This window comes from Numenius arquata, chromosome 3 (assembly GCF_964106895.1).
Source record: "Numenius arquata chromosome 3, bNumArq3.hap1.1, whole genome shotgun sequence".
In the NCBI taxonomy this organism is placed as follows: Eukaryota; Metazoa; Chordata; class Aves; order Charadriiformes; family Scolopacidae; genus Numenius; species Numenius arquata.
In genome coordinates, this window is record NC_133578.1 from 20692086 (window position 1) to 20806283 (window position 114198).

General features: G+C 37.4%; 1 protein-coding gene across 1 annotated transcript; it reads right to left on the bottom strand.

Annotated features, from left to right (window-relative positions):
* Positions 1-5546: 5546 nt before the first annotated feature.
* Positions 5547-91238, bottom strand: COBLL1 (cordon-bleu WH2 repeat protein like 1). Its single transcript, XM_074145137.1, has 14 exons — positions 91221-91238; positions 42960-43139; positions 36329-36530; positions 35203-35431; positions 33473-33511; positions 32498-32592; positions 32127-32366; positions 23297-23441; positions 22616-22684; positions 16951-17209; positions 14347-14432; positions 11432-13038; positions 10135-10317; positions 5547-7079 (listed from the first exon to the last, which is right to left on the bottom strand). Exons 2-14 carry the CDS (start codon positions 43049-43051, stop codon positions 6993-6995), a joined length of 3333 nt encoding a protein of 1110 aa, XP_074001238.1. The 5' UTR covers positions 43052-43139; positions 91221-91238; the 3' UTR covers positions 5547-6992.
* Positions 91239-114198: the final 22960 nt, after the last annotated feature.

A 114198-nucleotide genomic window follows, 5' to 3' on the forward strand; every position in this document is an offset into this window, starting at 1 on the left:
GGGTGTTCTTGTTGCTCTGGCTATGATGATATCAAATATCACAGGCTAAGTTAAGGTCAGCCCCGCATAGTACTCAGAGGGAAGACTTTAAACAAGTGTGACTACCCTCTGTGTGGTACAGGAGAAGGTGCTGCATATTTATAGCTAGTATTTTGCTTTTAGACTTACTTCATTACAGATTAGTAAACAAGTACTAGACAGCCCTGCTGCATTAAAATTTTCTTATTATAAAAAAGAGGACACAAAAGGTGGTCTAAGAGCTCTGTTCAGTCACTAGACATGACAAGTCAATTCTACAGAGGTGGAAACATCAGCTTTCCAGCCAAACTGTATTCTAAGTAACTATATTCTCCATATCCAACTTCCCTTTGATAATTGCAAAAGCCTGTTCTACAACACTTTAATGCTACAGTCTACACCTGACTGATAAGTACAAAACAATTACCCACAAACTTCACTTTCAGTATTTCAAATCATTCCAATCCTTGTTTGAATAAAAATCTGTCAGCTGGTAGGCTTCTTTAAAGTACTCACATAATCTGATGTTTTGTCTTTTCAGTTAAACCTCACTATTTATAATACATCGCTACGTTCTATGTTTTCTTCTCCCTACTTCTCTATCAGCTTACTTCAAAATTAACACAATTTTCTGATACGTACACTCTTTTGTTGCATTGTTATCTGTAGGAATTCAGGTATCCCATACCCCCATGAAAATAAGGTACCGCTGTGACCATATAACCCTATACAGTGGTAATACTATATAACCTCATCCAATAATCTCTGTGTCAAGCCTATAATGTGTAATCAAGTTAAAATCTCAATTCACATACAGAATGTAAATAATGACTAAACCTAATTTCTGTGGGAAGTTGCTTTCATGGTTAATTAATTTCTTACATAATAGTCATGTTGACTTCCTTACGCAAGTTACAGAGCAGCACTTACTCTTGCATTAGTGTCAGCACCACACAATGTTCTCATGCATAAAACAGAGCAGGCTTGAATTTATATCTTAAAAATGACCAAAGACAGTTGTAAAGGAGCCATGAGTACTAAAACAGGAACAGCTTAACGTTTCAAGAATCACTAACACAGCATAGACATCCTCAGGTGCTGTTCTAGTCCATTTAATAAGGGAATGCCTCTAATCAAAGCCGCTGTATACCTTAAGTGACAGTATTTTGCCATTTTTTAATGAATAAAGTGATTAAGCCCACCTAACTATATACTGTTAAACATCTGGGGATCCTTCATACTTAAAGGTGTTAAAACCTTTTAACAGTTGCATATTTGTTCAACATTTAAGTTCAATATGAAATTCTGATTAAAAAATCCAAATAGAGACTTAAAACTATAAAAAGGTGATGCCCCATTACTTTGACATTCTCTGAGCACGGCAACAGCCTCTTCAGCTTCTTCATCTGTTTCACCAGTCTTTCTGAGGAGGATTCAAATGACTAAGGAGGAACCTAAGAATTAGCTTCTCACCTGTCGTGGTTTTGACCAGATTAACCAATCAGAGCAACAGATGGCCCCTCCCCCCCCCCCTAAGGAAAAGAGAGGAGAGGAAGAGATAAAAAAAAAAATAAATTATGAGTTTAGAAAAAACTAAACTACTTTAATGAAAATATTAATAAATAATGAAATAATAAATAATAAAATTAAAAAAAGAAAAGAGAAAAAAATATATATACAGTATATACAAAACCGTATCAAGCTCCCAGGGTGATGATCACGTCACCGGCAGGCACAAGGGAAAAGTCCCAGGCTGGACTCGGTGATGGACAGGAGCTGGATTCCGGATCTGGAGTCAGGATTGCTCGGATCGGGATCAAAGGCAGACGAACAGACAGGGTCCTCCTCAGATGTCGGCCATTGAAGGAAGAGAGATGACCCTTTGATCTCTCAGCTTTTATACTGAGCATGATGCAGATGGGATGGAATACCCTGTTGGTCAGTTTTGGGTCACCTGTCCTGTCCGCTCCTCCCTACAGGTGTGACCCCTCTACGCTTTTCCGCTTCCGGCCCTCCAACGGGGCAAATAACAAATTTACCTGACCTTGGTTGTTATAGCAATAAGTATAAGCAAGGGCCTCTCTGCATACCATTCCTTGGTATTATCAGGTCTTATCACTATGAGAGCGAGCAGTTTCTGAACAATATGCCGTTAATTTCAGAGTTTAGTTAGTTAGAAGAGGCCCAGCTAACAAGGAAAAATTACTGAACAGAAAATTAGTTCTGTTTTACCTCAAACCAGGACATCACCCTACCCCTAAAATCCTGTTTTAAGCATTATTTGGGAATGCCCATGCACTCATGGAAACAAATGCTTTAGAAATCACCAAGCAGACCATTTGTTGAATCAGAAGACAGTTGTTCTTCACATGCAGCAGCTGATATCAACAAACCAGCTACCAAAAATACACTCATTATACAATCACAAACTGGTAACTAGTAAATGTCATTGGCACTCGTGTATAATCACATTGGCTGTAGTATGTTATTGGTACAAGACTGTTCTCAAAGTCTGAGAAGTTCACAGAGGAATTAGCGACTTCCATCCAAATCCAATTCTTTTGGATTCTTTTTGGCATTGGAGTTGTATCTATTTCTGTTGGAGTTGACACGGCCCTTGCTATTTCCAGGCCCTAAGTTACACATGCACAGTCACTCTGAAATAATGATTACCAATACTTGTAGTTAAAATTTCCTAATAGTTTTAGTGTCCTTTTCAGATGACAGTTGTTTCTCCCTTTCCCAAATGCTGAGATTTTCTTTCATTGCAATATTAGCAGATGCAGAACACCACCTGTCCTGTATAGGATTGCATTTTCATCATCGTACTGATTACATGAATGTGGACAAGTTATCAGGCTTTCAGAGTTAAGCCTTTAGTTTCTGGCTTGTACCTACAAGTTCCAAAATTGTATAATATTTGTAGAACCTGAAGCCAAAACAAAATATAAAATATGAAAGGTGGGGGGAGAAGCAGCAATTCCTGTAATTGTAAGAAATTGAAGAATACCAAATTCATTCAAAATCTTCCACTGCGAAGGAAGTAAGGTCATTCCTTAACTGAGAATTTGCCTGAAGAAAGTTAATCTTTTGTGCATTAAACAGATAAGGATCAGAAATACCCTTCTGCCAGTCCTCACAGAAGCAGCTATTCTCCAGATCAAGAAAAGCCAAACTCCTCGTCTTTTTCTCTATGTCATTCCCTCTCCTCCCCTCTCTCATTAATTTTATTCTCTTAAGTGTCTTGAATAATTTAGGAATAACTAAATCCACTAACAGTTTTAGTGGTCTTTCCAGGGTGAGGGAGGGAGGGGAGCTGTTGTACTGTATATGAATGTGAGGTTTAATAGCGCTAAAAAGAGAAAACTATATATCTCTTTCAAATCAGCTCCTTGAAGACGCATACACACCAAAAATCTTAAGGTATTAGGTACTTGTATTAACAAGCAGGAGTAGCTGACAAAAAATAATGCAACTTTATGTACAAGACATTGCAATAGATTGACACACAGTTTCTGTTTTAGTTACCATGACACATAGTTCTTGAAAGGAAGACAAAACAAAATGATGTATTTTTTAAAAGTGTAGTATCCCGTTATGTGCAAGTTTCATGTCATTTTAACAAGGACACCTTCCCTCTCACAAAGCTATTCAATTAGAAATTTTAAAGAAAAAAAAAAAAAGTCCACCTTACCTGTGATTTTGAATAGGATTGGATAAAATAATCCACATAGAAAGCATTAATTAAATGTTGTGAAGCATTTCCATTGATATTGCTACAGCTTTACTTAATCATCGAAATAGACTTCGTAAGAAATCTGCCCGTAACAACCGCTGTTTCAGATTCAGCTATCCAGTCAGCAGCCAAGCTGAACTGAACGTTGCAGCTCCAGAACCTCAGACCATTCACAGCACCCAGAAACAGTTGTCCTGCCTGTGTAGCTGGCAGCTCAGGTCCAAACACACTATTTTGACTTCAGCCCCTCTTTCTGTTAACGTGGACATAGACAATTAAATTAAGACACATTTTCCCTTCTGCAAAAGTTCTATTTGCTTGGTTACCAACCCATCAACTTGGTCATTTACAGTTACTCTTCAATCTAGTTGCAGTTGTCCAACACCTGATAGATGCACTCTGGCCAAGCATTACATTCAAGGATGTACATCCTGCTGCTCAACAGCATCTTTTCTTTGTTTCCATTTAACAGAATTCTTTCAACCTTCTCCACAACTGTGTATTAAAATAGGATTCTAAGATGCAATATCCTGATTTCCTTCCCTAGACATTTTGACTGCCACCCAAAAGCAGAAAGGGGATTGCAACTGGTATGGAATAACTAGTTGCCTTCTGTTGGAAGGCATCTGCAGTACAGGTTGCCCAAACCGTAAGTATTCTTGGGCCAAAAATCAGTCTTTTTTTCCCCTCATGTAAGGCATCCACATCAAAAATTTACTGCTGTCGAACTTGGCTTTGCAGTTGCTAGAAACGCAACTTGTCACTCGAACAGAAGCGTCTTCTTGTTTGAACAATGAATAAACACATCAAGTTCATCAACAAGAGTTTTTCTGGTAGAATTTAATACAAGAGGTATAAGAAAAAATGAGTGTCTAGATGTACAATAGCAAGATTTAAAAATGTCTTAAATATATATGTCAGAAGAAGAGGGAAATGGAATATTTTGCTAAACAATATTGACAGCTAGCAACAGAAAATCTCACTGAAGAGCTTCACAGTACCATTGTGTGTAGACATTTCAGGTAGTTATCAAGCAAGTTCAGTTACAAAGAAAAGAAACTCTAAAATTCAAGCAAGGTTTAGGAGTTCACATAAAAGGGCACTGTGCTTTTAACATATGGGACTAAGGAACACACAGTATAGTTCTGTAGTCAAAACCTAAGAAAACAACAACAAAACAAGGTTGTTTGATCTTTCCCCCAAAACAGAATAATTGGACTCCACTGATTTGGCTGAAATAGTGAAATGTCATGTAGACTCATATTACTACAGATAGAGATTAAATTAGACCTATGAAATAACTTTAGTTGCGTCGGCAGAGAATACAAAGGTTTGAGAAAAAACACGTAACCCACTCAAAGCACAAACAAGGAGATTCTGTTGCAGTGCAAACTGTGTGGCAGGTACAGATCAGCATGTTGTATAGGAACGCTGCAAACCTGGACTTCAAAGATCACAACACACACTAGAATCCTGGGAGAGTTAAAATTTTCAAGTCTGTCCCTCGAGACACAGTGAGATCTAGAATGTAAGCCCCAGTTAGAAACTAGGAAAAAAACCCCAAACTACCTCTTCTACCTCACCATTTTCAAATGAAGGATGAAGCGCTCTTTTGCAATCAGATGCTGAAACAGATCTTTTGAACTACCTTGTGGGTTCCCCCTACCCTTGGAATGAGCCCTTGACTGGAGGCAAGAACAAGGCAGAGAAGCAAGTGGTGTAACACACTTTGACAGAGACCTCCGACATAGGAGAGAAAACATGAGAGAACAGCAGTGAACAAATGTCCATCGGCTTTCTTTATGAATTTTTATTTACTAAAACATTCCTTGAAGGATTTCAGCATTAAGTTAACACTGTTACTTGTAATCAATAATTGACTCTGTGCTAGAAAAGTAATGAGACCTCTTTGAGATTATTGCACAAAAACCTGGCAGCAAACCATTAATAACCCTTTGAAATGCACATATAGATCAGTTTCTGAAACTGAGTTACAGAATGTCTCTAAAGTACAAAATAAATATATTGTTAAAGAATAGAAACTAAATACAATTCTTTTTATTTAAATCAAGTTCAGCAAGAAAATATTTTAATATGGCAAATACCCCAGCACTTGCTGCATGCATCCATAATCTCACTATTCCATCATGAGTGTGATCATATTTCCACCCCTCTCCCCAAAGGAATAACCTTGACAAGAAATGGAAAATAGATAAAATATAACATGAAGCATTTTCTTTTAATATATATTCCCATTTTGGTATTTAATGCTTAATCTATAAATAGACACTCTCAGACATAAGAATGCTTTGTAAGTGTGTTACCAAGCCTTTTTAAGATTAAAATATTTTACATGAATAAGTCCAAAGCAGTTCATTCTTTAATCATACTTCCAGTGAAAAAAATTTTCTTCTATTTCATTAAGTATCAAAACTGGAATTTGCATTTTATCAGTAAGTGACTACATGCTGATGACTACTTTAAAATATATCTAGTTCACAAAAAGTATTGCTTATCTGAGTGCTAGGTAAATACTATATACAGGCAGTCAAAGAGTAGATGAGAAACGTCATGTAGTGCTACTGTTAAGAAAAGTTTAAGTAATACAAAAATTTCCAATAATTTATGTCCCAATTTTTTTGTGTGTGCTACCAGAAAAAAATTAAAGTACGTTAAAAAAAGATCAAAATAATTATCCCAACTACTCTCAGCTGAAGGAAGAAAACCATCCATTTTTTAAACAGAAACAAAGTCTTGCATATAATTAAGATTTTCTACTAATTACAAATTTAATTTAACAAAGTAATATGGAGGCAGCATGTGGTAGATTTAAATTCATACAATCTGTTAAAGTAATACACAATTGAAAATTAATGATCTAAAATGCTTAAGATTGTTTTAAATCTAATTTTAGCACAGTGCTACATAGTGTTCAGTCTGGAAGGCTAAAATCAAGAATTTTTGAATCTCATTCTAATATAAGCAAAGCTCATCTGCACCTTCTCTAAAACCTTTTTAGCAGCATAGTCAGCTTTATAAAGAGAAAAAGGCAAAATATTACCATCATTTACATATTCTAATAATCTTTCCAAGGCATCAAAGGACCCAGCTTGAAATTCCTATAACAATTGACAAAAATATATTAACATATACTTGCATTTACACTTTCAAAAATTTGTAGTTAGTATTAAGTTGGCCTATGAAGCAGTAGTAAAGTGCAAAATATTTGGTATAATATCTAGTGATTTGCTTTTGCTTCTGTGGAATACAAATGAGTAAGCCTGGCTCTTCCATTGACCGATATGGTGTTTGATGGTGGACCAACCTGGAGGCAGGGGAAAAAAAAAAAAAAAAGAAAAAGAAATATTAACATAACTTTTCATATTCTTCTCTCTGAATGTTACACTATTACTTCAAGGAGACAGAAATGCTGTTACTTCAGTTAGCATTTTTCTCATCTCAATGAAGAATTCATCTCCTATATGATTTCTGAACAAAGCAGACATGCTACAGAAGTGGAAATGTAAGAAATTACTTAAAAATATATTTTATCCTATCTAAAAATTCCCTGTATAACTATTCAAAACGTGCATCATTTTTAGTTCTTCTCCAGACCTGTTTGCAAAGAAATACTTGGAAAAAACATCGCTAAACCAAACACTTTTTATTAAATATTGAATAGAGCTGACTTCTAACAAAATCTTCTAACACTCCTTTATACCCTGGTGATGTTCTTCTATCAGGAGCAAACTGTAACTTCTAGGATAGATAGCAAAGACCTGATTTTCAGGGGAGCTGCATAAACCAACAACTCCAACTGGAGTTAATGGGAGCTGTGGATGCTCTACAGCCACATGAACCACATATCACAGCACACAGTTTACTAAACACAATGAAAACATTCTGAAGAGAAAAATGGTTAAAAAGAATCACTTGACCCATTTTAGGTTAGTAATTACTGAGGGTCCTATTGAACAGAAAAGACCAGCAATACAAAAGGCCACAGATCTCAGCATTGCATACTCACAACATACTAAGTAAAACAGGAAAAAAATAAAGAATTTGGCTAGTGGTGCCAGCTTTTTATTTTTTTAATGATTCCCTCATGGAGCTGAAAGAAGGGAGAGTATGGTAAGTCGTAAAAAGAGAAGCAAGGACCTGAAAGACCTCTTTAACTATTCAAATTGATCAGGTTATGACTCCTTTTACTGAGTGCAGCATCATAGTGGAAGCTATGAGGTGAACGCATTTTAAAAGTCCTTTCAATACTGGAGATCACTTTTGGGTGCTAGTAAGTTATTGATATGAAATGTTTCCTTTCTCTGTCCTACTACTGCCAATTCTCCATGTTAAACATAAAATGAGACCATGTTTTTATTAAATTTGCCATAGGCCAAACCCCTCTTTCTTCTGTCAGCCATACCTGTACCACAGCATGTGTGCTCTGGGTAAGAGTGAAAAGAACAGCATGTACAATTTTATGTTTGGCAAAATTTCAGTGGGTTCTTCATTGCATTTTTGAGTGTGCGTTTCAGGGCTGGGTTTTTTTGAAGCCTGTTTCAGGTTTCTGTTTTGCAGAATGCTTTTCTTTATGCTTACAGCACATTCATTATTATAATTTTTCCTTAAAAAGTATAGCCCTCTCCTCAACCCCAGCCTCAACAGATACTATACTGAGAAAGAAGATCTGTAATAGGGTCCCTGTCGTGGGGGGAAAGAAGGGAAAAGAAAGGGAGGGGAAAAGGGACTTCAATCATTATCTCTCTCTTTTTGCCCTTGCCATTCTTGTACCTAGACTGAGAAAGACTGTAAGGGTCAAAGCTACCGTAAGAACATCTCTATTAGAAAAGAATGAATAACCACATAATGAAGTTTTTCTTTGTTTTCTTTCTAGTAGAAATGGACTTCTTGAATTTTGAAGCACGTTATGCTTCAAAAGCACATTATGAATTTTATTTTTTTAAACAGTTATAAGCTGCTGTGCCAACAGCCACGCCTATGCATATTTCCCACAGAATTATAAAAAAAGTTCACGCGCTATGCAAAATAAAGTACAGTATTATTCATAATGTAATTATGCATTGGAGGGAAAAAAAAAAACCTTAATAAAAATATGCACAAACAAAATCCAACCACTATTTCTGGTAGAACAGATAGATTTGACCTTTAAGTGACTCTGAACAATACAGCATTTGCTTAATCTTATCCTGTTTTTAAAGTGGCTGTGGTTAGTGACATGTAGTTAGAAGTAATACTACAGTGTATTATGTACCACTTTTACTGACTAGAGGTCAAAAGCTACTTGAGCACGCTAGTAACCTTTCCAGGAAACTGAATCTTCCTATTCAGTGAAGAAATGATGGGAGGTCTACAAGTCTCAGAGAGGCTGTTGCAGCGCTATACTGAAACACAACCTTACGTATGAAATGGAATGTTCCAATATTTGACCATTCACTGAGAGATTTTGACCCCGGGGAATCAAAGACTTCCATAAAACAAAAAACCAAAGCCCCTCACATCTACCCACTGCACATCATTTGTTTCTTTCAAGTTCCAAGTAGGAAAGGGAAGAGAAGCAAAAACTACTGAATTTCTTTAACCTTCTGCAAAGAGAAATTATTCCTCTATAGAGAACGCAAAATTCTGATGCTGGGTCAAGAAAGCTTTGTCTGATACTATCATTAAATTGTCTGGTTAAAAATTTAAAACAATAAAGATTTTAAAAGTGTGCAATATTTTACTCAATGAGAGAAGTACAGGTGAATTTTAGGAGAGAGAAGAGAAAAATTAAGCCACAGTTTTAACCTGAGAGGGTGGAGGAAGATGGTCCTACCAGGACTGTTGACAAAACATTGAGAAATATCTTACAAATGATACCAAACAGCAGCAGGAGGCCTGAAGTACATTTAAGAAGAATTAAGGACATGACAGAGTCTAGTAAATAGAAAAATACCACCTTCAGAACTTCTGTGTGTTACCTGCCTGCAAAAGATTGCAGCTACTTCAGGTCTAGGGTGAAGCTGCTTAGCATGTGTCTAAAACCATACCACTTCAAACCACATAAACACAAACAAATAATCGAGTATGTTCCTGATTTTATGAAAGAGATACTTAATCGATAACATAGAGACTTCTAATTTGTTTCAGGAAGATTTCTGATTGGATTTGCACTGTTTGAAAATATGGACACAAGCAGCTTTGCATGCGCATTCACCAGTTTATTCTGCAAAACCAAACTCTCTTCCCCATCTCCCTTCTTAAGAGATGCCCCGGGAGCACTTTGTGCCGGAGCTAACTGCTCTTAGTGTCAGGCATTAATATGGTCATTTTGAAGGAAGTAGCATCAGTTCGTTGTTACGGATGCAATGATGAAAACTCACCCTTTTCAATTTGGCAGCAGCTTCTCCAGAGCGGATTGCAGCCAGCAAGCTCTGGTGGATCTGTTCTGGGTCAGAACGCTGGAACGTCACCGCGGTTGGTTTCTTAGGGACAGGGGGTAGGTGGTCAGTGGAAGCACCTGACTGCGCCTGACTCTTCTGCTCGCTATTCATATTGCTGTCTTTCTATAAAGGGAGGAAGTGGGAGGGAAACCAAAACAAAACCTTTTAATATGAATTAGTCATAAATGGAAAACTAAGTCAACCTGGCACAAGGTTGTGTATCAAACTGCCACTGTTCTAGTGTCTGATTCATTCAATATTTCACAGATCAGCCACATTTGCACTATAGCACACAGTTTCTCCTTCAGATAATTACACCAGCAAAATTTTATACCCCCGCTCAAGTATGTGTGTGCGCCATGATCACTTGGAGCCAAACTGATCACACTGTGCAGAATGAAATTTAAGAAATCAACACACAGAATTGTAAAGGACAAATCATAAGCACTCTGAACATAAAGGTAGGTATAGACAGTACAAATGATTCTATTTAATTTGTGTTCAGTTTTGGTCCCTGCTGTACAGAAAAGGCAGACAGGCTGGAGAGGTCGAGAACAAGGCCACCAAGATGATCAAAGGACTGGGAAGCCTGCCATGTGGGGAAAGGCTGAGAGAATTGGCTTTGTTCAGCCTTGAGAAAAAGAAGGCTTAGGGGAGACCTTATCAGTATTTAAAGGGTAGCTACAAAGAAGATGGAGACTCCCTTTTTATAAGGAGTCACACGGAAAAGATGAGGGTTAATGGGTACAAATTACTCCTGGGGAGATTCCGATTAGACGCAAGAGGAAAATTTATCCTAGTGGCTGATCTCATTGTGAAAATCTCCCCAGGGAAGTTGTAGATGCCCCAACATTGGACACTTAAAAGATTCACCTGGACAGGGTGCTGGGCTGTCTTGTCTAGACCATGCTTTTGTCAAGAAAGATTGGACCAAATAACCATTGAGGTCCCTTCCAACCTGGTATTCTATGATTCTATGCATTTAATGTTCTTTGAAGTAGGGGATGCTAATTATGGCATGAAGTAATTCTTTCCAATAATCTGAATGAGTTTTTTTTTCCACTTTAACAGTCCCTGTATTCCTCTATTTCATTATGATGCTGTGCTACTGCTGGACACAAGGTGTTTAACACTGTATGAATACAGCTCTTTCTGATCAGGAAGAAGTTCAGAGGCTCTAGACTAATCACACTTACATGACAGTGGATCAGCAGTCAATATCAGAAGTTAACTTTACCTTATCCATATTTTGTGACACCGCTGTTATGGTCCGTAAGGAAGGGTTTTTCACTTGAGGCACGGAGGTAGCTGAGGAGAATTCAGCTGTTGAAGAGGCAGAGGAGAGTTCAACAGGGAGTTCCTCTCTCGGTGCCTGGCTAGTGATTGTACGCGTCTTATTGAATGATTGTGACCTTTTGACTGCGGACGAGACAGCAAGAGCAAAAGGGGATGGTCTCGAACTGGAATACGGCTTTGGAACTGCAAAATTTCTTAGAGTTCTTAGGTTCAATGGTGCTGGCGGACAGGAGGGAAAATTTGCAGGTGTATTGCTTTTAACAGGAGAAGTGGAGGATTCAATTTTTTTTCCATCATCAACTTTTTCATCTGATGGAGGAAAGGAAGTGCTTGTTTTATGTAAAGATAAAGAAGTTGGATCAGGTGATGAGATGTTTTTTCCCATCTCTGTATTTTTAGCTTCATTTTGAATGGAATTAGGAGCACAAACGGTACTTCTGGCAATTGCAGATGTCACATAATGACCTGAAGCTCTTCGTTGCATCTGCAGATAAAAAGAACTAGGCTTTGTTGTAGGACTTAATGCATTTGATTGAGTCTCAGAAGAGGCATTTGTATTATCCAAGCTCAGCATCAGAGGGACACGCTGTTTGGAAGACTCTGTTTCCATCCGATTGCTCTCAGTAGTAATCTCGGCTCCAGATGTCACAACACGTTCAGAAATGCTGTTCACTCTGTGCAGCAGATCATTTGCTGCTCCAGGTTCATTTTGTGAAGCAATTTGTAAATGGCCCACACTTTTTGGAAGACGAGAAACTTCAGCTTGCACCCTGAATTCTTTGGGGTCTTCATGCTTCAGAGAGTTTTCCAAAGTAGATACCTCTTGATCCTTATAATCTGATGGAATTTCTGATTCCCAGCTCTTCATTATTTCTAAGGATTTTGGAGGCACTATTTTATAAGTAGTCATTCCAATTTTTGGTATGTAATCTCTTGTAATTTCATTAGCGGGTTTGGGTTTAGGTTTGGTGTCCTGTCTATAAAGAGGGTAACCTTTTACAGGAGAGTCATCTGGAGTTTTTGCAGTTGTTTCTGGTGAAGCAAAATTGCTGCCATTTATACAAATGTCACCCTGTTCTTTTACGGGAGTTCCTTTTTCATAGGTAACTTCTTGTCTCTCAAGGTTTCGTTCTGTTGAAGTATCTTCATCCTCTTGTATTCCATGCATCACTTGAAGAAGGGGGTTGTTTGTGTCTCTATTGTGTTTTGGGACCAGTCCTCTGAGGGTGGATGATTCACAACCTTGAGGAACAATAATTTCTTTCTGTGTAGTCCTTCCCAAATTGCTATCTGATGGACCTGTCTGGATTGCAACATCCTGAGTTTTTACCGTGTCCAAGCTGGTTTGATTTGTTTTCTGATCTTGCTTTTCTGGAATCAGTTGAGGATAATTCCTATGACTTACAGAGATGTCATTTTTGCATGCCTGGCAGTTTGATAGTCTGTCAACTTCAAGCTTGTTATTTTCTCTAAAATCCACTGTTTTAATTTCGTCTGTCTGAAGTTCTTTCTCTTCTGTTGTTGGAAGGAGTTTTGTATCACTGTGATCTTTTAAGTTAAAGAAAGATTCCAAAATTAATACAAATGCCAAAAGGATTCAACCTTCCCCCTCACATCATGAAGCCCCACATCCAACGTATTTAACTACAAGAACTGTCTCCTCACTGATACTAAAATTTTCCTTAACACTTACTTTCAAAGGCTATTTAAAGATATACTTATATTTTACAAATATTGCCAAATAATAGTATTCTAACTCAGGTATTCTTCCTTAATTAACAAGCTACTGGTGCCATGCATCAACCTAATAGAAAAATCTATTCTAGAATCATTTAAAAAATGCTAATGAATTTCAGTTGATTATATAGGCGTCAGTGACTCGAGGACTATTCAATATTAAGTTAGACGTAATTTTTATTTAGTTCCACACTTCTGTAGTTTCTGATCTTTAGTTTTAACATTACAAATGTTATTTGTCAACTATGCCTTATGTATTTGTACAAGAGAAAAACTGGAAAAAATACAGACAAAAGCAATTTTCCAACTCTATTTTTCCAACTGTTTAGCAGGTCTAATAATTCAATTTTCTACCCCTGGGCTAAACACATGTAGATCTCTCCAAAACACAGGAATATTTCAATCAAATTGTTTAAAATACAATATTGGGAAAAATTAAAATCTTTCAGAATAATAATGTGGGGTGATATTTTGAAAAAAAAAAAAAAGAAAATAATCTCTCCTCATTTCAAGTATGTTATAAAATGGTAGTTAAACTTATGTCACTTATAAACAGGAGTCATGCGGTATGTTGCTGTGATTTACAAACAGAGGTATACTGAATATAAAAGACTATGGAAGGCCTAATATATAAATCTGAAAATCAGTGTCACAAAAGGGTAAAATAAATCAGTCAAGTCACTAAATCCACAGAAAAATTTATGATCCATTAGATGCATAGGATGTCGTCATTTCTTTTCAAATCAGCCTATCACTTTGTTCTATTTATATTTCAAAATATTTGCATTTTCATGCAGAAAACTCGTGTTAATGTCATAAGCAAAGAACAACTGATGGCCTTTTCACCTGTACTGCTCTACAACAGCGTGATGCAGCTTTCACTACTGCTATAGGAATTAATAAAAAAATATTAAAAATAAAAATCCAAAACCCAAAAACTGCAGTCAATTCTTGTCACCTCATCTCAAAGAGGATATACCAGAACTAGAGAAAGTATAAAGAAAATAATCGGATTATAGCAATTAAAGAGTTAACTGTATGGTCAGTTTTTTTGAAAGGAATAGGAAAGTTCTCTTCAACCTTGTTTTGAAGTATTAAAAATGAGTGGGAACTACTCACCATCATTTTTATTTTGATCCAAAATTCTAAGCTTCCTGTCTTTTTCAAATGCAGCTTGCTCACTGCTTATCTTAGGCTGTAGTCCTCTGCAAAGCACAACAGTGCATTAAATATGCTGGTATCATTCATTTCAGTAAACACAAGAAACGATGCAAGAGAACTGGCAATATTCTCCAAACACAGATGGACAAAATAGAATCACTCTGCCAAACATTGGACTATTCAGCAGAATAGATTATTTATTTTTTTTTTTAAAACAAGAGGAAATGATGCTATGATATTTTACTAAAATGACATGCAGCTTCGCTCTCTTCTGTGTAAGCAGATGACAGTTTTCCTTGCCTTTCTTCCCCTCCTTTTGTTTACTCATGCCGTTTGAACAAGCCCCTTTTCCAGTAACAACTCACTTTCAGTACAGCCCCAAAGGTGACGGTTTATTATTCATATTACAGTGTTCTTCGCACAAAACGTTCTGACAGCCCCAATACTTAAAACATATCCTTGATTTTCACCCCAACATGATATCCAGGAAGCTGCATAAGACACTGACTGCATATGAACTGTGCAGTACAGACTTTTCACAATAGTAATGAAAAATTTTCTGTCCCTTTCAAGAAATACCTTGAGAACAACACAGAAATAGGCATCAAACATGTTACTTGCATACTAAACATTTTGCAAATGCATACAATTTCTTTTCTCAGATCACAGTGGACAGAAGAACTGCACAACTGCTGAAAAACCCCCTCATCTTTTATGAGGGGAATATTAAGTACTTGTCTTAAAAAAAGTAAATGAAAAGGGCCAAAATATTAAAAATTTCTCCGTACTAGAACTTCAAATTTACATCTCTGTTCAAGATACTTTTTTTTTTTTTTCTTGTAGTTACAAATACTGGCATTATGAGGATTCCAATTCATTTGCCACTTCAAATGTATTACTTGTCAGGAATCAGTGCCTTCAGTGGAAACATCTGCTTTGAATCATTTAAAATTACAAATTCCTCAATAACCGTCCATTCTCATGCTGCTTATACAGTCCAAAATATACTGTAAGTGTCCAATAAACCACTAAACAGGAGCATATGCTCTCAAAATTATTGTTGGAAGAAAGTTAAAGCTCAGTCCTGCACTCTTTACTCTTGCTTATCTCCATTCCCTTGAACACAGCTGACTGAACTACAAGTATTCGCAACAGGCTGAACAGCTCTAAAGAAAAAAGCCAAAACCCAAGAGCCACAGAACACCACAGAATATCATTACAGAAATCAGTGGTTTTGACTGGAATATTACATATATCCCTGGTTTGATTAAAAAGCACTTCTTCAAATAACTAAATCGTATATAGAAGATCTGAATTATCAAAAGGTTTCCAGAAATATAATGTCAAAGAAACCATAGTCTTCGATCTGGAATCCTTGTGATATTTCAGGAAAGAAAGGATTATCAAACTCTAAAGTTAAAGCACAGTGCATACTAGATGATACTCACCAGGATTATAGGCCATGAAAGGCTATTACAAGTTAGTGGAGGGAAAAAAGAAACATCTCCAGGACAATTGGCCAAACTGGCCCAATAACACAGGTTTGATAATTTGCAAGTTCAAGACAAGTTAAAAATAACATTCGGCCTCGTAGATTGCCATAGAGGAGACACACCCAAGCAACTGGTACAGTATTTGTCAGGACCAAAGATTTTTGCAAAGCCACATTTGGCCTTGGACTGACAAAAAAGGCCCTTGAAAAGCAAGTCAAAGCTCTCCATACTACCTTGAAAGTTCTTGGCTGCTACAGCATTTTGGCTTCAGTACAATAATTGAAATAGTTCTTTCAATTTAAATTGGGAACAGTAGCCAGTTTGGTTGCCCCAGGGAACAGAGAAATACTGAATTACATTAACACAATGGGACTTCTCTGGACAATCAACATTTATTTCAAGCAGGCACTAACTCATGTTGGAAACCTGCTGAGTCAGGTAGTTTAACAAACATGCTGAAGGGCAAAGGTACAGCATCACCAGAAGGGAAAAAGAGCAGTTAAGAAAACTAATGTGTTTATTCTTTAAAAAGGAAGAATTAACTTGTTTTCCTGAGAGCAGATGGATTGAGACAGGTCAAGACAACTGGCTAGCACACATAAGGAAAAGAGAAAAAGAAAAATTAAAACCAAAAGAAATATGCAAGCAATAGATAACTGTGCTCAGAAGAACAGATATGGCTGATCTACCTGGTTTTCCTCAACTGTAAGCATGAATTTGTAAATTCTCATTTAACTAATAAATTCAAATATTTTTGCAGCACACCACTTTAGTAAATATGCTGGGTATTTTAGAGACGGGTTCAACTTTTCTGGGGTCCGGCTGTTCAAGTAGTAAGGAAAGGGAGGCTCAAACAGAATAGGCTGCAGAGCACTTTGTCATTTTTGTTGAAAAGCTTCATGAATTACTGTGCACAGAAGAGTTCTACAATGAAAGCTAAGCACATTAAGCTCATTCCTCTCTCACAATTCTGTATTCTGTGCTCCACAATGGAAACAGCACTCTACATTTTATTTGCCTCCCCCATTCCCTCCCCAATGCTCCTTTCTTTGTCACAAAACGTACTTACTTGCCATCTGTGCTCATATTTTCTTGTTTTTCTTCCTTGAAGCTTTGTGAGTTGTCTACAGAAACACTGCCAGGAACTGGAGCTGATGAAGAAGGATTATTTTTTTCAGTTTCCAGTAGCACCTCAGCAGAGCTCAAGGCTGCAGTAACCTCTCCTGTCCCGAGAGAGGCATTTGTACATTCACTGTCCTCTCTCTGTTGCACGCTCATCTCTTCCCGCTCATCAATTTCTTCCAGGTTGTATTCTGAGCTCCTTACACCTACACTCACAGAAAGAAGAAGAAAAAAAAAAGAACGAAAGGAAACAACCCACAAATCTCAATGCAGGGTGTACATACAAAGGGACTGTGAAGTCAGCCTAAATAATCTCGAGAAGGAAAACCAAGGAGACTTTTCTTCATAATTCAGGGGTGAAAAAAAAACCAAAAAAACCACCACAACTAATTCAGAGTTTTAACTACACAGTATTTTCTAGTTCTTTCCAATTCTCTCTTTTTACTTGTGCAAATACACTCATCACCATGCTACTGTCCATTTCTGCATCTGTAACTACTGAATAACATTTTCCTTGTTTAACTGAAGTACTGTACTAGGATAGAACAAAATATATTTAACAATATTATAATCCGAAATTTCATGGAGGCAGTCTGTTTTACCTAGATTTCTTAATACTTCCATTAGCTCTCCAATGAGGTTTAAAATACACAGTTCCTTTATATCAGATATCGTTTATATCTCTAACATACCTATAGGCATGTTAGAAAACTAAAGAGTAAACCAAATCTCAGTTTTGCCCATGGTTTGATCAAGTTTTCTCATCACTATCAAAAATTTCCCATAATTATCTTGTCTATTAAAACATAGTTAGAAGTGTCTTGTGCAGTGCCCTGTGTTACAGTAGAAATGTACAAAAATAAAGTACATAGGAAAGTGCTAATCCATACAAATAATGAAGTTTTCAGCTAGAGCATAGTTCAACTAAAACGTTTAGCTACTGGATTAGGCCACATGTAATTCAGTTTACCTGAAGTTAAACTAATAAATCCACCTATTTTGATTTCCAGAGGGACTAACCATCTCCAGCTTCACTTCCCTGCCAGGACACATGATGATTCCCGTTTTTCAAATATTAGTAAGTAGACCATACAATTAGCCTCTTGGCTTTGTAACTTGCATTCTATAAGACAAAGAAAATAGTAATTCCATCTATATAATGCAACGTGGTGCCAGGGAAGGCTAGTGGCAACAACCGAGCCATATAAGCAGTGCACTCTGCCTGACCTGACCAGGGTATACCTGCCAGCTTTGCGTGCACCAATACCTGTTAGGCACAGGTTTGCACTTGGGCAGTTAGGCTGCAGACTCTTCTAAGTTGTATCAGTAAATTTCCAAGTGCAAACCAAGGCAAACAATGAAAATAAAATACTGGCTTAAAGCAAGCAATACTGGAAAGTAACGGATCCCAGAGTATGAAAAATCGATACACTTTTTTTTTTTTTTTTTTTTTTTTTTTTACAGACTGGTATCCTACAATGCTTCCAGTACTTTTAGAGAAGTACACTGTTATAGAAACATAAGAGAGGACTGTATATATTAGAGAAAGTCTCAGCACAGAACAGAAACTTTGATTTTTCCAATAGGGTCATTACTTAAGAGTTCAGTAATACCAGTTACTCGTTCACAGTTACAGAGCAACTACAAAAGCCAGACATTTTACTGTTTAATTCTAGTTTTTTGTATTATATACAATACTTTTGTATTTTGTAGTTACACATTAAGTAATGTGATCAAAGTGTGCCATAGCACTGAATGCAGAGGTGATTTAGATCCCCAGGGAAAGAGGGGCAAGACTGCAAAGTTGTGCAAGAGAGCTCCTTCCATGTTATTTAAGCACAGGTACATACCAATACGCCACACAGGTATTAAAGGGACTCCTTAAGAATTTACTATTAGTAAGGGTCTGCTCTTCTTTCCCCCCCTGCCCCCCAAACCTGCTGAGACCATTCTACAGCCCATAACCAGCTCTCAAGATCACCATCTCCTTCACTGATGAGAACTATTATGCCATCAGCCCAAGTCATCACCAGCCACAGGAACAAAGACTAAGACCTTCGGTCTAAATATTCTGTGGAAACCTGAATTATACAAGAAAGCACAGCCAAGACTTCTGACAAGACAAATGGAAGCATTCTGGAGTCGCAATGGCTTTGTGCCCAGGCACTGCTGTCATCTCTGCTGCTTTTCCTCTGGAGAGAAGTATAACAAAGGCTGAGTTGTATCTATACTGATGGGATGGAAACTTAGCTTGGCTTGGTAGGAGACATTGTTGACATTCCTACTATGTGAAAGTCTGTCCTTTGCTGTGCTAGGAACACTTCCAAGCTTTGGAGTGGACTAAACTGACCTACAAATGTAGAGTACCAAACAAAAACAACTATCACACTTTTTCTAAAGTGCTCTACTTCATTTGTCAGCATAATATCAGCCTTGCTTGAAGTTAATTTCAACTTGTGGTTTTTCGTCTGTTACTGGATCTCATTCCAGTCCTGGGCCATCACTGCTGCCACAGAATAAAGTCTGAATGCCTTTGATACATAAACAACATTTAACAGCCACCCTTCACTTACATCATGCAGTTAACTCCCCAGAGGAATAGTTCTGATTTTATGACTTGTTTCCAAATCCTCAGTTTAGAGCTTTTATATGCAACATATCACTAGGAAGTACTTATGGCAATACTGGCTACATACTGTTGTCTTATTGCTTATACACTCTATATCTAAGTCCATATATAATAGAAATTGCATTTTTGTCTGTGTATAACTTATTCTATATGAACATTAGTCATTGAGTTTTAATTAGCCCTAAAAGAACATCATTAAAGCCTACAGGATGACATTGCGAAGACATACCTGAATGAAATACCAACTGCGAGTTTCCTTTGAGTCAGTAAGAACACTCTTCGCACACCAGAGAACAGGCTGGTACTGCTCTGAGCTACTGCGTTTGTAAGCACCAAAGCCAGAAAGCCTGACTACATCATGCAAATCTGCCAGTGTTTTTGCTCTTGACTCTATAGCCCTTAACGAGTTTCTTAAGAGATACTGTAACCACGACTATATCAAGAGATTTGTTTGATGGGAAAATATTTAAAAATCTGTAATTTTAAAATTATTTTTTAAACACCATTTCACCCTCTTCCCTAGGAAAAAGACTGAGCATTAATTAAACTTTGGGAAGGGGAACAAAAATCATAGTTCAGAAAAAAAAAAAGTTGTTCATAATCCCAAATGTTCAAATTAATTCCCCGTCAATGTTTACTCTAGCAGATGTGTGCCTTCAAACTACTTTTGTCAAGGTACAGTCTGTTTTTACACCACAAGAAAACTGCCATTTCACAACAGAAATGTTGCCTATTCCAAATTATATAGCATAGCTCCACTTAACGTACGTGTGTCTGTTAGCTATGCACTACTTAGATACCAAATTGAACATTTGTAATGGTTCGTTATAGGGCAGAAGGTAATATATAAGCTGCTATATTTGCAGCTTAACTTCTTTTGCTTATTTGTTAAAGTAGCAATGCAGAACAGAACTACTTTGGGAATGCCAGTCACAGCTGAGCAAAAACTCAAAACGCTTCCAGAAGCCTGACAATCAAAGCAGTATTAATCCAAATGGAAGGAACTACCGAGTTTATGAAAAGTTAAATTTATGCCCAATTTAGCAATTAAAGAGATAATGAACTATTTTATCCATTTAAAACAACAATACCCAAGCACGCATAATTTTCCAACTAGGAATAGGAGATGTGTACTGCAGTTGATTTTGCTGCAGGTGAATACTGGTTCTCACAGCATGATGGGTTTTGCTAAGAGGACCCTTTATACACAGGACTCAGGACAGTTTCAGAGATTTCACCAAAGAGCAGCAGTATCCCATGAGAAAAAGAGAAAAAAAAAAAAAGGCAATGAAGCTGTGCCATGTGACTTATCTCTACATTTTATAAAACGCATTACATTAAGTCTTCAGCAAAGGACATTGCATGAAGATATCAGCAGCAGAACTAGAGAACAAAGACTGTCACTAACAGCGGAGGTAAATCCCAGGGCTCAACACAGACTGTTCTAAGCCCACTGAAGATGATTACATTTTTCTATTTCTTTCCATTACAACTTAAATAAAAATATTTAATTACAAAACTCAAATTCCTCAAGCATAGGTTCCTAGGTCTATGGAAAAGCAAACAAGGCATTTCTGTGAAGTTCGGGGCTGTTTATCTATGCAGGACTCAGACATTACAGTGACGGGAAATGCAGAAATTCTAGCACAGATCTATAATCTTAAGATAGAAACAAGCTAAAGAAAACAAAAAACCTTCATTTTAAATCACAGTATGATAACTTTGCTTATCATCATAGACCCATCACACAGATAAACACAGTTTTCAACACAGAAAATTAAGCACTAATAAACATCATTAAGAGCCATTCATTTAGAATTGACTACCCTCCCTCATCTGCTGCAACAACTAGGAAAATGAAATGCTACAGCTTCATTACCTCTTCAGCCTCAGACTGCACAGTGTAGATTCATACTTCCTATTTATTAAGTTACACATTCTTTCTATTAAAGGTCTTTTCTGACAATTTACATAAATTGCCCTAAACACAAATCGAGCCCAAATTTACTGATTACTAATCTTTTTTCTTTTCCCTCTTTACCAGAGACATAGGATGGCAGATGACTTTTTCATCTCTTGAGGTACATTTGTGTTTTACCACTGCAACCAATTTGATTGGCAACCCACATAAAACAGCTGGAAAACTAGTTAAGAGTTCCTGTCGACTAGCACAGAAACTGAGTGTTTAGCCTCATATAATGCCAGTGGCACTCCACATGCTTAGTGTTTATATATTTCATTCTTAGAAGAGTGAACTGAACATTGAAGAGTGATTTTTCCAGACTGCACTGATTATTCTAAAAGCTTTTACAAATATTAGAAGACTCTTAGGTGTCGTAACTTGTATCTGAACCCTACAGTTTGATGCTCACAAACATCAGTACTTAATAGTACAAACTGCATAAATTAAAAAAGTATTATGTTCAGCAGCTAAAGCATTGTATTTCAAACAGCTATACTTTTATGTATCACAGGTTTTCCGTAGCACCCAACAAATGATTTAATGCATAAACAAGTATTTATGCATACAGTTTGTATTTACAACTTATGTTTTCAAAGGCTGTTCAGATACAAAGCAAAAGACAGGCAGAGATTTTCTCTAACCCCTAGGTTATGCAGGCCAAGGGCAGCACAAGGCAGGGTTCTGAAAATGAGACTTTTGAAAGGCTTGTTATGGGGTATACAAAAATCACAGAAGTTCTGGCTTGTTCTTGTCTACAACTTGTGACAGGGAGAATGTTCAGTTTATTAAATGTAAACCACAGAGACCAATATAAAATATATCGTATGTATTTTTATAGACAGTAAAACATCTTTATATTAGAAAGCCGTATATGTACTTCAAAGGAAAAGTTAATTGATCTGAAGCATTAAAATTAGTTTTATACTTATGACACATCTATAGTATAATAATTTATTACTATGAATTATCATAGCTTGCTATGACGTAGATTTTATAAATGCATTTGGAAAAAGAACCAACCTGTTTCAGACTGCATTTCGGTGGCTCTTTCTTCCACTTTAGTAGGGGCTGATTCTGGTGACTCTGTTACTGCAAAAAGTCAAGTAACAAGCTTTTTTTATTGCTTCTCAATTTCTTCACCAACAAAAATTCTAGACAAAATGTTAAACTATGATCTTACAGGCTGGCAAGTTCTCCAAGACATACACCTTCTCTTAAGCAACCAGTGCTCACTGTCACATTTCCCAGATATTTTAATCTCAACTCTCAGGTATTTTTGAACCAAAAGGAAGTGAATTTTTGTTCAAACAGAATAATGAGAAAAGAACAATACTAAATTTCTCTAAAATTCTTCTTCTCAGTCCATTTCCTATCAAACCCCCTCTGATCCAGAGAAGCTAATCTTTTCTCCCCACCCCAAGCTATCCATCTGATTAACACAAATGCAATTGCTATAGTTAACCAAACTATAATTAATTTGGTATTTTCTGCTTTTTTTCCGATCCGCGTGTCCTAAAACCTGCCTACTTTCTCACACTACATGAGTCAGTCTCAAAGTAGTATTAACACTCCTTACAATCTGAAGATGTTTGGAACTCATTTTTTTTTACTTGGAGTTCTTATAAGATGGTATTTCTTTAAAGTTTAGCCAAATTGCCATACTTTCTGTTGCCTCCCAATTTAACAGCATAAAAAGATTACCAGGCTCATTACTGCTTTCACTTTGATCTTCTGGTGCTTTAGAGGGTGGTGAGGGTGCTTTGCGCTTCATCCTCCGTAGAGAGGAGTTCACAGAAGTGGTGTCACTGAGCGGCAGAGAACCTTTCCGCAGTAATCCCGGAGGGGCCTAAGAATGGAGACAGGGGAGGAAAAAGATTATTAGCAACCAAAGAAAAAACAGCAAAATAGCTCTAGTAATTATTCTCCAAAAGTATTTATAATGTACATCTGGGAAAGAAAGAGTATATACCTATTACCAAACATATTATGTTTCTCAACTTAATTCCTCCAAGGAGCAGTTTTCAAAAAAAAAAAAAAAAAAAATTTCTAGAGTAATTGAATATATTCACAGAGGTAAAAGATACAGCAGTAAATCAGTTGTTACATATACACTAAGAGAGAATTTGAATTCTTTTATGCCCGAAGGCTATTCTACAAACCCCAAATAATTATTTTCTAAAAGTAGCTAAAAATGATTGTGGAAAATAGCTTCAACTACACCCCACTGCAATGACGTAACACAATGTTTCCTTCTCCGTTCCTTTAACGGCAGTCCTAATTGGGCTGTATATACAATTATTAGGATTTTGCTTCTCTACTTGAAATACCTGAACTTTTATAGAAATTTTTTGAATGCCAGTTTTCAAATCTTATCTTAGAAAGTTCAACTGCCTTGTAATACTGAAGTTAAATTGTAGTAAGTTGTAATAGCAATAATTATAATACCTACTGATGTTAAATTGTAATAATGTCCTCATTTTTCCAGCAAAAGAAGAAAATTCTCTTAATTCACAAATAATCACAACCATTTAAAAACGGACAAAGGCTACCTACTGAAGACTTCAGAGTTTTATGATATAGCCGTCCAATTGCATTTTAAATTATTTTAAAAATACATTCTGTGTCTCAAAAAGACAGTAGCTGTAAATTTGCCTGCCACTCTTAACTGCAGTTTGCCTTACGCTGAAGAAACCTTGCATTTCCACATCTATTATAATGATAACGCTCAGGATTCCAGCAGTAAAGGAGTGTATTTTGGCATTAGACACAGCTGCCTATTTCTGTAGTAATTCTGATTCCTGTCACTTGCCTACTCAACAATATAATAAAATCCAGCAGTGACATCCACTTCTTGCTAGAAGGATCCACACAGCAACTGGATGTGGGGTCATCTTCAGAGAACTTCTCTGTGCTTCAATTAACCAGCCCACTTCACAAAGCAGAATATTGAGGAACACAGATGGCATAAATATACCTTAAAACTTTTGTTTCACTGAAGATCCTTTCAAAAACATCACCGACAGCAGAATTGTTGACCGTGTCAATATTCATGAAATAAGATACTTATTGTTCAGAAAGTTAGCACTGTACAAATACAAGCCCTACAGTAAGGGGGATATTACAGACCAAAAGCTAGAGTATTTGGTTGTATACAATCAAAACTATAAAGAAATTACTCACAAGAGAAAAGATACTGGCACAAGATGTCTGTGAAGCAGTGTTTGGCAGCTTTTGTTACATCTCAATAGAATACCTGAATGAATGAACAGGTATTCATTCATCTGAGTGAGCTCTGAGCTAACCTGGGCACACTCAGTCATCTGCTTTGTCCCACCCCGATGTTGGGTGCAATAGATCCCCCAGATACTTTACCGCACTGTAAGGAGCAACACTGTCCAAAATGTTCACACAACTCTCCTACCTATCAATTTAATGCCAAAGCAAGCAACTCAAACCTCTTACAGCAAAGCAGGGCTCAGGGTTTTACAGAGAAAAAAAACAAAGCACAAGGTGAAATGTTCTTTTAAGAACAACAGAGGATATGGACATAGCACTCCACTCTTAATAAAAATACTTGCATTGTTGAACAGTTTTTAAACAAGTCAGTTTCTAGATTAAAACGTCACACAACAAAAATCACTTTACACCGTTGTAGCTTCTTATTCACAGTTCTCAAATAGTTCTACAAAAAAAGAAAAAACACACCAAACACCCTAAGAACGAATAGTATCAGCATCTGAATTTATGCAGGAGGGGATGTCAAATATTATTTCCCCAAAGGAGACTTTTTTAGTTGTAAAACTGTTTTCCTCCTTGCTGCTGGGCAGTTTTATTTTTCTCCTCTTTGGTAGCTGCTCTCCAGGCTGTAGCCCCTTCGTTCCGCACAAAGACACTGTTTCTCTGTTCAAAGGTCTGCACCCTCATCTGCTTCACACAGGCTCCCTCAGCTGACTTGGCTGGCACAGAGTTCTGCACATACTCGCTCAGCTAAACAGATGTCACCAGAGTTCCCTCCTGCATAGAAAGAGTATGTGTGTAGGGGGGAAATAATGTTCTCAGCATAAGAGCACAAATGCTACTAGAAGATTTTTATAAGCTTTTCTACTGCCCTTTGCATCCAAAGAAACAAACGATTTGCAAAGAGAGATTTCGAGAAAGTACTAAATGTTCCAGTTAAGGTTCAAGTGTTGAACAGATTTTCTCAGGAATTATTCAACATATGAATATTAAGAGCTTTCAAATCCTAACAAAGGCTGTAATGTGAAAATAGTACTTTAAACAGATGGAAAAAAATAAAATAACGTTATTAAGACGTATCTGACAGTTTTGGAATATACATCTGGGTGTTCGTGTGTCATACCAACTGCCAATGATAACCAGTGCTTTATCAATTACACTTAAATTAAAAATCATGTTAGAATCACTGAAGTAATTAATTAACCATGCTTGTGCAGAAACACTACTGAACTCTACCATAATTTCCACAACATATGCAGGAGTTCCACTTCTACAAACTGTACACCCTCTTCATCCTGGAACAAGCAAGGATAGATATGAAGGTTTTTAGCCTCAAATGTGTACAGAGAAATTTAGCACCAAATCCCACACCACGCCCAGCAGAGATGTGTAGAAATCAGTGCTTCCCAAGTTCCAGCCTCTGTAAGCAGGGCCTGGCCCTTCTTATTTCAAAGAGCAAGGGAAAGGTAATTAAGCCACAATAAATTTGTAGCTGGAATGGAAGGGGAAAAAAACAGTATTTAGGAAAGAACATAATGGTAGTGAAGCATTTCAGTGTGCTGGAAAGCATAGCTCACACCAAGGGTCAATATATACACATTTTCATACCACCAGTACCTGCCTCATTTGCGCCATAGATAACTAGGTTTAACAGAAGATATACAGGCAACTGGGATATCAAAGCACATTGCTAGCCATATTGCTAGTATTTCTTTCCTCCCTTTGTACAAGGATGCCAACAAATGTATGTCCAAAGAGTAACAGGAAAAGAAAATTATATTTGCTCTTGTATGCACTCAATTTCTATTACATGAATTAAGCTTCCCAAAATCCTTAAAATTAGCAAAAGTACTACAGAGCAAGTAATATACCTCTGACCTATTGGAATGAAGGGACATATAGAACATATTTGGAGAAACTCAGCTAGTGTTATTCTATCCAAGCACCCAATATTACTGTTCTCTCCTACGATTTATCTACATACTTGCTGGTATGGAAGTAAAGACAGTAAGGGGACAAGGTTATGAATTTAGTACTCTGAGAAGTAGATGGATACAATGTCCACCGCCAATTCTGAACAATATCAGAATCATATCAAATGATCTTCACGCAAACTTCAGCAAGAGAAAACGGGCAGTTCTGAGCATTGCCTTCTCCCAGGTAATGCTGGCTTTATTCAAGACCTCCCTGATGTTCGTAGCACTGGCTGCATCAGTGCCCAACTTCTCCTTTAGAGGGCTGACCATCATGTTTCAGGCAACTGAGCCTCTGGTGTAACTTCTTAAGCATGGAACTCATCCCTCCCTGAAGTCTTAACTAAGTTGTTACATGACATTGCCTAATAAATCTTTTCAGAAATACTTTATGGTTCAGTTGCTTCCCACCCTCCCCCCACTCATTCTGTCATCTCCTTCCCTTTCTTTTCTAAGGGGTAGACTAGAGATTTCAATTTCTTTAGGAGTTAGGGTTCTGTAAGTGAAAGCAAGCTATATTTCTACAGTTGAGAAGTTCTATCCATCATTTAAAATGGTAAATGTCTTGACTAAAAACCTCCACTTAATTGTTGCTACCCAAGCACAGTTTACATATGCTCCTTTACAATAAGTGAAAACAGTGTAAGGAAACAAACATCCACAGGATAAAATAAAGACATCCCAGTCTAGTTTTTATAAATAAAGTATTAGGAAGAAAATCAGCAATGGCATTTTGGACATAATCAAATGCTTTTCTTTTAAAATAAATTTTTTTTAAAGAAATTTTATTACTAGAAAGTTGCATACACTTTTATGAAAACTGCAAAGATATACATACTGCATTATACAACAGCACTTTGCAAAAAACCCTTGAGAGTCCGCTCTACTTTCAAGTGTATTTAAGCTTGCTAGTTCTAAACATACTTCTGCCCAAAATTAGAACTGGCAAATAAGTGAGGGATTTCAGTATTAGAGACTAACATGCACATTTCCAATCTGATTTAACATAGAGATTTGCTGGGCATATATTAACTATTTAAGCTTACTAGTCATCTTCTGAATCTCATGTAGAATGAGCAAATCATGCCACGTAATAACTTGTAAAAGCTACCATGGTACTAATTTCTCCCCTAAAAATAGGAACATAGCTCCAAACTAATTCTATAATAACTCTGAAATCGAGGCAGAAAAAATTCAACCCTCATACCAGAATGTAACTGCTCATATAAAGAGAAAGCAGTTTCTTTTTTAAGGGAAAAGAAGTGGAGAAGCTGTAGGAGGTAAACATTAAAGCCCTTTTTCATACTGTGAGAAATTGGACTACAATACACTGTGAATTTGAAGAAAGACAACAGTGAGAACACTGTTCCCTTAAAGTTGGCTCATTTCACTGTTGTCTGATGTTACTACTTTGGCATGTTTCTATCAAAACCAGGCAAACAGTTTATCCAGGCAAAGCTGACATTTCACTTTGTCTTTCTTGTGGATGTTACAAAAGAGATTTGTCCATAATAAGGCACATGCAGAAGGTCATCTTGGTCCATAGAAGAAACAAAGTATGTATCCAATCTGCCAAATAAACTGAGGGCAGGCTTCAGAACTTCGGAATTCTTAAAAGCAACATGATTTGCAAGGAAACGCTTCTGATAAGGCAAAAGCAGTTAAAAAGTAACCCCTAAGGGGGAAAAAAAAAAAAAAAAGTATATCCTAAATTTTGTAAATTAACTTAATGGGACACTGCAACAAAAGTGAGACTCCCAGACATACTAAATAGCGCAGTAAACACACCAATCAGCCTACTGAGCAACCTGAAAAATATTTCAAATCCTACCAGCAGGATGCATATTTGCAATAGTGGAGAATATGAGACCAAATTTTTATATTGTTTACAATGAAATAATTGTAGTCTAGTGTGATCAATGTACTTGCTGCATTACTGAGAACATGGATTAGATGAGTATAAATTGGTCATTGTGGGTTGAGAAAGCATTAATGCATGTGATAAAGATGATGAAATGCTGTGCAACCATCAAAACTGACTTTATTCTACAATACCTGTATGCTTGATTTCAAATTCCATATTTAGGATGTTAATTATTGGAATAAAACTTACTATGTATTTAAAAAGTGCCAAATTCCATTTATACAGCTGCAAATCTTGTAAATGACATTTTAATTTAAATAAAATTATTTTACATTGTCCCTTGCCTAATACCTTATGTTTTTAAGGGAACTGTCCTTTATTTTACAGTTAAGTGAAACCAGAAGTCTCAATAGCTGGAAATACCTTTTTTGTTTATTCTAGAGATTTCAGTGGAAGCTCTGAGAAACAAGGTTCCAAATCCTCCCCTTGCCAGCATTACTCAAGCAGTGCTTGATCTCACATCAGAAAACAGTATTTGTTGGTTTCCGTTAGTGATGGAACCCTACTGTATTTTTCCTGAAAATCAAGAGTCTGATTCACCCATGTGAAACAGAAAAGTCTAAGTTGGAAGGGACCTTTGGAGATCATTTGGTCCAATCTGTTGAACACAAGGTCTTAGATTAGGTTATAGCAGGAGTCTGTCAAGACACAGCTTGAATATTTCCGGTGAGGGAGCTTCTACCACTTCTCTTGAGCAACCTATTCCAATGTTCATTTGTTCTCAGAGGGATAACTTCTTATATGTGAATGGAATTTCCTCCAAAGCAACTAGTGCCCATTGATCCTTATCCTGTCACCATACATTCCTGTGAAGAGTATACCTCTATTTTCCCTGTAACACCTTCTAGGTATCAGAAGAATGCGTTTAGATCCCATCTGAGCCTTCTTTTCGCTAGAACATTTACATTCTGCAACCTTTAAACATCATGGTGGCCCTCCACTGGACTCTTTTTTTTTTTTTTTTTTTTATCCCTATCTTGAACTGCAGGAACCAAATCTGGACATACTAGTACAGGTGTGGCCTAAAAACTATTGAGTACTCTGGATTCAAGGTGGATCGCATAGCCAGACCCCAGACTGTACGGGTCCTTGGGATTAGTCCACTCTAGATAGAGAATTTCACACGCATCTTTTTTAAATCTCATGCAGTTCCAGCTTGTCACTGTCTCCCTGAATGGAGGCTGTTCTGGTGTCAGTACCTCTCCACTCAGTTTGGTGTCAACTTCAAGTTTGTTGAGGGTGCATTCAATTACATCTAGGTTGTTCATAAAGCAATTTAACAGTATTGGCCACAGACCATACTACCAACTCCTGAGGAACTCCACCTGACAACCAGCCTGACTTTGAGCCATTAACCACCACCATTTGAGCTGTTTAGCCAGTTTTTGTCCTACCTTGAGGTTCATCTGTCTGGTCCATACCTTACTAGCTTTTCAACAAAAAACGTTGTGGCAGACTGTGACAAACACCTTGCTAAAATAAAGGTAGATAACCTCATCCTTCATCTTTGGGCTTCTGCTTCCCACTAACTTACAAAAGCCTTTCTTGTTATTCTTGACATCTCCTGCCTCCTCGAGCTCCAGGCTTGCCTTTGCATTCCCAACTGCATCTCTGCATGTCTAAGTATCTCTGCATTTCTTTTGGGTAGTTGCTCTGTCCCCTTTCCATCCCTCACGTGCTTATTTTTGCACTTGAGCTCTCTCAGTAGTACATTTAAATGGGACTGTATATTTTTATGCCTCCTCCTTTTCCCACTTCGGGGAATGGACCACTCTTGTACTGCAGGAAGGCTGTCTCTGAAAATATCTCAGCACTCTTCCAAGGAGCAGCTTTATCCTCCAAGGAAGTCTCTCATAGGATCCTTCGTAAGAGTTCCCTGATCAAGTTGAGCAACATGCACTATGCAGTCCAAATTCATTCATTGGATGATAGATTGGAAAGTAGATATTAAAAAGACAAAATACTTTACATGAACTCATAAAATTCAAATCACAGAGCAAGTCCCAATCTCTGATAAATCACTGTGCAATCAAACCAGAATGAAACAGAACGCATCTTAAAAAATACATGCCAAAGGCTTCTAAGTTCTAAGGGAGCTGCATGAAGTAGTGCAAAATAGAAAATACAGACAAAAATATAACTTAATCTGGACTTCTGTCCTTTCTTCATGGGCTCTTCAACTTCAGTCAAATGATTTTAGATGAATAAGAAAATGTCAGTACACAATAATAAATCTAAGCAATTTTGTTGAGTGACAGATCCTAGCCCAGCAGTCATACATTACTGTTAGACATAATAGGGTATTAATCATTTCAAGCATGTTGAAATTAATACATTATTTTCAAAAAAATTTGAATTCAATTAAAAGACAAACATGATGAGGTAAAAAAAACTCATGATTTTTTTCCCCTCCAAAGTTCCTTTTATTAAAATACAGAAAGAAACCTTTGTCGTCTTCAAATGATAAAGCCTTTCAGCAGGACATAATACACAGATTCAGAACTTCTGTTAAACAGTGCTCTCTTGTGGTTCTGTGCATCAATGAAAGAGTAAATCATTGTATACATATAAAGGAAGTCACGGTTTGAAATTTCTTGTCTAACATAAAATTAATCCCTCAGACTTTTATTTCATTCAGTTCTGCATTTTATTTTTCTAGCATGCCAGTAACCTTATTTTTAAAGACCACCTTTAGATACTGCATTCAAAGCAAAATATGAAATAAAATTAAAAAGAAATTATAATGACATTTTTAGCCTTGATCTTTAAATGGAATTCACAATTGACAATATGTGCAATACCAGGATAATGCTTAATGCATCAATTCTCCCAAGTCCTGCTGGCAGAGATATATATATATATATATGGGATATATAGGTTGCTTAAACATGTAGCCCACATCTCACAGCTTCAATTAAATACATCCCTATTTGATTAAAAGAAAACCTTACTTTAACTTGCTGGGAGCACAAGATGTTAAGACTTGCCAAAATTTCCACCTTTTTCTAGTAATGTAGTGTAAAGAACAAACTATCACATGTAACTTAAACATTAAAAATTACTGCAAAGATCAAAACATTAATTACCAGATATGATAAAGTAAGACAATGCTGTCACATTAAATATATAAACTATTGATTGAAAAGAACAAAAAGGTGCTCAGAATACCAACTTTAAGAAGTTGGTTTTGCCTTTTCAAAATACAGCAGCTGCTTTGGATATAGTATATAAAGTTTAAAAGGAATATATCTTTCCATTTCTGTAGTTACTTGCAAACTAAATTTTTTAAAAGCACTTTTATTTCCCATTTATTTCAAGCCTCAGCAGACATTAACAGGCTTATCAGGATTATGTCTAAGCTTCTTGATTTAACTGAAGTGAAGCAAATGTAACTAACCTGTTCATTCCTATCAAAGCTGTGAGATTTCCCAATATCAGATGCTGGTCTGACTTGGGCTTGTGCAAGTTCCTGGGGAGCACTCTGAGAATTTGGCATAGGCGGTAAAGGAGCTCTCCGTTTCTTCGGCATTTCAGATGGCAGAGTGTTTGAATCATACTGCTTGCTAACAGTGTTAGATCTTGTGATAAATGTTGGCCTTGGCTTGCTCATCAATGGAGTTGCTGGAGCACTGGCAGCCTTGGGGTGCGAGGGAAATAAAAAAATTCAAGTTACTTATACTTTCCAGAAAACAACCAACAATACTGATTGCTCAATAAGAATATGTTTCTAATATGAAGAAGCTTTGCTTATACAAAGTTACATCTTACTTGTTCTCTTTTCTTCTTGCTTCGTTGAAAAAAGCTGAAAAACCCTTTGTTTTCTTTCTCTTTCAGAACATCTAAGTTTTCAGATTGGCAGGAGTCTAAAATAGAAAACAATAGTTCTAGATGTTATTTATTGCACAGATTATTTCTCCGGCATTCTTACTATTTCACTGTCTGCCATAAACCTCCTGGAAGGATATACAAAACATATGATAAATCACCTACATTAATAGTTTTCCTAAATGCTGCAAAATGAACAGGTTTCCCACCATCCAGGTTCTTCCTGTCTTTCTCAGAACTCAGATGAATTTCAGCTGCTATTAATACCCCCGGCACTTCATCCAGCCCATCCCACTTGTGATATGTTATGGTTCATATCACAAAGGCTGTAAAAGGGAAAAAGAGCATCAGCCTCTCCCACTCTCAATTCCCAACAGTTTAAATTCATGGCAAAGTGTTAGGTGGGACAAGTCAGGCACAAGCCTGCACAAGGCCTGAATATGGAGAAAGATCACTCAGACCCCCATAGGTGCTGCACACGTAACTGCATGGCAGCCATCATAAAGATAGTCAAGTCCATTCTGTTATCTTGCAGAATTTATCCTCTTTGCATTGTCGTATTCATGCAGACAATTTGTAAATCTCTTTTTAATTTTTACTAGGTTTAACTTTCTTAAAGAAATCCCATTGAATGCAGATATATTGAGCAACAGAAATGTGCAAGGCCACTATGGGTTCTTGGTACAAGTATCAATATAAACATGACTGTAAATTTAATCAATCAATCTAGGGTAAAACTATACAGAAATACTTAATGTATAGCTGGGTGTATCCACTTCTGTATTAGCTTTTTAAATATGCATTTATGATAGGACAGAGATAATTACTCATGTCACAGTTAAGTAGATGTTATAATAGGAGCGGATGGTAATGTCAGATAAGTGATACAGTTTCACCGCCTATTTCAGTAAATCGTACCTTGCAAAGACGGTAAATTTAAATCAACTGGTGATGTGGCTACAGAAAGAGAAAAAGAAAGACAGAAAATGTGAATCTGAATCAAGGATGCAGTTATAAGTTACAAACACAGAAAGCCAAGCAACATTAGGAAAAAGTAACTGGGTACTTTCCTGCAGTAAAAAGATGTGTATCTTTACTATCTAATGCTATAAGCCATTTAAGAACTTGAGCCTGAAGACATGCAACACAGACTGAAATCTTGTAAATAAGGAGAGGGGGTCCATTTACACTTCTGAAGGGAAGAGGAAAACTAGTGTATAGAGTAGTTTTTTCTGTAAGTTTTGGATTGTCAGGCAGCCCGAACTTGGAAAACAAAGAGGAACGTATAATTAAAATGTAATCTGAATAAAAATAAGATTTGAGTTTAAATTCTATTAAAGATATATCTCACCATTTACTTTCATAAAGCAAGCTGAAAATTCAGAGCTTAGAAGTTGTCTGCAAAATTGAAACGCCGGACTACTTTGTGTCAGGAGAACTGACGTACATCTAAATTTCCTAGCGAGGCACTGCCTTGTAGGAAGTGCATATGCCCTTGTATTCTCTCCTAAGGATTTTTGGCTGTTGTTTCAAATAAAGCACACGTCATACTGGGCAAAAGGCAGCTTTGGCACTCGGTAGATCAGAGCAGTAGCCAGACAACAAACAAGACAATGCACTATGGGCACGTGTAGTCCAAGTAACATGTTTAGGCAAGTAAAAATATGTTGTTTTCCTGTGAAGAAAAAGATATCTCGGGCTTGTTTTCTCCATGGGAAAAGGACAAATTTTCCAAATCTGTCACTCTCCTGTTCTTCAAGATAACTGGCCTTTGGGAAGTAATTGAGAGAACTGTTGAAACTGTAACCACCAAAAGATAAGGTTACAGTATTTAGGTAGATGGGGCAAAAGACATAAACAACAAAAAACACCACCCCCCCCCAAGTTTTAGAGCAGGAAGAAAAACAAGTAAATAGAACAGTGGTCAAGGACAGGAATGAGCCGATATTACTGCATTCTATATTGAGGTAAAATTTCCTGTGAGAAATGTCTGAAAGAGAACAAATTGCACTGTATAGAATTTTTAATCATAGTACAATAAACCCTTCAAGAAAAGGACAGGCTTAGAGCTGATGTTAAAACCAGGCATAGGAATGTCTGTACAAATATAAAGAAGTTAGTTCATACTGCTGCTGTTGGACTATGATTAAAAAGAGAATTATTATTCCTTCATAATCTATAAAATTAGCAAACAGCACTCAGAAACATAAAGACCATCAGAATATTCCAACACTTATTAAATTTTAAATATTTTTAAACCAAAACAATTTCTCTAATGTGTCTGTTCTTTTCAGCTCATCATGACTCTGTCTTTTCTATGAGCTAAGGGAAATACAGTGTTGTTGGTCTTTTTGAGGAAGAGGTAGGGGAAGGAAAGAAAGGGGTTGCTTTTAAGTGATGATTTGTACTTAGCCACCTTTGCTGGTACCTAAAATTTTGTTAGAAAATAAAACATTTGTATAGCACTTCTCAAGCATAAGCACAGGCAAACTTGTTCCAGTTTCATTTTTGTGGAAGTCTAATGAAATGTAGACAAAATTGCTAGAAATTAATTTCTTCATAATTAAAAATCCCAACAAAACATATACATTATTGAAATACTAAGCCATTATCTTTTCTATAACCACAATTCACAAAAGTTATCTTACCTCGACTGATATCCATGGCATATAATTCTCTTAGTCCAAGGTCATTAAGAGATTTTGTCACATCAAGGGGTTCTTGAGACTGGTAATTCTTCAACAGCAGAGTGTGTGAAGGATCAAACTCACATTTACTACAGATAATTGGTATGAGTTCTTGAAGGGGTGAATGCGGACTAACTCTTATTACCGTCTTCTGTGTCTTCTTGTAGTTTATCACTACCCTTACTGTTTGCTAAAGAGAAGAAAGTTCCAATAAATACCAGCAGAAGTTCTGAAACAACTGGCAAATGCCTTATCACAGCCTTACAGTAATCACAGGAATTTCTCTTATGGCCAACTTCACCAATGTTACAGATTCAGTAACATCACAAGAGAAACCAAGAACTATTTTGTGATTCCCTTCTACTCAAAAAAAGGACACATGAAACTGTCTGCTCCTCCTCTAGCATATGTCATTTGCCTGTCCAGCAGAGTACATCCCTGGAGAAAGATGCCCTACTAGGTGTGTGTGTGCATGTGCATAGGATGAATGTAAAAGGGCAACAGAAGAGCTCCCCTGGCCCTGTCTAAGTGCTTTAGATAAATTAAAAAAACAGTATTCTTCTATACAGCAGAAGGACTAAGGCAGAAGGGAAGATTTAGGAAACACCCAGGAGTTGCTTTAGTACTTCTAAAAGTTCCTGCCTTCTTAAGGTTATATTAAAAAAAAAAAAGCCAAGTAACAACAAAAAGTACAGTATGTATTAAAGGAAAATGAACATACAATCAGAAGGGCATATATATCACAGCATGACAGATGGTACAAGTTGTTGATTTTCAGTTTGTGGAAGGCTGTATTCAGCACACTTCATCTGCAGAATTTGTCAAAAGGACAGTAAGGCGTGGGATTTCAAATAATATTATAAAGTTTCCTTCTTTCGGCAGCAACAATATTTGCTGCAACAAATTGAGATATATTTTACCTATGAGGAGTTTATCAATAACATGGAGCCAAGCATTTCACAGGGGTACATGGTGAGAGGATGACAGACAACAGAAGGAGTTGAAACAAGAGGCTGAGCTACCAGCCCAATTTGTTGAATACAATAGTGATTCTAATTTCTCAACACACTTTAATTTTAGTTCTCACCTCTGGTATAACCGGAGCAGGTTTCTTCTTATCCATTTGTTTTGGCTTTACAAACACCTTTTCCACTTCAAGCATTCCCACTGGTGTGTTGGGTTTGAATTTAATCTGGCTATTTTCTGCTGATACCAACTCTATAGTATAACTTGATGGATTTAAATGGTATTGTGCACAGAGAAAGATCAGCAAGTCCATCATGGGCTTCCTGTAAAAGACAAATGGGACCGTCACAACAGATGACAATTAAGCAGGCTATAACAAAATGTGCTGCTAAACATTTAACCCAAGACATCCTTTCCCTTCCATGACTAAATAATAACTGCCAGGCACCAACTTTATATATCTTCAACTTAAAAAAAGCACCAAATCCCAAAAAACCCACAACTAAAAAGAAAATGAAATCAGCTCGCACAAAGGTATGCCAAGTGCTTGAGCAAAGGCGGAAATTTTTGCTTGTGTGAAGTGATGCTTTTCCTGAGGTCAGCAGGGAGACATGGTTTAGCCACCTCATTTGACATTTGATGGAAACTGTAGCAGTGGTAATAAATGCCCTGCTATTCATTAAGAACAGCTTCCTTCCAAAACTTTTTATATCCATTCTGAAGTTAGAAGGGACTTTATTTTCAGAAATTCTGAGCATGAACCTTTGGGAGGAAACAGAAGAAATTAAGTTTTAAGGAGGTCTTGCATTAGGGATCCCAAAATGGGAGCCAGGTGTTTAACAGAGACAGAGGGAAAGAAGCTAAACGACAACATAGCAGCTGAATGCAATTTCTTGAGAAGCTCTATGTAATGCAACAGATGTCCTTTTCACAACGAAGTATGGCAAACCAAGTTTTTCTTATGTAGTCACAAACTCTATGTCCTTGTTCTCTCAGTGCTCAGTGAAGAATATGCAGAACAGCATATTAAGACAGGGTGAACATTCCCAGTTGCTACTGGAATGAATTTATTGAAGCTGTACTTTAAACAGATATGTCATAGAAGTTTAAATAGATCAAAGGTAAGGACAGTATCCTAACTTTGCATGTTACAGAGACTGAAAAAGGTTACATTACTATCAGGTCACTGGAACTGGTCATTCTTAAATAATTTTTAGAGTCGGGTAATCATCTGAAAGGAGCATTTCATTTTGATACCCTCTGCATCTCTCAGTTTTCTCAGCTACAAAACAGGGAAATCTATCACCTGCTCTGTCTCACAAGGATATTATGAAAAGAATTTAAAGGTCTGTGAAGCAACCAAATGCTATATCGAAAAGAACAATGAAGTGTCTAAGAGACCATTAATATAGGGTTTGACTGGTACAGCTTTATCAGAAATCTTAAGTTCTACATGTAATCTCGTAACAGATGGAAGTATTCTGGTAGCACAGCCAAATGTGGAAATAGACTGTTTCTGAAAAAGCCATCAAGCTAAGCAGAACTTTAGATAATATAAAAATTGTGAAATACATTTAAATAGGAAGTTAAATCAGACTTTTCATATGATATGATTCTGTAAAAATTGCTGTGAACACTGTTTTTTTTCCCCCCCCTTTAATTAACCCTAGAATATCATCCCTGTTCTCAGTTTTAAAGAACAAGTATTCCTTAAGCAAACTGTCTTCTGATTTCTAGAAGCAGGGCTGGACTCTCTGGTGCGCATGCTGCACTTCCAGAAGATGGAAACAGTTTGAAAGCTGACAGATATATATACTGCAGACCTGTTGCTTCCCCCCGCCCTCCCCTCCCCAGAGGAAAGTTTCTGCCTGCTTAAGTGGCAGAATACTTGCCTCAGGAGACAAAGGCAGGAGGAACAATAAAACCAAAAACCATACAGAAATGATGCTCCAAGGTGTCAAAAAGCTATCAGATGGTCTGAAGAGGTATAGAAAAATGTAACATACTCCCGTGCCTTCATCAAGGTGATATATATCAGCCTGAGGAATAGCATGAGAAATGCACTGAGCACTGCAGAAACATCCTCCCTTTTCCCATAGCTAAACCAGAGAGTTTACCTCAATTCTTCTCTCATATATATCACAACCTACTCTGAGGAGAAGAAAGAAGGAGCTACTCTATTTCTTGTAATTCTAACCCATAAGAGAACAAGTACATCCATCACACCCAGTAAGAAAAGAGCTGCAAATGCAAATCGTGTCATTCCCCCATTTCACTGGAGGCAGGGCAGGGGAGGGAGGTGGAAGCCGGAGGAGAAACAGCAGACACTACTTCTGTAGTGACTTTTCCGGTTATCAGGCTATCCAATAAGTTACCCATTACTTTTCTTCTTGTGCATTTTTATATACTGACTGGCTTTAAAAGCTGCCCTTCCTCTGGCCTTCAGTTATTGGAGAAGGGTAAGAACATTGAAGATGACCAGGACAAGAATTCATGAAGATCGCAGAAAGCCATCCTATGGAAATATACCACGGCGACAGGGGCAAGCCCTCATGTTAACCACAGTCACAAGTGACAGAATGATAAGTGAGAAACATAGCTGTTCCAATGCAACAGACAGGTACACGCAAATTAGTACATGAAAACAGTGATTCAGGGCAAATTTGCTTTCCGTTGATACTTCCAGAAATGACCTGCTTGACTGGAGGATGCTAGACTTTAAGTCCCCCTCCTCGACTGGAGGCCAAGACACCTTCAACAACTGCTTTAGGTAGATATTCCTACAGTCATAGAAAAAGTAGTATTTTTTTGTAATCACATCCTCTGAAAGTTGCAAAACTATTTTCCGCTGAAGCCTTCAAGGATTGCAGGTCGCAGAATACACATATCACAGTAAATTTAAAAGCTTCCATAATTAATATTTAGTAAAACTCCAAGAACTGGCCATCAGTTGTCTCAGAGTATATCATCTGCTTATCCTCCTTTATCCAATTTCAGTAAAATCTTTATTCACAACTTCTTTCACTTCATTATATTGCTTGATTTACTGGAAATCTCTGATCATAAGTTTATTTACATATTCCTGCACGCCGTCATTTTTCATCTATTTTCCTCTGGTTATTCCTACCTGACTAAGTAACAATAAAGAGCGGCTAATAGCACACCCTCATTACATGACATAACTGTTAGTTAAATGATGAACCTCCACCTAGAATGTATCAAACCATGTTATGTTTGTAACCAACAGTGAAAAGTGTCACTTTAAATAGTGGATCAAGTGTTTAAAGGAAAAAAAACAATATGCAAATTTCCATACTGCTCTCCAAAAATGAGGGCCAGGCACTTACTACTTAAAAAAAAAAAAAAAAAAAAAGTGGAGATTCTTACCTGATCAAACTTTAGGAACAAGTTTCCCGCCACAAGACTCAGAGTAAGCATCACTAATAAACAAAACTGTCAGTAACCACCAAAAGTATTCCTAGGTAGCGATGGAATTTAAAAAAAAAAAAAAAAAAAAAAAAAAATATGGAAAAAATAGTTTGGCTTTCTGTAGATCTCCGATTACTTAAGCCTATGGCTTCATGGCCTTCCTTGCAAAAATATTTACTAATCCTATTCTCTAAAGAGAAAAATTCATTTGTTTTCACGGAGAAAAACAACAACAACAAAAAAAAAACAAACCCCAAAGACCCCAGAATTTGTTACTAACAAATGTAAGTACAATAATTTTGAAAAGTAGGGCAACACCACAAAGCTCGTTATTCACTAGCTCGCTATACAGAGTAAACCAACAGTTGATTAAGAATACCCTAATGACTGAAAATACTCAAAAATGGATCAAATGGAAACTCACAAAGGGCTTTAAGAAAACAAATTCAGCAAAGCTAAGGTCTCCCTGAAAGGCATGTGAAACTGAAGCCCTAAACATGCTACCCTGCAAACCTGTTTGTTTGAAATACCATTTCCAAATAAAACATATGTCACTATCATATTGGCCCTTGAAATCTCCAAGTTAATTTGCATAAAACTTTCTCAAACTCTTAATTTCTTCCTTGTGGGAAACAAAAAACAAACTTCAAATGATCAGGCTGCTAAATAAAATAGTTCTTCAAGCTATTTTTTCTTCTTTGGCTGCAGAAAATTCAGTCCTATGCTGTATTTAGAACCAATGGAGAAGATTCAGAAATTTCACTCTGAAAAACATTCCAATAAGGGGTGAGGGGGGAAGCTCTTCCCTCATTACCTTTCTCTGAACAGTGTACCTTTACTTCCTACCACTCATTGCTCTTACCATGTTTTTTGTAGGGTTTTGTTTGTTTGTTTGTTTTTAAATAACTGTTTGCCTGGACCTCCCTGCAGGAATCCTGGTGACAGGAGAATGTGAATGCCACTGTCAGATTCTGACCAGATGAACTGAATCCCCATCACCGACTACTACAAAATACAAATTGGTGTCCAGGTTTAAATAAGAGAATATACCCAATGCCTAAAGTTTCAGAATAAGGAATGAGCTATTTCATTCCTCCTTCCTTTTCTCAGTCTCTCAGGTTTTTGCTTTAATTGCCCGTAGAACAACTCAAGGATCAAAAATTATTCTCTCTTGCAATCTAAACCCCTTTTGGATTTCTTTCTGATCCACTTCCACCTGCTTCTACTCACTCAGGATATTTATCTATGTCACATCTTGCTTTGTTCTACATAGCTCTTGTTATCCACTATGCCAAATCAGAGAGCAAACCAATCCAACTTCATCTGAGAACAGTATCACAGAATGATATGGGGTTGGAAGGGACCTCTGGAGATCATCTAGTCCAACCCCCCTGCCAGAGCAGGTCCACCTACAGCAGGTTGCACAGGAACATGTCCAGGTGGGTTTTGAATATCTCCAGAGACGGAGACACCAGTAGAGAAGTTTCTTCTAGTGAACTACGGCACCTGTGCACATGGCTGTACAGTTTTGCTTTTCCTAGTATGAGATTTAAAAAGGTATTCTCTCCTTGGGAGCTTTGAAGCTGCTCATCTCTGATTACGAACAGAGAAGAGACAAATTAGCAATGTATCTGTTTATGTCATTTCTAGAGGGATCTTGCCTATTTGCCCACAAAATACAACTGCGAAGACAGAGCAAAACTAGAAGAAGAGAGAGTTTGTTTCACAGTGGGGTGCAGGTCTTGTACAGTATCTCCCCTCACTCTGAGTGAGCCTAACGTGGTAATAGAGGTTCTTATTTGCAACAGAGCCATTTATGAAATCACGCATAGTATCTTGATCAGAAAAAAAAAAAAAGTAAGAAAAAAATCCCAGTAAGGGAAAATAAAACTGATTGGGAAATGTGTGTGCTTCCTGATAAGCCTGTGACACTGAGTAATTATACACAATGTAATTTGACCAAGTGAAGGAAGATATATGCAGCATTCCCTTCTGGCACTTGGTTCTGAGCAAAGTGAGATAGACAAGATAGAGGGCACACGGTACTCATAAGTGTGGACAAAGGGAGTGAAAAGAAGAAAGAGAAGTGCCTGACAGTGTACACATGGAGTTTCATCTTTAAGAACTTTTAAAAACAGAGGACGGCACCATATTTACAGACAGCAATCAATATTCCTTCCTGTAAACATGCTAGCAAGAACACCATAAAGCATGATGGTAGTCACCAATTATTTCAGAAAATTTCTTCTGAGAAATATAACGTCAGATTTAAGTTGGGGGGTGGGGTGGGGGAGGAGCAGAGATGGAGAATCCACAAGAGTTCATCCACTGCAGCTCTGCTGAACAAGCTGGTATTTACTCTCTAAGCAACATCCCCATGAACTCTAGTAAATGACAAAGCATGCAAACGGACTCAAGCTGCAAAAGTCTTTGCCTCCCAGTAAGAAGTGAAGTAGGTGTAATACACATTTACGTTACCTGGTTTAAATAAATAAATAAAACCAGACTGCTTGCTTTCAGTGGCAAAGACACTGGCAATACATTAATTCAAGTACAATATACAAATAGTTTCTTTATTTCTCCTTAGGAAAGCAACAAACTGGCATCCTAACTGCTCTGATCCATACAAGGCCTTCTTAGTAGACCTGCTACGATAATTAATGTAACATTGTAAGTCCCAGGATTTATAATTTCAACTCACCAGTCAATGTCCAGGTCTTTCTGAACTAAAGGTGACTTGAGAGTTATATGCATAATCTATACTACCAATTATCAGACTGAAATACATATTTCAAATTAAAACCAGCTTAAGCAAAATATATTTGAGATTAAGAAAAAGGTTTTCCAAAGCTGTAGCTGGAAACCATTTCTTTGAAGCTTTATAGATTTTGTCTGAAGCTCTGACACCTTTTTTTAGGACTGTTAGTAGTCTATAGGTAGTAGCGCTGAGCAAGTATTGAACTCATGACTTCGTGCCCAAATAGCATGCAGGAACTCATCTTTAGGTCTAACAAGGAAAACTAAGCAGGAAAATTCAGTCACTCATCCAAACCAGTATTTTTCTAGAGACTTGCAGTGACTAGAAAGAACAACAGGTATGGCTACACTTCCTGCCAGGTGCCATACAGAATTTCTGAATCTCAAAAACCATTTTTTCCAAAAGGTAGGAAAATGGATAAAGTATATGTTTCCACAGCTACCCAAAAATTTTCAGACTTATACAACTCATGTAATTTTACTGAGTGATTAAAACCTGGATGAAGGCTGAAGTAAACTAGAGCAAGAAAAGAAGATTAAACAAAAATGTATTTTGTGTAACTTGCCTCCCGTTAACTGTAGTATACTTGATCACATCTCCTGGCAGGACCACTGATAGTTCAATGTCTTTATCGATTACATTCTCTTTCTGTTCCATGATAAGGTTGGCTGGTTCTGTGTCATCAAATGGAGAAACAGCAATGGGTTTTGTTGCAGATGGAGGAGGTGGTGCTTTAGATTTTCTTCTGAAACAAATGGATAAAAATTAAAAGTCAAGTATGTATTTATACATATGATTCCATACTGCCAAACTGGAACTGGAATGAACCACACTTAATTCTTTTCACTGAGACTGTGCAAGTGATATGTGCAAGGAAGGGATTAGAGAATATTATAAACATATGATCAGTGGTGACAGAAGATACAACAGGCTAAGGTATCTATCATATTGGGAAAAACCAAAAACAAACAGCCTAATAAACATCAAGTTCAAAACTAAAAGGGTTTTTTAATATAAGTTAAAAGAGTAAATTAATTACTCATTTTCCTCCCTTGGATTACGCAAAGAACCCTGGGTCCGCGTTCTCCAAACAGATTTACAGGATTAGTATGAACAGAAATACTGTACTATGCAGTATGAAACCAAATGGCACTGACAGCATGTTTAACATATAGGAGAGAGAGGCAAGGGAACAATCACACTTTTTCTCCCCAAATTTTTCTTTCTATTATCAAAATCATTCAAACAGCTCTAGTTTATTTACTTCTATACAGTAATAAAATAGTGGTACAATCAATACTATGGTTGTAATTTCTTGACATTTCAGTCACATTATGCTAACCTCACCTATGCTGAGTTCCTATTTTAATTTTCTCGCTATCCTTTCCTATCTTAGTGACAAGCCAGTGTAATCTTCAATGCAAAAAGTGATCACTAAATAAGTCTCACTTATTTCACTTAAAAAAAAAAAAATGCAAAATGGTATAAAAGCAAAACGGTCGACAGCTCTCAATATATTTATGTTACAGTAAATTCTAAGCAGGACTCTCATGTCCTACAACATATAGTCTAGTATCCCCTTTTATTCAAATAACTTTCCATAATTCACCAATATTTTCACAAGGAAAAGATAGTATTATTAAGAATTTCACCATTAGAAACAAAACCAAAACGCACTGTGGAGACACATTACCTCATATGAGAACTTTTCAATTGCTTATAAACATTCTTTTAAAAAGCTTGAATGGAGCCACACTCACAGAAAGTTAAAATACATTTAAAACATAATACACAAAGGTTCCAAAAATATGCTTGCAACTTAGATTCTGGAGCTGTACCAAAGTTTGTTTACTCTAAATAGAACCAAAGAAACTAACTTCTATAATTGTCCTATAGAATTAAAGCAAAAGATCTAATGTACAACAGTTAGAACCGTACATGTTTCTTCGGAAAATAAAGTTTAAATCACTCACAACGAAGAGCAAACAAGGTCCAGAGCAGCATTGCAAAAGACGACTGTGTAATGAGACTTCACATGACCGATCTGTTGCTGAAAGTGCTTAGAGTTTTGAACTTCAGAACTCCGTGCTGAATAATTAACTATTCACAGCCTCTCAAAGCTAGTTGTGAGTACTCACAGACCTCCAAACACACTGAATGAGGATTCACCATCAAAATTTATACCTCCTCTCTGATAATGTTTTAAATTAATTTTGGTGCACTCCACGTACAATTCGAGAAGTGTGGTGTAAGCTGCAAATTTAACTTCAGTCTCTACAGCAACTCGCCTGGGTTGTTTCTGGGTTATGTGAACACTGCAAAATGTACGAATCAAACTTCATTTTACTCCTCCACCACTTTTTTTTTTTTTTTGCGTGATTTTTAGCTTTCATATAACTGCCAAACAGAAACTATTAGCCAATTCAGACCATCAATACAAATACTGAAATAAAAAAACCAAAAACCCAAAACCTCACCCTATGACATTAATACCAAAAAAATCCAAACCCAAAGTTAAACAGTACTGTTTTTCCCTGCTCATTCTTACATCTTTAAGTGATTTCAAATGATTGTTAAATGATATTTATTGCAACTGAACTCAGAATTTAATCTTTGAAGACTACACGCCACAGAAAGATTTGCTGGCAAATGCCAGTGGACTCTACTTTACATTAAGCAGACAAATGCAATTTCATTGCTAGAACTCTACTACCACTCAAGAGAGTACTTAATCACACACAGCAATAAATGCACAGTCCACATCAGTCAAATGTGGTTTTATTTATACAGTATCTAACTTAGACTATAGAGAGCTAGAACTGATAAGATACTCATGTCAAAACTTGTGAGCAACAGCTAGTTCGAAGAAGTTCCATGTATTTATAAAGAACACATACACACACACGCGCACACACACACGTGCGTGCAGGGTCAGGCAGTCTAACAAGGTCGGCTGACTCTCCATTTCCACCACTGCGGAGCTACATAACCTACCCATCTCTACCACACTAACACACTCTGCATGTTCTCTACAGCTGGTTACACTTACATTTCCCACCCCCAACAAAGGAGGAAAAAATCTCCAAGTATACTTTCTCAGAAGTTATGCCAAGTTTTTGGCAACCTCTTTTTAAACAACAGGAATCCAAATACTTTCATTTTCTGTTTCCAGATGCCATGTCTCTCTTTTCTTTATTTTTCACCAATTCTCTCATCTCTCATTCTTAGCCCAAAGTATTTACATTTGTTCTTACAACATTTTCTCTTCTTGAGCTTGTGTCTCTATTTTGACACAGGATAGGCTGCCTGAGAGGTTGTGGAAGCCCTGCACTCCCAGCGCCCCACAGCTGGTACTGGGCACTAAAAACAATTCAAGTTACCATGATTACATCTACAGGTGCAAATCAAGAGCAGCAAGTGACAGGATTGTGGAAATACACTTGCGGGTTGTAGGTTAAAACTACCCCTGCCTCTTTTACACTATGGAGCCTCCAAGAAGCCGACACAAGTGATTTCTCTCACAAAGGCATCCTCCATGCGCCATTTTATTCAAACACAAAAAATGAAAGCCAGCATTATCCAAGTAACTCCAAGTCTACGCTCCACTTCAAACACTAATCCATTGTAAAGAACAAACAAAAGTCCAGTTCTCTCTTGCCTCCTCACACCTCTACCAGGTACTCTGCAAACCAAGAGAGCTGCTGGTTTTTAATGAATTTGGCAAAAAGGCAGAGAGAGCGGTTAAGGTAGTTTCTTCTCCTGAAAAGAAGAAACCCCTTGATTTTTAGTAAGACAAATACAACCATAACAAAGAGAATAAATTCCCAATCATATAAAAATAACACTTTAAAGGTCAGAAAAAAGGTGTTCAGTAAATGGTCTCACTCACAGCACCTTTCTTGTTCAGATAGCTTCCAGATGCGCTAGAAGCTGTATGGACCTATTCTAATTTTCAAAGTGTCCTGGTTTGAAGTAAAACAGAACCAACTTTCTATTTACTAATTTTATATCTTCGCTAGGCCTCTTCTAACTCTCTGAAATTAATGGCATATTGTGGAGAAAACTGCTCATTCTCAGACTGATAAGACCAATGTTTGTGCTCCATGCCAAGGAATGGTATGCAGAGAGGCCCTGGTTTATACTTATTGCTATAACAACCTAGGTCAGCTCATTTCATTATTTGCTCCGTTGGAGGGTCAGAAACAGAAAAAGAATAGGGGAGTCACGCCTGTGGGGAGAAGCGGACAGGACAGGTGACCCAAACCTGACCAACTGGGGTATTCCATCCCATCTGCCCCATGGTCAGTATAAAAGCTGAGGGATCAAAGGGTCAACACTTTTTCTTCAATGGCCAACATACGAAGAGGACTGTCTGTTCATCTGCCTTTGATGCCAATCCGTGTGTTCCTGACTCCAGAGCTGGAACGTAGTTCCCATCTATCGCCGAGTCCAGTCTGGGACTTCCCCAGTGCCTGCCGGTGACATCATCCTGGGAGCTTGATACAGTTTTGTATATATTGTATCTATTTCATTATTTTCTTTTTGATTTTAATATTAATACTTCCTTAAAGTAGTTTAGTTCATTCTAAACTTCTAAATCTCCTTATCTCTTCCTCTCCTCTCTTAAGGGGGGAGGGAGGAGAGGGGGGGAGAAAGGGCCATCTGTCAGTCTGGTTTTGGTAAATTTGGCCGAAACCACAACGCAAAGTAAATACTATGAGTTAGAAAAAACAAAAACAGTCTTTTTTTTCATGGCCACTACAGAACTAAAGGAAAGTTGCAGGAAGAATCAAAGTACAGCTTATTTAGCTATGACATAGAGGGAGTTAAAAGAGAAATTTTAACCAAATAAGGCCACAAGTCATAATAAGAAATCCTCTGGAAACTGGGCTGCAGTATCCCACACGATGTGGGTCGTCACTCCTTCCTTGACTCTATAGGTCCCGGCCCCGTCAACTAACTGACCTTCCCTACACCAGACACTAACTGCCAATCTCAACTCACCTGCAGGGATGTACTCCCCACTGTTTATCACCAGACAAACAATTCCAGCTACCTATTACATTGCAACAGCTTGAATGTCATCTTCTGCTTAATCAATTGCTTAAGACAAAGTAGGAAAGAAAAAATAAAAAAGGAGACCACTGCTTACGCCAAGTCTTTCAGCTAGCCCTCATCTTATGAGATTATGTTGTTCCCAAGCAAACTCATTCATATCTCTTAGAAACTTAAATTTCTGAAATCCCACCTGCAATTCCCACCAGCCTTTGTGACAAAATACAGCTCCTGTAAAGACATTAAAGAATTCTTTCAGCCAAACGCAGATAGAAGATTTCACCATTTTGTTAATAAAAGCCATAAGTCTTTTAAAATCAAATACAAGTCCATAAAGACAACATTTCATGTGTTTCAGATCCCTCTTCTACAAAAGAAAGTTTCATTGCTGTATCTCAATGAATTTCCTACTTGCCAAAAAAAATAACAGTGTCAATGAACTGAATGTGCGGAAGCCCTTTTCACAAATAAGTAAATAAATAAAGCATCTACTTATTTGATGTAACCTTTTTAAAAACCAACAAGCTTTCATTTCCTGTTAGAAAGGTACAAGCAGTATATTTTTAACTATCAGTATCTAGAGAATGGCACTGAAAATAATGAGAAATACTTGAACTTAGAGTGACCTGGATATTGCAGTTATCACCAGCACTTCCTCTTGATAAGGACCACTTTCCCCCAAAAAATGGAGAATAAAAGAGGAAATCTATCTGCTAGATTTGTATACAACCAAGGGCTCAGCATAACCAACTCACCTCTTCAAATCTTGATATAAAGGAATATTAATGTTTATGGCACTTCCCATCTTGAACACAATTACATGAGACACAAAGACAGCTTAAGAGCCCTCTCACTGAAATTATTTCGGATCTCACATCCAACATCAGAACCATCTCTCAAATTTTCTATAGCAATCACCTAAGACAGGAAGGGTCATAAGAGACCTCACCTGCAATTCAGTGATCTCTCAGGTACTGAAAAAGTTCATTAAACATAATGAAAAAAAAGTACAAAAAAAATTTTTTACTGTACAACACATAGAGTTAAGTTTGTTAATTTGACTTACGGCACCAAGAAGAACACTGTTTTATACAAAGAGCAACTACACATTTTTTCATATCAAATTTACAAAATTATATATGCCAAAAGTACAAGCAGCACTTCATTTTATTTTCATTCAAAGTCAGAGAAGGATATTGCTCTACTAAGATTGCATCACAAGAGGAAAAGGGCCACTGCAATAAAGCTTCTTCTAGAACTTTTCTTGTCTTTGACCTCTCACCCCAAGCAATCATTATAAAGCTTTCTTGATTATAGCTCCACTGCTATGCCATAGTAGCAGACAGCCACAACCTTGCACATCATCTGCTCAACGAACAGTTGAACAAGAGTTCAGGCCTACATTAAGTACATTAATTTGTTTGGGGTTTGTTTCTTTGTTTTTTACAAAGGTACATAAGTTTTGGCCAACAGGTATACAAAATATTTAAGCCTCTAATTTGACCTATATTCCCAGCCCAATACTCATCTTTAATATTCACAGAATAAATTTGTATTCTACACTAAGCAAAGATCATGAAAGTACCAACTTTCCTCCTGTTTATTCAGTTCCCTCTTTGGGGATTATGGTTTCACAGCATCACCACCGCACATCTTCAAGATTAAACACGACTTGCTTGGAAAAAGCTTGGAGACAACTGCGGCGTTACTATCTGATCTGCTCATAACAGTCCAGCAAAAAACTGAAGTTATCAATGCAAGTCACTCAAAAATCACTGCTATGTGTTTCAGGCATATGTATAGATAGTATCTTTTTTTTTTTTTTTTTAAAAAAAAAAAAAGGAGAGGGGAAGTATTTCATAAGACATAAATTTCAGTAATCCACACTTTCAGTTAGTTTCCAAGTTGGAACTCCCAAATTGGGACTTGATAATTACATAACCAAACACATGAAAAATGGAGTGTTTTACAATAGTGTCTATTGTCTATGGGCCAGTCTGAAAGGCTGGTTTCATCTGCAGTATAATTATGGATGATATTTTTGTTTTCTTTCCTTTAGTGAAATGCAGCTCTATTTTAATTTTTGTTGTCCTTAATCTGAATACTAACAATCACATCAACATATCTATTCCACACGGAATATTTTTCTTTTAGGCTGAGAACCAGAATACACAGCTTTTCTTGTTATAGAGATGTTATAAAGCCACTCTGCATAACCTTGTGATAGACTGAAATGAAAATACTCAAGAAATAGGACTATTATTCTTCCCACCCCTATCCCCACCAGCACAGCAACGTAGTCTACATATGAGCACAGGATTTTTCTATGCACATGAAGCTTTTTTCCCTGTGATCTGATACTTGGCATCTAGTCTCTTAAAGCAAAAAAACCTTCTTCCAGAGATCAGTGAAAACACAGAATTTAACAATGACCAATATGTAATAAGGTATATATTTTCATTAGTGATTTCATTAAAAAAATTTGTATTTAAAAACAAAACCTTATTTAACAGCTAGCATCCTACAATATATGAGTATCTATTTTCCTGTGTGCTATTAGCAAAGAGCAGAAAATTCCCAAGTCCCTAAATTATCTGTTCATCATTATGTGGAAACATTGCATGAAATCATTTAAAGACAACAGCGTCATATTACATATAGCTACAACAACATATGTGCATGGTTATTGCAAGCACATACCTTAACATTTTGCAATTCCTGATGATGAGTCCATTTATAGGACATCTTTAAAATGGCATTTATTTCATACCACAATACAATTATCTGGTTTTCTCATTTTCAGAGTGATTCACATTTTTGATTCATCCATTCCCACCCTGTTTTTATCCAGCCCAAGTCTGAAGCTGACAGAAAAAGAACTGACTGGAAGTTGAATTGGGCACACACACACACACACCAATTTTAGCTTTTCCCAAAACCAGAAAAGGCTATTTTGTTTATAAGCTTCTAGAGATTTTCCCCCTCGAAGACTGTTACACTCAGAAAATTGAAGTGAGAACATTACCTATAACTGCCTATCTACACTACATATTAACTGCCTTTCACTTACATCTTACCTCCTCCACACACACATTTCTAACAAGTTGCTTGAAAGAAATTCTAGAATTTTTTCAATCGCCTAAAGTTTCAAATCAAAAAGTCAAAAGTTACGCTATAGTTTTATCAAAACACTCTCTGCACAACTGTATCATTCTTGTAATTCAGCAACTGAAATTAATACCAACTAGTACCAGCAAAAGTAAGTCTATGTATTTATAACATTCAGTAAGGACAAGGACTCACAAAATCCTCCCCCAAGGAAAGTACAGTTGCTTCTATACAACACATTTTATGTTATGGCACACTCATTGACAAATTACAGTTCACTCAGTTCTCACAACTACACACAGCTTTGGCTCACCTTTTTATAATACATGAAATAGGTATAAAATTAGACTCAGCACGAATTTTACCTTTGCTTAAGATCTATGGCTGTACATATACACCATCAAAATTCTTTGTTCCTCCCTTCTTGCAGGCTTTAAATTTTTCTTATGCAAGGAAATGAAAGGAATTAAACACTAAAGGTAGTCTCAAATGGCACATTCAAATTTGCTTCAATTCCAGCCCTGCTTGCCAAGAATCTCAAAAAAAAAAAAAAAAGTAGTCACAAACCTGACAATATTGTGTCTTCCTCTGGACATTGGTTACTTTGTTGTCACATACCTGCATCACAGAAAAGAGACTCCTCAGCAGTATGTTTCTTTTTTCTCTAACACTGCAATACATTGTCCACATTTATCTTTTAATGAATGTCCTAAAACAATAGAGTTTTCTTAATTGCAACCCTTAAGACCAGACAACTTCTGGTACATGACAGAAAAGCTATTCCAAAACACTAAGATTTTTTCTATATATTAGAAGACTTACAATTTTCTTTTTAAAGTATCAACAGACCATAATGATCAGTTTCTAAAGTGGAAACACTTCTTCCCACCCTCAAACTGAATGTCTGAACTTCCCTTTTAGGTCTGTGGCTGATGTTTTGTAAGAATAGAGACCCACACGGGACTGTAAACATAAAATTCATCTAAGAACTATTCTCATTTCACTCCTAATGGAGCTATCTCACTGTATCTGGCATTCTCACGCTAAGATTAACCTGAAAACATTTAACATCTATCTGAAGACTTCCACAAAGTCTCTAACTTTTCATCACCTCTACTTCTACCTCAGGTTTTAAGGTCTAGTAGGCCTACTGATTTTCCATACCAGTTAAATAAATGAGAATTTAAGTGGAATTTATTTCCCTACCGCTCCTGAAAATGACTAGGTTTTTAATTTTAGAGCTAATTGAATATACAACAAGAGAATATTTAAAAATCACGCTCAAAGAACAGTTTGCTGTTGCTCATGAAAAGCACCGCTCTTTTTGGTGGCACTTAAAATAATAATTTTTAACTGGAGTTTGGCTAGTTCATCTTGACTAAGTTATTACCAGGCACAAAGGTTTCTACATGAAATTTGAGTTGCCAGAGGTGCTGCAAAAAAAAAGGTTACTTTTAAGTTAGTTTTAACATACTGTAGTATTCTAATAATTTTCCTTTACGTTAAGCAGCCTGAGTATTTGCTGTACCAGCCTCACAGCATCTATATAACGTGCCAATCAGCCTTGATACTAGGCTTTCATCTCTAGATCAATATCACTGTTTGATACACAGTCTATCTCTTTATTTCTACTCTATAAAAGCACCAGCTGGATGTTAAGATCAAGGTATGGATCAATGAGAGTCAAGCACTGTCCATTCTTAGGTTATCCCTTCAAGCCAGGTTTATCAGACGTGTAGGACAAAATAAAGGAAAAAGACTTGCTGTTCCTTCTCCATAGAGAAATAGGAGCTTTCAGGTTCTAAACTCATTTGCTTAGTTATTTGGGGACGATTCTAAAGTTACATTGTATGGATATTGTGTCTAGCAGGTGGCCTAATAGGTACCAAAAAAACCAAAGTTCAGAAATGCATTTGAAATTCAGTTTCCAGGTAGAGGAATAAACATGAACAATTTGTAAATCTTTTGTGATAATGGGGTATAGATAAGTGCACTGTGAAATACAGATTCCCAAAGTGGAAAGGAGACCAATACTGCAAATAATACTGGTATTTTAAAAATATTACTTAAGAATAAGATGGTACTAGAAATGAGGCACTGGGTACATAGCTCTCCCAACACAAAAACGTGTTATGCAACTGATAGACCAACTGCCATGCCAGTAGTAATGCCACAGATGATAAGACTACTAATAAACTGATCTTTGAAGATTATCTCTATGGGTTTACTCAGTGAGGTTCCAGTCAAAACCAAATCATCTGCAAGTGTTTTCTTACTTACGCCTATATTCAGATGGCTGCTACGAAGAAAGTAAAATATGTAAAATACCTACGCTGCCATTCTATTTCCATAAATAAATTGGATCAAGAAAATAACGCATCCCTGGAATCAAGACATGTTTTCAAAGCTCCTGCTAGAGAAAAGTTTTTCCTGGTTAATGGGATGTGTGGAACCCCCCGCTAACTAGCCTCATAGCTCTGAAGAAAAGAATTTTTTAAAAAAAGTCTTATCCTAGAGAGAAAGAAATCACAGAACTGGGACGGTAACCATGACAGTAAGGTGAAAGCTTAATGGAATCTTCGGACGTCTGGTTCACAGTAAAAGCAAGAAAGCAGCAAATGAATCCTCTAGTTCTCTCCAGACCATTTGGAACAGACACTTGCCCGTCTGATTGTCTGTCCCCATGGCAGTGACAGTCTTGAAAACAGAAGAGAGTGTATTTGAGCCATAACTCATGCAATGTTTTCTCTTATTATAAGGAAAAAGGAGAGATTCAGGGGCAATGTAAACACAAATCTCTATGGTACGGGCATGTTTTCAATTGTGCCCCTCTTCGGATTAAAGGGGCACCAACTCCAATATAAGCTTATGTAATGCAATTCAGTCAAGTACAAATTTAAAACTTTCCTAGAAAAATGATTCATTCATTGCCCTTCAAAATCAAATCATAACTATTATTACAATGACCTGATCAAGCTGACTTAAAACATATATATAAAAGAATACCCAACTGCTGAGCTCAGACAGCCGCTGACTTAGTGTTGTCTTACGCCGTCCAACAAAACATGGCTCCTCTCTAGGCATAAGAATTGCCTTGCTCTCAGGAAGACAGCCAAGAGCTCAGAATCCTACCAGGCAACAGAGGATAAAAAAATACTTTATGCTTTAAATTAGCATAAAGTTTATTATTATTACTGAGGGATTACAGAAACATGGTCTGACACAAAAGTTCCTTTATAGCACATTCTGTTGTGCCAAAAGAAGTGTAAAATAAACTAAAATAAAATCACACAAACAAAAAAGAAGAGGTGTAGTGGAAAATTAGTTCCAACAACGTTACTTCTAAGGAGGTTAGAAGTAACCTCCAAGTTACTTAGAAGTACTTCTAAGAACTTAGACTTCTGAAGTAAATGGGGCTAACACAAAGTGCAAATACAAACTTGGCACGTCCATGTGCAACATACCTCTGCAGTAAGCAAATACTTGTATCTATTTGCAACCTTTTCACAAAGTATCAAATGCAAAAAAATAACCCAGATTTACTACCAAAAGAAAGTACAAAAAAAAACTTGAATGACATTCAAAGCTATTAAAACTTCATATGACTCAGCCTTTATTATATTTACAGTTATGAAAAAAGCCTGACAGAAAGGAAGGAGCAGGGAAGAGAAAGCAGTAAATCTGTAACAGTAATTGAGTAATATATAACTGGCTGAATAAACAGGAAAAGAAAACAAAGAGCAGCTTGAACTGAAAGGGGGGGCTTAACCTTTGATACACTAATAAATCTAACAAATGCTTAAAACTCAAGCAAACGTATGTTATCTCCACTAGGAACAAACCTTCAAATCTTTTTTCAAGAACTGCTATAAAAGGATGCTCATACAGATGTTTTTCTCCCATGACCAGTAAGAAAAGTTCAATTAAGGGCTCTCAAATAGAGCAAAACTTGATCTGCCCTTCTGGCCGTTATCTCCCGGTCATGAAAGCTGGTATAACACCACTGTCTTTTCAAAGCCTGCAGATGAAACACATAGCTCTGTTCATAGCTTTTTCAGCTGCTATTCTGAACATCAATAGAAGTAAGAATTGTCAATTTATCTGAGCTTTTCTGCTGCTGCTTTTCTCTCCTGTTCAAAATCATGTTTTAGAAGTAACACTGGAGGCAGGCACTGGATGGATTTAGAGGTTGGGAAAGGTAAGGGAAAGAAAAGCATCACCACTCAGTATCACAGTGGCCAGCAAAGAGACTAATACAGACCCTTCCCTTTTTCCTCACACACATACATCCCTCAAATATAGCTACATGGATGTAGGTGTGAGTGGGCAACAGATAAAATAATGCAGGACAGCAGCTAGGAAGCTCTGCAGTAACAAGAGGGAAGGCAAACTTTACTCCCTTTTAGCTGCTATAAAAGGTTGGGTTCAACTGCAACAGTCCCATTTCCCACCTGAAGGTTCTGATACAGGAAGAATAATTCAGCCAAGCACAGTGATGAGACTTTGGAAAGTGCTGTAGCTAATTTCTGGGTTTTATGTAGGCGTTTGAAACAGAACAAGCTTTCTCCCTTGTAGAAAACTCTTCGGCCACCAGAAGCCTTCTCTTTGCAGTTATGTCCTTTAGCTACCTAAGTTTGGTAAAACCTCAAAATGTTTTGTACATTTACATAACCAAGAAATACAAGGGTTTAGTTAAATGGAGAACAGACAATATTAAGCATTGGAAGAGAATGGGAAGCAGGGAAAGTTTCCTATCCTGAGCAAGAAGCTTAAAAAAATATATAAATATATATGTATATTAATATACACACACACAGAGATGCTATGTGACACACGAAGAATAGATTGAGAGTTCCTACACAGACAACCATGTCAGCAAACAAGGCATCCTATGATCCTTGTTCATTACAGGGAAGAAAATGAACGAGAAAAAAAGTTAAGCTCAAGCTAAGAAATTTTATTGAAACAAGCGGGTTTTTTACTAGATTGCAAGAGAACTGCTTGGCAGTTAATATCCAGAAAACTAGGATGTAATAAAGAATATGAACAATGTAGCTTTAGCTCCCCAAACAGACGCACCAAGCATCTCGGGCTAGCACTTCTTGCAAAACTAAGAAGAAATGCTTTGAGTACCTACCTGCCACCAAATTCTCCTGCTCATCTTTCACAACATCTTCCTCAACACTCACTCCCCTCCCTGCATCCTCCTCAGAAAGCAAAGTTAAAACCCTCTTACCTTCAGAAACAGGGTCACATTTACTAGCTCCTCAAATGTCAGTGGTGCTGCTGGAGCCCAAGCCTGATCTCTTACACACTGTATGAGGGGAGATGGGTGGTACGAAGCACAGCCAGAAGTCCTATCCCAGCTCTCTTCATAGCATAAGCCTGACCAGCGGTTTTCACAGCCGCCTTTGCTGTGGCGGAAGCTCCCTCCTCTTTGCCCTACTTTAACATAGACTCCCTTATTGGTTGGCAATTCAGGGCCCCAAATGAATGCTATTATTTCCTCCCCGAAACTCATCCTCACCTACACACAAGAGCTGTTATGAGGCCCCTTCTCATCTTTCTTCTGCATGCTCACAATCCTCTGGATCCATTTCTTACTGGATTCTTGCAACAGCCAAGGAAGGAAGAAGATATTTCTTCAAGGAAAGCTGGCTCCCTGCATGATGGTGGTAACACCAAAGCCATTTTGGATGACCCATTAGTTCCATTAAAAGCCTCTGCTCTTTCTGAAAATGTGTGCAGGGCTTTAGCATTAACTATAAAGTAGGAAAAAATTCTTTAGGAAAGGGAAAAGCATGCTTCTTACTAACCTCTATAAAAATTATAGTCAGCAGTAGCATCAGTCTGCTCTGGGGAATATAGAAAAACTTTCCTATACAATTATGCTGAATAATTTGCTGTAACTACTATACTTCATTCTTTTATTCACCCCTTCAACCTTTTCAACTTTCACTATCACAAATTTACACCCAGTATTTTTCACTGCTGAGTTTTTAACATGCTAACAAATGATTCAGTGCCAGAAGCATACTGACTTTTACAAGAAATTCAACTGAACAAGATTTCTTACATTCTTTCCTTGTTGCTGTAAGCAAAGTGCAACTTGGCTTTGTGCAGTTATTTAGGCATTTAATCTATTTACTCTGTTTCCATGATAAATGAAAGTGATATACAATATTTAAGGAATACACAGAACACACAGCAAGGACTCTACTATATTAAAAACTAAAGGCATTAACTTTCAAAAGTTATTACAAACAAAATGTTAGATCAAAATCAGATGAAAGACAATCAAAGTCAGAAAAGCCTTACAAGTCTGCATGAAATAACAACATTCCCCATTTAAAATAATCTCAGTAACCTCATTTGAACTTCTAGGCCACAATTATCAACCTAAAATAAAATACTGAACAGCATCTGCACCACTGAAATTTCAGCAGTCCATCCACATGGATAAATTTACAGGTCTTTATACACCCTCATCTTTGAGCCAAAAATGGGATTTTAAAAACTTTTGTACCTTGGATTGGAAGAATTACATACTTTCTCTGAAAACAGGACAAAATACATTAATTCTTTCCTTTTACAGGCCTTTGTTTGAATTCTGCTTTCTCTCAAAGAGCAATGACAAATGCTGCTGCAAATATATAATTGTTGGTAAATATTTTTCCTCACAGCAGGCATTAGTACAAGTTCAACCAAAAAAGCAAGGAAATGCTGTGTAAATACCAACACTTGCATCCTTACTCTTGCAAAATATGTGTCACTTTACATCAACAAACGCTTCCAGAATTCCCCTTTATACCAACCAGAACAGTTCTGTGGGTCAAAGTTTCACCCGTGTATAGCAAACAATCACTGTTAGTATGACACTCCCCAGTGAGATAATACAAATATTACTTAGAAGCCATTCTGCTGATCAGCTAAACAAGGAGAGGGAAGAATATGTAAAATGGATGAAACTACTTTTCTGCTTACCTCCAAGATAACATGGGCTTTTCTTCTCCATTAAAATCAAGTGAATTTCTTTCAATAGCATATGCAGGTAGAAGGGACGGAATATGCGTGTGCATGGCAAGCTCACTGCTGCTCCCTCCCTGCTGGTGACATCAGTAAGCCTACCTATTTATAATCCCACCACCTGACCAAACAGCCTACAGAGTACATCTAGAGATTTGTATAGCCATTAATCCTGTCATGTCTACTTTAGCCAATTCAAGAGAGAGTATTAAGTAGCTTCATTATGTCTTCTGTGGCTTTATACCATAAAAAGAATCCAATCCTATTTTCCATGCCCCTTTTATTTTTGCAAGACAATTTTAATGGGAAGTTTTAGAATTAGACTCTCCCTTCCCTCTGTGCTTTTTAGCCTTCCCTATCTCTCTGTCTGTAAGATACCCAACTAAACAGTTCATGTGAGCAAATTTTAGTGATCAGTGGAATACTTAGGCAGCAGAGGCAGATACCCATTTACATCCAGTTAATTTGATCATCAGCGCTACCTACAAAATTATTGAAGCTTAGGATCTTGATGAATCAATTTCACAAACAAAAGTACAATATTTACGCTACCAGGAAAATAAAAAACAGCTTTGCAGTGTTTGAAGTAGAGTAATTTACAGAAACTTGACTTCATTGTCAATTAAAAACAGAAGCTGCTTAAAAGCAATTCTCACTTCAGTTACCTCTTCCCAAAGTCAAACCTAACACATACAGTCATGCGAGGACGGCTTACAATTAAGTCTGCCCAGGGAATGGGAAGGAATGTAGTCAACAAACTCTTTCGGGCAAGCGGTACCATCAACTGCAACATCCTGCAGGTTCCTGTCACTGGTAAATGTGTCTTCCAGATCCGTATCAGGCTATATAGTATTTTGAAGTAGCTTGTGTGCCACTTCACTGAGAGGATAACATCCGTGTGAGTACATGTGCTGAGAGAGCAACATTACTGACAATTCCTTATCTAGCCTCTCTTACCAGAGACCTCCTATCACCAGTACCCCTCCCCTATTATGTCAGGCAAAACAGGAATCTAAGTCAGTTTTACCTAATGTGTGTAAGGTTGAATGAAACACACAGTTAGATGAATGGTTGTGTTCCAAGTCAACTGCACTCTGCAACCAAACTTCAAGAGTTAACAAAACAAAGAAAAAAAATCCTTGAAGCAATTTTAATTGCTTGAAAAGCTGGGGACAGTGATAATGCAGACACAGCCAGACTTGCAGGACTAAAACACCAGGAGTAAAAGTTTCAGTCCAGACACGGTTATCAATGTTGTCTACAAAACCAACATGTTCCTTTCAGCTAGTATGTCCTACACAGGACAAAACATTTGGGAATTCTACTTGGAGGCATTAATAACTATCTGGGTCTAAGGGCTGTAGCTAGAAATACTCAATATTTACAATAATAACATATCTGATTTTTTTTTTTTACTCCTATGGTATCTTGTGGTACTAAATTTTACATACTGTTTATCTACTTAGCAATTCCTTTCTTATGGCTTTCAGATATTAAGCAGTGAATGTATCACTGCTGAAAAATGTAGTTTTCATTCAGGGAGTCACCAATGGAATTCAGTACTATCGACCATGATAAGCAAGTGCCCAACATTTCAGATAACCTCAAAGAGAAGAAAGGAAAGGTTTTCCATTTCTGCAAGTATTTGCCTGGCTATTTCCCCTGCATCTCACAAGGTTACTTTTACTTTTCCCCCCACTGATAACACTCGGCAAAGGCTGCTAGTATTTTTTTTTTCCCTAAGTTCCTAGAACACTTGTGAAAGGTAAAATGTTGAGAATTTTAAAAAAACAGGGTGAGAGGAAAGCTTAGACAGGGTATTAGAAAAAAAAAAAAAAACAAACAAACCAAAAACAAAAACCAAACCAAACATCTAAGGGAATGGAATTTAAAAGTTTTGTTAGAATTTCTTTGGGATTAGAATTTTTAAATGCTTCTCATTTTTCCATACAGCATCTACTTTAACTATTCATCTTGGCATTGCTGTATTAGCAAACATTCCCTAAAAAGGAAATATCTTCTGTCTGATATCAGCAGCAAAAGGGAATGCACCTGAATGGATCATAAATATGGAATTTATTTTATTTCTTCTGTGTATGCTTTAAAAGAAGTAAACAATCTAATTTTGCTAAATACAATGACACTATAGTGCTAAATACAAAACACTCTCTAAAGAGGTCCCTGTATAAGTCACATTTTCAGTACAGATGTTTCATGCTTTTTAATCTACAGAATTGTTTCCAAGATCAAAAGGATATGGAGATTTGCATATATTAGTGAGGCCAGTAAAACAAAAGCTTCCCAATATTCATTTGTAAATATTTAATACCTTCAGATTCATTTGTCTGTGATTAGCCAGAGCACAGAGTATTTCTGCATGGTGGGGGGGGGGGGGGAGGTGGAACAACAAACCTCCAAAAGCCCAATAGGCTGTTAGAACTCAATGGATGTGTAACAATTATATGTATGTGGAAAAGCTGGTCAGAATTACTATCTGTTTTTTTAAAAATCCCCAACAGGGACATATTTGTGAAGTTGGAAGTTCTTTGAACCTATTGTCTCTATTGTTATAAACAAAAGATTGTTTTTTAAAATTATCTGATATTTCATCTAACCCTGAAATAGTAATGATTATTTTTTTTAAATAATATCCATGACAAACTAAAGTCTGAAATCAGCAAGAATAGCAGGAAACCTGGATTACTAGGCTAAGAATAGGCATTCTTCCAGATAAAATTCCTGCTTTATTAAATACTCTATTTCTTCAGTTGCTTTGTACCTACTGAAATGACATCTCATCTGTGATGGATCAACACAGTCAAGTCTCCAGGGAAAGGCAAATAGTTTTGTTCTATCAAAAAGAACTGGAGAAGAGAGCATAGACAAGAGGCTTCCAAATGGCTTGGAAGGAGATCAAGAACTTGTTTTTCTTATGCAAGTCACACATCAACAAGGAAAGTTGATTATAGATTGTACAACAACTCAACGTTAAGGGGGACTTAATTATTTTTCCATTATTAACATTTGGTTTAAGGATTTTATGCAGAATCGTTAGACAATGCTATTGCATGTTCTCTCTTCACTTACTTGGAGCAGTTAGAACACAACAAATTGGTACAGTACAAATGGTAAACATAAGAACATGAGAGCAGAGACGACATCATTATGTCCCTTATATGAAAACAATATCACATCTTTGACCATCCCTGTTGATCCTCTCTGAACCTTCTCTGGTTCTATGATACCCTTTTGCAGATGACAGACCATAACTATATGCTGTATTGTCATTATAGATTTACACAGTGGCATAATCATGTTTTCTCTTTTCTTCTCTATTCCTTTACTAATACACATGGCAAACTGATTCGTATTAAATTTATCTAAAGTGAATTTAATCTCATTTTATTATCCATTAATTTTTGTAAAATCCTTCTGTCCTGCAACTCTTCAGTCATGTCTCATCTCATTACTATGAATAATAACTTTACTTTCACCAAACTGCCACCTCACTATTCAGCTGCTTTTCTAGATTAGTAACATGTTGAACTAAGAGTTCCAGCACATATCCCCATGGAAGTCCAAGGTGGCCTTCCTTCACCTTCACTGTAGACCATTTACCATACCTCTGTTCTTATTTTGGGGCAAATTATTTAGCCATGCAACGTCTACTGTCTTATGCCATCTTTGTTTAGTTTTCCTAAAAGGCTTTAGTTTAGAGACTAGCAGAAGCCTTTTGAAAGACCAGAAAGACTTCATCAGCTGGCTTTTCCTCATCCATTTGGTCAGCACAGCACTTAAATTCTTTTTATATTTTTACAGCTTTAAGACATTTACATTGTAGACATACTGTTGTCAAAGAATTCCTCATTTTATTCTAACTCTGCTTGTTGCATGACAGTCTGCAGAAAACCCCATGTTCATGTGTTCAGCCACTAAATTTATAGCTTGTCATGAATACTAAGGCAGTATTTAAGAGCCCTCACCAAAACTGTGCTAGCTGCTGTCCAAATTCAGGACAAAAAGAGAGTGCCTACTCAGAAAACTTTTGGGGACAAAAAGACAAGCCCATATTTTGGGCTGCTTGTCCACAGCGTGATTTCCCTTAAACTGTTGCATGACCCTTCCACCTCTCTTTCTCAATTACAACCTTTTATCCTCATTTTTGCACCATAGATCACTCCGCTCTACTCAGCACAAAAGGTAATGTGCAAAAATTAGCATGTTTTATGACCTTACTGAGTCATATTTCATCTCAGCTGCTAAGGATCTGCCTCACCATCCCACAGTTATTTTGGTATTTTTGTTTGTGTCAATTCTCTTCCCAAGAGCAATTTTGTAATTTTTCCAATTTTTCCCACCACCTTCTTCTCATCTAAGGTTCTGCCTGCATTAAACCTACAAATATCTGACAACTAAGAATCAAAAATATTTCTTGGTAAGTATGTGGTAATACATTACAATTTCCCTTCTTTTTAAGGTCAAAGGGAACCACAAGTCAAGAGACTTGGGAAAGTTTGTATGGATGAAGCTCTACAAAGGAACACAAGGAAATACTGGAGAAAATCCATTAAAAAAAAAGAGCATACGAGACTTAGGGTGAAAGGAGCAGCAAAACCCCCAGTGTCTGATGAGATCAAAATGCTTCAATTCATGCTCACTATTCAGAGTAAGAGAGAATACTAATAGATGCTATTCAGAATTTTTTATTTACTTAAAACCCAAAGAACTGTAAATTGCAAGACAGTCTCCAGGTTCTGTGTTTTGGTGATTCAGACATATTTGAGAGAATATGACACTGAAACTGAGGGGTCATTAATTGCCCAGAAATTACCATTTTGGGAAGTCAGCACCTCTTCTTCCCCAAATACTGAAGTTATAATACAGAAATTGTAAACTAAACAAAATACATCATTTAAGGGACAGATGACACATTACTACAATAGCAGTAGTGCCATGGCACTAGTGGTTACCACAAATAAAATACAAGAAATAAGACACAACTAGTTGTAAATTGGGGGATTTTTTATAATATTTTTTATGTCAACTTGATATGGCTAGGTAACAGATGGTATATTATGTTTTCTCTGCTTTGACACAATTTAAAAACAAGATACAGATGGCTATAATGAAATCCTCGTTAACACACTTATATTTTCACAGTTTAGTATAGCAATAATGAAACTTTCAGGTCTGGAGTTTCCTGTTGGTTAATTAGCAGTTAGGTTAAAAGCCTGAGGAAGTGCACAACCCAAAAAGTTTCCTTATTGTTTAATCATATAATTACTATATTTATATTTCTGAGAAAGCTCTCAAGACAGATTTAATGTCACAGTAAAGCTACCTTTATAACCCTCCCTCTGTGAAACAACTGTATTATTTTATTTAGAAGAGTGTGTAGGCAGGAAAGCCATGAACATGCCTAATTCAGCTGCCTCTGGGAAGTTCCAGTTTGTTTTTATTTTAGATATACCAACTTACACTTAGAGAATTCTTCAAATACACATTACACCAAACACTCTACAGAAAAGCTAGGATCAACAACTCTTCGTCTATTGTTACAACATTACTATAAGACCACTGATTAATATTTAAATAATTTCTTTTTTTTAAATTCCACTTTATAGGTGTCTACAAAAGCTTGAAATGTGACATATGCTTAGCACTACACCAAGGTATCACTAAATCTGGGATCTTGAAAGAGTAAAATAAAGAATCACCACAAATCTTGTACTCAGATTCTTTCCATAAATGAAGCTGCTGCTATAACACAAACAGGCATGATACTAGCTTTAAGTTAAACAATACGATTGAAATAGTAGAGAAAGATGTGGTATTCACACCTAAAAGCCCTCTGGGGTTTAGTAACCCACACACCAGCTACTAACTGATGACACTGCACCTTCACTACCATGTTACTTATGCTAAAAGATTAAAATTGCAGTGAATTGCCACACTCACGCCCCAGTCACGCCTTCACTGGGTGGTACAGGCGTATCCCCAGATAACTGATACCTGCGCGAGTGCTACAGCACAAGAAAAATGGTAGCTTGGCAGAACCAGCTCCCAAAATATTATTGAATGTTATTGCTGGGTTTCTTCTTTTTTTTAACTGCCATCACCAAAAATCTACACTGAGAAAAAAGCAGCAGTCTTGTACAAGCAGTAACATCCTGAGTAAACAAGCAAAGACCAATGGAAACAATTGCACTGTTTTTTTGAAGTACTAGAGGTTGAAAAGAGGATAGCTACTGCGAAGTCATCATGAAAGAAACATAATGTGGAAAACTTGACTTGTGACTGAAGTTACATAGTTAACAAGAGGCATATCCAACTATTTAAAAGTTGTAATGCTAAAAATATCTTCTGTGCCCCCAAACTCTTATGACAGAGAACTGCAAGGCAAGCGAATTTTGATTTTCTAACACACACATTATTATTTAACAAACACATTATTATTATTATTATTATGACTATTCTGCAAGATTCTGGAGCCCTCCCATTTCATCACAATTTATTTAGACAACGTTAAGGAGAACTGAAACAGTATTGTCTTCCTTAACCAGCGGAAGCAGGAGCCCTTCTGGAACAGTAAATGTCACTATGGGATTCAACAATCAAATGCACCCAAAAACAAACAACTGAAAAAAAAACCTGCAGTGTTTTTGGAGATCTGAGAATTACAGCTCCAAACAGAGTTACTGTGCTTCCTTAAATCACTCTCAGAGGCCTAGAAAGTTAATCAAAACATAACACACAAAATAGAGTTCCCACAGTGATTTTCTTCTGGAAAATCCCATGCTTTAATTCAGAAACTTTCAGATCCGGTTTCACATACAAGTTTTCATAATCATATCCATTCCTTGACAGAATACTCTGTACTTCAACAGATCTTTTTATGGCACTGTTGCTGTAAGGAATTTAGATGTAGCTTTAAAAAGAAGTTGAACAAGTTTGTTGTTCTGAATGTTTACACATAGTATAATGCTGTTTTAAAAACCCTGTATGTCTGGTCAAGGTTAGTAACACTCACTTTCTTCTCATCCCAAAAGTTAAAAATAATTGCCATGTTTCAATGCTAAACAGTTTGTGAAGCAAGGACACCTTGTGTTTCCTTCACCCAGCACTCACTCAGTTCTTCAGAACTGCATATCTGGTGGTGTTCTCTTAATCTCTTGAGTTCCTATGCTTATTAGATATCAAAACCAACCACAAAAGTAAATGTTATACTACAGTTACCAACTTTGTCGTGTAAGTTTCAGGTACTTCCTCAAAGTGAAGTAAACTTGAGACAATGGAAAAATTCTACCATTAATCACACTGGGATCAATACTAAAATTTGTAATGAAAAGTCCTTCCCTTTTTAATGATGACATCAAATAATTTAGATCAGAGTTTGTTTTACAGGAGCTGAAACTGATTTACGGGAGGGCCTTCATTCCCAAGGGGTAAGAAGCCATCTGGGGAACAAAAACCCACAGTTGCAAAGATGGCACATGGGAAGGAGCGTGCCTCAGGTTCCCTGCTACCCATTAAGGCAGGAACGAGGAAGAAAAATACAGTGTTCTTTCTTACTTAATATGCACACAAACAAGCTCCTTAATTCAGATAAGCATGTATCTTTGGAATCAGTATCACGGACAACTAAACTGGGAGTGTAGCATACCAACTTCTGGAAGGGGCAGCTAGTCACGCTTGGGGATCGGAATGCTCTCTAGCATTCAAAAGAAGAAAGATCAAATCAACAAAGTTGAACAAAAAGAGAAGAAAATATGCCTTCCAAAATACAGACTTCATTCTAGATATAGCAGAGACAGTATGGTTCCACAAAAAAGTTTAAAATATCTCCAAGAAGATCAAACATTAACAGGTTAGCACCCTGAAAGTGCTATTTGCACTATTATGATTTAAAATATATTTTTAAAAAGGCTTGAGTTTGGTTTTGTCTGCCTCAAACTATAACTCTAGAGTAATATTCAGAAGAAGTGCAAGTGCTCCAGTCATACTCAATCTCTATTACACATGTTATAGTATTAGGGAATTTCCTTTTTTAATTTATTTTTAGAAAATCTACACTATAATCCCAGAAAAATACTCCTGCCATGAGCTATTCTGTGGGAGAAAAACCCCCACATATTTTACATCAGCAGAAATTGACAGACCTCATTTTCCACCATTCGAATATTTTGCTGGAACTCCCACTTAAATGTAGGAAACCTCTTTGCGCTACCTCAGCAGTGTCTCATAGGCTCCTTGAAATTGCTACTAGATAAACCAGATATTCTAGAAACTAGGTACAACACCCTTTATTGCATGGGTGTACAGCTCATCACACAGTGCTATACCACTTGTGCAGCCTGTCTCCTCTGTGCAATAGTACAAAACAGATGCTTAACAAAATTTTGTATGTTAAAACATCCCAAGTTCTTATGAGGTCTTCACAGAGCAAAACTGTCAGCTTGATTTTCTACCCACTCAGAAAAAAATTTAAAAAGAGGTGATAAAAGTATTCAAACACTTCTATTTGTGTGGAGTACAAATATCAAAATCATATCAAATTAAAAAGCTTACAAACAACAAAATGAATGAAAGCAGGAGAAAAGTAGTGCCAACAGCACAGTTTAATGAAGATGAGTGCTGCTGGACCAGAAGGAAAAAAAAAAAAAGAAAAAAAAGTGAGAAAAAGGGAAATATTTACTCAGGCAGTAAGAGGCCTCTTTATGCTATTGTAAGTTCACAAATGTTTCTAGGTGTCTTGTCTTGATGTCCTGCTAAAAAACACATTACATTATTGTAGAGTGATATACTGGCCACTGAACATTTGGTCTGCCTGCTTAATGTTATCTACTTTTAAACTTAGTCATACAATACACCAAGGTTTTATGATTCAGTGTTTTACTTTAGCCCTGTACACTTTGCAAACCTTCAACAGAAAGGCAAACAGTTATGGTAGGTGGCTATTTCTGGCAATTTTTTTTCTACCAAACATTAAACAGTCCAAGTTAGACACAGCATAGCACTGAACTGAAGGAACAGCATGTATCAACATTAGGGGGTTTTGTTTGGAGTTTTGTTTTGTTTTGTTTTCCCTTCCCCTTGTGGGCCATTTGTAAAAACCAAACAGCATTGTTTAATCAAGGTTCCTAAAGATACAAAGTTTTATAGGTGAGCTCATGTGACAATTTTTTAAATTTTATTTTAAAGAAAGATATAAACAAAAGTGCCTATTAAGAAGATATAGAAGGGCATATGGCTCAGTCACAAATTTCACTTTTACAACAGTGAGTACAGATTTTCTTTCCCGATGAAATAAAAGTGCCATTACAGACACTAACAGGCTTTTATTCACAATGCTGAAGTTTTACCACGACTTGAATCACATTGTATACAATTTTTTAAATGTATTTTCTTAAAATAAAACTACAGCCTTTTTGTCATTTAGGCTATGAAGTGAGACATTTTGCTAGCCAAAATTTCTAATACAGGAAGGACTCAAGCAAGGACCTGTGATACACAAGAACGTACAAGCACATGTCAATATTCTGTTTTAAGAAAGAATAATCAGAATTGTCCATTACTTACATTTGAGTCATTTGAAAACCATCCACTGAACAAAAAACAAGATCTAAAGTACAACAAAGTTGTCCTTACATTGCAATTTAGAGAAACCTGTAGAAATCTGCAATAACTACCTTAAATCACAGACTCTTTAGTTTACACATCCCCAATACTGCAGAAGCCTGATGTGTGGTAGAAAGAGCAAACAAGGCTTCCTAAATAAAGGCAAGTAATCAAAAGCTTCTCTGTTCTTCTCCCTCACATCCACTTCTTCTACCTTTAGTTGTTACTACCTGGAAATCCAGGCTTCCAAAAGGATGTATTTAACTGCAGGTATTAAACTATTCAAAACAGTTTTATGAAAATAAAGTGTAGTCGTTTAACTGTTTCTTTTTAAGCCTTTGTTCATAATTTTGCTTAGATACACACTGCATTTATATTAAACATAAATTTAAGAAATGCTGCACTTCTTGTCAAAATGGAAATCCTCCTGCCAACAGTGGAAGAAGAAAACTCTGCATTTTTAATTGTCACTATTAAAGACTTTCCAACACCACATAATAAATAATACAACCTAAGGTACAGACTGTAATTTCAGGTATTTCTACTGCTGGCTTTAAGATTCTGCAAGAAGTCAGACTCCCACATTCACATGCCCCTACTTACAGTTTACAAGCAAGACGTGAATTCAGAAAAAGAGACATTTGCTTTCTAGAAAAGGCAAAGTATAATTTCTATAATTAGGACCAAATGTGAATGTGAGCCCCTGCTTATGAGAGAAAGCCTATACACATTAAATATACAGCTTGATACTTACCATGCTTTCACATTTTACTTTCCTATTACAGAAAAATACAAAGCCCTCAATGAAGATGCCAAACCCCAGAGGTGTCTGAATAACACATACCAAGGTTTTGCTAGTCCAGACTTGATTTGTCCCCTTAGTCACTCGTCCTGCCCCCGCATAGTGTGAGTAACTCTGGGGCAGGCAGCAAGCACTCTGTGAAAGTGAGGAAACCCAGGCAGTGCCACCAGGCCAACAGTAGAGCAACGCAAGCATGGGAAGTTCATTTTATTTTAATAAGTAACTACCTTTGTAGCAAGAAAATACTGAAAGCACATTCAAAGCATTACAATAAAAACTCTTACAACATTAAAAGCATCAATTTTAAACACTCAAAAATGTAGCCAAACGCTTTCCTTGGACTGGAGAGTGGCAGGTCAGCTTGTGGTATACTGGGGAGAGGTGCTGGGCTGTGGTGGTAAGCACAGGGAACCACTGGTGAAGCTCCTGCATTGAATGATAATGTTAGTGCTGCCACCGAGGCAGAAGGGGCAAAATAGTCTGTTCTGTTGCATGCCAGAATGGCAGGAAAAAAATACAGATAGGTAACCCCCTGCCTTTCATCCAGAGATGATAGTAAGACTAAGCTGGCTGTGAGGAAGAAAACAGGTTCTGCTCTTCAAGACAGGTCAGACAGGTGAAGCGCTGAAAAGTTCCCTCCTATATGCTTGCTTGGGATGAAATATCCTCAACGTTGTATTAAATCCTATATGTGAAAACCACAGTCTTAAACCTGCAGGCACTTACCCTACCAAGATTTGAATGACTGCTTAAAACGGTGCAAGGCAAAGCATAACATATCCCTCAAAGCACAATGCTGCTTTTAAGAACAAAGTCTCTCTGACATCCTTCAATTAAAGTCAACAAAAATGCAGATGTCTTGACTGCAAAATAGTATCAACTGTCTCCATAAGAAATGCTGTGTCTACCTAGACAGCCAAATTTTAAAATGAAACCATCCTCCTAGAAAACTGACTACCCGGAAATAACCTATACGCATACGTAGCATTGCTGGAACATAAGAGACCAATCAACATGCTCCTTCAAGTTATTACTGTGAATTGACACACTTTTTGCTCTCCAGCTCCAATGTGATCTTTCCTTTTCAATGGCCAAACCAGCCATTGCTTAGTGATTTGATGCGGTTGGTGAATGAACTGGTATTGCTCAGAAATCCTCTTTCTAGTTCTCCATCTAAGCAGGTTTCAGCAGGGACCAATAATGCTGCTTCACAGAAGTTAGGCACAGAAATGTGCTGCACTATCCTGGTTAGACCAGGTCTGCAGCCAGAATACGGGCATTTTAGAAGCTCACAAGTAATCTTCCCACTGGGGATGAGGGAACAGAAACTGGTTAAATTTAGAGAGAAGCCATGAAAAAAAAAAGCCACAGGGTGGCACTGCAGGTAGGCTAGATTTTAAAACTACTTGGCTTCTTACTCTTTTCCAGGCAAATCAGAGCATATCTAATCCCATCTGTATAAAACAGGAGACTGTTCCATCAGTTTTTCTTCAAGCATTGTACTGTCCAGCAACAAATATATCTAGAATATAAATCACATTTTAAAAGAGGTACTCTACTGCAGAGATATCAGGGTATTTTATAAATTCATTAAATGGTATTTAAGAGCATAACACAAGAATGTTACTGTAAAGATACTCTAAGAATTGATACATATTTGGGGTTTGTCAGCTCATTTTTAAATAATTTAAGAAAAATATCTTCATAAAGTATGTGCTTTTTCATACAAAAGCTAAAGAATTTTCTTCTTACCATAACTTTTTATCAATATTGAGATGGGAAAAATCTCTGAACAGTTCTCTCTTCCTCTGAAAGGACGGACAGTATTAACTTCTGAGAAAGTGAATGAAAGTCTGTGAAAAAGTCTTAATACTGCCTTCAACACTACCACATCCTTTTGAAACATTTTCCTTCTCATGTATTAAAGAATCATACATAATTTCATCCAAAACAGAAGACCTAGTACAGGAATATTTCAAAGCTAGACTTAGGAGTCTCTTTAGTCTGCTTGCTTGGCTGCTTCTTCCCCAGATTTCAAATTCCTGGCATTTGAGATAAAAGCCAAAACATTTGCAAGAAAAGCTATTCCTGTTCATTTGTGAAGAAACTGATTTTCAAAGGAGATTTGGAGGTCATCCAGGATTGCAACAGTTACTTTCCACTCTATAAAACAAAAGGTTCTTTCAAGGTATAAACCTGATATTTCAGTAGATTCTAAACTAACACATAATATATGACTAAGCACTACCATTTCAGTCACCTGAAGTCCTACACCATTTTAAGATCTCAGTTTGAAAGTATGATCAGCAACAGTCTTCCTTGTCAATGTTTCTAATAATAAATGAAAATAAGCAAGAAAGTTGTATTTTAGTTCAGTTGCATCATGTTATAAACTAGAACACCAATTCATCTACTGTCATTTTTCTTACCCCAGAGGGCAAGAATTCTAAAAAAACAGAAAGTTTTATTCCGTCAGACAGAAGTTCAAGAGTGGCTCAGTAATTGTTTGAACTGCCAAGTAGCTATAAACCATTCCTTCTACTACAAGATTGCTCCTTGTATTTCTTAAACTGTACGTAGAGATTTTGTTGCTATTAGATAGCATGATATTAACATATTGGCAAAGAAATACACCAATATAGTAGTGACTTTAACATTGAGTAAGGCAGATGATTACATAACAGTATTGATTTCCAAAGCCATACAAATTTGATTTGAGCATATTATTTACCTATTTTGCTGACTCTTATACTAAAGCACTCTACAGTCTAATAAACAGTTTCAGAACATGTGCCTGACAAATATTAAATTAACAAGTTAGTAACCTGGTAAAAATGAATTTATTTTGGTACCAAAAAATCAGTGCCTGGAATCAGTATTTCTTAAAAATCATATATTTAATAGAACAGTATTTAAGACCCAAAAAAACCTATCACGTGCCAGCAACAAAACACAAAGGAAAATACTTATTACTGCTTGGTTTCTGCTAAAGTGTTTGCCTGTAGACACTGAGTCTTACAACACTTCATACAATAACTTCCCAGTTCATCAATTATGTAAACTATAATATTGTTTACATATAACACAGCAAGGTCATGTGCTGATGCAACTAATGGAAGTGAACTCCATTAATTCTAAATAAAATAAAACTATTTAAGTTAAAAATAAACACACTAGATGCAATCTAATAGTGCTTCAAATAGCCTTCCTGTCCACCTTTATTGCCACCTATACCATTATTAATAGAAAGCTAAACAGAACTGTACAAATTTGGGAAGGGGGTACTTTGCTCATCGAACCCATATTCTTAAAAGTATGGCCTCTGAGAAAGCTGTGTATAATGAGATATAAGGAGGAAGTTACTAGCATGTCTTCTATTTGAGGTCTGTTTTCTTCTGCTTTTTAATATTCTTTCTTAAGGCAGAGAAGTGTTAATAGTAAATTTTTGCACAGGTTTGGAATAACACTTCAGGATGGCACTAGGAACCCTCTTCAATTATATTGCTAATTTTGTTAATCATATTGCCAATAATCAAATTGCTAATCATAATTTCAAAACCAGCTAATGTATTAAGCTTCCATAGTCGTTTATTAGTAACTTGAACAGCACTTAGCCTATCATATGGCATTAAAGAACTTTGATTCCATATAAGAGGTTACAAACATATATCCCCCAAGAAAAAAAGAATAAATTCAAATACTAAAGTTTCAACTCACAAAATCCAAGTACCAAAGAAAGGATTCTGCCAATCCTAATCCTGTCTCACCCACTGTAGAACAACAAAACAATAATAAAAAAAAAAATCCTATCTTTTCACATCTTGGGTACCTGAGAACTTCATATCTATTTACTTATGCAGATGACTATGAAGTTCCCTTCATTTTTCAAATATTCTAGAACAGAAGTATTTGTTCAAGAATATAAACAGCAGAAATTAAATGGCTGCATAGCTTCTGTCACTGCCACAGAAAACTTTTATGTCCAATTTTTAACAACTTCAGTACCACAAAATTTTATGCTCTTCCTCAAACATGCAATCAATATGTAGCCCAAATTTCTATACAACCCACGGGTATATATATATATATATAAAAGAAAAAAAAAATATTTAAAAAGCAAAACAACTCCCCACAAACAACTATTCCTAGCCAGCACAGTGAGACACATTCCTGCATTCCCATGGAAAGTTAACAGTACACTAAGGAGCATGGCCACACGTTCCCTTGAGGCCATGCACAACTGAACTATTGGACAAAGAACAAGTTCTGGTCCCCATCACTTGCACATACACATAGATCATGGGAACTCATTTGCTCTGGGTCACTTGGCTACACAGCTGTGTGTGTGTCATTTGTTTGTACAATACAAATGTCTTCCTTTTATATGAACAACCATTTACAGCAAGATTAAATAAAATCCAGAAAAGACAAAGATATCTGTATTGCTAGTACGGTATGCTTGACAGCATAAGCTAAAAACATGCAAAGCTCTTGTTTCACTGAACAGTACAGGAGTACCTTAGGAGTACAGATTCTGCCAAATTAAAAAATTAACAGTTTAGACAGGTGATTATTATCATCAGATCACTCCCAGGAGTCCAAAAACTATGCTGCAAAAGACCCAACTGACTATGACAGTCTTGGCTCTTGCTGACATATAACTAAAACTTATGCTAGCTTATTGCACTTTTGGGGGGAGGAAATAAATTTATTTTATCATCTACTTAAAAGAGAGATCAATAACAGATATCAAGACTATCTAGTGGATCAAAAAGGTATTTCTACTGAGTTTTAAATGTAGCCTGCATACATGAAGACAACTTTAACAGTTTCAGTAGAACTGAAGAGTGAATGTATGTTTAAAATAGAAGTAATCATGTAACAACAGCTACCATAATACCTAAGTGGGTTTGTGTTGAAAGTGTTGGGACAGCCACAAATTTGTTTGTTAGACAAAGTTGATCTAGTATTGTCTCAGACATACAGATAGGGATCAGAAAAATAGGCTATGGCTTTATTTGTCCGCTCAGATATGTACAGAGGACCAAACAAAAGCAAAGAATCATAACAATGACATAAGCTTCTGAGAAAATTGCAAGACAAATTTTGCCACTAGGCCAAGCTGTCATTTCTCTCTCTTTTCACTGTTTTTTTAAGCCCCAGTTATGTAGCTGCTGAACTTTATCACAACCAATGCTAAGTGATGCAGCGAAGTGGCTGGTGAAGGAAATGACAAAATCAAAGAATCATTTAGGTTGGAAGATCATCAAGTCCACCCGGTAAACCTAACACTGCCAACTCCTCACCTTCTTCAGTAGAGTGGTGAAACTGCCTCTTCAGGTTGTCCACTCCTGTTCATATTCTTTTAATTACTTTTTTTTAAATATGAAAACGAAGAAAAGAAATCATCCCCACTTGCTCATAGTGGGCAAACCCACTAAATCCTGCTTGGCAACACTGAATACAAGTCCCAGCCTTTCATGCTTCTTAGGTGAGGAGGCTGGATGTGAGTAAGAACACAAACTGAAACTATAAAGAAAATCTTCCTGCTCTTCTTGAGCTTATGTGAAGCTCCACGCTATGGTCAGTGAGAGCTGTCAGCACAGATTCCTGAAGAAGAATATATATATTGAGTGTACTGATTTGTATACTTGGAATTCAAGACACTTATCTTTCTTTAGAAGCTGTGTTAAGGAAAGTGTGTAATCAGAATTAATTTAACGTTTGGCAGATTATTTCTACTGTTGGCAAATACCAACAGCAACAACACATACCACATTGTTATCTGAAAACATGCAGAACTTGTAAGATTAAGTTCTAGAAAACAAAGGAAAAGGCTTGTACTCACTGTCAGTGAGTATACATATATGTGTAAGGATATGTCAATCAACAGAATGGAGTTACATGAGTAAACAGCGATTCTAGTAGTATTTAGAGTTAGATCCCTTCACCTGCAAAACATAGTCTTGTTTATATGCCACAAATAAATACGGATGGATGAACGGATAGCTAATTTTCATCAGCACAATGAAACACAATTCCATATATTCACCAACACTGAGGCTTGGTATTGTTATGTCCGGTCTTCTAGCCAGAATTTAAGATTAGTCTGAGCTAGTAGCAGGAGAGCCCAGTCTCATGATGTAGAGTAGAACTTGTTTATTATATTAGCCTGAAGGTTTTTTTTGCTTTTTTAAACATGTAAGTATGCTGTAAAACTCAAGACATCAGAAACTGAAACAAGCTGGCTGTTTGCCAAGACAGAGCAGACTTTCCTACATTTTGGAAAAAGTACATACAAGCATAGTTGCCAGAGGATCCAGTTACAGGCTTTGGTACCCCATCCTGTTTTATCATGTAGCTGTTTCTGAAAAATCTGAATATTTTATAACCAGATTCCAATCTGAAACTCACACTTAGGGAAGCTTAACGGATGTAAATCATCTCCTTCCTTTCTTGGCATCCTCTGCCTTCAAACGTGACACTGTTGTGTTCAAATCAGATCAAATTAGCAAGTCTAGATACTTAAAGTGACATTAAGCAGACAACACTGTAATCAACCCTTTCAATTCTTCGATATGCCAGGTTTTCGCTCTCACCAGCCTTCTTTATTTCCAACAAAATTATAAAACAATGCAACATAAAGAAATGAACAAAGGAGATTTCAGAACTATCACTGTTATTTCATTGGATTGGCTGTATATGATTAAGTTTAAAAGCAACTTGAGTGATCTCTTATGCTTACTGGTATTTCAGTAATGCACTAATTGCAGCAAGGATCCTTACACCAGCAAACCAATTTAAAATAGAAGTCAGGTATATCAGCCGGACTATGAAATGCTATGGTACAATGCAAATATTCTACCTAAAAGGCAATTAGCCAAAACAGGTCAGAAAAATTGGCTCAGGCCAGGTTAGAGTACCTTCCACCAAATACACTTCAACTTTTTTCTGATGACAAAGCCAACATTCAACAGCAGGAACCAGTGGCATCCCTGACTCTTGCAGCGATCCAAGAAGCCTTCCATGAAGCATGAGATGCTATGAAAAACAGGCTCCTTATGGCTTTTTTAATATTTTTATTACTATTACTGAGCATCTTTGCATGTCAAAACAGAAGCTTGATTAGTGAAATAATTCATCAGGATTTATCAGGACCTTGTACTTAATTTCTTCTTGATTTAATTCCCAGGAGATCAGTTATTTTTCTGTTAATTGTAAGGTCAAAGAGGACCCCATGGAAGCAATAAGCAGCAATAACTAAATAAACAGAAGACCGGATCTTTAATGCAAATGTGTTTCCTGGAGGAAAGGAGTAGATCAGTGCAGATAATGTAGTACAGAAGCAGGAAAAAAGTTAAAAAAAAAAAATAATAAAAATCACATGTTCTGAAACAATCTGTTCAAAAGATTTTTCACTGGAACATAAGTAGCTCTTCAAAACCAGTGCCCTGCTGAGGAATTTACATGCTTGCCAAGCTTTAAGTTACTAATAAAAGCAACAGCTATTTGCTTTGTGGATGAAAAGTTGTGATACTTGCTCAAAAATTTAAAAAACAAACAAACAAAAATCAAAATCACAATCATTTTAAGGAACAATGCAACCTACATACTGAGAACTGCCTGTGTGTGTGCATAGCTGAGACAAGAACTCCAGAGTACATCCCCCTTCATTAGACATTTTAAGGCAAATAATACTGGCAGTATAATTAAGAGGCCTTCAGAGTACTGTACCAGTCCAAATAATGCTTAATGCTTTTCAAATCCACCAGTTACAAGGTCACATCAGGGTAATTCCATGGCATGTCTCTTGACAACCATGCTTCTGGCCTGTTAAAGAACACCATGTGTTTATATGAACAGCTAGAATTTAAAATTTATCTCTAATGACCATAGGGTATGACTACTTAAAAGTTATACGCATTTTCCAAAATCACTAGGCTACCCTAAATAATTACCTACCCTTATTTGATGAACTGCTGCTACAGACACTAAGACATCTGATAACCGACAAATATGTTTTCAAATAAATTAGATTCTGACTCCAGAAAAGGTTCTCCCTCCATAGAAAGTACGTATCTCTATATGTAATATGGTATCCTCCCAAGTACGTCCAATATAACTCAATCTGTACTACAGAACTCATTGTGTTTCAACAGAAAGACTTCGCTCCTGATTAATTCCTACAACTGCTTAGTATAGACATGAAACAAATTCAAGATTTTGAGATTTCTTCCTCCTATTCCACCCCTGTGAAAAAGCAGAAAGAAGCAATTAGTGAGGCCTTACTTCTTCAGAAATACATCTGTTAACTGATACTGGCATATAGTTACATCAATAAATTTAAAGTTATTTTATCAGCATTTACATTAAAAAAAAACAAACAAACAAAAAAAACCAAACCCAACAAACCACCACAAAGAAACAAACCAAAAAACCCTGGAAAGTGTTTCAATAGGTATCACCTCAGACCATCTCACCTCCAGTACTTTTGACTGAATAGTTTTCTAGTGTACACAAATAATGTGGCAACTGAATTGTGATTTAGAAAACAGCTCAAACACCAGGAGTGTGTGACAGAAGTGCAGAAATAAGTTTCTCTCACTAGGAGTGAGGGAAACTTATTTATATTTCTTAAATAACAGTCTAGGCTATCCTACAGTGTACTACAGATGTACTGTGGGGTTTAGACTAGACAATCTTCAAAGGTCCCTTCCAACCCAAACAACTCTACGATTCTATGATTTCCTTGAAGAGAAAAATAAACTGATGGAAATCAAAAGCAGAAAAGTAATTTGACGTACTACCTTCCTAAAGAGAGAAAGTGTACTTGAATATAGCGCTTAGAAGCATAAAAATTATTAAATTAATTTTAAAACCAAAATTAAAGGCAACACCATTCTAGCTGGCACTGAGGAGCAGCAGAACTGAGTGGAATAGGGGCAGAGAAGTGCTTTAAAAGACCTCATGAGAATAAACAAAAAACAGCTTAGCCTCTCAGACAAAAATATAAAGGGGCTATAACTGAACTCTTAAAAAAAAAAACAAACCAACCAAAACCCCGAACAGTTAAGAGAAGGAAAGGTCAGACTTTGCAAGGGGAGAAAGACACCTGGCCATTTCCAGATGACATGACTAAGTGGACACAACTTGAACTGGCAGGGTTTAAAAGGCACTGGGGAAACAATCCACATTCCCCTCAGAAAACCACCTTTGGCTTGAATATAGGAAAGGGGGGTTCTGTTTGTATTATCTAAGGAACCATAAAGAGATAAAAATAACCACATTCTGTTTGTCCTATTGAATAGGGCATTAAAATAACTGGCAACGTTTTAAGTCATGAACTAGAGGCGGATTCACCAGGTCACAATTGGAAAAGGAGAACTGCCAGTCCTTGATAAGGATGGCAATTACCATTCTTTTATATACAGAACTACTCTAAGGGAGTACAGCTTCCTTACACAGCAATAATAGCATATCCTTTGATTTATACAGTAGTCCTCCAGCAATACAACCAACATCCTGTTTTCATCTTAAAGTACAGCTGGACAGTTTGTCTATGGGCTTTATTTATCAGAGTTCCTATAACCAAGTGCCTTCTCATTATGAGAAACAGCACCCTCCAATCTAGCAGCATTTTATCTTCCTGGTTCTTTCCTTCTGAAAATTCTAATATGGTACGTACCTAGTCTATAGACTATACAGATGTACACTAAGTGCTTTGAAACAATGTGACTTCAGTTTATAAATATCAATTAAAAAAGAAGTAACATACATCTTCTACCCACGAAGTCATGTAAAAACACCCAAGAAAATTCAGAGGAAAAGAATTTTCACACTTTATGGCTTTCAGAGGAAAGGACAGCAATACTGCTCAAATGATCTAAGCTTTAAGATCTCATAAAGCCCTTAAAACACACACAAATTCCTGAGGTCTGAAGCCGTCTCTGTAAGTTCTCCCTGGATTCATAAGTTTTTCCTGAATATAACAGAGAATCTCTGTGAAAATGCCTAAAAGAATATATGTATAAAATTTTTATTAGATACCTCTCAGATTATTTTAAGTAATTAATAATTCTGTATCCTGTGTTATCACAACAGTCAGAATCCCAACAGAAATCCAGTATGTTCCACATTCCTACCCACGAAAGTAACCAGTGAAATAGCATTTTGAATGATTTACATGCTTATACTCTGTAACCATGCAGTAACTCATGAACATGCCATTCGCATGTTGTCACACTTTAGAAATAGAGAGACCAAGACTGCTTAACTGCTAACCACTGCACTTGTTCAAAACAGTTTTAGAAGAAATTGTTGCTGTTGAATACATTAAATCACTAAAAACTTACGAGGAATGTATTGCTAATTGTATCTACAAGACATCTACATTTTTTACCAATTTCTTTTCAAGCAAGCGGTAAGCAGCATGCCAGCAGAATGCCAGTGGAAACAAAAGGACAATTACTAATACCAATATAGGGCAAACTTCTTAATTAGAAACTAATGACCCTGATTCAAGAGCACTAGAGAACCTTGAATTTGTCCACACTGGCCAAAAAAGGCTTGGGGTGGGGTGGGCTGTGGGGGTGAAGAGGGAAGGATAGCCAAATTACCACCAGTGCAGCTACAGCAATATAAGCTTCAGTGACAACATGTGTAAATCACAACATCACGTAGACCAGATCTTCCACTCTTGTGCCTAGTGGTAGGAGCTAGGTCAGAGAGAAGCCACAGATAGTTCATTAGCTAATCTCTCCAAAATTTGTCCCAATTTCCCCAAACTTAACTGCAGTAAATCAGTGCAACACAGAGTGTTATAAAACTAAAGTTAACATACTGAAAAACAGAGCAGTCAATCAGTCTGGAAAAAATGTTCCTGGACAGCTATCTAAACAGATGATAGGAGCAGAAAGAGATATGACCAAGAGAGCACTACAATTCAGCTGCAAACTCTGTGAAATCGAAAAGTTCACCCTCACTCTACCAAGTCAAACTCTAAGTGCCAGTAACATAGACCCCATCAACCTCTCCTAAGTGCCACATTTTCTCTCTCCCAATAAGGGCTGTGTTTTGAATGCTGCCCGAAGGAGGAAATCCATAGAAAGAACCCTGGCTTCATAGTGGAGAAGAGATTCAAGTTGTTTCTTTGACACACATAAAAAAAACAATGACCAGAATTTTTTGAATTTTTATTTCATGGATAGAAAGTCACTACCATAGCATTGCTACCTTAAAGCAGAAAGGCTCTCCTTGGGTCCAGAAACTCAAAGCTGACGCTTCAAAAACAACCCCAACTAAAAGAATATCCTAAGGTGAATACAGGCAAGGGAGGGGGGCCTAAAGCAACAAAAGCCTTGCCTAACCTTAAAAAGAGAAGAAGGAACTACCTCATATGTTTGTGATTACAAACAGCTTATCACTGACAACTTCTACCTGAAGAAAAGGACATAAAAGAAGCTGAAACAAACTTACTCCACCAGCACAAAAGCAGCAGCAAACCTACTCAGTTCACTGAATTTCACTGAATTTTTTGGAGTTGGAAGGGACCATAAAGATCATCTAGTCCAACTCCCCTGCCTTCAGAAGACACTGAAACTTCCTACCACCTAGACTGTCCATAAGGGAGGGAGGGAGGTATGCAACCTGTTAATGATTTGACTACTATCAAAAAAACCAAACAAAAAATACATGGCGGGGGGGAGCGGGGCAGAAGAGTGAATCTCCATATCCAGTGCCAGATCTCTGAATGAATCAGTCTTTCTCTTAAAGAGTCACCAAACCACTTCTTTCTCACTCCCACTTAACTGAAAATATTTGTTAATCAAAGCCATAGATGATAAACACAATAATAGTGGTACAGCTATATCAGTTTGAGATCCATCAGAAAATGTGAATCACATCCTCATTTTACTGACGGAAGCCAGAAGTTTTTTAACGGGTTGAGCTTAATGACTGAATTTTTAAAATTTCAACAAATTCTACGCCATGTTTAACTACCCCTTCCTATCTTTGATAAAGTATCACATGCTCATTTACAAACATACGGGAGATCTTTCTACTATGTTGAGCATTTATTCACATGATACCACAAACTGACTCAAGGAAACACTCTCAATGTATGACTGAGATGTGAAACATGATGTGACAGGATGTGGGAGAGGCCAATGAATGTAGATAGAGTTTTACAGATCTCATTGGTTTTTTATTTTATTTGTAAATGAAAGTTAAAAACTCATAAAATGATTATTTCTAATATTGGACCTTTTGTTTCCATGTAACGGAAGAACATTTACATACTCAACCATTTTCCTTTCTAAGAGTATGTTGTCAGCAAACAAACTGCACACTTCTCAATTAACCAGCGTAGGATTCTGCAAGGGCATTTCTGTCTTCAGTTGCTAAAGTTCTTCCAAGTGGCTCTGACAAACATTTGTTTACAAAATAAACAATTCACTGGGCACTTCATTTCCTACTACACATCTCTGTACCACGAACAGGAAGAGGCAGCATCAGCATTTCAGTGCGTAGACAGATTTCATTCAGGAAACATGAAGGAAAATCCAGAAGTTCTTCTATAGTGTCAACAGCATGCAGGACACCTGTCTCTTCTGCAGAGGGGGAGAGCTTTGACTGAGACCATATAGATTTTTCCACAAGACCACTCAGTCAGGGTACCAAGTAATTTTAAAATCTCCATCTACAGTCAATGCATATAAAATAATGCTTGGCATTGTATAGGATGAAATTTCAGCATTTATGTTATGTGTCATTATTTCCAAACATTCTCAATTCCACCATGAAAACTTATTCTGGATTAAGTGCTGGCAAGCAGTCTTTAAAAAAAGAAAAAAAAAAATCCTGTAAACCCATTAACTGTCAGGCTTTACCTACTGGAGCTACAAAATCCAGGAAAATTTTTTGGTAAGTAAAAGCAGGAAGAAAAAAAAAAAAAAAAAAAGAGAGAGAAGTTGGTATCTTAAAGAACACCATCAGAAAGAAAACATAAGAACCAATTGATTTGTTTGAGTATTTGTAAAACTATCATCGCACCAAACCCCATTCTCTTTCTAAAATAAATCACTGTACACTTTTAAGATTTCATTTAACATTTACAATTCAATGCATTTCCCTCCTCCTCCTTTATTCGTTTGAGATTTACGGATAAAGAAGCAGTACAGCATGATATTTTGGGAGGAAGACTGGAAAGTTTGTAATAATGTTTGGCCAGTGGAAATATGAGAACAGTCAAAGAAAGATGCTTAGAAATAAGACAAAGATTCCAACAGTTCAGACAATGATGTCAGATCCTTATTACTTTTCCAAAATAAGCTGCTTCAGATTCTCTTCTATCCCCCTCACTATTGACAATCAGCTCTGAAGGAGCGCTTATAAATGCTTCAGTTTTCCATACCTTCTAGATTTTCACCTTCCTTTTATAGAAAAGTGAACAAGCATTGCTTGGTGTGCTGAGACTATCTATGGGGAGGATGAGGGAAATGTGTCCTAAACTGCAGAAGAACAATCAAAACAAAACCCAGAAGTTACCTAGATTTCGAAATCCTCTGATCCTTCTACATATCACTTGGAAGAAAAACAGATCTCTCTCCCCACTCCCCAACAAATCCAGCCAACAAGAAACAAAAGAGAAGCATTAAGGAGCTGAAGGAAGAGAGACGCATCTGACCCAGTTCCATCAGTTCATTTCTACAATAAATGTCCTGATAACCTGTCATGCAGACATCAAATTAAATATATCTAATTCTGATGAAGGACAGCACATAATACATTAAGAAAATTACCACTATTTGCTGAATAAACTCATAAGTAAACTCTGACTGAGCTGAAAGGAGAAAAGAGAATAAAATAAATCCCATTTCAAGTCCCAAGCTATCACAGCTGTCTTAAGATCTCAGCTCCAAGTCCTATGATATCTAAGGCATTACTCTACCACAGATAAGTGAGCAGACAAGAACAAGCAACTGCAAAGACAGCTAATGACCTCTTTAAAGTGCCATATAAAAGGGCCTGGGAAGCCCTTCTCCCCTTAAAACACTGTAGCAAAAATACTCTCCCTGCCCATGTAAGTACAAGTGAATAAAATGCATTAACCCAGGCAAATGTGATACATAATATTTAAACACAAAACCACACTTAGAAAAAGAAGAATCTATAATTTCAGGGTGAAGTCAGGGGAAGAGAAGTCAGATACAGGTGGAACGGGACACAGGAGAAAAAATAATAGATGAAAGGACCAAGTCGAAGGGCCAGGTTCTTATTAAATCTCAAAACTTAAAAGAATGCACAAAAACGGAATCCAAAAAGCTAAAAGCAGAAAAAGACTATGCAAGAGTTTAAGGACAGGGTCATACATTGCAAAACAGTTTAACGTAATAGGAGGAAGTAATCTCCTCCCCCCATAAAGTAAGAAAACAACCCCAAAACCCCCCAAACCCAAATGTTGTCTTCAAAAGCACCTGCCACCAATAAAAGCAAATGGGGAACAACCACTTTAGCTTCCAAATGTTAAAAAACACAGTGGTTAAGGTGCCTTAGGAATTGTTACAGTACTTCAAAGTTCCTAAGCATGATCCATGAGAAAGGCTCTTAGAAAAGAAGTAGTAGCACATTGAAGATTTAGCAAAACAGGACTTTCTCCAAGTGGTGAGTAGTTTAAAAACTGAACGAGGTAAAAATAGCTCAAGTAGAGCGCCAAGGATGGAATTAGTGAGGCTGCTTTGTAGCGTGGGTGGAAGGAGAGGATCAAAATTGCAGGCAAGGGGAAGTGAGAGACCATGAATCAGAGACCAGCAGAGGATACAGAAAAGTTCATGTCTAAAGACTTCATAGAGCAGATGGAGAAAGCAATAACTCTTAAGAAATGAAAGTTTGGGAATGTAGGGACAACTGTCAACACATAGCAGTACCCGAGTTTTGAGGAATTAAAGTTTCTGAACTAAAAAAAAAAAATTATATATATATATGTATGTATGTCAAAGCCCAGACTTCTGTCATGGCTTGCATTTCCAATTTAACACAAACTCTTGAAAATTATCACAAATTCCACCTACTACACAATCATCCTAAACTAACTAAGGTCTTGTTTGTCTTACAAACTAAAGAACTAAAAAAACCATACATCCATGTAAGTAGTTTCTATGTTCTCAAAGCCAGAATGGTTTCATATTTAATTCTGCACAACATGCATTTTTAATGAAAAGAACAAAGGGTTTAAGTCCGCAGCTAGTGGTGAAGAAAGATGTACTTCATTTTTGCCTAAAGGAGTTACAACCCAGCATGATGAGTTGTAAACATTTGTTTTCTCAACTTTGTTAGTAACAGACATCAACCCAGCATGATGAGTTGTAAACCTTTGTTTTCTCAACTTTGTTAGTAACAGACATTTTGTCTCCTCTATTTTTTTTTTACTAGACCTAGAGACAAAATATTGTTCCTCCCAAGTAAAAAATGCTTTCAACATTGCTGTGACAAGGACAGTTAAACAATATATACCTCAATAGATTATCTTCTACCTGGCGTATTATGTCCAGTTGTTTTGTCAGTCTAGCTTGACAGCACAGCAGGAACATACTAGGTTTTACAAAGGTCAAGAGCAATACAATGATACTTAAATACACAGTAAATGACAAAAACCAAACTTGGCGCACTACATTCTTCCCTCTTGCCCTTCTAATTACCTTGATACCTACACATTAAAAGTATCTGGGCAATAGTAGCACAAAGTTTCCACTGCTACCCTACTGATGGTCCCATATCCTGGACCATTCTTATTTAACCCACTTTATTCAGCAAAGCTCCTAGCATCTCAAACTGGGGGGAAAAAAAAAAAAAAAACATTTAAAAGTTACCTGCTAAAAACCCACGTACGGAGCCTTAGTCTTTGGAAGAAAGCCAGGAAAATACCAAAAGGGAAAATTAATTCCCAACAGAAAACCAAGGCACATGAAGAGAACAAGATTTTTAAAACAATAAATCAATATTCAGGAATAATACACTGAAAAGGGATTTGATTTTAAAGAGAAATACCCATGTTTCTAATGATAGTGGTGTGAGTTTTTTTTTAATTAAGACAGTATGACTTTGTAGGAGAGATGTAGGACATAGAACAAAAACTGTACCATTGTTGGTATTTGAGAAAAATTCAAGCACGCAACATTTCTTGTTTTGCACAGAGTAATCATTTGCATTGCTTGGGAAGGAGGAGAGAGGTTTGTTTGTTTGTTTGTCTGTTTTTAAGTAAGATTGATCGATGTTTTCCAAACCAAGTAGCTGTATTTCCAGAACAGAAATAAAATTCAAAAAAAATGTGCACAAAGGATTTTTAAAATACAGCTAAGAAAGTACAGCTTAGTAACTATTTCTTCAATGAAAACTTCTGTAGAACTAAAGCTTCCAACAAAACCAATCCTTTCTCACAGAAGAAAGCTTATGCCTAGCTAAAAATATTCATGTGTTCTATTTTCTTTAACTGAAAATAGCAATCCTGACAACCCTAGTCTCGCACCACAGTTGACATATATGCAAGTTCCCCAGGGAAACATTTCATAGATAAGATTAGGGACCCATCCTTTTACCGCCTACAGGATTTTGATCATTTACAACCACCAAAAGATACATATAAATGCACGTTTCCCTTCTGAACTGGATAACCTCTTAACAAATAAAAAACACATCCAAGAACTCTCAATCCTGTAAAGATTCCCATGGCATTCCACTTCTGATGCATAAAAAAATGGTTGTTAAACTATGAAAAAAATGCACTAGTCCATCACCATGCAGATTTTAAGTCAGATCACATCTATTGGAACTTCAGTTAGTAAATGTTTAAGTTTACTTTCATGCAAACAGTTGCATTTTTAATTGAGGGACCTTACCTTTGGATAGAATTCAGGTGAAACCTCAAGTTTTTAATTGCTTGTTACAGCTCAAAACAGCAAGGGGTGGTTTTCCCCCTTGAACTCTCCATTGTCGCATGCTGCACAGTCAGAGTTTCCTCTTCATTGTGCTAATGCTGGGCATGGCCACAGAACTCTACAGGAGTCTAGGAGCCAACATCTCGGCTTCTTGTCATCCTCTAATGCCCTGACGTCAACTGTTTGAGTTTTAGAGCAGTACACAACGACAGCAAATGCTCACAGTAAAGAACAACTCTTTCTCAAACAGCAGGCAGCTACATGAACTTAAGTCAGAGCAGCAGGTCAGCTGTTGGGGAAGTAAGTGAGAGATGGGTGAAAAGGAAAGAAAGAGCACAATCAGATTTGTTGTAACTTGCAAGCAGCCATGAAAGAGAACACTCCGCGTTCCTTGTATCCGCTACATTAAAAGAGCAACTCATCATATAGACTTGTTAATTTCTAGGGCAAAAAAAAACCCACAGTTGAGCAGGCACTAACATTGTTACTTACAACTCCAGTGGCTGGCTGGATAATGTGGCATCTGCTGCTCCCCAGCACACATGAAACTGCAAAGGTGGCAGCTAGAAAAAACAGCTGCCAAGCTAAAACTTGCACGTTTAGAAACTTTCTTCCAAACTACAGTCATGAAAGTCAGAAGCAGTACTGGACTTCATGAAGGGAGACCTATTTAGATGTTACCAGATTACAGGAGAAACCATTTACTTGTGACTTTAAAATATTCCTAGTGAGTTAATTTATCTGTCAGATGACAGGAATCTTCAGTTTCCTCTGAAATATAAGCTTTTGGTCCCCTACAATGGGCTCTATTCTACCTAATACAGATGCGCCTACTCAACATAAACAGTGATCTTCATGTTTACATAAACACTTTAATCTCCTTTAAAGTTCATAAAAAAAAATCCAGTAACGATAGAAAGAAAAGAACCTATCCTAAGATAACACTGAAACCCACCTTCCAGTCCCAAGAACTTTTTTACCTCACGTGTTTATGATACCTCACTAACGACTAGCTCTCACTTTTCCTTTTTGCAGGATACAAGCACACTTGGACAAAGCTTTGAAATACTCTGCCGATTTCTCTATTTGTGTATTACCCTCCCACACATTTTTTCACCCTAGTATCCACATTCCTCAACCCCCTAATGTTTCCTTCATCTCATTCCCACAGCAACACACTTCAGCAGTGAACATTACCACCAACTATTCCATAGGCACGCAGCTATGACTTCAGACTTGACAAAGTTTGAGCAATCAAACCAGCTTTTAAATGCAACATTCAGTTCAGTGTCATGCAACTATTTGACATTGCCTTGGTTAAGACAGATACATTAAAAAGAACAACATAATCACCTCAGGAAGTATTAAGTGTATGTTCAGAACTCAGGTGGAAAATTACCCCTGGAATGATTAGCATTCAAGTGGCTCCTGATGGAGATCCACCCACGAAGTAGCTAACTCCGTTTCAAACATCCAGTGAACTCTACAGCCACAAATTCTCCAAGTTCTTTCCATTTTATTATTGCTCAATTAGTTGATTCTCATCAGGGTCATGGGGGTGAGAAAAAAAATGACCTAACTATTTATCTTGAAGTCCTTAGTCTAAGAGATAAGCACATCTAAGATCAGACTGCTTGTTAGACCCATGCCAGCCTAGCATCTGATCCTAGATAGTGCTACAAGTACAGTAAGATAGTAGCACAAGAACAAAAGGTCTTGCATTTATTTGTAAGTGTATACAAGAATGTAGTATAAAAAGCAAAAGCAACAGCTAATTCATTGCAAGATAAAAATGTAGTTTTGGCCCTGGCCTAAATTTCAGCAAACAGCAAATTCAGACACATATACACACTGTCCCCTGGTCTGCTACTGTGGCTTGGCAATAGAATGCTTGGTTTTAAGCCGTTGCTACACTTTCTGTCCGATCCCACACTGAGGGGAACTTTCATTTATACTTGAACAAACCTGTGGCTATGTTGTGAATCGAGACAACCAGCAACCTTAAAGAGAGGAAGAGAGGTCAAGTCAGTATTCTAAGCTTGATGTCATACACTTCTCAACACTGAGCCACAGCTGATGTCTCCAATGATCCGTAATCTGATTGAAATGATTTGATAAAAACTCAACGGTTACACACAAGAGAAAAGCTATACTTCTTCTTCTTTCTGAAGACATCTCTTACTTCCTCAGACAGCCCTAACCATGGGAAAAAGAATTCTCTCCTGTTGCTCTTACTAAACTTTTTGAATATAATCACTAGGCCAAGCAACCAGGGAACAGGAGCATGAAGACACAAGTGAGGAGTGCTTCTGGCAGTAAGCTAATCAAAGCTCAGTTTGGCTCTCCTTCCCCTTGTCCCCCAATACAACCATCTCTATCTTCAGCCCCTGGAGAGCAGTTGTATCTCCTAAGCATGTTTTCATTAAACACACAAAAAGAAAATGACAAAACAAAAAGGGCTTTGCTTAGGTAAAGCAGATCAGAAGCTGTTATCTTGAAAGTAAGCACATAGCTTTAAATATGATTTAAGGGAACAAACAAAATAATGAAAAATTATCAGAAACTGATTAGAATTGAAGGTGGACCTCAATGCACATTCTAATATTTCAAAGGAAATCAATCTTCCATTTACCGAAATCCAAATTTGCTCCAATATTTTAACAGCATATTAACTTACAATACAGTTCTTCACGGCAAAAGCCTGTGTCAACTAGTGAAATCTACTTAATCTATTTGGTAATGTAAAAATGTATTTAGTCCAGGGTACAGGATTGCCATCCAGTAACAGCAGGAAAACGGTGCTCAGGAGACAGGATACCAACCATGCCACTTTTTTTTTTTTTCTTAAAGTATTAAAACACACATTTTCCTCTCATCCCATAACACAGCCAATACATAAAGCAAATTCAGCTCTGTGATGAACAGGAGCAGACTGTATCAACTGGCCTGGCAAAAGCATGCTGTCATGAGTGCTGCTCAGACTCAAGGCAAGATAGATGAGCTATAAAATGCCTTAAAAGTAGGTCCAGCCAAGTTTCTTCTGCTTCTTCTTCATAGAAGAAACTATGTGTCACGTCCAGCCAGTTACTGGGCACACCTTCTATTCATCATATTCCAAAAAAATTCCAGCTGGTTACTGGGCACACCTTCTATTCACTATATTTAAAAAAAGAAAATAAAAATAAATAATCCAGCAGAGGCTGTTTTTAAAAATCTTTACTAATATACTTTGATTTTATGGTGAGAATAACACTGGCATACACCCCTGCATTTTTTCCCCAAATTCAAGCAAACATTTTTATCCCCAACTGGCTTTAATAAACAATTTTCATTAGGAAAACATAATCCTACATGCAAAAACATTGTCTTCCAGGATATAATTACAGGATCCTTTCCCAAAGCTTGTCCCCATAGAACTGATAACAAAATACCATATTGAAGAGCCACTGATGATTAAGTTATATAGAAGTTCCAAGGCTAAATAAACATCAGTGCTTGAAAACTCACAAAACACCTTCAACACCTCTAGCCTTCCTGGCAGTTAGCATAAATAGACTTTCTAAACAGTGAAAAGTTATCAGTAATTGCACCATTTAACTTCAAACAGTAATTCAAGAACACATCTACTGGTAAACAATTTTTTCAGCTGCAGATTAACAATATTCTCCACCTGGCTAGACAGCTTAAGAAGGGATATAATGCAGTATCATATCATTTGGTAATTCATTTAAAGAAAATTGCTATTTCAACTGAAATTCTTCCCAGCTTGCACAATTTTTCCTATTACCTCAGAGAGAGAATCACAGAACTGCTTACTATTCACAAAAGTATCTGTGGATAATTTTCAGTAAACTGGGAGTTGCTGGTTTTGCTGGTATATCCGGATTTTTTTCCCCAAATCCAGCATTCGGATGAGCAAATGAGACCATCTTCAGGAAATAATTAAGACTGTCAATAAAGAACTCTTGTTGTAACAAGAAAGGAACCATAAATTGATTTCCTAAGTACTAAATTACATGGGAATAGCTGATAAAAGGCCTGAAAATATATCTGCAGGGCTAAGGCAGATGAGCACTGCTGTCAGCTACATGTTTTTCAAAACTGAGATGTGAATGCTGACAGATGCTTGAAGACACATTAAGGGCACAGACTACTCTTCCTGACTTAGAGAAGTCAAGCACCAGCCAAAATTCAGTATAGCCAACAGCTTTATGGCAGGCGACAGCCCCAGAGGAGCTATCAGAACAACCAAAATTTTAATTATGCCTTTTTGCTTGTTTTCAATGTTCTTGCCCACAAGTAAAACTGAGGACCTTCAAAACGTACTGTTTTAGTCACTTCCTAACCTGGTATCATGCCCTGTTGTCATACACTCAATCCTTTCAGCTGAGCTTACATATCCAAAGTCTTAAACATGCAGTAATTATACCTTCTACATTGATTAACAACATGAACTGTGTTTCTCAATGGCCCTATATAAGTGTGGAATTGCCACAAGGCTCTAAGTGAATAAATAGCCCTCCTCTACAAGCCTTCCATATTCACTACAGCCGTGACTTCAAACTGATCTGATTGTTACTGCAAATACTACAGTAAATTACCATCAACTGCACCTCTTCATCCTGTATCCACTTGGGTCAGAAATCCAATTAATCCATTTTTGCATACAATACGGAAGCTTCAAGAAAGTCTTGGTGTTAAAAAACACACTCACGATGTATTTTGTCCCTTCTATTTAAAGGTAACTCCAGCAGTCTCGTAAGTATTCTGAAAGCCTAAAGTTCCTACTGAAGTTTGAGGGAATTAATTTTCTTCAAACGTACCTTACTACTTAACTCAAAGGGAAGTTGTCCTCCTCCTGATTTGTAACTGGGGTAGTTTTACCAAGATTTAAAATTACAGCCTTTAAAGTCACATTTTCTGACAGATTACAAGCAACTCGTCAGAGGAGCCTAGCATTTAAAAACAAACCAACCCTTTTACTTCTCACAACAGATGCTGTTTGTTTTGTTTTGTTTTTTTTTTCCTCTTTCGACGCGGGCAGTTACCAAAGCCCTGGGAAGCGCCCAGCTCTCCCACACCGCTACCGCCACTTTCACACAGAGAACTGGCAGCTGACACAGGCACACCTTACAGATGGTCAGACCCGTAAATTCCGCCTTTCCGAGACTTCACAGAGCAGCCGAGCCCGACAGGTATGGCACTAGTGGTTTCTAGCACTACTGCAGCCCGGACGGCGACGCCGGCAGGCAGGTCACGGCCCGTCCCTGAGGGAAATGCCCCCGGCGAGGGCTGGCCCCGCAGCCCGCACACGCCGCTGCCCAGCTATACCCCGGCGAGGAGAGCACCGGGGACCCGAGAGGCTTATCCCGCTGCCCCGGACAGCCCGTTTTCAGCCAAGAGAACCCGTCGAGGCGTGAGGGACGCCGCTCCGCCCGCCGGTTCCCGCCGCGCCGGCAGCCGTTTAACGGTCGCGGTGCTCCATCTGCCTCCGCCTCCCGTCTCGACCGCGGTCCCGCGCGGGGCTTCCGCCTCGCTCCCTCCGCCGCCGACGCCAGGGGAAGGGGCGAACGCAGACGCTCGCCCCCCGGCACTGGGGATCCGCTTCTCGCCCCTTGCCCGCCTCTCGAACGCTGCACGCACGGCACCGGCCTCCCCGCTCCTCGCTGCCCCCCTCTCACCTCACCCCACCCGGCCCCACGCACGGCCCGGCATGACCGCGGTTTCCCCGCCGGCTGCCCCTCTGGGGCCAGCCGGGCCTCCCACCCGTGCGGTGAGCTGTGCTTACCCTGAGGGCGGCGGGGCGGCCGCCTGCCGAGCGCGGCCGTCCATGCCGGCAGCTGGGGGAGCGCAGGTCGGCTCTCGGGGGCAGGGCGGGCGCAGCCGCTGGGATCCGCCCGCACGGCGCCTCGGCTCCCCGCCTCACCTGCTCGGGGCGGGCTGAGGAAGACGGCCCCGCTCCGCCGCCCCCAGCGCCGCCTCGCCCCCGAGCCCGGGCATTCCCCGCTGTTTACAGGGCGGCCATGGGGCTGCTTGCCCGGGGCGGCGGCCGCGCACAGGGCTCCGCCGGGCTGCCTGCGCCGGGGCGGCCGCTTCGCTGAACCACACCTTGGGCGGAGGGGAAAAAAACAACCACAAAAGCAAAAAAAAACCCCACAAAACTTCGCGGCGAGAAACTTGAAACGCGGAACCTTCCCGGCTCCGGCACCCGCGGAGAAACAGAGGCTCCCTGTTCCCGTCCCAGCTCCTCCCTCTCGCTGCCTGCCCGCCCGCCTCCACACACCCGGCTCTCCCTCCAGCGGCGGCCCGACGCCCGGCCGGTGCGGGGACTCGGCTCGGCCCCGGCCGCGGGCTGTCAGCGGCCAGCGGGGGCAGGGCCGCCCCTTTCGGCTGGAATTTTCCTCTCCCCGAAGAAAAAGCGTCCCGGCGGCCGCCTCGGGCTCAGCCCTTCCCCATTCCAGCCACCAGGGCGCGGGGCGAAATCCCTACAGGTGGGGAGAGCCAGGCTTGGGGGGGGAGCGGGGGGGCAGAGGCGGCGGGCGGACCCTGCGGTGGGATCCAGCGCCCTCAGTCCCGGATCTGCCGTTCTGCAGATGGCTTCCGTCGCTGCTCTGCTCAGCGATGGAAGTCAGGTCGCCCTGTGCCCGTTGGCGAGCGCGCCGGGGGCTTGTCCCGGGTGCGTGCGTTGAAGTTTCCCTGCAGTTGTTCCCCGGCGGCCGCCGAGTTGGCTGAAGCCCAGCCCGACCTACCCATGTCACGGGTAACCAACTGCCGGCTTTAAGAGTGATTTTCATCTAGATCTTCCGTTTGCTCTTCGAGCGAGTGACGGCACTTTCAGTCTTTTCTGTGTGACAAGCTGCTCCTTGGCAGGGTCTAGCGAGCAGATCCGGCAGTACGTGCTGCTTCCCCGCGTTCAGCAGAGAGCACCTCTCCAGCTGTGCCGCCAGGTCGGGAGATGGTATAGCACAGTCAAATACAACTCTTTATGCAGGTAATATTTTGGCCAGCGCTTAACACAAGTTGAAAAACAGCCAACGACGAAGCATTTATACTTTTCTTTTTTTTTTCCCCCTTAGGAAAAAGGTAGAATATTTCATTCTACTATAAATGTCCTTTTTCCTGAGTAGTTATAAGATTATATATCTGGGAAAAAATACTATAATTGACCATTCTATTTTAATATTATTCATAATATGGACATTGTCTAGTGTAACACTGTATATCGTATAATATAGATACTGTACTTTCATAACATTTTGCTTCTTCATTTTGCTTCTGTATGCCCTTCTCATTTGTACTGTGCTTCTTCAATAAAGATTTTCTTTTTGCTTTTATTTTCTGCTTCTTCAATAGAGATTAAATAACCCTGAAGCTGCCTGTTTTGACAGACTCTAGAGGTTGTTCACACCCTGAATAACCACATGCCATTATCAGGCACGCCCCATTAATCTGTGTATGTTTCTTAAACCAAAACTTAATCACTGATGAGTCAGATGGATTTTCCATGGTCCAGTTTTCAAAGAGACAGGGTTCAACAAATTGATCAATAAGAAGAATCTCAAGAACAATCCCACCGAAGGCCATACGTAAGTCTCTGACCCTTTTTCTCTTTTGACAGTCCATTTTGTTTTCTCATGCTCCTCAAATTGTTTGGCCACTGCCTAGGTTAGGATGAAGGTTGACAAATAATTCCTTTGTATGTTGACTGTTCCTGTTTCCAACCAGCTACTTCTTGAGCAAAACCATTAAGTAACTGCATCTTCTAAATGGTAACGAAACTCACATGTTGCAAAGATGACCTGATTCTACACTATAGTGCTGTTTCAACTGAACTGAAGACCATCACCATCATATCTGATTGAATATTAGTTAGAATAATTGCATAATTTGGTGTGGTGATGTCATCCGTTCTAATGAACTTTGCTGAACCACTGACAGATAAGGAACTGTGGTACTCTTCACTTTAAAATCTCATTTGAAAACCACTATATGCTATGGTCTAATTCTTTTGGCAAGTCTAATGCCATGAAGATTGCAATCTGTTGAATAGCTCATAGGGTCTAATAATAGAAACTCAGCACTGCCAGGGAGAAAAGTGACATCAGGGAAATAACCTAAAAAAATTTGTTAGCGGTGGCAATTTCCAATAGAGACTGGGGAATTATCTCAAAAAGCAGTTCACTGAATAATGCCAATCTCACTCGAGAGGAGAGAGGTTATGCTTATCTTATTACTTCTTTTATGACTACTACTTCTTTTATTCAAATCTTGGTTGTTAACTTCTGAAATGCTGATCACTAGAAACACTGTAGGCTCTGAACCTGAGTGCCTGCAGGCCATGTTCTGCTGTGACAGTTTTGTGATGACTAGACTTAAAATAGTGGGTTTTATAAGATACTGGAGATACCATTTGTCCGAGGGATCTCAGTTTTTAAAAACAAATTCTAGACTCCTATGGCAACTTGTTTTTTAATGATCGAAAATCAGTTCTGTGTTTCATAAGATGTTGACAGTCAAACTCTCTTTTTTTATTTTTCTGTTTCTAAAAAGTTCACAACTTTGTCCTGATCTCAAAATTTTGCTCATATAAAGCAAATGTAACTCTATACACAATAAACAGAAGGCTGCAAGAGGGAATACCAAGTAAATGGGCTATTACTACACTATTCATGTCTCTCCAATTGAATAGTCAAAAGAAAGAACATTTAAAGAAAAGTTCCCTAGCTTTTTCAAGCTGATCTGTGAAGATAACATTGTAGCAGTTAACCAAGTGACAGGTTATTAATTGCACAGTTGCAATAATATCATCCTTTGTCTATGGTTTGAGGTAAAACAATAATTTAGCTGGAGGCATTAATCCCTATGACAAGCCGCCACCCGCTGCACTCAGTGGAAGTACTTGGTGCCATTGTATATTCAGTATAAATGTTTGCAGATTAATACCCGGTTCTGATTACTGTTAGCATAACCTTCAAGTTACGCTTGTAGTGAGAACTGTTAATTCTAACTGCTATTTGAAGGAGAACCTCTATCTTAGGTAGAGACGTGGAGTTCCAGGGCAGCTTACTAAGTATGGGGGTTTCATGCAAGTTAAACTACTAAAAACAAAGTCCTGCCTGTTCTGAAAAACTAGTAATATCCCATGCCATTTTTCATAACAGTCAAGAGTTGTCCTGGATGGCTTTGGGAAAATCTCCATGCATCCACCCACATAGTAGGATAGCGCTGGTGGTTGCTCTCCTCTGCTCAAGAGGGTGCCAGAAATGTGGAATACTAATATTTTGGGATGAAAGATGCTGTAGAAATGTAATAGATTGTATGATTTTCAAACAGGTATGCCTATTATTGCATGTGGTGAAAGCTATTTGAAGTGTTAAATAGACCACAGGAGTCTTACAATATTTTTCACTGTTATAAAGGTCTGTTTACAAGGTCTTTCTTTTTAAATTTATTCATATGTAACAGCATATTAGTGGCATTTCGTCATTTAAGGATATAACCCGAATGCTCTCTTAATGTAGTTTTGTACATAGAAAATCATACTGTATCACACAGTAGTTGTTTTGAATAATGTTGTGCAATGTATAAGTGAAATACAATATGGAATCAGAGGGTGTTTTCCTTGTTAAATTAATTTGATGGTTTAATATTTTTATATTAAAATATATTAGAAAGCTGAGCTCTTTTATTCTGCCAGTATAGCAAACATGATAAAAATCATTTTTTTACCCTTAGAGCATAAACATAAAACAAGGAATTATTATATGACTCTTGCTTTTGTTTAAATAAAAACTAAATCTGTACGTAATTTTTTTCTACAGAGCAGGCAATCAGCTTACATCGCATCCTGTTGAGCAGTTGCCTTTTCCGTGTTTGCATTCCAGCATGTGGGTGAGGTTTTGGGAAGCATGCACACACACGCATATAGCCACTCAAAGTACTGCTGTAGGCACAGGGACAGGTTTTTGTGCCCATCTAAACTGTGCGCTTAATTGAAGAACACTATACACATCTCATCTATAAACACACAAGAGGAATAGTACACATTTTGTCAAAGTCTTTTTTTCTAAGAAGCTCGAGGAGCATTTCTAAACAGTAAAATGTTACCACCATAAAGAAGTTAAAATTATTTCTATTTCTCATGTTAAATAGCCTTGGTGCCTGGAGATTATGCAATTTGCTAAAATTACAGCTAGTTAACTACACAACTGGGATAGCACTACTTTGTATCACAACTAGTTGTGTCCTTTATCCTCATCAGCAGATGATCTTAAAGAAAACTGAATGACAATAAAAGGCCTGGGTGGATCCTATATATTTAATTACATGGAAAATGATAAAACTGGTTTTAAAATGAGTAGGCTCAAAATTTGCATCATAGATTTACAAAGCAGGGCATTGATACATGGATTTGGTAAACATCTGAGCATAAAGACATCATACGCAATATGTTGATGGATTTATAATCAGTTTATGGTAGGGCTACTGATTTTTTTTTTTAATTAGGATAGGACAGGACAGGACAGTTCGGTTAGGAGGAACCTACAACAATCATCTAGTCTAACTGCCTGACCACTTGGACTAGTTGATAGTTGAAGTGCAATGGAATATATAAAAGGATTATTTATCTCCTCTTACACAAAGAAAAAGTGTTTAAGTTCGTACTGTCCTATCTATATAACCGAAAGTAATATTAAAATTACCCTACAGCTGGGTTTTTACTGGTGTACTGCTTTGCAATGGAGCCCAACTACAGTAACAAAAGCATCACAGACTCCTCTAACCTAAATAGGATTACACAGATAGTACCATTTAGTCTTTCTGTTTAATGTTGTATTTCAGTAATTTATATGTAGGTCATATCTATGCTGGCCATCTACACAAAGACAGGTTTCACCCTGAGAAGGAGATGGATCACATTATTCTAAATTGTAAGCAATGCAGTTGTCTGTTTAACACTTTGACCTGACAGATGAACTACAAATAAAACTACAAAAAGGTACCCCATATACTGTCAGATACAGGACTAAGTAATTTTTGCCTTCTATAGAGGGTTTTCCCAATACTTGCTACTACATATAATAGAAAATGCAGGGTCAGGGCCAAAAATATTTTCTTCTTTCTTTAATACTGTCCCAAATATATTTTGCTTCTAATGTATACATTACAAGCATGCACTTTCTTAGAGATACATTGTCCTTTTGGGTCACGTTTAAGATTAGCATGATCCTATGATGCATTCCCATTGCTACCATTATGTTTCTACTCTGTCAGTGTTCTATTTTTGCCTTTGGATCATCAAGGTGAATGTTTTACCACATTACATGTCATGATTTGTAAGTTATTTTGCTTGTTGAACAGTATTTTTGAGAATGCATTAAATAACAATTAGTGAGGCATTCATGTGGTATAACTTTGCACTTGAGTAATATTAGAAAGTTTCAGATGATGCAGAGTAGTGAGTGATTTCAGATATAGAATCACATATGCCCTGAAGTATCCTATTGCAATGTTAATTATTTTTTAAAACAGCTTTGTCTAATGCTTTGATAACCACAATAGTCACAATGAAGGATAGATAAGAGTGAATTTTTATGTTAATCTTACCTAGGGTTTAGAAGAAACTACAAGTTCACTAAGTTTCTATCATGCACTAAATTTACAAATTAGGAATGTTCATATATAACTAGGAAAGTATGCTGTGCAAAAATCCTCAACACTGGAATCTGTAAAGTCTAAACACTAAAAAATATTTATGAAGAAAAACACCTTTGGAAAAAAATATGTTCATAATATTTGTTCAAGTGATTAGTAAGGCATTAGCTTATGTCTTATTGAGTCATAAAATAATACAAGAAACATTATCTCCTTTTCCTATTAGAAAAATACGCTTTGTTCTGAAAGAGACTTGAGAATTTCTTCAACAGAGATACGGAAAATGTAGCAATAACTAAGCTATCAGCAGAGGAATTATGTTAGGTCCTGAAAGCTATATTGCTATAGTTGTACTGTATCATGAAAGCAAGACCTATTAGTCCAGGAGAAGCTTTATGCTGCACAAATTTCTCTGCTGGTACTTCACCCAGCTCGCTCAGAACTAGCCTGGGTAACTTTATAAGGCTTAGGCTTTCTTGACATCCTCTGAGGCGCTACATACATTTAGGTGGAATCTTGTGCCATATGTTAAGATGCTTTTGAAGCACAGAGAGTGAGTTAAATACTTAACTCGGATGTTACGAACTGCGTGTTCTGATTAGACAACTGAATAAATGGGGAGGAGAAAGGGAAGAGGTACTCCTCCTCTGGAACGCTAACAAGAGAAGAGACGCTGCTCTGTGACCATTGCTCTTATTCAGGTATGTTTTAGGGACCTTCTGCTGGAATGGACCTCCCAACAGAGCTCCAAAGGGAAGTATTTATTGTGTCTATTTTAAACACAAGATGGTATTGAGATGTTCAGAACAGACAAATCCAAGATCATTCTGGTCACATATGTGCATATAGTGAATTCTAGGGACCTGGAGAAACCTATTTGTTGGAAAAAAAGGCTCATCCCACCTTCAAATGGTGGCAGGTTCAAGAATACAACACCGCACCAAGTTCTATTTAAGTCATACTGTAGGCACATATGCTGCTTCATAAATCCAAAAATCATTAGTGCTCTAATCTTTTAGAAAGCTAGAATATTTTTTCCCAATAAAAGTTTGAATAAAAGTCATGAACAGATACTTACATAAAGGTTTCAGTCAGAGTACCTGGCAGAGTTTACCAACTGTGATAATTCCCACAACTTTTTCAAACACATTTTCCAAGTATATCACTTATCACTATGATTCTAAGAAGCAAGAATGAGCATGGTACGGGAGCTGAAGGCCGTGTATTACAGCATTACAGCTGAAGGTGGCTTTGTGTCTAGTATTTGCCTTGTCAGGGGGGAGATGAAACATCAGATGCAAAAATTCTTTGAGGTCTTCAGCTGAAAATTACTACTGATCTGAGTTTGAGAGTTTGCATAAATAATTTCAAGTCATTTCAAAGCCCAGCTTTGACTCTGCAGTTTGCCAGTGTCTCCTTACAGAATTACCTCGTTAGTGAGCATCTATGTGTAGTCAACACAGCTTGTGCAGACATGTCAAAGACAGTTTGAAACTAGCAGCTGCGTGAAGCTCAGCATGGGCTAACCACTCATTTTCAGAGCCAGGCTTCCTGGAGAATGTAGAAACGAAATTCTCTTTCTCCTATCTCTTTGGCTATGCTTAGCAGCAGTACACAGAACAGAATAGCTCAAGGGTAGCACAAGTATTCTCTGGTATGTATGCACCAGTATATATATCACTGTATCTGCCCTGTAAACAAGAAATGGTAATTAAGCAGCAAAGTAGTCTCACACATAACAATAAGCCCATGGCAACGCAGGCTGAGAAAGCTGTCTAGCCTTTGTGTGTGTGGTATAAAAACATAACTTGTATGCATGCCTATTGATTCACCAAACCACAGTGTATATATTCAGCATCTTGAAATGCTTCTAATTTAAGGAGTTAAGATTTAGCTAAGTTTAATTTTATTTAAGAAACGTATGGAGCATTTTCTAGCATTAGTTTTCCCTTTTTTTTTTTTTTTAATGTGAGAGTGTGTCTATACACCATGGGAAGCACTCTTCCTGGCATCAGAGCTGCTGTTATTTCATTCTTCCTTCCCTCCAAACTGCTATGCTAAAGTCACTATATACTATCCACTGAGTATGGCATGGCTTGGAAAATTTCATTCTTATCTTGACACAGTCAGGAGGGAAAAAAAGGCTTAACAATCTAGTTTGGTTTTGTTCTGTTTACTATGGCATAAAAAAAATATAATGATGCTTAGAATTCTCACGTTAATTACTATGTATACATGCAGCAGTTTACATTGCTTTTTACTGTACATTAACATCTATTAATTCACCCTAGTTAAGTACTGTGTACTAATCAGAGGCAAAGGCTGCATGAAATTGTCTAGATATTTTCATTAAAAATAAAGTAAAAAAATAAACAAGATAGGGTAGAGCTTTAAATTCCATATGGAACCAGCAAACAGAAATGCCCTTAGCTCAACCAATTTGACTTGGGCATTATACCAGATTTAGAAGACTGCAATGTTTTATGCATAGCAGTACAATTGCACAATTAAAAGATCTGAAGATTTAACTTTTAAGTAGCTCATAAAAGGTATTTTTAACCTTTTCCTTTGAAAAGAAAAACCCAACTAAATACAGCAAAAAGATTTTGAATGCATCAGTCAGTCCCACTCCATGACCAATGTGTAGCTCCAGAGTCACACATCTATGCCAGGAGATGTGAAATTGCCATCGTCACTCTATACTGGAGCCATAGGCTGCTCAGCTGCTATAACAGCACTACAGCTATTTCTAACTTTGTGGAATGGGGCCAATGTTTTTTTCCCAGAAATAAAGGCTAGGAAATGAAAAGGGCACCAATTCTTATCTCCCCTATCTCTTCCTGGAGAAGACTGGGCAAGTTAATGAAAAAGAAATCCATCAAGAGTTATTAAATAGAAAGTGCCATTTCTGGCTCAGGAAGTTCCTGAATCACAGATTGCTGGATGATAGGAATATTTGTGGAAGTATATGTGCTTTCCCTACATTTATAGTGTTCCCTCAAGATCCATTTTTGGACATTGTCTGAGACAGGATACTAGGCCAGATAAGACATTCAGTCTGACATAGAGAGGCCATTCTTATGTTCTGAGGTTCTTTAGATATATTTGGAGGTCTGACTTTAAAACAGAAAGGCCTCATTTTTTTAATAAATGTAAAGGAGTGCTATAGATGTCTGTGGTTTCTTTGAACCCACTGTAATTATTATTTCAAGATTTTGCCTTCAGTCCTATTTTTTACATTGTAATGCACCACACCTTTCAAGCATTAGGTATTCAAAGAGCTGGTAAAGGCAGTTTGGTAGCCTTAGAAGGTAAATTACAGCTCTGCTGAATGGCTTGCTTGGGTATTGACTTTAGACGCTCTATGTAAAGTGGCAATGCTGAATGGCCTTATTAACAACTCTGAGGCCAGTGTGTGTGAAAGTGACAGCACTGGGACAAGGAGATGTTTTATCTCTTCCTAGCAGTGTATGAAATGCTTATTGACCTGGTTGAACCTTAAAAGTCAGCCCATTATAGTCAGATACAAGTTCTTGGACTTCATTCCAGGCTAAGATTCACAAAGATAAACATGTCTATGCTAATTAAATGCATCAGAGTCTATTTAGGCCAAACAGTTAAAGAGAAAAGATTGAAACAGGGTTGAGCTGCCCGGATGCAGAAGCAGGAGAAAAAAAAGGGAAAATAAAGAGTCACCGTAAACGGTTTGTACTCTTTTTTATTTTACTACTTATGAAACTGCATTTGAGAAATAAGCAGCTGTAGAGACTGGTCAACACGTTATCAATTTAGGTTGAGTCACACAACCATTTTTCAAGTGAACTAACCCTCGTCTCTTGATTTTTCAGACAGAACTCTGCTGCATAACCTGTTTTAAGTAATTCAAGATGCACCTTAGAAAATCCTTGGCCCAGGGGCAGAAAATTTTTAAAGCATTTAAAGTGAATGCAAAAGAACAGGGAGATAGAGCTGCACTGTGGCTCAGGAGATATCTATCCTGTGATGGCAGAAGGAAATTGTTTTAAAACATAGACTGTGATTATTGAAGTTAAAAGGAAACTTGACAATTTTCAGCATAAAAGATGAAGACTGAGATGAGAGGAAGAGAACCAAGAGGTTAACATGTCCAGCAAGGCCAGACTACATGGTTAAATAACACAAAGGTACAGGAGTAGATTCATGGCACAAGTAAAAATAATGTTCTGGACAGGACAGATGGTTAACCCTACATACTAAAGCTTTAATCTCTTCTCTATATCAGAGTGACTATTAGGCTAGACTGTATAACTATTTGTCATCATTTCTAGCAAATAAACTATTCCTCTTTTTTTTTTTACCTTTTCAAGTCCTTTTTTTTTTTCCACTTCACATGCCACTGCAAAAAAAAAATGCAGAGCGCATAAAGAGAGGTACAGCACGAATTTTGCCATGATTTCATCCTTAGTCAAGAGTGGGAGAGTTTAATGTTGGTACTCTTCAAGGTTTGCGCTCCAATGACTTTGGTCAACTGTCTGAGTGAGGAAATCGGATTTGTTACTGTCTTAATGTATGAAAAGAACAGAAACAAAGTGATGCAGCTTCATCAAGCAGCTGTCATTCCTATGTAAACCTGAAACATACTGAATGTGAATCTGAATTTAGGTCTTTCAAAATGAAATAGCAGAGGCAACTAAATTTCTAATTATCTAGACTATTGCAATTTTTGGTTGGAATTACTGAATATAAATTAAATTATTTTTGCCCATGTTTTTCAATATGTTTTTCAAAATAACAGATTTTTAATCCTTCTTATGATAAAAATTATATCTGTTACAGAGTAAAAGTTTACTGACAAAAAGTAAACTCTAGTTCATAAAGATTTACACCACTCATTTTTGAACACATTCCACAGTTTTCTCTAAGTTCAGAGAACGATTTGAACCACAGTGCTGAACAAGAAAAAAAAGCTAGGGGGAAGATTTCAGAGCAACAATTTTGTTATATATTGAAATTTTATCCTTACACATGTTCCATTTTTCTAGTTTTATCTGAGTCTCTTTCTTAACTCCAAATTAAAACACAAAATATATTCTGAAAGTTACTTCTGTGAAAGAATCCTAGAAATCTGGGGCCTATGATAAGAAGCACTTTGCAATCTTCAGCAAAATAGAAAATGGGGGAGATAGTGAGGGCAGCACTCAGAATTCATTATTACAGCCACTGTGAAGAGAATCTTCTCTTAAAAGCAGTAGCAATTATGTGTAGCTACCTCTTACAAAGAAGAATCTCAGTTGTATGCAGTTCCTTTAAAAAAGACTAAAATCTGGAAGCTTTATCTGATGACTGTGCAAGTCAAATATCATCCAGGTAAAAACCAAGAGTACAGCACAGTTCAGTATGATATGACAGAGAACACCAGGAATCTGTAATGTGCTTAAATCATGACAACTTTAATCTGATGCTGGGAAGAAGAAAGTGAAATAATATTTCTTAAATCCTTCCATGGAACACAGCTTACTGCTTGTGTTTATCCAGCAAACCTGCCTTTCCAGAGATCTCTCCAGGTTGCACCAGATATCAGCAAGTACCACACGTTGCAAAATACCGTAGCAGACAGCAATCTGATTAGAACTGTAGCATTTCATTTGCAAACAGTCTACTTCAGTTACAGATTAACAGAAAGGATTTAATTTATTGGAGGAGAAAATTAGTAGTTGGTAAAAGCAGGCTATGAAAAAAGTCATGCTGGAAATTAGAGGAAAACCTCAGGACCTGATTGTAGTATATGTTTTAACTTTTGCAAACAATTTATCATTTTTATGTGAGTAGTCTCATCAAAACCAAATATACTGTCTAGAGATTATTAACAGTTTCACCTTGTCCAAAGGAAAAACACAGCAATTTTACTGATTTGTAAAAGCTCAACACCTCTTAAGTCAGGCCTTAAATTTACATGGTAGGCATGACAAAAAATGGGACCCATTTGAAATAGTGGAATTATAATCTAATCTATTAAACTTTTTATGATTGCCACCATGGAACTGGTGGTAAAGGAATGGGGTGGTAATGCCTTTTCCCATTTCTGCTAGAAATCTGGCTCCTTATCTGCTTCAAGATCTACTTCACCAGCCAATCCTGCCTGAATAGTACTTGTGTTTAATCTGCATTAGATGAAACAGAAAAGAGGAATAATAAAATGGGTAGAATCCCCTGCCAAATTTAGAACAAACTGCAAGTTCCAACAACTCCTCCCGTCCTCCCTTTTGCTACCCAGAAGCATACGAAAGTCAAGTAACTGTTGCAATTTAATCTCTTTAGCAACATCTGACCCAACAGGCCCAAGAGTGATTTGTGTAATTCCATACCTAAATATATGTACTAGGCATCATAAACATAATTTACTAAAATATTATAGAGGCCATTGTAAGGATGGGGGGATTCTACAGAAAGAGATCTCTGTCAGCCAGCAAGAAAAGCTTTCCTGAATTTCTTCCACCTGGCAATCACCGTAACCCTAGTGACTTTTCAAATTGTTAAGGCTCATAAACTATTTTACTGGAATTGTGAATAAGCAGAAAGGCCTCTGTATTAAAAATATGATTGAGAGCAGCAAGTCTTAGCACACCATCTGCAGTGATTGCACTCAAATATTTATTATGTAAGTTCCACTAAGGAATAATCAATAAGCTTTGTCAGAGAGCTGATGAGAGTTCAGAGGAGAAAGCTGTGTGTCAAGCAGCTTGTGACAGTATAAAGAGACTAGAGAAATATATGCATCCAAGGGGAGAGCTGTCAGGCACTCAGAAGTTGGCATATAGCATTCAGTCACTCTCAGTTTCATGAATACGCGCTGGATTATTACATGAAAGGAAACTGCAGTTCTAGCGATACTGTGTTCTGCCAATACAGGTGCGTCTGCTGCCAAGGATGACCTTCCTGACAAGCACCTTATCCTCATCTCAGTGCCCTGGATTCTCAGCGATAGTGACTTCACAGTCACTTTGACATAATGAATACAGACTTTCTCAGAATATTGTCTTACGGCTTGTGATAAGAATGAATGCCCAAAAGTAGAATGACTAGTCTCAAAAAGAGGCAGTAACTCCTCTTCTTCTCTCTCTGTTTCTTAAAGCTCTATTCTCAACTGTTACAGACTGCTAACTTTCAAACAGTCATCTTCTCTTCCAGAGGCACCTAAGGATCAACAACTATCTCATGAATAGGATCTCAAGTGTTCTGTGCTTCAGCTCGTCTCTTGTGCAGACTAATACTGCACTGCCAGTGTTTGTTCAGCATTTGCCATTGTCTGATACAATGGGCCAGGGTTACCATTTATCAGGCCTGTTCTTCCAGCTAGTCTACATTCCTTACCCTCACCACTTCCAGGATGGGGAGATCCTTTATGAAGATACTTACTGAGCCTCCCAAAGGGGCATGCTCCCTCTTCAAGAAAACAACAATAATCAGTTTCATAATAAATTTTAAATCAGAACAAATGCTTTGAAAAATCTTTTGATTAATAGCCCTTATATAATGATCTCTTTCCTCATATGCTTCTTGGTTCCAAGAAAATAAAATACCATCTTTCTAGACTTTAGCTTGATTTCATTATGTCTTTTCCAAAATTTTTATATTTGCAAGTTTTGCTGCTCTTTGCAAGTTCAATGCAAGCTCTGGGAGGTAGCTTTATTGAAAAGGAGTTTAAGAGTTTAGCACTGTGCACAAACTAAGTGTAAAAAATTATCAAAATGCAAAGGCTTAGAAATCGGTAATAACAATAATTTTTAAAAGTTCATTAACTGAAATGGCAAAGTAGTTCAGCAAGCAAAATGGTAGTTTTGCTTATGAAAATTTTTGATCATCTCTTACAACTCTTCTCACAACCACATTTTTCAGCTGTTTCATATATCCCCAGCTATAGATTCTCAGAGTTTTTAGAGAAGGCAGGTATGCTCAGTAAACCAAGTATCACAAAGCTCTTGATTCATGCACCCTTAACTGAGATAACCATAAAGAATCCCTTGAATTCACTGTCTACTGGAGAGAAATGACGTACTGAATAGTATGAATGCCCTCTGCAGGTAGAACAAGAAACCACGATAATTCTGGGATTGATTTCGGTTTGCCTATTTATTAAAGTAGGTACTAAATAAACAAGTCTGTATTACTACTTATTAGCCTGTACTGACATTGTCTGAAAATTGTAAATGGTACAGTGGTATCTCCTGATATCACTGGTAGACAGTTGATAATCTATCACAGACTTTTCACCAGTCATAAAGGCAGCCTACATCTATACTCCTGAATTATATGGGAACATGGAGAAAGATTGAACCCTCTGTCGTTATTCATCAACGCTGCTTAATTGTTTCAACACTCCTGGCATGGTTTGACTGTATCAGCTAGCATCCTTTCCCCTACCCTCTGTATAACGCTATCTATGAGTGCTTACCAGTCCCACAAGCTGCTGCACATTCTTCACATCATTTTAAATATTTTGAGCTGAAAAAACACTCACACACACATGTGCATGCACACACAAATCATGCCTAGAGCCAGAGCAGTACTCTATTTTTTCCCGGGGACGTCAGGGGCCAACTGATACGTATTGAGGACATACTCAGTTCTGTCCCATTTGGCCTCTGATCTAGAGACCGGTCCCCTCTCTCTAAAGCCTCAGTAACCTCTTCCAAGAGCCAGGTTTTGAGGTAATCAAACTGCATTTTCCGGAAGGGCCAATTTGGTGTGGGGGACACCATATGTTAGGTAGCCCACAAGCATCAGGTGAAAACAGCTTCCTGCTGAAGCTATTATCAAAACAGATGCTAAACCATCAGGCTTATACAGGCCTGCTCTGAACCTACTGTTTGTCTTTGTCTGCTACATGTTGCCAGAGGTTTCAGAGCCTCTCATAGCAATCTCCTATTCTCCACAGAAAAACAGCAGTCAGCAACTACCGCATGCCTGAACTCCGTGACATTCAGCCCCATGACCTCCATCTCAGCATATCCATGCTGGTTTTCCGATTAGCCAAGTCTATTGTGGATGAGATCAACAAAAATATAAATATATGCACTCAGTTTAAGAGAAGAATGATCTCATCCCCTAGCCAGAGGCAAATGTGAATAAAACTGTTTGAAGACTATTATGAATTTAAAGCAGGGAAAAAAGGCTTTTAAACATAGTCTTTACTGGAATAAGAGGGCTGATGGACACCATGTGCAGTGCAGTAAATGTCATATGCAACAAGAGTAACAAAGCAACAGAAGTACTAAAAATCAAAACCAAGAAAGGATGGCAATGTGACAAGGAAAAATCTATGGCCATACTTAATTTTAATAGTCACCATCATCTTTGTTATTTCTAAAGGAGGTCCTGACCACTTCCATGGGAACATGTCCAAAACATCTTGCTTTGGTGTAGATTCACTGTAACGAATGGCCTTGATTTCAAGCTGCAGATGAGCTGCAGTTCTAACTTCATATGCAGTACAGAGCAATAGCTGCATTCAGAGACTCTAGCCGCATAGATAAATGACTTGTATGTGTCCCTAACTCTGCCATGGAAGATCAGGTAATGCATACAGTCAACAAAATCAATATACACCATTACAATGCTTGTCTGTTCACTAAAAACATGAACAAATGGCTTCATTCCTATATTTGAGAATGCAAAGAGAGGCGTTCTGCATACAGAAGCCTAAGCTGCCAGCAGAATAACAACTGAGGAGCAGAGTTCAAAGACATGTCACAGCATAAGTAACTTCCAAACTGGATTATTGTGATACTTGCAATTACAAAAATACCTTTCTTTTTCTATTCATGCCTACAGCATACCTGAAAGTCAGTCAGTCTCCATACATATGGCTTTGGACTTGCTGGGTAGTTTGACTCAGTCTATCAAAGATCTTAAGTCATATTTAAGGTTTATGAAAATCACATTGTATGTATGCTTACACAGTTTTGAATTTAATCCTAATTCACATTTTAGTAATTTATTTTTTTTTCTGCTGGAAATGCAGCAGTCTCAGTCGTTTACAGCAGAAAACCTAACAAAGATACAATCCTCATGGATGCTGCAGGTGTGCCAAGCACTGAGGATTATACAGAGCCACTATGAGAGCTGTGATTATTTGAAAATACTTTTTTGAAGGTTCTATATTAATGCCTCTCCTTTTACGTGTAACCTAACAGAAAGCAGATAAATCTTTACCTTTTTCCCCTGATGCATCTGTTGAAGCTCTAATGGAAAGTTTATCTGTAAGACTAAATCTATAACAATGGGATTAGCAGCAAGAGACAAAGACCAGTACCTTGATTTATTCGCATGCTGTGTCAATTATCTATTCTGCAAGTTTTTCCTGTTTCTAAATTGCATTTTCTCCTTTCCAAAGAATGTATGTGTGATTTTGTTTTTGTTCTCTGTGTGTGTGTGTGCATGCACACATACAATTTCTACTTCCTAAACTCCCTGTAGTGCATACTCTACTTGCATTTTCCTAGAATTTACTTAACCCAAAATTTGCTACTTGCCATACACTTCTTACATTTATTGTGAGTTCTCCAGCCTGTCTCCACTGATGTGCAAGCTAGCACTGTATACATCCCTGTCCTGCCAAAGACCAGCCTAACTCATCTTCCTTCACAAAATGTCACCACCAGTATACTGTTTGTCACATTGTTGATCCCTTGTCAAATCTCTCCTTTCCAGTACAGCTACCTCAAGGCAATTACTGCCAATGTTAAGCTTTTACTATTCAAACAATCCAGCTTCATTAACTTGCCAATACATTTAATTAAAAACAGACTATACAGCTCGGGTGGGGTTTACCGAAGCTCCCAAACTAGGTTCCTTTTCACATTCTGTTGCATAAACTGAAGTGGATATTTATCAAGGTGTCTGCAAGTGAAATATCCAAGAAAGCAGGGACTGTAAAGCTGCCAGCTTTCAAAGCACCTGGGCATATCATTTGCAGCATCTAGAATACGGCATGTCAACAGGTTGTCACATTCGTAAACTGAGACTTAACAGGATGGCAGAGCATGTTAAGTTTACTGCATTTTAACACAGGCCGATGCTTGCTTTGTGAATATAAAATTAGCATTGAATTTTCTGTTTTGCAGATTTTATGGTTAATATATTGTGTATAAAATTCCTAAGGCTCTTAAGGTTACAGGTATATCTTTGCAGCTTAACTTCAGTTCAGACAGGGACTTTTTCTATATATTTTTTAAATTTAATAACTATCATCTGCAGCTTCCATCACCCCTTCAGGTATCATTATATTTAGTCTTAAATCTACAAGGCAACCCATCTTAGTCTGATTAGGAGGAAAGCTAGAGTTTTAAGATAAAACTGTTTCCATTTCAACTGAAATTAAGTAATATTGTAAGATAAATTATTAAATTAAAACCAATTATCGCTAGAAGAAAAATAGTAAACATTCAGAGATTGATTTCTGAGAAGTGTTTGGTACTCTGTTCTTCCATCCTTATTCACATTTCCATTTAAGAAATATGTGTAATAATCATTCTATAAAGAAAAAAAAAGAAAATTAAATTAACTGAAAATCCATCACAACTCAGTTATGCTGTGATTAATTTTTGAGCACCATCTGCTGGTCTGCTTCTAAAACTACAACCAAATGTCTCAAATGCTGGTAACATCTAGATACATATCAGATCTGTATTGACTTATGACTTATTTTGTTACATATTTATTATAAGTTCCCACAACTCATGTGTTATCATCATACTAGAGGAAATAACAGAATTCATGTAATAATGGACGGCTATAGAGGAGGTGTGTTGGAAAGGTTAAAATAGCTGCTCTGCAGTTAACATAGGTTGAAATAAGCCTGTCACAGTGGCATCATTATGAACTGAAAAGGTTTCTAAAGTACACTGAAAATGAAACCAACTTGGCCACTGTTTTAATGTTAACATACCATATGTCACCCCTACCACAACTCTTGTCAGCAAGGAAAGAAGAGATATCACTGCCATCTTTTATTTCTTGCAGATTCTCAGATACTACAGGAAAGAGTTGTAAAGAAATCTACCAAGACAGAACCTCACCCTCAAATATATCATCACGATTACTTCTTGCTCACTTCTTGCTCCTTAGCAATACAGTGCCATCTGTTTTTCCTGTCTTTCTCCTTACTCCATTCCAGAATGAGAAAGACCTGACCTTTCCTCTTAAGACGACAAGGTCCCATGTTAGGAGCCTGGATTCTCATGGGGTTAACTATTAGCAAATCTGGAGCCTTATTCTATTCTTCATCTCCCTAGAACACTAAATAAATACTTGCTTAATTTGCACTTTACAAAAATACTTTGTAATATAAGAAATCTGTACTTGCTTTCTGTTAAAGGTAACTTATTTTCAGTTTGAATTACCTTGTAACATCCTGTTTAGAAGAGAGAGTTTGAATCTTGCCACTTTCTTCCCATGCTTCTGATAAATATATACCACAAACACATATAATGAAGTATTTTTTAAAATCAAATAATTTTTTAAAAAAATAGTTTCAGTATCAAACTGAAGGTGCAACCTGCAAGGCCTAGATATAAAATGCTGGTACATTGATAAGCTCATCAGTTATTTAATTAATTTGAGTATTGAATTATTGAATAGTCACTAACAATTATCTATTGAATTATTAATTTATTCCACAATTGCTTTGTCTACTGCCCGGAATATTGTAGTCAATCTGGGTATATTCTGTGTAATAATTTAACACAACTGTTTATTTAGTTGTCTGTTTGTATCTAGTTCTCTTCATCTTTTTGCACTAACAACTTCTTTCTCTTGGGTCACAGTTATATTCTTCATAAACTTGTACCAGTCCCCTGATGCTCTGTCTAGCACCTAGTGACATCCTGATCCATGGGATCTGTTATTTTATAATTCTACCAATTGGCACCATCCCACTTATTATTATAATGGCTAGAAGCTGTTACACAAGTTACTAAATCTCATCATAAGCAATAATTACTTGTAAAACATTCTTATCTCAACAATTTAAAAATAAAGTCCAATGAAATATAGTTTACATTGTTAAAATACTGATGTTATGAACAAGTTCCAAGTGAGTTCCCACCTCGTATCTAACTATAGCACAACAAGCACAATGTTGGGGGGGGGGGGGTTGGCTCTAGTTTTGGAAACATTAACCATCATTTGGGAGTATTTGCAATTTTCAACAAAGTTCCTTCCTCAGTTCCAGGAGGCTCCTCTTTTGATGCCCTACTAAAGTTTCAGGATGTTTTTCTTGTTGCATCCTGAGTTAGTTCCAAGATATAAGCCCTCTTGGAAGCCCCCTACAAGTTTCACAGTGTTCCAAGGAAAAAAAAATTACAATAGAACATCCATCTAAGGAAGAACTGCGTCCTAATAAAAGGTGGGAACAGACTACCAGCAATTAATAATACAAATTAGCATGCAAGAGAAAACTTGGAGAATCTTTTAGTGCTAATTCTGCTCCCAGAAGTCCACAGTTCTTTATTGTTATAGATTGAGTTATGTGTGTATTACAGGAAACAGTATTTCTATCTATTAAAGACGACTTGCATTTTAAATATTTATATTGATTTCCTGGTTCAGCTGACATTTAATAACAGCAGATGTTGCCAAAGTGAAAGACTAGTTTCAAGTTTCCTTGCATCTTTCTGCATTTCCCTGACTTTTTAGTCAATAGTTGCAGTGGACTTCAGAGTAGACTGAGGTGATTAAATCAATTCCAAAAGCTTGAATTTGTTTACAGCAAGGAGAATTATTAGTATCTTTACCATTGGTAGTCTTAGACAATACAAGGTTGGATATTTGCAGAAAGCAGATGAAAGTATCCATTCTTATTTTAAGATAACAAGCTTCCTATGCCATATTATCTGTATTTTGCATGTGCAAGAAATGAAATAGGGTCTCTTATCCAGTTTCACAATGAGCAACTTCTCCTTGAAGTATAATGGCATGGGTCATCAGCCCACCTGCAGATCCGCAGCACTGACAGCAACACTATTCCCTCCGTGAAAGCTTCTCACACTCTCGTCTCTCGACCTACAAAGTTAGAATACTGACCCACCTTGCTCACTCTCATGGTCTTTTCCCATTACAGTGTTCTGTAAAACACTTAATGCAATAGTCTGGGAACACAGGACTGAGGAGAGGAATTACGAGGATGAAAGGTGTATTAAGCTGTTGATTCCCACTGCTTTGACAGCTGAACCTAAAGTAAGAAACCTGATGGTGCTTCCCACTTCTCGGGTCTAGCTCCACATCCTCTCTCCAATGTGCTGGTTTAAGATTGCTGCATCCACATGCTTTTCCCACAGTTAGGACAATTTCAACAGAGCCTAGCAGCAACTGTTTGATATCCTACCAATTACATATTTCAACACTGAGGACTACTCTTCTTTTGGAAAACCTGGATTAAACTACATCGGATTTCTGAAGGACTGAAAATGTCAATTATCCTGTGATAAGTGGGTAACTTCACACTTGTCCCACCTTTCCAGGCAGGCTTCGTGATGGTTTATGAAGTCTCTGGAAGGACCAGGATCCTATAAACTATTCTTTGATAATCAGATTTCTGCACAAAATGGGCTATAGCGTAATCTTTTTGTATAGTTTAAAAATCACTGTCTTATTAGAAGAAACAATCTGTTTTTTCATCCCACTGCCCAGTCACTGGATGGGACCAGATTTAATATATGCTGTTAAATATATGAATGGAGTCTAAGAGCATCATTTGTCTCACGCTGCAGGCAAGGTAGCACTGTTACAAATGTTTGGTGTCAGCATACAGCATGCCACTAATTTAAAATGCTGCAAAATACTATGTTATGGTACTGTCTTATACCTTACCTCCTTCAAAGTTTAATTTTAGGGATTTATCTCTTCTCTGCAAGACAGCTACCTACATAGTCCTGGGAAGGTAATAATCTTTCTTGAAAACTCATGTTATTTTAAGAGAACTATTATTCTGTAGTAGGCCAATGCTAAGAATTTTAATGTAAAGAAAAATAGATGGAAGAGAAAAGACTCTGTGCTTCACACATCACAGCACTGGGCTGGGATATAAATGGACCTGATTCAAAAGATAGACAACCCATTCTGTGAAAAACTAAAACACAGAAAAGATGGAAAGAGAAGGAGCAAATGAGCAGAAGTGAATTTATATGACCTGAACATTATTTAAATATGCTCATGTTTTATCATCCCTTTTCCATTTTTTTTTTTTTTTTAATGTTAGTGCCTAGTCAAGTGACTTCTTCAGTCAAACAGCATAGGAAGGTATTTGAATTTGCCTCTTCTCAGCCAACATATCTCTTGCAATACGACAGAAAAGAGCCTGAAACTTACTTTCTGAAGTTCATTAGAAACATTACTTTTCTATCATACATAGAGGCAGGATAAAAGGAAAAAGCGAGTATTCAGTATAAGGGTAAGAGTTTTACACATAAATCCCTGTAATCATGTCACTTTTTTGCCCTGTAGGGTTTATCTTAATAGTTTACATTTTATCCAGTCAGATTTAGTTTTAAAAGAAACTACTTGTCTCTTGCCCTCAAAATTATCTTTCCAAATGAGCTGATACGAAAGAAGGCCAAAATTAGACAGCTGTTACTTCATCAAATGTGACATGAACCCAGCCATGCCTCCTTTGATGAGCTAATGTTCCAAGAGGTCCAAGACTGCCCTGTATTTGAATACATTCTGTATCATACGCAGGGTACTGCTTTTGCACAGGAGTTATAGTGCAGGACTACAAAAACTAGAATAACTACTAACCTCTTTGGCTACATAAATAAGGTATTTGATTAACTGTGTCCTTTTCAGAAGAGCCACGAAATGCAGTGAACCAAGTACAGAGACATCTAAGCCTTTTTTCTCCTGAAAATATTTGAACGAAAAATAAAAGCAAAGAGACCCTCTGTCATCCAGAGACATATTTATGTTACTCATTCATGATAGGGACAAAATATAACGATAGAGAAACAGCACAATATGGCCGAAGTATAATCATTACTTCTTATGTTACTACAGCACCCGTGAGGCCCTGTCATCAATCAGAAGCCACTGTACTAAGCCTCTAGGAACAAAAGTCATGAGAAGTGCGTACAAGATACCACCACAAAATCTAGGTCTTGGCAAGACAGCAATATCACCACTGTCAGTTTTTCTGCCACCATCAAGACAAAGGACGGCATTGAAGAGTCAAAGGAAAATAGGAGGTAACCAGAGCAGGCTGTCTGGAATTATTTCAGTATAGAGCTTTCTACTTGCTACAGCTGAGCCTGTCAAGTGTACTGCTTGTGGCATTGGAAGCTGATTTGCATGATCCCACCTAATGCAGGTTTTACAGAATGACATCTGTAATTTATTCCTACAGTGTCTAAGTCATTTGCACTTTGTTTCTAACTTTGTCTTCAGATAGTTACATCAGTACTTGTATGAATTCAGTAAGACCATGAATTTTAATCGAGAATTTCTAGTGTTGAGTGGCCATTGCCTCCTTAGGAAACCGCACGTGAAAATTCAGACCTTCCTGAAGTTTTCTCGAATGCCTGCTGTGTGTGATTTTTACAGCAACTATAGTTTTTCCATACAGTATTGTCTTACGAAGCACCTAGAATCAACATTTTGCTAGGAGGGAACAGAAAAATAAGAAGAAAGAGGAATACTCAAATAATGTAATTTCTCTCCATGAAGAGTTTCAAGCCAAATGTTGAATTTGTACTAAGCACATACCTGAATCTTATCTTCTCCAATAGCACTGGAGGACAGAAACTGGAAAGCTTCCACTTATTTCCTTCACTGACCTGAATTCAAATCCTTTGGAGAATTCATGCCAATTCTAAAAAAAAATAAAATATCCAAATAACAACTGTTGCAACAACAGTTTTTAGGCTGAAACTCAAGAATTGTTTTTTAAAATTAGATCTCCATGTAAAAGATCTACTATAAAAACATAAAACCTTTGTGTGTTATGTTTGGTTTTTGAGTTCTCCCTCCTTCCTGCTATGGGAATGTGTCCAATCTCATGTCTTACACTCACAATATGTTTTAGTCTGCTATTTTTTTTAGTCTTTCTCCCTAACTTCCATTTAGTGTTCACACCAGACAGAGTCCAAATAAATCCTCACACAACACTTAAGTTCTGTTTGCTACTGAGTCACAAATACTAAATAGTTTATCTACTAAATAGATAAATATCCTTCCTGTATTCAGATAATGCGTATGATATAAGATATAAAGACTTTGTGTGTGAAAAATATATAGAATTATGTCCATTTAGCAAACCTGAGCCATTCTGCCCCCTTCCATAGAGAAACTTGAAGAAGGTAAATTCTCTAAGGAGTCTACGGTAGTACATGGGGTTTGCTCATCTGACAAACTTTCAGGAGAAAATATTTTGTGAATGTGCAGAAGTCTGTGATTGATAAGAAGCACACTGCTCTAGAAAGTTAGAAAACTGTCTGTTTACAAGAATGGCAACTGTACATCTGGTGTCCTGAAATGCCTTCTCAGCTGGAGAGAGGAAGTTGGAGGAAATAGTGAGTCACACTACCAGCTTTTGATGCGAACATCTGCCAGAAAGTGCTTGTGGAACATTGCTATTC

Excerpts from the sequence above, each read along its gene's own strand:
- COBLL1 (XM_074145137.1), bottom strand. The coding sequence starts at position 43,051 with ATGGAACAGAAAGAGAATGTAATCGATAAAGACATTGAACTATCAGTG. Across the intron at positions 23,442-32,126 it reads GCTTTGATAGGAATGAACAG|GCCCCTCCGGGATTACTGCG; the intron begins GTTAGTTACATT and ends CTCCATTCTTAG. Across the intron at positions 14,433-16,950 it reads AATATGAGCACAGATGGCAA|AGGACTACAGCCTAAGATAA; the intron begins GTAAGTACGTTT and ends TGTGCTTTGCAG.